Below are 133,181 nucleotides of genomic sequence, written 5' to 3'. Positions count from 1 at the left end.
GAATCCCATTTATGGATCTTGTTATGATCTTTTTTTCGGACTCTTTCGTCCTGGTTGCATTAGTGAAAATCTGAATCTGTGTGTGTGTGTGTGTGTGGAGGATGTGCCATATTCTCATGTCATATATCCAAGGGCGTAACTTTGGGTCCAACTTTGGGGTGTTAACCTCTCTGCCTATTTATTTATTTATTAAATCATTTACTTTTCTAAAATAATTCAGGAGATTTTGGGTTAACTGTATTAGAAATACATTGCAATGCTTTTACTATGTATTTATTTAACTTTATTTGTATTTACTCTGCACCTTCAACAATTAAGAAAAGGCTTACATTTTTCACATTTCTTCCAACAGTAACAGTAAATATTTTACACTTTTAGAATCTATTATATGAGACACCTAAATTTCTCAATTTTCCAAGTGTATGTATTTATCTGGTGCACTATAATTTGGCTAGGAGAAATTACGACACAATTCCACAAATATAGCCTTTACTATATATATTAGTCAGCTCCACTGGCAAAGATCTCTTGCATGTCCCAAGGTCACACCTTAACAAAAAGGTGACAGAGCCTTTTCATTTACTGCTCGTAAAAAGAGCGTCTAGTCTCAAAACCCGCCTATATCCACGGGTTTCTGGAAGAGCGTACGTAGGCTGCCATGACAGACGGCTACTTCCGCTGTTCGGTTTTATAGTTCCGGTTACCCAAAGTTACAGCCAGAGTTGATGACAAAATTCGGTTACTTTGTGCTGTAACAGGCGGCTTTATTAGTTGGAACATGAGCTCGGGTTTAACTTATGCTGTTGTGTTATTTTATTTATAGTGTGACACTACAGCATACAGCCTACACAAAGCTTAAACAATGCCTGCCTTCATGTAAACACGTAGCAGTTAGCAAGATGACAGCTGCATGTCTCCTCGATCACAGCCTTCAGCCAGTCCAGTGTTTCTGTTTCAGTGATCTGAACACTCTGATATCCACATCAGTGATTTACCTTCCACAGAATAGCTGCAGCATCACTACATGATTTCCCTAATCAGCAATACAGGAACAGCTGACTGTCTCCACCGCTGCACTCTCCCTTAGCATGACCCAAGCTAAGCGCTTAGCTTGGCCGATGCTCTGGCATGGTAAATGGTAAATGGACTAGCTCTTATATAGCGCTTTTCTACTCAGTCAGAGCACTCAAAGCGCTTATACAACATGTTTACATTCACCCATGCACTCCCATTCATACAAGCACTTCCATGTTTACTAAGCTAAGTGCTTTTAATTAGCTAACATTCACACACATTCATACTCCGACAGGACGGTCGGAGAGCAACTTGGGGTTAAGTATCTTGCCCAAGGATACATTGGCATGTAACCTGGAGTAGCCAGGAATCGAACCGCTGACCTTCCGATCAATAGGTGACCTGCTCTACCTACTGAGCTACAGCCACCCCTGGCTCGACTCTACAGCTGCTTTAAGGAAAACAACGTTGCCTTGTTTGTTCAGCATTACTTTATTGATTTTATTGCTTTGAAGGTAATCTGGTGCTCTTATAATTACGCGATTTCCCCGCCATCAACACCTTCGGAAAAAACAAGGTACCTGATAATGTGGATGTAGCTGACATTCAGGCCATAATTTCATGTCATTTGCACAAGTGACGGGTGACGCACTGTTACCTCACTGCTTTTTAAAACATCCTTGCTCTGTATCCACCTCTGATGTGGTACCATTTAGGCAGGTAAAAGAAACTGCAGTGTCAAAATGTTTCAATGAACGGCAAGTGTGTAAGCCCGCAACCGTAAACAACAGCACAAACGGAAGTAAACAACCGGTTTCCGCTATGAATTATGGGTAGTGGCGCGAAGTCAGGAATACTGTGAATATATATATATATATATATATATATATATATATATATATACACACACATATATATACACACATATATATGTATATATATATATATAGATGTGTGTGTATATATATGTATGTGTATATATATATATATATATATATATATTAGGGGTGGGACTCGATTAAAAAAATTAATCGAATTAATTACAAGCTTTGTAATTAATTAATCGAAATTAATCGCATTTTAATCGCATTTCAATATTTAACATGATAAATATTAATTTAAGTTTAGTTGATGAATGAATCAATATACATAAGCTTAAACTTCAAAATGTTGTTTATTTTCCCACCAGTCTACTACACAGACCAATGAAGGGTGGAAGTGCTCCTGTGATAAGCAAACATCTGAAATTAAAGTTAAGCATCATAACTGGATAGTTTTATTCAACATTAATGTCTCACTTGTTATAATGGAAATTAATCATTCTCTCAGCTGTATTCCTTGATGTTGAAATGTGTTATGCTTGTTTTAACAGCTTATTTTGAATTAAAGACTTAAAATTAAAGCACAAAAAGGAGAAAAAGTTCGTTTTCAGTTTAACCAGCTGCTTTTACACAGCTGTGCTTCGCACTCACACTTGCTAGGCGACATGAGCTACGCAGAGGTGATGGCAGGCAACGCTGATTTTTTTTTTTTTTTTTTTTTTTTTAATTAAACATTTGAACAAATGTACAGAATCATGTGGCATGTATACACAATAAACACATCAGGTTTTACATATTTAAGGCACACAATGATATATAAGCTAAAGATAATACTTCACACGTTAAACGGGGAAAGAAATGTAAAAGGATAAATTAATTAGAAAAAAACAAAACAAAAAAACAAAAAAAACAAAAAACAAAAAAAAAAAAGAGAAGAAAAACGGCGACGCTGATATGAAGGCTAGCCGCTCACTTCCGGCCTTTTGTGGGCTGCGAAAGACGTGGGCCGGGTCCTTCGCAGGATGCGGCCCCTAATTTGGACATTGTGCGTCGATATAATCTGTATGCCGGGAACTTGTGCACTGAGAAACGTTCCACGGTGCAAAGTGCGATTAAAATGCGTTAAAAATTTTAACGCATTAATTTCCCTGTAATTAATTAATTGAAATTAACGCGTTAAAGTCCCACCCCTAATATATATATATATATATATATATATATATATATACACACACATATATATACACACATATATATGTGTATATATATATATATGTGTATATATATGTGTATTAGTCTTTACCATTAAGCATGTTCTGTAGAGAAAAAGGTTTTAACTTGATGTGTTTAAAATGTAACGAGTCTCATCCTGGACCTTTCTGGGACTCTCATCTTCAGTCCTTTTATCAGTACTAATATTAGTTATTAATAACTAAATACATAAAATGTTATGTGTGTATTGACTTGAGTAAAACTATATGCTTGTTTAATGTCTTTAGTTTATTACATATTACAGGTATTGTACTGAGCCGCGTGTGCACAAATAACCACTTTTATCTTCTTTTGACTCATTGTCAGATTAGGGGCAGCAGGTCCAACGGAGCTAAAATACCTGAACCGTATTCATAGTGTGTCTGATACACAGCAGCATAGTTATTAAATCATCAGCAAACAATACATTTACCTCATTTTGGTTTTTCTGCTTTTTAAAAGGGGGTGTTGTCGACCAACAATGAAAAATTGTTGTTTATCCGCTTTTTGGCGCTCATTTCATTTTTTCAAACTACCCCCCCCCCCCCAGCTGCTTTCACAAGCAAACGGTGAACGCTGCGGGTTGGGTGATGCCAAGTTTTTGTGGGGAGAGGGGGGGTTGCATTACCAAATGATAAACATGCTAGTATTTTACCCAAAACTGATAATGAATAAAGAAAATTAACGTTATTCATGTAAGAAGTGTTTTGTAACTCGAAATTATGTGACTTTATTGGGGGGGGGGGGTTGTAGTGCGCTTGTATCCATCGTATGTCGAGTTCACTATGAGCTAAATTTGATCACAGGCGGATGGAGTTGAGAATTGTAATCTCAGACATATCCACCCTTACAGCCGTCGCTGGCCTTCTCTGACTGTTAGGCTGCACACACACACACACACACACACACACACATACACACACGCTCTCACTGGTCGTCATTTACACCGTCTACACTACACGTGTGTTTCCAAGGAAGGAAAAAATAATTGGGTTCCTTTCAGAGAAACGGCTTTCTGGTAGATTCAAATTGATACACCTACTGGGATGTGAATAATGGCTTCTGCCTCCTTGACAACGTTGCTTCTGCAGAACAATGCAGTTACATTCTGTGTCCTGCATGTCTGAATGCTTTCGGCACTTTTAAGTACCGAAAAACAACCAAACACATGCACTAATTTACTCACACAGATGAAGGATTACAGAGGAGATTGTGACCCCAGAGTTTAGCTCCCCTGTAGCTGAGTCCTCTTTTTAAAGCACGCCCTGAATTAGATGCCAAGTGTGGCAGTGGAGGTGCTGGGAGATGTTTCATCATTTCAGCCAGATTATGTAAGGTGAATCAAGTCTGGCTCTTACCCAGACCTGCCCCAGCAGTGTCACTTCACAGGAAGTCACACCTGCTTGGTCTTTAAGTGTGTAAACAAACAGGGAAACTCCTCTTGGTAAACTGGAAGCAAACACGCCAAGAGGGGCTTTTTTCACCCAGCTGTTGTGTCGGATTTTGTGTACCGTATTTTTCGGACTATAAGGCGCACTTAAAATCCTTAAATTTCCTCAAAAATCGGCAGTGCACCGTATGTATGAATTCTTGTTGCGCTTACTGACCTTGAACCAATTTTATGTGGTACACTGCGCTCAACAATCTGTCAAAATGTTTTAGTGCAACGTTGGTAAGGGACGCTTAACAAATATCGACATTTTCCAGAGCGTACAAAGTGTACAACAGGGGGGTAACACCCAGCGTACGCTTTTCAAATAGAAAATGTTGTCGGTCTGTGTAATTTGAGCCCTGCCGTCATCCACAGGCATCCACACCGCTGCACCACTGCGTGGTCTGCAGCGATATTTCCTCCGGTCTGGCAGATCAGTTCAAAGGCCTCATTGAATTCTCTAAAATAGTCCATCATCGATTCACAAAATGACTCTACTGACGATATTAGACAGGAACAAGCTGCGAGCGCAGGCAGCAGGTGTGGAAAGCAGCCAAAGCTGCCGGAGATAAATTCAACAAGAAGCATTGTTCCAAAAACAGAAACCGTACACAGTAAACTGCAGAAAACTATGATGGATTTTATTCTACATGTTCCGGCCTATTTCCATCTATGCTGGCCCGGATATTTATGCGTAATCTGGCGGTCGGCGGCCGGCACTGCTGCCAACTTTTGTGCAACAAAACTCGCTGTCGGCTGTCTCAAAAGTTGCTAAAGGACGAATCGAGGTCCTGTGTGTGCTGTCCCCCTTGGTGCCATGTCTCTTAAGACATTGACGAAGATGGTGAGAGATTGCCAGCAAAAGTTGCCCTTTTATTAACAATGAAATGGTTGCTGTGTGCCGCATCCAAAACAAAACCGTAACAACAACCAGACTGACTCAGATAATGACAGAGGGAACCCGACATGCTTGATGCTGAAATCGCCCAACTGTTCAACTCAGACACTGAAGATGAGGAATTTAAAATGTGAAGGTATTTTTCTGTATTTGTTACAACTGAACAATATTCTGAGTTATTGTGAATGAGTAGTTCAACTTACTTGACACTTTTGTTTCGCTCTACATATGTTTTATCATGCGCCTTATAATGCGGTGCGCCTTACGGTCCGAAAAATACGGTATATGGATGAAAACTTTTTTCTTTTTTTTTTCCACATTGAAGTGAATTCATGCACATAAACTGGTCTTGGCTCAGTCACATGGAAGTTAAACCTGTGCAGTCATGGAGAGTGAGATGAGCCTTCAGTCCTGAGTTATCGTTGGTGCACCTGCATGGTTAAAGAAAACCAGCAGCACTGTGCTTTACTGTTTAACACTGGTGCCTCACAGTGAGAGAACCCTGGGCTGTTCTGTGTGGAATCTGCATGTTCTCCCTGTACACATGCCAGTTCCCTTAAGAACCGTTCCCGGTTTCTCCCGCTGTGAAAACATGCTAGGTTAATTCTCCTGTCCTTGTGCGCTTAACCAAGACGGTAGCTCACAACAGGAGTTGTTCCCTCGGCTATGCACTGTGGGTCAGATGCAGAGAATGGCCTTCACTGTGTGGATCAGCAAAAACTCTTCTTATCTTAAAGCAAAAAAGTGGAAATGTGGAAGTATTAGCAGGCTAGCAGAACTCCAGCAGCTTAAAATGACCCCCATTTCTGAGCGCTGCTCACCAAATGGGCCTGGCTGTGCTGTGACCGGAAACACACGAGCTTCAAACACTTTATGTGGAGCAGGGCAGAGATGTAGGACACAAGGCAAAGAAAGATTTATATTTGGTGAGGCTCATATTTAATGTATTGTTTAATTAATCTAAATGGTTAATATGTACAGCTACATATCTGAGACAAAGACGAATCCTGGTAATAATCTTGGGTATTAACATTAACATATTAGCCAGCTTTATATTTTCTCCCCTGCCTGCCTCCATGAATCAATAGGAAACTGATAAAGGCTCTACCTCTGACCTTTGTGACCTGTAATCATCATACTGGATGCATCACTGAGAGAGAAACTTCCCACTCAGCACTTTATTCTAAAGCTCATCTAAATGGTACACAGCCATCAAGGCTCAAACTGGTTTAAATTGGGTTCAGATGTTCAGCATGTTTAAAATACTTGTAATAAATTGTTGTATTTAGTATTCAGTATTACTGGAAGGCAATTCTTTTTAAATATAAACATTATGTTTGTTCCTTTAATACATATCTACATGTAAATTATGTTTCTCCTGGCATTACATCTCATGGTGAGCTTGTTTGCACAGGGACAGTCAAAAGTCTTCGCTGTTACATGCTAGGACTGCCTGCAGCAGTAAGCAGTGTCTTCATTGGACCAAAGCCTTCTAGACCTGTACCTGCGTCTTGGCAGCCATCTTGGAACTAACCCAGGCACTTATTTTGAAGCTCCTGTCTAAATAAATGTCTGTAACTTATAATTTCAGTAGGCAGTTGGACATAAAAACAGTCAAATCCAAAACTTTGCCCCCAAACAGATTTTAATTACAGTTTCACAATATTTCAGCTTTATGATTGGCAACATTAACAGCATCTCTATAATCAGTGAACACCGTGCTGATTCGTGCTATGAACACAGTAAGCCAAGAAACAGTAAAAAAAAAATACACTCACCTACATTTTTACTATGACAAGGAGCACCAGTATGTAATCCAGTCATGCCAGCAGCACGACTGAGGCCATCTTTACTGTTTCAGACTTCTTACATTGTTTTTATTCTAGACTGTTTGAGTGCCATGTCTCCACGTTATCAGTGTTAATTTCGTTGATGAAATATTTTCGTCAGTTTTTGTCAACGACCCTTTTTTCATGATGAAAACGAGGCGATAACGAAATAAAAACTACCTAAAAGCATAAAAACGATATCAAAATTAATTGACACTTTCGTCAATGAATGAAAACGAGACGAAAATGCTTGGCGGGGAAAACATCCAATCAGAACTTACTTAATTTTGTGACAGGGCGGGAGAACTTAGGAAAACATCCAATCAAACGCGCAGTTGCACAAATTTGCTCTAAACCCGGGAAGACCAAACTAGCCTGTGATTGGTCGTTCCTTCCGATAGAACTAAGTTATGTAACCAATGTCAGCAGGGAGAAAGAGAAGAGCCGATGTATGGACACATTTGTCCTTTGATGCCGTTATAACCAAAACGATGTGTAAACCATGTGGGGCGACTAACACGACAAATCTTAAAGGACATCTGCAAACCAGTCACCCAGATCTCCATGCAAAGGTAAGATTTTAATGTCATGCAGGGTAAAGTGTTTTTCCCAGTTTGTGTTCAGAGAAAACCTCCACACCGCGGTGGATTAGCCTTTATAATCTTAGTCCTGAACACTGCCCTGTACCTTTCAGAGCGTCCTGCTGTAAAACGCTCGGATTATCTCAGTAAGGTGGTGTTAATGAGCAGGTGTGTGGGAAGCAGGTGAAACGCTAATGTTAATATTATTAATAATATTCCATAACTTTGAATACATGTTTAATTTTGTGTAAGTGTGTATAATGACTAATTCAAGGGAACTGAAGAAAAAGCATTTACATTTTACACCCTTTATATTTTAGTCGACTAAATCGACTGTAGATTTAGTCGACTATATTCTTACCATAATTTGGCGACTAAAACTAAAACTATTCAGATGACTAAATTATAACTAAACATAAATCAAAATTTGCTGTCAAAATTAACACTGCACGTTACACAGTTGTCTCTACGTTGATGCTCTGGTCATCTGAGGACTCTCTGGAGGCGATGACCTGTAAAGCTCCTTGTTGTTTCAGCAACCTGAAAAGACATTCACATTTTAACCAAGTCTCAACATTAATTGTTCTCATTTTAAATACTCCCCTCCATAAGTATTGGAACAGTGAGGCAATCCTTTTATTTTTACTGTAGACTGGAAACATTTGGGTTCGACATCAAAAAATCATTGAGACAAAAGATGAACATCTCAGCTTTTAATTCCAGGTATTTACATGTGGATCTGATACACAGTTCAGCAGGTAGCACCTTTGGTCTGAACCCACCCATTTCTCTTTGTAATAAATGTCAAACCCAAATGTCTTCGGTCTGCAGAAAAAATAAAGGGACTGGCCTCACTGTTCCAGTACCTTTGGAGGGGAGTGTAACTGTGAGGACAGTCACATGAGCAGCTTCAAAAGTCCTTGTTTTTGATTTTTGTGTTTTAATTATTTATAAAAAAAAATTCTGAGACCTTATTAAAAGAATAAGAAACTGAAAAACAGCTGAGGTGCTTGATGCTATGTCCATGGTGGGATTCAGCCTGTATCTTAGCAACCCTGCCTGTTCATCCTCCTGAATGCACCACTGTCTCTGCTCAGCATAGCAGCTGAGGGGTCAAGAGGTCAGAGCTTAGGCAGTGAGGCAGGTTCAACTTGTGTTGGAGTAGCACACACTGACATTTCACCACCAAGAAGATGCTGCTGGACTTAGAGATCCCTGAGAGAATAATCTGGACTGTCATCACATACACAAAACATAAATAAATACATATAAAACTTTAAAAATTGAAAACATGTAGGAGTGTGTATGTAACCATCTGATCATGCAGTGCTGTTTAGCTGTGGTTTTTCCAGCGTTTGAGACATCAGCGTCATTGTTCCACAGACCTGCTGGTTCACTTTGTCTCATACATCCACAAGGGGGCAGATGATGGCCTAATTATCCTAAAAACTGAATAGCATCCTTGTGAAGACAACACAAACTAATACTGAGTGTGTAATCTGAACTGCTATTGGCCAAAGGGAATCCTTTCCTGTAAACTGCACTGATCTGAGGGGTTTTCAGTAGAAACCTCTGAATGCACGGGAATCCACAGTGTAGGTAGGGATGAGGAGGAGCATGACTTAGGAAAGTTCTCCAAGGAACTTTGGTTCTGCTTCGAAGACATCATCAAACTGACACTTCCTGATTGTGACAGTCAGGAACAATGTTTCAAAAACCTCACCTCATTTCTGCTGTCAGTTAAAAAAGTATGCAGGCGCTCAGGTGGAAGGTTACAGGGGTTAAACGTGAGCTGATGCAGCTTCAGTTCAGCTCCATCTGCAGACAGTAATCTTACACCTGCCTGTGTCTCCACTGTATTGCATTATACCATCCAAAGGCAAGAGAATGATGCAATACAGTGCTGCATGCAATACTAATTGTGCGTTCTTGCTGTCTGGGCTCAGTACAGGTCCCGAGGTGTGTGTATGTGTGTGCGGCTGGGTGTTAGGCTGCGGTGCTGTCTGCCATGGAGGAGGAGGAGGATGAATAATAAATGCAGTCTGAAGTTTGGATCCAACGTGTTCAGACTACTGAGCAGAGCAGAGGCCTTTCTACTGCCCAGCCGAGTCGATGCCAATGATAAGATGGGGTGTGTGTGTGTGTGTGTGTGTGTGTGTTTTTTATTGGGGGGGGGTTGTAGGGGGTAATGAATTGGAGGACCAATTCTCGCCTGCTCTCCCCTCCCTCTGCAGTGATCTCTCTCTCTCCTCTCATGCTTTCTTTTTCAACCAGCGCGCCTCGCTTCAGCCAGCCTGCGGCAATGTGAGCGTTGCCATGGCAACGTGGACCTGCCAAGGACCATGGCGATGGAGAGAGCGAGCGAGCGAGAGAGAGAGAGAGAGAAAGGAGGGGTGCAGCTCGTCAATGTCTTAGAGTCCCCCACCCCTCCCCCACCCAAACATGCGCGCACACACACACACACACACACACACACACACACACACACACACACACACACACACACACACACACACACACACACACTCTTCAGGCATGCTGTTGAAAGCACAAATACCACAAAGGGCTGGAGCCTGAAATCTGTGGCAGGGAAGCTGAAATACGATCTATCTATCTATCTATCTATCTATCTATCTATCTATCTATCTATCTATCTATCTATCTATCTATCTATCTATCTATCTATCTATCTATCTATCTATCTATCTATCTATCTATCTATCTATCTATCTATCTATCTATCTATCTATCTATCTATCTATCTATCTAATCATTCCTTTACATGACTGTACTGTTTTCCTTTTCTTTTCATATTTTTTAATAAGAAAATAGTATGAGAATTCTGAGGATTTTTAAAAAAGTATCCACTATTCTTTGCTGTGTGTGTGTGTGTGTGTGTGTGTGTGTGTGTGTGTGTGTGTGTGTGTGTGTGTGTGTGTGTGTGTAGCTCTGGCTCATTTCCAGCTCCAACCCTCTAATAAGCCCCTCTGCTGAAACTGAAAGGGTGACATGGATCAATAACTGGATATATGAAGCTCTTCTGCACAGACTGACATGGAAATGGCAATTCTTTTCTTGTACCTCTATTTTCTCACAGACAATGGAGGCAGTTGTTGTGCTGGCTGCGTTGTGTAGTGAGCGTTTGTGTGACACTGCGGTGTAGTTTTGAAAGGCTGCGGCAGACGTCGACAGACGACAGTCCTCACCGCACCAACAACTTGATTGCATACTAATGTTTTGGTATGACGCATCTCTCTTTTCTCTTCCTCCCCCCTAATCAACTTCTCTCCCCGGTCCCCCCCCCAGCTCTCTCCCTCCTCATCTCAATTATTTTCATACGTCTTCCTCTTTCTTTCTTCCAGCCCTCCTGCTCTTCACATTGTGTGGCAGTGATATGGCACCGAGCTGCTGCTGCTGCTGCTGGTTCAACCCACCCGCCACCTCTGCAATGAAAGCAGGAATTCAACCAGATGGGACGTAAAGATATAACAGCTCTGAACACAGCAGCAGTATGAATCTGGGTTTAACACTTATTTTCATTACTCATCATTAGTTTATTATTCAATTTAGTCTTTAAATGCCATAAAAAAGTCCCCATCACACATTCTCACAACCCATGGTGTCACCTCTAAAGTCAGGCCTCTTCAGCACTCCAACACATTATCTGGAGCATGTTGCAGGTATTTCCAATGATGCAGCGGGAGGCTGCAAACCTTCACATCAGGTCAGCGTTTGACAGTCGGGAAAATTGACTGAACAATTAAAACCGATGCTGATGGTGAAAGCATGTCCTGCACCGAGCTGTTATCAGAGGAAGAGCGAGGACGGTGAATGGATGGATTGTTAAGAGAGAACTGAGAAGCTTGTTCCTCAATATGACCGGCGATCATATTTTGGTGCTCAGCGAATGTCAAACGTTTGATTTTCTGAGGGAGAGATTAGCTGTTATGGATTTTAGGATTTGAAGCTCCGCTGCCTTCTTTCACTTTGTTTTTTTTTTTTTTTTTGGCTGCGGTAAAAACCTTTAGAAGAACAAGCTGAGATAAAAAGACAACATGATGTTTCTGCACAAACATCTCTGCCTCTCTTAATGCGGGTACTTTTCTTCGGCTCAATCATTTCAGACCTCTGACGGGCAGCAAAGCCAAATGTTGGAGCGGTGAACGCTCTGCGAGACAGTGCGATAGGCTGCACGCAGAATCTGTTGCTAGGCTCACTGTGAACAAACCAGTCAAGTCTGACATATGTTTCCAAAGCAGCCCTCTTAGCAGCTTGCAGCAGTTGCCATGGAAACCCCAATGCCATTTCCCCCCATTGTTTGGACCGCTCGATATCCTGAAAGCTTTTTCAGAGTCCTGGTATATTAAAGCCTGCAAGCCCAACAGTAAGGGCAGGTTTTTGCACAGTTTGTATGCATGTGTGAATATTTGTGCAAGATTATGTGTGTATTTCTGTGTAAGTATTTGAGTTTGTGGCTGCATGTGTGTGTGTGTGTGTGTGTGTGAGACAGTAAGCGGGGTCATCTTCAGTCAGAGGCGCTGATAAAGAAGACGTCCTTTGCTCGACCTTCATGGAGCAGACTTGGACGACTTTCTGTTAACAGAGCTGAGGTGTACTCAGGCCTCTGATAAACACAGACATGATATATATATATATATATATATATATATATATATATATATATATATATATATATATATATATATAATATAGTTAGAGGAGTGCATTTAATCTCTACATTTAATCATATTTAGACTCTTCCTTGAAGATGTCTCCCTTGTGATTTCATTAGCAGATGCATAAAATTCAGCTGATGCTTTATGCATTATAAGCTGCTCTGCCTTTAGACTTCAGTGTGGTTAATGTCATCATAGTGCTCAGCTTGAATAATTACTGAATATTATATTAATACAATTATAATAAACTGCTCCCGTGAGATGTTTCCGTGTGAGCAGCTTTGGGCCGTTTGTATAAAGCAGTTTTTTTCCATGTCGTTTAATGACGCGGTATCGCTGTGTGATGGCTTTCTTCACAGAAAACCTCCTGAAAAGAATATTTAATATATGTGAAAAACAGCAATCGCCTTAAAGACAAAGTGCTAGGGAATACTGTATATCAACAGTGATGATTTCTATCAAAAATGTTTTCAGGAAATTTTTGCTTTTACTCAAAGATCAGAACGATAGGTGAGGTTTACATTTACATCAGCCACTGAATTAAGATGTGCCTTCAGGCTCTGGTCACTTCTCCCCACAGCAGTCCAACACAGCAGCTTCAGTGTTGCTGCAGCTGCAGTGATGTGACAGCAGAGCACGCGCTGCTTCTTACTGTGACTAATTAACGAGACGACACACAGTAACACTTTTTAAAGCAGAAATTCTCTCCAATCCCCTAAACTGAGCAAAATTACCATTTTCCTGCTGATTGTCAGAGCATTAGACTTTCAATTATCAGCAAATCAGTCAGTGAAACCAGAAAAATCAACAGACCTGCAGATTATATGTACATATATACATACACAATACATGCTCTCAGTTTATAAACCAAATTGCATAGAATTAGCATCCGAGTATCTGTAAGAATCAAATAAATCTCCTCGGTGTCGCTCTGTGGCCCGTGCTGTGGGATTGTAAGATTCCCCTTTTCACTACAAAACAACATTTTGGTCACATTCAATTTTCTAATCCTGCATCGCTGCGTAAGCGCCTCTGTAACGTGCTTCCATTGGAAGTCCCTTCATCTGCAGACAAAGATCAACTCGGGTCGCTAAAAAGTTTTCACTTCTCGTTGCTTCAAGCTGCTGGTTTTCCCTGATGTTCACTCGTCTCTTCCTGTACGGCGGCTGTGCTGGTTAATCCAGGAAATCAGAATCTGTTGCATTTAGTTTAACATGGTTATTAATCCCTGGTGTCCACTTGTAGAAACAGTTTGAACAAACCAGTGATTTTGTTGTTTAGATTTAAGCTGTTTGACTGGCTTAATATTGGTTTAACAAATTGACTTTATTTCAGCTTTTTTAAAAGATGAGCTCAATGTTTGATTATTAGTCTTTTCACATCAAAATAAAATACTGTGGCTGCACCTTAATTTATTATTTTTTATTTGCTTTACTGGCAGTTGAAAGTATTTTTTCCTTTTTCTTTCTTTCTTTATTTTTTGGCTTTTGTTGATGCTGAGGTGATGATTCCCTCATCAAGGACGATTCTTCTGCTCGGGTCGTAACAGTTTACTGCACAGTAAATATGCCATGTGCTTTTCGGTCTGGACCTTTACTCATTCATCACACGATGACTTGCACGGCCTTCCCAGACAGCCTTGTGTGTACGGGCCCTCGTTTAAACTTAGGTGAGGGTTCAGGCTGCTGGATAAGAGACGGATTGGATGTCGGAAAAGGGCTGCCGCTCGCTCTGAAGTCCTGCTGGGCAGCCATCTGCCTGCGGGATGAGGCAGACGAACCATTCTGCCGAGAGTCCTCAAGACTGGGAGTTTGGCAAAGTAAGATTGTCCATTTGAAAGTGTTACAACAGGAAATGTGGATTATCGGGTCATTCCCCTCCTGCAGACCTACTGTAGCTTTTCAGACAAGAGAAACTCAAGGCAGCCTGTTAGTTCTGTCTGTGTTTTCTGGTTGAGTTGTGTGTTTTTTAATGTATGTGCAGCAGTTTTGGATGAGTTGGTCTGCTGGTACTGTCTATTGTGTACTACTATGTAAAGGCTGAGGGTTATATAAAGCATATAATATAATGCAGTGGCATGATGCTATGTTGCGCCTTCAAAATAAAAGCACGCTAGTTAAAATTTTTTCTGGGTGGGACAAATGCGCCTGTCTCCAATAGGGTTTAATATTTTTCCCGAAAATGACATGAATCAAATCCCGGGAAAAGACGAGCCATTTCCCGGGAATCCCGGGAAAAAGTTTTTTTTTTTTTTTAAATTTTAATTAGGCCTTCTGTAGCCTGTGTCGGGCTTAACCTATTTTGATATTGTAGAGGTAGCTATCCAGCTATGTCCTGTTATGCCCAGTAGGGGGCAACGTTGGCTTGATTAATGTAATAAAACCTACATCTCGGCATTCGAGTGATCGAGCTATGCGGTGTTGTATCGTTCCTCAACACTCCCTAACAAAAATAATTTGAATATTCCTCCATTGTCCATGGAATTATACCAAGATATTTTACAACTGCTGGTGCAAAACAATACGGTTCATCTCCACACAGCATTGATTAAGGCTCAGCTACTTGCGCTGTCGTGCACACCGTTCCACCAGTGGAACGCTGTAGTCAACTGTAGTTAACTACCGTACTACACTATAATATGACATAACACAGGGCCTTGAGTAATGCACTACGACTTGGTCATTGCCATTCTGGCAACAGCAAATTTATAACACCGTGTCTGAGGGTTAAAGTAGGTTCGCTGTGAATCGTCTTTTGAAAAACTGGCCAATCCTTATAGCCTAAAAATATACATTTTACTCAACTCCATTTTAAAAGCGAAATATGTTAAAGCAATCTATTTCATGATACTTTCTTCACACATTAGGCCCGTATCCTAATTCATGATTGTTAGTAAGCGGCTGCAAATGAGGAAAAGAAACACTCGAAGTTAAACAGATATTTCTTTATTGTTCAGGGCAGGCATATTTTATAGGCTATATAATGCAATATAACAATATATAATAATATAAAATTATATAATGCAAAATACCTTAGGCTAAACACATTGCCTATGATTTCAACAAATTAAAGAGGAAAAAAGTACAACTGTGTAATACTATTAAAACTATTAAAACGCTTGAGATGAAGGCTGAAGCCTTAAACGGAGGCTGAACGTGCCTGAAATGAAGAATAATGCTTTTCACATTAAACGAACCCTTCTCTCAATATTTCCTTAAATGTAACATTCTGAAACTTTCTTTTCTTTCTTTTCTTTCTTTTCTTTCTTTTCTTTCACGCGACTTTTTTCCCGGTTTCCCATCTTAACGTTTCCCGGGAAACGGGAAATGGTTCTGATCGCATTTCCCGGGAATCCCGGGATTAAACCCCGCCCCCCCCCCCCCCCCCCCCCCCCGGTTCCTACGCCTATAGCTGCAACAATCAATATTCTAATGTTAACAGTGGCTTAAATGACCGTGTGTCATGTGTTGTTAGTTGGGTCAAACAGAAGCGATTATCTCCTGAGTGCCCTGAGACGTGTGGTAAGCTAACAGTACGTCAGTGTGTGATGGTCAGCCCTGCAGCACGCTGTGGTTCAGGTGCTTTAAAAGCTTTGTTCTCTAAATCAAAGTGTTTCTGGATTTGACAGATGTGGCGTAAACCCTCATTTTACTATAAGTGTGATAATCAAACCCCAAAACCTCACGGCTCGTAGAACACCGCTAAATATATCACAGTGTAATACTATGCTTCATTTTTTACAGTGTGCCTGTATAATACTGTGATGTACAGCATGTTAAAAGATCATTTGTTGTAGTCAGCTTTATGGTGAATTACTGTGCTTTAAGATGCAGCAATGACTGGATAAAGTGTCTGTTTTACAGTGTAACATCAAACATAATGAGGACATTCAAGATTTTAGATTAAAATATCATAACGCCGCTAAGATTGTGGACGCAGCAGCAAAGACATGTTTGAACAGATTCCCATAATGAGCCTGGACATAAATGAAAGCTTCAGTATTAAATCAAAATATTGAAGGACCAATGATGAGTTTTTCTGAAGAATAAACCCTTTCACTGTCATTTATCTCATGGCAAATTATAAATCTCTATTACTGAGATCTTGAGCGTAACTGTGAGATAAATGCAACACAGGAACATGTGCAATAAATGGCTCTGATGTGAGGAAAAGTCGGAGACACTTACAGAACATAACACTGTGTGCAGGTTACCCAGCTGACTGCATGACACGAAAGCTGGAGGTATGTCAGGGTATCAAAACATTAGATTTGGTGTTAATAAATAACAGAATTAAAGCAAATTATATGCATTCTTATTTGCATAAATTAAATGTTGCATAATATAGATAAAAGGATTGTTTGAACATGAAATTGCAAAGAGGAGTGAAACAGAGTCCCGTTACCTTTTTCTCCGTGCTCGAACCTCAATCTATCGTTACACACTTACAATACAAAAGTCCTGCTGTGCACAGGCCTCCAGAAGGGGACTGTGCTCTATATGTTATATAACTCACAGAAATAGGTCAGCATAGTAGTAAGAGAGTTGCTTCCTTAGTGTTATTCCCCGTCTCCCTTTGTGTCATTTCCTAATGTGTTTCCCTTCAAATGTACTGTGCTTGGCTTTATTTAATAGCAGAATCGTTTGCCAGACGGATGGCAGTGATTTTTTGTAATGACAGTGAACTCCAGCGATACTTGTCAGCCGAACATTTCCTGTTTTCAGACAGCCTGCTGCTCCATAAGCTGACTTATGTAAAGGAGATTTAGCTGGCGCTGAGTGTGTTGCATAAATAGTCCCTTTGTGTTCCAACTGTCCGTCCAGAAAACTGCTCCTCCGGGCCTCCATTTTCACAGAGCAAAGCACATCCACTTGACCCCTGACCTTAACAACAAGTGGCTGGGTCTGAATTTACATGATTTCATTTTCCTAGAACGCTGCCCGGCCAACTGTCCATGTTCCAGGACTCTGCAAGGGGCATTTTAACCAGGCAGGGGCCCAGAACGAGACAGGAGAGGGCTCTGGAAGCCTTGAGATTAAAGAAGTGGGTTTTAATAAGCATCAGATGAGGCGGTAAAGACAGCGCTGACAGCATGCAGCCAAAAAACATTTTGTGCTTGCTTATGTTGTTCAGTTCATGTATTTTAAAGGAACTCATTGTTCAGAGTTCAGTTCAGTTTTATCTGTAGTGCCACTTCACAGCAGCTGTTGCTTCAAGTTAGTGTGGGGATCTAGTGTGGAGGCTGTGGACAAATAATAATAATAATAATAATAATAATAATAATAATAATAATAATAATAATAATAATAATAATAATATAGGATAGTCTGGCATGAAAATGATGCAAATAACAGTTTTCCTTACTGCTACAATAATACAAGCTCTGCTTGGCATAAATATTCAGACTTATTGATTACTGAGACTCAAGTTGCACTGACATGTATATCTGATCGTTTTATGAGTGAGGTCTTATAATGAGGTCAGCTGATCATTTTGGGGCTCGATGTAAGCATTTGTTTGCCACCACGTTGATTACTTTGGAGCTATGTGTAACATACTTGGACAAGAAGATGGAGGGCGAGTATCTCACCCAGTGTTGGCCACCCACAGACTGTATGGGTGCGTCACACAGAGGTGATGCTGACTGCTAATTATTGCTAAGTGCAAATAAAAGACACTTTCACTCACAAACTGCAGCACAACCTTCCTGGATGGTCTGCCGGTACAATTAACCACACAACGCTCTATATAATTTTTTTGATATTTGTTGTATGAATGTAAGAGAAGCTGCCGACACCAAAAACACACTTTCTATGTTCAGGTACTCCAGTTAGCTGAGAGGACGCCTCACAGACTGTTTTCAGTCTTTGTGCTAAGCTAAGTGGTTGCACCATTAGCTTTATGTTTAGCACAAAGACATGAGTATCAGTCTTACTCATATTAGCCAGCTTAAACGTGCTGCTGTTCAGACGTTGTGTTCTACAATTGTTTCCTGAGCTGCAAAGTTTAACACGGCTGACTAACTTAGCTTATTCACTCTTTAAAAATATCATATAGATAGATTTTTACTTCTTGTTCTAACAAGCAATGATTTTTCCAATGAAATTTGCTTCATTGCATTTTGGATTGAAACCCTTAGATCTCATCTGTCTGGCCGGAGGAATAAAGAAAGCTTAATTTCATCCTCTTTATTTCCGAGCACTTAGCCTGATCAGATTATCATTCAGTTATTAAATGACCCGCAACAGTAATAACTTAAAAGCAGAGCAGAGGAATGCAACGACTGAAGGTCAGTTCAAGTTCACCGATCTGCTGAGTCTGTCTTGACTCTCCTGTAGTCCTGACATTTATTTTCCTCCGACTGCTGTCTTTCATCGTCTCTGCTTCCACTGAGAGCTAACAGGAGGGATGAAAAACTCGAGGCAAAGAAACAGGAAGGGAGGAAAACAAAAGGAAAGGGTTAAAGAGAGAAGCTATAAGGAAAGATGGCAGGAGGACAGTTTCTGTCAGTTTGTAACTTGGTGCTACAAAAAAAAAGCCTTTTATGGAGCTTAGCAGGCAGAACCCTGAAGTCATGTCAGCATTTGTCTCAGTCGCCTCATTTAATTCATTATCACCGCCTCATTCATCAGCTTCTTGATTATCAGCTGACTAATAAGGTCCAATCGCACTGAGAGCTGAAACAGTTAGTAAACCAGCCAGCAGGTTGATTCTGACTGATTCTGAGGTCACTGCCACAGTTTTTAATAATTTTATGGCATTTTACAAGTCAGACAGTGACTCAGAAGATAAATAATATAGAATTAAATTCATATTACAAACTGCCTTCTGCTGCAGCCTGAAGCACAGAGAAGCATTTGGCCCATCCTTACAGCTCTGACGGCTGTTTCTCTGATGCAGTCAGAGCGTGTTACCAGTCTCCTCCCTGTGCGCTGGGCTCATAACAAAGACGGACTTTTTCCCAGGATAACGTTCATGTGCTGGTGTCATATCTGTGCTCGCTCTCTAGGAAGGCAGCAGAGATTTGCTGCCAAATCCAAACCCTATGAGGACTTGTGGGGTGAAGTCAACTCACCGAGTCTCCTTAATCTTAACAATTGAGATTTTTATAAGCTATCTGGATAAAACTGTTTCTCTTTGTTAAAATTAGACTTGGGGTGTGGCCCCCTCACGCAGTGGTAACTCAGTAATGAGATGTTACCTGTAACAGAAGCAAATGATCTCATCTCGTACCTGCAGATGATAAAATACAAACAAGCTGCACTGTGTGTTTTTGTTGTTCCGCTGTGACTGTAATGTGCAGCAGCCTCAGGCAGGCGGAGCAGCCTGATGTGGTTTCACTCCTCTCTGGCTGACTTCCATACATCACAGAAAGTCTAATATCTCCCGACAGGGTTCGCGTGATGTTTTGGGGGTCTCAAAGACAGGTGGATGGTGGACCCCGCTGGGCAGAGGCGGACGTGTCGAGAGGCTGCTACGCTGTGATTAAAAATGACTCTGTGAGGTACCTGCAGGCAGTTCTTCTGGTTACCAGAGGAAGGCTTTGTTCAGAAAAGCAGGCGCAGTAGCTTTGTTTTCTCACAGATTATAAAACAGCAATTAATGAATACCACATGTGGTTATGCTAATTTTGCATTGCTTATATGTTCATACATACTTTTGTTATGGAGAATCCTGGTGGCCTGCTTCATGCTCTGTGATGCTTTTAGCATAAAGGTGCCCTATTTGATATTTCCTTTTTGAGAGGGGACACAAAAGCTGGACATTTTGAAATATTACACACAGACTTTAATAATAAAAGATATTAAAAAAATGCAAATAGTGACAGATGATTGGAGCATAAATGTGTTTGCAAAGCATGTAAACAACAAAAACGAATCACTCGTTACCTTCAAGCCTCGATTTTTCCACCAGAATGAATTTTTATCCCCTGAATGGAGCCCATTCCTACACTGGAATTTCCTCTTTGGCTTCCTTACAGCTTTCCCACCCCCATGCGTGGCATGTATTTTAATACAGAGGTGGTATATTAGTGACGTAACATTGGGAGTTAAGTGGCACCGGATAAATGTTAAACTCTTACAGTCTTGGTCGTGACCGAAGCACCATTTTGGACCTCTGAAGAACCGCGTTGTTTTCAGAGTGCAGTCTGAGTGCAGAGGGCTGCTGGCTTCTCATAAACTGCGGAAAGACTAATGTGTCCTTGTGGGTTTGTGTGATTTGCAGGGCCGGGAGGTGAGGCAATGTTATTACAGTAAAAATAGAACAACAATGACTGTAATAAGCTCTGTTTCTGTGCATGACAAGAACTCTGCTTTGTGCCAGAAATAAAGTAACATTTGGGCTATAAGGGGCTGTATTATTTATGCACTGCATATGTTACACAGCCAAATGTAACATTATGTCTGTTATGTCTGTGCTGGAGCAATGTGGAGAGATGACATCATCATAATCCTGTCAGCTCAGGTAAACTAACTTCTTTTATCGTGTTCCTCTAAAAAACAAATGCACTGTATTACATATACGTAATGTTGGTCAGATGTTAAAACAGGCTTTTCGGTCTGTGCTGTGAGAGCATGTTTCACACCGCCTGTTCGAGGAGAGCTTCCACTGTCTCACCTGATCAAGACTTTACTTCCAGGTGTTGCTGCTAAAACTGTTCTTGTTTATATTATAACTCAAAAAGCTAAATTAATTCAACAAAAACGGTCACCTTTTGAGTTGGTGGGGTTAGGTTACCTGGTGATTTGCCCATAGGTGTGAATGGTTTTCTGTCTCTGTGTTGGCCCTGCCACAGGCTGGAGACCTGCACAGGTGTACCCTCCCTCTCGCCCTGTGACAGCTGGGATAGGCTGTCCAATGGGTGGATGGTCACCTTTTGACAGTGACTCCCTCTATGGCATTATATGGATAATGCAGTAACATGAATATGACTCTTTTTCCTGTACTTTCCTGCATTTGTGGGCCCCATTCATCACACACATTTATCCTTAAATATAACTTTTGTTTTATTGTTTGGATTTTAATTTGTATCATATTTGCTACAGCTGACAGTTTTTGCTGCTGATTGCTTAAAAATGTATTGTGCAAATTATTTTGTTTTTTATGGGAAAAACTCACAAAAACTGATGTAACATATAATAATTGAAATAAGATACATTAGGTGTTCATTAACAGCATACACATATACAGTAATAGTAAGTAATACAGCTGTGTCTCTTTATTGCTGCACCATTTATTTTTTCTATTAAACGAATAAGTTAAGTTGAGTCGTTTATAATGTGTAAATCTGAATTATGGAAACTTAGCTGCATGAAGGTGCACCTTTCTGTCTCTGCTGTCTTCTAAACACAAATTCAGACTGCATCACTAATTTCTCTTTGTCTTCTTCCCCATCCAGACTCACAAACACGCGCACACTGTTCACACCTTTTTGTGCCGTTTAGAAGATTACCCGTAGATTCGGCCTATATCCTCATTATGCTAATCTGTCCTCGTCGGCCCACACAGCAGCTCTGGATGCGTCTGTGCTTCGGCCGCAGCTCAGCACAGTTTCTCAGCCTTATTCAGAGCAGAGTTGGCCCTGCACAGCTGCTCTGCAGGATTTGTGGATTCAGGTCAAAGTAAAACAAAAATCTGCATGCTGGAAAGAGTGGGCTGAAAACATGGTCTGACCCTTATCGAGCTAATGGAATAAACCATTACCTCACTGTGCTGGAACATATATACATTTATATCATACTGCACTGTCCTAAATGTTCCTCATATAGTCTCCTTAATTATACTGCAGGGTTGTATAGTAGTTATTCTGGCACTGTGATTCCTGCTGGCCGGGTTGCTGCCTGCCACAGCTGGAAATGAGCACTGAGACGTTGTGCAGAGCTGAGGGGAACTGCAGCATCAGGTGATAATTCTTTGCAAACCTTTTTGATACCACATCCAACTGTTTATTATAGCGCAGATCAGAGCAGCTTAGAGCATTAACAGCCATCCAGATGTGTCTTACCTGCAGTGCAACAAGTTCCACTTGCTTTCCTGAAAAGGCTCCAAGGAGAAATAATTCCAAGAAGAAGAAAAGAATGAGAGCAGTAAAATAGTGCTTTATGTGCTGAAAGAAGAGGCAGAGAGCATTTAGGCAAATTGCATTTTTATGTTGTTCTCAAATAAAAAAGAAACAGCAGGGAGAGAAGGGAGCAGGACTGCGTTCTGGTTCTGCTGCCACCCACAGCAACACCAGTTAGACACACGAAGCACTGCGTAGGTTTCCCCTTTGTGCCGTAGAAAATGTATTTATTAAAGCATAGGCTCCAGAACACAAACAAAAGAAAACGAACAACAGCTGCAGGATTGCAGAATATATTACGTACCATAAAATTGATAAAGCAATCACTGTACATACTACAGTGCTCTTTTTTTTTTTTTTTTTTTAAAGTCACAGCTTTTGCAATGTAGTTATGGTTGATGTATTATTTTTTTTACACATACATTCAGTAAATCTGAAATATGTTTGAGAACATTTAGGAAAATGTAAAATAAATATACATCTGAATTATAGCTGATGGCACTGTAGAAAAAATATGGATTAAAGACAGTTTAGAATGATTGCAGGATGTGGTGGGGATATAGATCATGCTCTTTTTAATACAGCACTCCACATATTTAATAATCTCGTTAGTGCAACCGGTTGAGTAACTTACGTTAGACATAAATACGTGTGTTTGATAATGGCAGGAAAACGTGCTGTTCAGCTGCTGTGAGATTAAAGACGATCAGTTCACCTCAGTGACTTGATGTGGACACGTCTACAGGCTGCATGTGGTTACATGGAGATACTTTCAAAATACTTTCTATGGAACTACAAAGTGTTTTAGTTTGCAAAAATATTCACTTGAATTTAAAATGTATTCTGGTTACAAACCATATATATATATATGTGTGTGTGTGTGTGTGTGTGTGTGTGTGTGTGTTCACTAAAGCCAATTTCTTATTGCACTCTAAATTTCATATAAAATGTATCAAAAACCTGCACTCTGTTTCTGAAAGATCACAAATCTCTTTAATATTGCTGAAAGGTTTGTTTTCAGAAAGGTAAATGCTGATTTTTCTTCTGCTTTTAATAAAGATTCAGATCTGTGATCTGTGAATCTGCTGGTGGTTCTCATATATTTTCATTTTTCATCAAAAAGAAAAAATTTCCTTTAGTCCATCTAAAGTGAAACACATCAAATACGAACAAAGGAATCGTGAGAAGATCGGCGACATGAATCATTTCGTACTTCTGCTGCATCTTTAAAATAACCTGCGAGGCTCAAATACAACATTTACACAAACACACTGCCTCAAAGTAGCAATTTAGATTTAAGGTGATATTATTAAAGATCCAATAATGCCCTCTGCGATTTTACATACTCAATTACATTTTTTCAGCTGTGTCGCTTAATTTGTTTCTGCTCTCCAAATGAAATAAAGCCCTATGGAATGAAAGCCCTCGGGCACACCTCCCTCCTCACTGTGGATTCAGTCAGATGGTGTTGCTCAGAATGGGAATCGCAAAGGATTAAGTGATTGTGTATCTTTTTTAGATCCAAAACATCTGCTGTTTTGGCTGGCAAAGGCTCCTCTGCCCTCAGACAGGAATGTAAGGCAGGCTGTTGGAGACAGACTGATACATATACAGACTGATACATACATATATATATATATATATATATATATGTATATATATATATATATATATATATATATATATATATATATATATATATATATATATATATATATATATAAAACAACAGAGGGACTAATGAATATTATTTGCTTGCTTGCTGTCGATTTGTCTTTAAGGTAGACAGTCATTGCTTCCCTGAAAATAGTTTCAAACTGGATATTACAGTGTGTGTGTGTGTGTGTGTGTGTGTTGGGGGGGTAAACTGTGGTACACATGTGAGTACACTGTGGGTTTTTTCCATAAACTCTCACCTGTGCCGTTAAAAATGCAAATGTTGTATATTTCCCACCTTTAGAAACCATAAAACTCTTTGGGATTTGTTACCTTGCTCATTTCTAACAGCTACTGAGGGTTAGCAGCGTTGGGGCGGTGCTGATATGTTAAATTTGGCTGTAAACAAGCTCTTCCTCAGTGAGGGGGGGGGTAGAGATGCACGTAGCGCAGTGGTACAGTGGGACGCTGCTTGTTGCTGACTTTGGCTTATGTCACATATCTACACCTGCAGATGGACAGCATAAACATTTGGCACTGGCCGACTTACAGAATGTGACACTATGAATCTCCATGATACAAGGTCAAAACTAAAACAATCAAAGGCTCATTAAAGTTGAGTACGGGCACAGAAATGCAGGCTACACGAGGGAAGATAAGATGCGGTAAGAACGCCTATCCGATTTATCTTCATTCCTACTTCTGCCAGAGTTCCACAGGAACAACTTGGGAATTCCTGTGAACATCTCCTTTGGGGTTCAGTGGGATCTATTCTTGGAGTTCAGATGAATGAGGGAGTGTGTAAAACAGTGCAGAGAACAGATGAAGAGGGAGGAAAATCAATATGCAGCCTCTAAGAGGAGAGGCGAGCTATTAGTGATTGTAGGTGCTCTGTTAACGCTGACAGAGATGGATGGCTAGCTAGCACTAGCTACGATTAGATAAAGAGTTACACTCAAGAATTAGAGGAATTTCCTGGGCGAGATGGTTAATTTCATGATTAATTAAATGACTTTTCAGGTCTGTGGGGATACTTCAGCCCAGGGAGGTTTATAATTGTTTCAGTGGCTGATAGAAAATAGCAGCTGCGTGAACACTGGAGCATCATCATTTCAGTGAAGTCTGTGATCTGTATGTTGGCACCAGGCTTAGTTTATGAACCTCGCTGCATCACAGGATCCTGGGCATACTTTAGTCCTCTGCAGAAATGTACTGCAGGGCAACAGTGACACTCAACATCTTGGGGGGAAAAAAGACTTAAAAACTGCATGCCACATAACAGCAACAGGAGCTCCAGTTTGTTTAAAACGGTCTTTCACAATAACGTTGTTTATGTATTACGTGGTTAATGTCAGAAAAAATATCTCAGTCTTCTAAAGACGTTTCTCAGACTTTCAAATGAAATTCTTCACTGACAGCAGTAAGCTTAAACAGAAACTAGCTCTAATGTGAGTGGTAGCAGTGATTTATTGCTGTTTGTGTGTTCATCCTTCTACAGTGCTGTGACTTTTGAGAAGACATCTCTGAAATCCAAGTTTGCGATCTCTGCAGAGGAAGAGCCAAGCTTTGATCACCCCCTGCACGATGCACAGGACCTTGGAAAACAGAAACGAGTCTGCTAGCAGTGTAGATATATTTATATATATATACCATGTGTTTCTAGATATACACAGATTTTGCATTCATGTTCTTACACAAAATTATCACTTAACCTCTCTCAAGCCACTAATCCACTTACCTTCTGTATCCTCAAAGGCCTCTGTGGTTCTGACACAACCTAAAACTCCTTTGGGAGCTGATCTAAGGCACGATATCATTCATCTTAAAACTGGAGCGCGTCCCAGTTTCAAGCCATTGTACAGATGAGGAGGAAGAATATAAACACAGTTGAAGTGACCTTCAGAAAGATGTTCTGAGATGCTAAATCCATCTGAGTGAAGATGGAGTTTTATCACAGAAATGTTTATTGGAGGAAGAAGTGCTCTGGAGCCAGAAATAACCCTACACTTTCTGTTAATGCTGAGCAGGAGAAGCCAAACAGGGACAGATATTTCATGTTAGCTGGCTATCCAAGTGCAACCTGAAGTATGAGCAAATTTTTATGGACATATTGGGAATATAAAATTGGGCATGGCAACTATTTGAATCAACATTTAGCTGCGACTGAAAAAGCAAAAACCTTACGTGATTAAAATTTGGCCTCTTCCCCTTCAGTGTTGGCTTCTAAGGTGCCTGGGAGCAGCACTGCACTGCTTCACTTTTAGAGCTTCATGTCGCTGGTTTAAAGCACTACAGCAGTCCCAACGGGGAGTCAAAGCATCCCTGTTGATAGGGAATTTACTGCTGATCGCTCTTTGGTTCAATGTGTTGGATTTTTAAGCTGTTCTAATCAGCTCAGTACAAAAACTGGGCTTAATGTGAACACTTAACGGCTCAACAAAGTTTCACTGCCAAAGGCAGACGTGTTGTTCGGTGACAGTGGTCATTCAGTCACAAAGGCCTGGAGACCAGTCGGCCTGCCAATATGTTGGTGAGTGTTTGCTGGCAGTCTCTGTGAAACTGATTGCTGAAGCCCCATTCGTGCAGGCCTGGAGAATGGTCACTGACCCCCAGCAACCACTGGTTGCCAGGGAAAAATGTGTATTCCACTGGCAAGTGGTTGCTGGAGGTTGGTGGCAGTCGCTAGTGTGAAATTGGTTGCAAAGAGGTATGCGGTACTGCACCGAAACCTCCTTGCGATTGCTTTGGTCGCCGGCAGTCTGCATGGAAAACACTGACTTGTCTGCAAACACTTGCACACTACTGGCCAAGCAGTCGCACAGCTATGAAATGCAAACCAACACTGTAGACTGCTCACCTTCAAAGTCAAAGTTGGATCATTTGAAATGTGTTGGTTCCAGCAGTAAGACACAACTTTCACTTTGAAAGCAAATAGTCTCCATTCCTGGTTTCACTGCATTGAATAATAATTGTAATTTTATACATAATCCAACTGTAAATCGTGTTAATTGAGGTCTAGTTTCCAAGTTTCTAGTTTGATTCTAGTTTGAGAATATTGGACAGGATGTCATGCCTAATTACAACACAAACTCTTCTTTGGGTTTAATTATTTTGCCAAAAGAAACATTCAAACGTCACAAAGGTGTACCCCCTACTATTACCACATACGGACCTAAGATCATCTGGATTTTCATGTTATAACTGTTTGAGCCAGCTATAGCTGTATTTAAACTAGTACATGCCCGACTCATTTCAGATGCTCCCTAACTTATTGTGTTTTGAGCGTCTGGCTCATGGGCAGCTTATTTTTCTAGCCCCCGCTGTGAGCTTCCTCCTCATCTATTCCCTTCAGTCTGGCTTTACTGACTTCGGCTCTGTCCCTGAGGTTTAAATCTACCAATAAGATAATTGTTGCTCCGAAAGCACTTCTACCTTCAAAAACAAAAAAATATGTATAAAATTTCACATGGCATCTATATAAGTGTATAGATCAACAGTGTTTAGAGCTTAATGCTGAACGCACAATGAGAGAATTGACTGTGCAAAGCCACTTTTAAAGAATACTTTTACTCATTTTTACATATTTTATTTTTAGCTGCCTGGAAAGCCCATATATGTTCTTGTTTGCAGCGAGCTAGCTCATCAGGAACAAAATGGCGTGACCTTCTCGCTGGAAGCCGGAGGAACTTCTTTAGTGGCGTATGGAGAAAGGTGTGTGGGAGGAGAGTGACAAGAGGTTGGTCAGACCATGCTGTGAATTGGGACTCCATTTCCCAGGAGGCTTTGCAACAACAGCTCAAAAAGCCACTAGCCGCTTAGCCGATGGCATGGAGAGGGCTGAGACGATTTGGCCAGAGGTCACAGGAGCTGACATGGTGGATGCGGGGGTGCAGGTGTTTGTTGATCGGATGACTCTGGTGCACAGGAGGATTGTGGGTAGATGGATATGTCAGAGAGTTGAAGCTCGCCCCTTCTCGATTGTGATGCCTGTCGTAGGGAGGATGGTGATGTGTGAGACTGGATCAAGCCCTAATTTTCTTTCATTCTCGACCCTCTCTAACACTTCGGCACAACTAGATCAAGCCCTCTGAATCTTTGAATGGGAGCGCATCACCAGGTGCCATGTTCAGCTTTAACTGTTGAAACTTACCTCAACTGCATTATCCAAAGTACCTTTCTCGGTACTGACTTTACAAACAAATGTGTGAGGGCTTACTCCTTAAGACTAAAGATGTTAATTTGCTTCAATGGTTTATTTTACCCATAACCATGTACAAATAAACAAAACCTTTACAGCTTTGTATGATCACACATTTAGCATTCATTGGTCCATAAGCACTCCTCACGGCGACATGAAAACACTTAGTAGACACCGACTGACTTCTAGCGTCGGCGTCTGAACGTTGCACTGACGTCACAAATGTACCATCCATTCTAACAGTTTCATTGCAAATAAAAATAGTCACATGCAATGATTGAAAAAAATTACATTACCTCATGTCACATAGAAAGTAAGCGAAAAGTTCCATCATTTAGAAATAAGTACTCTTCAGAGATTTGTCTCTCTCTCTCTCTCTGTTTCTTTTTTTTTTTTTAAGTCCTAGACATTCTTTCAACAGCGTTGTTGGTCTCATTTGGGTTGTAAACATTAGTTACAGTGCTGAGCTTCTTTCAGCTCAAGCTCTCAAGAGAATTGGTCAATCAATACTATCAATCAACTGATGGAGAGGAATTGGTCAGTAGTCAATCAAACAAGGACTTTATCATAGGAGGACATGATCGTCTTTGGGCTCAGTTAGGGGCAACAGGACACCAGTGAGAGACTGGAGAACAGACTAAACAGTAGATCTATATAAGACACCCTGAGAATCACAACTACATCTCTTTCATCTGTCATCCCTTCTTCCTATCCTCTCTCTTCCTCTATCTCTTCTTCTATGGAGCGATCATAGTCAGGTGGGCGTGGCCTCGTCAGTCGAGGAAGATGGCTGGTTGGTAGGTTGTTTTGTTGTGGCGGAAGCCGGTTGCCATGCAACTGGCTCCTCTGTGGTTGGCATGGAGACAGGTTAAGGTGGATTCTGACCTGGTAAGGTAGTATGCAGCACGTACAGTAGTATGAACAGTAGAAATGTAATATGCAGCTCTGGGGAAAAAAAAATAAACTAAATTTGAAATGGTTTCATCAAATGATGCTGAAGAAATTAAAGTCCTCCTCAGGCTGATTGATGGGTCAGTCCAGCCAAACTGCTAAACAGTTTCTGCTTAAAGGGACAGGTCACCCCAACATCAAATTTTACACGCCTTTCTTCTGGTCTGTAGTGTGAGTTGCCCCATTTTGGAGATATCAGCTTTTTCCATGACTATCCTGCAATGAAACTACACGGCACTCGCCTCGTGGTGCTCAAGGAACCAAAATGAAGAACAATACAGCAACGAGTACGGAAGCTTGTTTAAGCCACTGGGATTTTGCCAAGTTAAACTTTCAAGCTATTATGTCAACATTTCGAGTTGGATTATAACTCAAAAGGTTGACATAATAACTCAAAAAGTTCTAACTTAGGAACGGCTATTTTTTTCTCAGCAGGGGAAACGATAAGTCTAGAAAATGTATTCAACCCCCCCACAAACTTTGCTGTAATTTCTTGAAGTTTTCGATTCTCCTGAACTCCATTCGCCGGTCAAAGGAAACACGTAGCTAGCTATCATCACAGCCCAGCTGGGGTAGATGCACGTTTCCCTCCACTAAGTTAATACGGTTAGCAGGAGTAGTTCAGCAGCGAGAACTGAGAGTAACTGAGAACCAGACCTTTATTTTTGTGACCTAATTCTTTGGTGATTTGAACCCCTCAAAGAAAGTGCCATTTCGTTTCGTTATATTGTAGAGATGGCAGACATCTCTACAGCCGATATCTCCAGAACAGGTCAACTCACATCAAAAAACCTGTCGATGGATAAACGGCAGCACAGGGCTGAGGCTAATGTGTAAACTTTACTTTGGGGTGAACTGTCCCTTTAACTGTCGTGGCGTTATACCGTTAGTATGTTTTGACAGAAACTACAGTAAAGCTATTCTCAGTGAGGTCTGTGGTTTACCCAGAAACACATAAACAAATGGGAATAAAATTAAAATCTAAACTTTTACACCACCACAGACTCAACTGCACTCACCTCCAGGGTTTTGGAGCAGGAATTAAAAAAATCATTTCATATGGGTGAACTGATCCTTTAATGATCAAACCACCTGAGGGACACTTGCCTTGATTTAAGGAGTGCTTAATGATAATAATCTCAGAGGTGAAAACACCTCGAATGAAGAAAACCAAGCGTATTTATCCCCAGATCTGTCAGCATGTAACAGTAGATTGTGACAGTAGTATGTTATCAATGGAGAACATCACATGGGGCTGACGTGGTGTGCAGCAAAGGATGGCGCAGGGGAAGGCGGTAGTGGTGGACAGTGATTGGTTGATTTGGTTGGTCAGGTGACTGAAGGGGTTATGGACAGTCGAGTTGAGTCAGATCACATGATGAGGGTTTGCAGCTATAACGTCAGGAGGTTCCATCAGGAAGTATGGAAGCCTGACAGGTTTTAGCTTTTGGTGAACACTGGACAGAACACCCACCCCGAACCCCACCCTCACAGACCCAGCAATCGCACACACACGCACACACACACACACACACACACACACACACACACACACACACACACACACGCTTTCACATGCATGAGCAGACAGACACGAGGACACAAGCACACATTTACCATATTTTGCATAGACACACAAATAACACAGGTTTGTTAACTTGCATACATTGGTGGCACGGCACACGGCTCAGGCACACCCTCATACACACACCTGGACTCAGCCAAACACACACTCGGTCCCCACCCTCAGACTTGCGATGTGTTACTGTGATGATGCAGAGTGTGGTGGAAGGTGAAGAATAAGACAACGGAAGACAGGTGATGCTAAAATGAACATTTATAATGACTGCTGTTGCTGTCGCAAAATAAGTATCCTTAAAAAAAGACCTCATATATATTAGCACTAGATTGCCCACTTCACTGGTAATCCACAAGTCAAGAAACACAACTCACTAGTTTTTTTTCTCTTTACAAACACAATGCTACAGTTACATTAAATATTCAGTAATCTTTAAGTCAGTTAATGAATGTTGTTAAAAGCAACCACTAAATACTAAAAAAACAAACAAAAAAAACAATTATAATATTAATTCACCTTTTTCCAGTCGTTCCCTTTTTCTCGTTGTGTTGTTATTTATTAATAGTATAATAATAATAGTCTGAGAAATAAATAGCTCATGTGGTGTTTTCAGGGCAATGGGGCAGGCAGCATAAATCAAGAGTGGAGCTCAGAGCGATGCAATGAAATGGTGGAGTCTACTCTCACACAGTCACTTTAATACTTTCAACATGTCCTTGATGTGGCGGCGAAATATGGATATGATACGAGTTTGGCTCTGCAGGCAGCAGAGAGGTTGAGCGGCACCTGCAGAGGTTAATCATCTCTAAACTATCATTCTATGTTATGTAAACTAGGACTGTATTGCACAAAGGTTAGCAGCTCATCTTCCTCATTTTGTAGCCCGGGAGGAGCTTAATTTCTTCTTCTTCTTCCTCTTTTAATTTTCCTGCGTCTGCCTCCCTGTTTTTTTTTTCCTTTCTCCAACTTGGAGCAGCTGAATCGAGCCGTTTCCCACGATGATATGTCTCTAACATGACCAGTCACTATGGCTTAATGATTAAAAAGATACTAGTGCCACTACAACTCACTGTTAAGAAACATCAACAAATGTACAAAAGCAAGCCTACGCTGTGAATGGCTTGGACTACTCCTCGAGATTAGTATTATTATTTGATGAGCACACTTATCTAAAGAGTCTGCTAGCCAACATGAACGCTAAACAGCAAATACAGTAGGTAAATCAACACTAATAACAACAGCACAGGTTAACACAGTAGAACTAGCATAGCTGATTATACAGGCAGACCTAACTATCGGATACAGAGGATGAAAAGTGCCCACTAGTTTCTCTTTATGCTGCCGGCCCCTCTCTGCTCAACACTTCTCTCTTTACACCTCGGCAAAAAATCTGACAAAAAATATTTACAATGAGAGAGAAAAAAATGAAATTGTGGAGAAACAGTTGTTTAGTGTTTTTTTTTTTTTTTTTTGTCTGCATTTTTTAAAATATTTTTTCTTCCTTTTCATATGTTTTTTTTTTTTTGTTCTTTTTTTTTTACTTATATCTCAGAGAACTGTCCCCAATGATGAGCAACAAACAAACAAACAAAAAAATCCAATCATATCAGCTAGCATTGCACAGTCTCAGAGAGGTTTTTGGGGATGGAATGGAGAGTTATCGTCCAAACAGTTGGATGAACACAGAAGGGGGGTAGGAGGAGGAGGAAGAAGGTCAATAAAGTTCATGAGGGGGTGAAAGTTCAAAAAGTTCAAGAAGACAGAGGATGGCTGCGCAGCTGACGGTGCGTAAACACTCCCCACACCACTGCACTGGGGGCGGTGCATGTGTCGGCGTGCGTGGTTTGGATGTTAAACAACAAAAAAAAAAAATCATCATTAGAAAATGGAGTTTTTTAATCTTTCCCATCGAGAAAAATCAAATGGAGCAAGAGCGAGAGGGGTTATAGAGAGAGAGAGAGAGAGAAAGGTGGGGTGGGGGTATAGAAAGAAGGGGGAGGTGAGGAGAGTGAAAGGTGCCCCCAACACTATGGCACACAATCAATGAAGTCCCACAGGCTGAAGAAATGACAGAATTAGGAAAGCAGCTGGCATGAGCGGTAGGGCTTTTTTTTTTTTTAAGGTAGGTTGAGAGGCAGGACAGTAGGTAGGTAGCCAACCTGCAGAAGGGTTAATCCTTGTCGGGTTTAGCTCTGTGGGGGTGGTGAGGAGGAGGAGGAGGAGGAGGAGGAGGTGGTGGTGGTGGGGGGCAAGGTGCTGTTCAGTTGAGGCGTCATGAGCGACATCATGTTATGAGGGCGGAGCATGCTGGCTTCATGGGTGCTTCCAGGATGGATGTCCGACACACAAGAACAACTCAAAGAAACGCTTGGAATGGTAGTTGTTGTTGTTGTCTTTTTTTTTTTGTATTGTTTTGCTTTTTTTTCCTCTCTGTTCTATTTTGGCACTCGAGAGAAGAGACTCGTGGGAGGCGGAGGAGGAAAGTGTGTGTATGTTTGGGCGAGGAGGAGGAGTGGGCAGTGAAAGTGCAAAAAAAAGAGGGCATGGAGGATACTGTGTGTGTGTTTGTGTGTGTGTGTGTGTGTGCGTGTGTGGGGTGGGGTGGGGGGGTAAACAGGCTACATACAGAAAATGGCATTTTGTTAAAACTGGTTTGGGTTAGAGCATACAGTACAAATCAAACCCAGGAAAAAAATAAACAGAGAAACGAGAGAAGGAACAGAAAAACAGTGATATGACAAATGCAGTCTACAGTTGCTGGTGCTTCGATGGGGCCCGAGTTGGGGGGAGGAAGAAGGGTGGAAAAAGGGGGAAGAGCGGGGTCCCAAAAGATGTCTTAGATGTTGTTTGAAGAGGTGGGAAGGTCAGTGGTGGGTGTGGGTGAGAGTGGGTTTGTGGAGGTAGGCGTGGCGGTGGAAGGGAGCGGGCAGAAAACAAGATCTGGGGACTATGTCGGAGAGCCGCACACCCACTGAGAAGCGATGAGGTCACCTGGCGAGCAGGTTAGAATTAAGTTTGCATTCCTCTACACATCACAGTAAAAACAAAAGCAAAGAAAACATGAATAAAACATGGCTAGCTGGCTACGTCGCAACACAGACACCACGGAGCTGGCCTAAAGCAGACACACTCAGAGAGCGGGAGAGAGAGGAGCATGCACATCTAAATACAATGCCGAATAAACACCTACAGTAAGGCTACCATCTACAGTAGTCTTGCACACTGACCCCCACCTCAGCTTGGCTTGCCATGCACTGTAACAGCAGAAGGTTTAGTGCAAATGTGTCACTAAGGAGCAATAATGGAAATCCTGATCTTTTCCCCTTCTCGGTTAGTTTTGTGAGCAGCGGGCCATTTCCCATGACAACATCTGTCAGTATACGAAGCATGACCGCACTGCAAATCCAGAGAGACTGCGCCAAAGCAAAAAAGAAGTAACGCCTGACACTGAAGCCGATAGCATCTAATTAAACTGAACTGGGAAACTAAAGACAGAGAGAGACAGAAAGAGAGAGGGCTCAGGATTCAAAACATTAAAAAAAAAGCACACTGGCAACGCTCAGCGTGCTTTTTTTCCTCTCCCCGAGATCAGTGCCGCGGATTGCATATTAAGGGAGCGAAAACACAATCTGTCCCAAATTCTGCAGCGAGGCACCCGAGGGAGGCGGGCAGTGCGAGCACACAGCCCCGTGTTTGTGTGTTAGTTTGGATCTAAAAGTGAGGAAGGGGAGTTTTCTCCTCTTTCTCACACACCGTCTCTCTTTATGAATCTCTCCCGACCACGCGGGGGCGGGGCCGGACATGCTCCATGTCATATCTGAGGTCAATAAGGTGCATTTCAATGACAAGACAAGCCAGAGCTCAGAGCGTGGGGGGTGGGGGTGGGGGGCTCAAAGGACAGACAACATATTAATACTGAGAGCTTGACACAGTGCGTCAAGGGGTTAGTAAGGTTAGAGTACAAAGACACACTAAAACACATGTAAGCCTCTACTGCACGCCAGTGGTCAGAAGAGTGATATGCAAACTTATGGAGAGGTGAGTACATTCATGGACAATCTCAGTCTAATATTTGAAAATAAATCCAGACTTTTTTTGAAAAAAAAAAATTGTTTCTAAAGCAGGAACTGAGAAATGTTTAGTCCAAGCTCGCTCAACAAGTAGCAAAATAGTCTTAGGTTTGTTCTCGGGCTTTTGTTCGTGTCCCTCTGAGGAAGGTTAGACAGCTTAGCGACAAAATACTCATTCGGTCATGACATTGAAATCAAACACGGTCCTCACCTGCGGCAGGTGGACCGGGACGTAACACGACCGCATCGAAAAACAACAAACATCTGAACGCGTGTAAAACAATACCAAAATGCTCGACCCTTATCGGCATGCAAAGATTTGTCTCCGAAAAATGAACAACACACACTGCCTAAATTTATTTTTTTTTGTCACTTCTTTTTTGTTTCTTTTTTCTTTTTTTTTTTTTTTGTCCACGCTTCACTTTGATATCATGCAATAAGACGTGCAAAAAAGATAACATCTATTTCCACAAAATACATTTTCATTGTAACTATAAAAGGCTGTATTTAAGAATGCTATCTAGTCACATTTTTTTTAGCAATATTATGCTAACCTATCGCCTATATTGATACACCTAGCCCCAGAGTCATAGTGCTGTTGCATCCTGGGAAGAGTAGCTCCCGGAGGACTGGCTAACACTCGGCTAACGTGGCGGTCCCTCGTCTTGTGGCAGGAACGAAGAGGGATCGAGCAAACTGCTAGACTGAAGCGCTTTGTCTGTTAGTCTACCTAGTTCTTAGAAACTGTCACGGGGTCGACCCCTTTCCTACGCACTGAATTATAAATATGCTTCATTTGGCACTTTTCACATTTTCTTAATATAAAAGTATGTCTCCTCTTACCTAATGTGGTTTAAATCAACACATTTACAGTTGAACTCTTTTGGCACAGGTTTCACTTGTTCAGGTTAGAATTATGCTGTTATTAACTTATTGTCAGCTTATAACAGAGCATGTATTACACTGCCGCTTGAAACTAGCCTCTCCAGCTAAAGGACAGCTTTCGATATGTTTTTACCGTGTATTTTTTTTTTGTTTGTTTTGTTATTATTAAATAGCAGCATCTTCCACAAATTTAAAAAACTTTACTCGTGTAAACCTACTCAACATCTACAGGTAAATCCAAAAAGCTCCTACGGCACACAGAGGATAAGGGACAGGACAACACAACACGTATTGCTTCCGGTACTTTTGTCACATTTGATCTCGACCCCCTAACGTTACCATAACTAAAGAGATTCGCTGCTGTGTAAAACACAAGTCATCCTACGGCTGAATTAATGGGATGAAAAAGAGTTTCATAATTAAATCAAATGGCACCTATAAAGAGAGATTTCAGTGCAGCTTTGCCACTGCAAACATACTGTGCTGCACGCACGCCTTCCAAAGGACGAGGAGCAGCAAATGGCAACAAAAGGTATTAACCTGTGACTACTTTCATAACTTTAAAGTCATTATAATTCAACATCTTAATTTAAATGACCCGAATAATTACTTTATTGACTAAACACTGACAAACGAGCCTAAGCGTATTAGTTTTCTAACGATACAGATAAATTATTAAGCCCATAATTAGTCTACCTGCCCCAAAGAAGGCCTAACTTTCACTAAGTCAAATAGAAAGCAGCTACAGCACAGTATATTTGCGGAGTAGAGCAAAAGTTCACTATCTTCCTGTGACCTTTAATGAGGTTTAGCCATAAAATCCAGTCAAACCCTTCAGTCCCTCAAAATATGTGTATGTTTTGTGTTTGTGCGATGTCTTCCAAACTAGCAATCATGAAATGCAAACTGCAAATAAGAGTGTTTATGCACTGCGCCCTGCCAGCTACGACTTCCTGCTCCGGTGTGGTTGTTCCCTGATGGTGTTGCATTAGGTGGCCTGAGCCTCAGCTGCCCGAGGAGGCAAAGAGAGCAGAGACTCGATCTGTGGCGTTTGTCGGGGCAAGCAGCAGACATGCATTGATCGTAACACCAGACATAGTCACCCATGGAGCGATGTGGTAGGAGGAGAGGGGGTGTCAGGATGGGAGTGCGCTGGAAAACTGAGGACGGGTGGGAGGGTGAGGAGAGTGTGGATGGTGTTAGATGGGAGTAAAGAAGCCTCCTTACCAAGCTGTGGAGATAAACCCTCACTGGCGCTCCAACAGAGAGTGACACATTCAAAAGCACAGCGGAGGATTTTGGGTCGGATTGGTTTCAAAAGAATCAAAAAGGTCTGTTTGTTAAATCTTAGAGGTGTTCCCTCCCCTCACCAGGCTTTTAGGTCAGTAAATCAAATGCACCCCCTCCTCATTTTCGGCCTTTTACATTCCGTCATACTTCAGCTACTGTTAGAATTAAGTATCTGTCCAGGGACTTGCCTGTTGGATATGCAGCACATTATTAATTTAACCGTTTGTGGGAAAAAGACACAGCTACGGTAGGATACTCAATTTAGAATTCGTTCCAGTCTCTTTAACCTGCTATTGGACACCTAACACTCCCCCAACATCCTGCCCCCTAATTACAAAACACTTTCCCAGGATAGCAGGTAAGTGGGATCTAATTGATCTCAACTTGTGACCTCAATTGATTGATCCTCTTCATCGACCTAGTCTCTTTCTCCTCCTTCAATATTCAGATATGATGTGCATTTCCGGTGAAGTTCTTCATATGCATTCTACATATATTTCATATATGTGTATTTTTTTTTTTTTTTCCCTGCCATACAAAACCATCCAGTCAACGATGCCATCTACAGCACACATCCCTGACCTCACAGGTCGAGAGAAACGCTCCCTCGCTTCACAGTGCATTAAGACAAAAAAATTCAGTGTACTCCGATTGTTAAAAAACAGACAAAAATAACACGATACAAACAAACAAACAAAAAAAAAAATCAACAACAGAAGAAACAACAGCATCTTCAGCAGCCTCGTGGGTCTACAGTGGGCAGTAAATCCGTTTCCGAGGGAGACCTACAGCTTTGCCGGAGGCAGAAATGAGCTCAGCTCCCTGGACGTATGTTAAAAATCTCTCGTCTGCCCTTCATCTCATTGGCAGTTGGACGGTTGCATGATAGGGGCAAAGGTCAGTGAGCCTATTTATCTCCATTACTGATATGCAAGATGACTTAAAATAGCAAATCTGCCAGCGAGGCTTGCAGATTCAGCAGTGGACCCCAGACAAACGACGCTCCCTCACGTCACGTTTCAGTGTTTCCTCCGTTTCCTAAGTGTTTGCGTTTCTCAGTAGTATCTTGTTAGTCTTAAGTGCTCTTGCTCTATCTAGTCTGTGGTCTGGGTTAATCTGGAGGGTTTGGGAGCCCACAGGCCGAGCAGCAGTTTATCCGAGAATTAGTCTCAGTTCAACTGAATTATTCATTTTAGTTACAACTTTACAACGCAGGCAAAATGTAACAGGGCATATAAACAGTGGTGATCCTTTGCAGCATGAGCTAGGAGCTAAGCATGATAACCAGGTAGGTTAATACAGCTGCACTGCAGCCTGTGGTATGAGAGGTTTGGAGTTTTTCTGGCTAATCTTACTAAAGTCTTACTGCAGTCTGCATCATAGATATGGTGATTTCCCTTTTCTAGCACCAAATATGGCATCATAAGGTTCTGTTTCAGTGTGAAAACGTGTGTGCGTGTTCTCTGGTCTGGCCTTTGACTGGATATACGAAGTGATCCTTCACTGTAATGATCCTAATGCCTGGGGTGGCTTTCTTACTGGACTTAAATAAGACATATATTACACTATGTGACATTACTATTCATCTTCAATTCACTTAAATTAAAACAAAAGATTCAAATCAAAAAATAGTCTCATTTACATTCATGTCAACCTGAATTCACAGATTAAAAACAAAAAGACAACTGAGCTTTATATGGGTGAACTCATTAATAAATAATGACGATGGTGATGATTCCTATATCGACAATATCATTAATAGAATTATCACAGCAGACTGCAAAAAATGCCATAGATCCTGTGTGTTTGCTGCAGCCTGCGCAGTATCACTCTTGCCGTTTCTGGGGTTTTCACTACGTGAGGTCATCAGCGTGCGCCTTGCCTTTCTATCTGAAGCATTAGAGCCACGTGGGGGTGGGGTGGGGTGGGGAGGGCGTCACATGCTGTGACACCCCTGCAGAGCTGCACTGCTTGTGGGACACATCACAGGTACAGGAAGGTGTGCGAAAGAAAAGAAAAAGGCCCGGCTGATTCTCTCTCCCCACACCTCTCCCCAATTTCACCTCACCCTTCCTTCGTCTCCCAGACCGCGGGGGGGTGGGGAGAAGGAGGGAGGTAAGATCATATGCAGAAGAGATAATAGAAGGTGTTGAGGGGGAGGAGTCAAGGGCATTTCTTCTCTCACACACCAGGCTGAAGTTTGCAGTCTTGTTTGTTATAAAACCCTTGCAAAAGGGGGAGGGGCACGTCAGGGGGGTAAGAAGTGAGAGGGGCATTCAAGGGAGGTGGGGCGAGGGGTTTGGGGCAAATCTCCTAGAAGAAAAAACAAAAACCCTACTGGAGGGTGATGGGTGTGGGCTGCAGGGGGACGGAGGGGTGAGGGTTGTTTCTGTATTGGGTTCGGGGCCGGTGGAGGGTTGTACCCTGGAATCGCCAACCCTCCCCCTCGCCGCACCCATGCCCTCCCCTCCGTCCCCCCGCTTCCTGTAGCCTCTCAGACAGTCGGCCTGTCTACATGGCATTCAGCTCTGTCCATACAATACACAAACAGACAGCTTAATTTACTAAACGGAACAAAACAATAAAACAATAAACAAAACAATAAAAAATCCCAAAAGGTCAAGACGTTAAGTAATAAAACCTTATTTACATTTTGCACATTTTTTTCTTGGTTTTTCAGCGTAATAACTCGCTCCTCTCCCTCCTCGTCTTCTCAGCACATTTTTGCCTTGCGTCAAAAAAATTTTTTTTAATAGAGAATACTGAAAACACGCAGAAGAAAACGGTGCGAACGATTCCTTCCGACATTCTTGCTCTCCTCTCCTTTTTCCATTCTCACTCTCACTTTTTTTTTATACTCCTCCCCCAAGCCCCCACTCTTTTTTTTTTTCCTCTTTTCCTCCTCGTTTCTCATTGGCTGTCAGGTTTAGCCCACCTTCTGTGGGTTGGTGGCGCGCACCCCCTGCTCGTAGGTGATTCGCTGGCTGATCAGGTACTGTGCAGCCTGCGTGGCGGCCTGGGAACCTGTGATGGTCACCTTCCTGTTCCGAGTTCCAGGAATGAACTCGCCTTTCTTGGAGATCTGGATCCTGGCGCCGGTCAGCTCCTGGTACTCCACTAACGTCTTGCCTCCTTTCCCCAAGATGGCTCCCACTAGGTTTTCTGGCACAGCAATCTCGACCACTTCCTTCGCTCCTTCTGCTAGCTTCTCTGTGGCCAGTAGAGATGATGCCACAAGTGGCGAAGCAGCGCTTAAGTAGCCATTGGTGGCCCCCGTAGCGGCAGCTAGGGATCCCAGGGAGAAGCCTCCAAGACTGGCTGCAGGGTGAGCAGCGCTGGTGGATGCATCGCTGGCATAGGATGCTAACAAATTAGCTGCGGCAGCAGCTGCTGGGTTGGCGTTAGCCGCTACAGCGGCTAAAACCCCTGAGGCAGCAGCAGGATTGAGCCCCAGGCCCAGAGAGTTGGTGTTGTAACCATAGCTGGCCAGAGTGTTGAGGGCAGACGTGATGGCGAGCAAGTCGTTGCCTGAGAGGCTGGACATAGTGGTTGGGAAGGCGCCGACCCCAGCCAGGCCTGCCTGGCCGAGCAGAGAAGAAGCCGTAGCTGCTGCGGCGGCTGCTGCGGCTGGCATGACCTCGGTTGAGTTGGCGTACGGTGAGCCGGTGGGGTTGGAGTTGGCGACGGGCCCTGTGATGTTGGAGTAGGAGATGTTGAGGCAGGAGGAGCTCTGCGGGTCCTCCTGGATCTTCTGGACAATGATCTCCACTGCTTTCCGGTTCTGTTCGGGCTCACCGCTGATGGTGACCACACGCTCCTGCAGGTTGATACCTTCTGGCTTCTGGGATAGCTGGACCCACGCCCCAGACTGTTCCATCACTGCCTTGACTGTAGCTCCGCCTTTACCGATGATCAGCCCTGCTGTGCTGTTGGGGACAATCAGCTTGGCCTGGTGGGAAGTTGGAGAAAAGGGAGATAGGTTATTACTCTGTTACAAAAGTTTTAAAGTAAATCTGCTTTAGCTGATATTCCAGTGAACAATCGACTCTGCAGAGGAAATCAGCCAACAGAAATATAAGTGACAGCTGAAAGATTTCTTGATTGATCAGAAAATTAAATCCACTACAATCATGAAAGGAAGTGTTAAGTCAGTATTTCTACATGAATGTGCGAGTCAGTGTTACAGAGACGTGCTCCTGATGTTTTCCACTGTTCATGTTCAGCAGAGGGAGAAACAAGGCAACGTCTCACCTGTGCTGCTATGATTACACATGCACGATAACGTCCCAGCTTAAATTCAAAAAATGCACTGTAATTAGAAAATGAGGATGAATTATACAACGGCGATTGGGCGATGAAAGCGTCTTCTTGTGAGATGCAAAAGAGGGAGCCGCCTTTTAGGGGTGTCCTTGTGAAGGACAGGAGACAAAAAAGATCCAAAGAAGAGATGCAGATAGAGACTGAACCGCGTCTGAATACAGAGAGTGAGACGGAGAGTGTTTGTGCGTGAATGTGTGTCAACAGTGTAACGATGTACTGAAAGGAGAAAGGGCCGACACAGACGTTGGACAATACGGAGTGCGCAGGAGCAGATAACAAATAAAGAGGGTTTTTCATTGCTTTGGTACATAATAGCAAAAAAAACAGAAGAAAAGAGACGCGATGCGAGTTGGTGAGAACAGGAGATGAAGAGTGGGAGGGAAGGATGGATGAGAGGGAGGGAGGGAGGAATTGCAAAGAGGCTACTTGTGTGAAAAAAATAACATTGACTCCCAGGGGTCAGCGTTGCCATGGAAACACAGCTCCAGCATTCAAAGGGTAGTGAAAGGGAGTGAAGCAATAACACACACATATGTACACACTCGCCTCACACCCAAACACAGCGCACTGTATTTCACTTACATGCATACAGAAACATGACGCACTTTATTTAATGCTTTACAGTTAATGGAGAATTGATCCATGGTGCATTTCTTAACAGCTGGAGCCCATTTCAACCAGGACCACTATAGATGATTGATTATTTTCATATGCAGTAATTTATATTTGGCATTATGGCCCTGCTGTGGGACCTCCCTGTGCCTCCACATTCATACACAGAGAGCCTGAGGAGGTGAAAGCATCAGCAAGAAAGAGTCTGCTCTAGTCTGTGTGTGTGTGTGTGTGTGTGTGTGTGTGTGTGTGGTGGTGGTGGTGGGGGGGGGGGGGGGGGGCAGCAGATACGGCACTGGTCAAGTCACACACACATCATGAAAAGAAAGCTGGAGTGGAGGTGGGTTGCAAAGCAGCATGCAGAGGTGCAATAACTGCAGGCAGGCTAAAACAACTTAAATAGCACACTCGCATATCAGATTTTCCTGTTGGATGCATTGCAGGATATCAGCTGAGCCACCAGCTGATGTGGGCAGTCAGTGTTCTGCTGGGATTGTGACTTGACTTTGTGTTGTTGCTGAACAAACGCTGTGCTAGATTAAACCAAACTAATGCAGCATGTCCACCCAAAGGCTTTCCAGGAGTGAAACAATTCATTAAGAGATTAATTATTACTTCACGCCATCGCGCTTAATGTTTGAATCTCTGGGCCAAAACTGGCTGTAGGTGTTCATGTGAGCAACTGTCCCACCCCTTCCACAAAAGCCACACGGTCGAGTGATCACGCACGTAGCTTAGGCCAGTTTCAACAGATGGCAGGAACACGCTGTGTGCACAGTTATTAGATTAATTTTATTATTGAGCATCTACAGTGCTCTTGGTCAATCCAAAATGTTAATTAAAGTCAAACCTGAATTTTTAAGAAAGTAAAAGTGAGGTTTTGGCTTTCGTAGGAGAATATCTGCGCGCACAATTATTATGCAACTAAATGAAAAACAAAGATTTTCCCATCTGACTTGTTTATTTTCATCCATTAATGTGAGAATAATAAACAAACAACTCTAAATTTACAAAGAAACATTTCTGACCTTGGAGTTGGACAATATGCATAAAAATGATGATACGGCCAAAATCCTCACTTGCCTAATAATTGTGCACACAGTGTATCTATTCATTATCTCAGTAAAAATGTAGGTGAGTGGATGTGAATTAGCATGGAGGTGGGAGGAGCCAGAGACACTGAACCACTGATGATTAGTGGTGTGCGATACTGCAAGATTTGGTATCGATCTGATGCCATGTAAATACGGGGCCAGTGTCGCCGATACTGATACCGATACCAATACCAATACTTATATTTGGATCAATCTGCTCACCACTACTGATGAAGCTGTTAAAGCCCCATAGCGTTGAACAGCTGCAGCATAACTTTCTAAAACACATTTTATGGTCAACAAATCTTTTCAGTGTAGCTGGTGATTCTCTGCAGAGGTTTGTTTTTGTTTTTATGTCACTGGGACCGTGATATTAAAGGCACGGTCAGACACGGAGCTTTAGTCTTGATAACCTAAAATAACTCTCTGATGGTTTTACCAAGTAGTGAGACTAACTCCTAGAAAGACTTTTCTCAAAATATAGCCACATAGAATACTTTGCATGTGCAAAATACAATTTCATAGTTTTATTACTATAGATGAACACATTTCTGTGGATTACATTGCAACATTTTGCTTTTCTTCACCTCCTGTGATTCATGTAAAAACATTCATTTGGAAAACTGTAAGAGGCTTGAGCTGCCTTCCCTAATACACACTGTTGTTTGGTCATATCTGTGCAAAATGACATCAACTCTCAAAAAGTGAAAATTCTCCATCATCTGTTTGTTTTTTGGCCTCAGTTATAAGCAGTCAGTTAAAGGCTTATTGTCCAATTAGTTTAACACTTTGTTGTGAAAAAATGCACACAGGGCCTGTCTGCAGCGATCTACAGTCTGAATGAACCGTGTATATGAAGGGTTCAGCGCTGCTGACGTAGGCAGGGAGTGACGCAGCCCACTCTGCTGCAGCGCTGACCTCCGCGCGCAATGAAAGCATCGCTCTGCTGACTGGAAACAGAGCAGAGGAAGGTGTGAGACTCTGTCAGCATTCAACAACAATAATGAAAAAAACCCTCTGCTACAACTTGTTGCTACAATATCTGTTACTTTTCTCTTCTGCGCACACAAGACAATAGAAATAGAAACAAACAGGCTGCAGCAGATGTTGTGGACTTCTGCTGCACATTAGCCACCCAGCAAATAAATGAGTGCCCTGCCTTTTCCTCTCAGCACTGCTCTCAGTCTTGGCTGAGCAGCTCCTAACTGTTCTCCGCTGCCTGTCTGAGAGAGAAAAACCTGTATTAAGTGCAGAAAGAGAGATGTTAGGATGGAGAAATGGGAGGATAGAAAGGAGAATAGATCACAGAGTTGGCATTGATGAAGACAGGAGTGTAAAAGAAAAGCGAGAGATGGAGGGAGGGGTTATTGATTCAACAATCTGAGCTAAAACATGAACAGAACCACAATTTTTTTTTTTGGGGGGGGGGCTTACTCCCTGTCCCACCCTTCTCCTTCACCCCCCTCCCTCCCCTCTCTCTGTTTGCTGCAGTTTTAAGCCGCACATCACTGTGTGGCGGCAGCCTCGGTCACACAGGCTTGCCGCCGCCTGCGCTCTGCACTGCAGCTTTCTGTCAGGCGGCAGATGAATTTACATAGAAATAGAAAATTAGTGAGAAGCATGCAGGAGGGACAACAAGAGCAAATTCAAACCGGCGTCACATTCTCACTTCTCACTGCTCCAACATGAATATTAGCGAATGAGCTTTTCCCTGACAGCGTCTCTTTGGGATTAACAGGCGTGATTTTATTTATTATTTTGCCAGTTCATCGTTTCTCTCAGACTGAATGGAAATCTGTAGTTAGTTCCTATTGATTAGTGAGCTGTTACGGCGAGGCACAACACCGCGATGCTCCTTCAACACATCTCTTAATGTCCTGCTGCTATCAGAGGCTTCGCCACAATCTGCCGTCCTGCGTAGATTAATGAGGAGAGCAAAGTGCTAACAAAGTGTGAACACCGCTGAGGCAGAGCGATTTTAGGAATTACTGCTTTGCACAATATGGTTTCAATACTATAAAGCACAGGGTTGAAAACATTAACACAAGGTTTTCCTTTATTGAGTCATATATTGATAATATACAATAAATGTTCTGTGCCTACATAGCACTCTTTTATATGCTTTTTATTGTTGTTGTCTTCCCTGCGGACACTTCTCCATGTGGCGTGTCTGAGGACCGAGCTGCCACATTTAGGAGACGCCCTGCTCGACCCACCTGAGCCACACAAATAATCAAACTGATCTATAGTACAAGGGACCGAACTGATTCACAGTCAGCGCGCAAGCTGTGCCACAACAGGATAAACTACAAACTCTCAGAGGTCATACAATGTGCACAATTCTCAGCATTTATTATTTTTTCATGACTGAAAGTGTTTTGAAATGACAGTGTGTTGTATTTTGGCTCAGATATGCATAAGATGGAAAATGGTGAGAAAAATGAGGGAAGTGTGCACGTCTCATGAAGCTCTCACACGTCTGTAATACAACTGCAAATCACTGATGTTTTTTTGCAGAGTTTGCCAATGACTGAGTTTTTTTTTGTAGTTCGGTTTGGTCAAAGTGTTTGTGGTAACTATGATTTCAGGGATGCCAAACTCATTTTAGTTCATGAACCACATCCAGCCCAGTTTGATATGAAGATAACCGATGAAGAAACACCTTTTAGTGTAAAGAGATGCAAATCTGAAAACATTCAGATTCAGAAATCCCTCACAAAGCAGATGACTCACAGCCTGAGAGGTCTTCAGAAAAAAAAAGCATGAGTCTAAATTTTTCCATGTTGACTCAGTGTGACTGTGATTGCAAAGAAATGCTGCTGCTATAAATTAAAGAAACACCCTGGCACTCCTGCAAACCCACAGTCTAATATGAAGGGATGATTGTGCGAACATCCACAGTAACAGTCATAGTTTTGATCTAAACATTCGTAGATATCCTCTAAGCTCCAAAAGATTCGCAAAAATAAATAAACCTACTTCTTAGAATTGCCTTAGATTTCACACAGAAGTCTAACCACATGTCAAAAATGTTCCAGCATGGGTCTGTTCGAGCGGCAACGTTTCCTGGAAGCTTGTTTTGCAGAGAGGGGATGAACTGGGGGGGTGGGGGGTGAAAATAAAGATGAGGGATGATATAATTCAGCGACAAGCAGCAGGAGAGCCGAGGACGGAGCCCAAAAGGTTTTACACATGAGCCCTCTGCACTGTAGCGCTCACGCACACACATCCACAGTGTCGGTGTGGAAGTGGGAGGATAAACAGTGGTGTACGCTGATGTCTGAATCCCTCCTGGTGCTACGATCACATCCACCATCTTTATATCCAACCGATTCTCTGCTAATGAGGTTCTCCGCTCGCCTCCACTCCTCCTCCGCCTGCTTCGCTTCTTTTCTCACATTCATTTCTTTCCATATTGTTGACTTTTTGTTTCCTTTCAAGGTTTCATAAATATTAAACATGTCATTGCACGTACAGTCCGTTAAAGCTGTGGACTCTTTGTGTTTTTCCTTATGGTGCGCTGTGCTGCTGTAATCTTCCACTTCATTTCTTTCAATTCTCTGTGTTCAGTAAAGCAAACCTCTTCTTACAAGGTCAAACACAACTCACTCCCACACACACACACACACACACACACACACACACACACACACACACACACACACACGGTTTTAATATGAAATCATCAACTTTATCCTGCTTCTATTTAGCTGATGCTGTTGCTTTGACTCGCTCCGATGGCCAACTCAGCCAGGCAGCCTCCTACCTACCCACAATCCCTTGCTCCCCGCACCTTTCTGCAGAGCTGCCACAAAGAAGATTATGTGACAGTTGGCAGCATGCAGGCAGTCTCTCCTCCAGTGACAGCTCTTTCATTATTTTCCACCTTAGCTGCTCCGGTTTAAAGCTTTTTGTTGCCGCTTCTTTCTGTCCGATCTCAGGTGTGTCCCTTCATCGTTGGATTTTTTCTCCTTCCCTTTGAAGAGTTTTATATCTGCTGGGACAAACTTTTTCCACAGGGCAGAGGAGGGTTTGGCTCCCATCCAGCTGCTGACAACAATGTCCCGCGGCCGCAGCTGCAGGGCTGAGGTCATAGGTCAAAGCCAATCTCCTGCTCATGAATAGACTCATGCAAATAGTTTGAAGGAGCAGTGATGGGAAGTGTCAGCTTCAGCAGGGATGCCGGCTTAACAGATAAGTCCAAATCAATGTCAACAGCAGAGTGGGATGATTGGATTGTGTTGGGACTTCACTTATTACAGTTTCATAACAAAAAAAGCACAAAGGATATGAGGGTATTTTTCTGGAACTGATGAGTTTGGCACACTGGAGCCTAGATTATTACTATTTTTATTTTTAATTTCCAATCCGTGGTGCTTTCACAGCCTCATCAAAATGTGGTCCTGCTCATTTTAACCTGACCACAATCAGCCACAGAGAGCCATTACTCTCCTCAATCAGCTCTCTACCAGGAAGATCTGTTCAGTTTAAAATGTAGTCATGATACTCTTCAGACTTTTACAGCAACATCCCGACAAAGACCTCAAATCCTTTATTCTTCCATCCAGTAAATCTCACACTGGATACTCGATGGATCTCTCCTACAGGAAACAAGCCTCCAACATGTGACATTTAACACACGGGCAAATAACTGCAAAGATCTGACGTAAAGCACATTATAGGAACCTTTGTAACTACCAGCTACTGTGTGCTTTAACCAATCTGTTGAAGATGAATGAAATGGTGGCACACTATAATTAAACGCCCTACAAAGATGTTCTAAAAAGTCCCGGCTGCCCTGAAACGGTGCACTCGTCTCCACGTCCTTGTGTTTAAGCAGACAGGCTGAGGGAGACGGACGCTTTGCTTTGCTTCATCAATCAAAGCTTGTCACATCATTTTGTGTATCATCGAATGTGCGTACGTGTTCGTTTTTGTCTTGCATAGATGAGTAAAAGTGATAAGCTAACGGGGTGCTGGGATCACCGAAGCACAACGATTGGAGAAAACAATGTTTCATTTTAAAGCGAGCAAACGTAACAACAGACACACACACACGCTGCACTACTTTGTTAGGGGCTGACCTTGATGTGCAGACATATTAACACGCAGATTTTACAGCCAGCTGCCTCTCTGGTGTCGTTCCCTCCTGTGTGTATTCAAATTTCATAAAACACAAAATCTGCAAAATGTTTTTTCTAAAATCTCCTGATTCTCCAGCACGAGTCCTGCAGGCATTCAGGTGTGTTCATCCTTCTATATAATCCAACATGTGTCTGAAAATATCCAAATGCCATATCTGACAACCTGTCCCTGATTTTAGCCCCAGCTCTGGAGCCGTGATAGTGACGAACCAACGTCTCTACCAAACATCGTGCTGCGTTCCATCCAGGTCACAAGGACCTTTTCAGTGTTGTCACTGGATGCTAACGTGAAGACACACACACACACACACACACACACACACACACACACACACACACACACACACACACACACACACACACACACACACGGACATGGCTGCTCACACAGATCACATGCACTGATTCACAATTTCATTCATACCTGTGTGAAAAACCTGCATACAATGACAGGCAAGCACACAAAACAAAACAACACATGCATGTGCTCCTATGAGCGCACACACACACACACACACACACACAGAAAGTGAGCAGAGGACAACGAACAACTGTTGTGGCTGCAGGAGTTTGAACTTTGAAGTCTTAAGCAGGGACTTTAGTTTAATCTGCCTCCTGCTGATCCGCAGGCTTAGTCACCTCTCTCTCGCTGCCCGTGTCATCCCTCTTTTTCCACCGCTCTCACCGTCTTTCTTCTTTCATTCTCTGGCTCGTCCAGGAGCACAAAAACCCCCTCGGAGGTTAAAAATAACAGAACGACAGAAGAGCTCGACTGCAGTGACCGACGGCGAGGCAACGTGATGTTAACCCGGGCGCACATACAACACCGGCTCCTATACAAACACACGCACACGCATGTGTGGCTCTTATACCGCAGCTTCTAACTTTCAAAGATTTCAGGACTTTTTCTCACTCCACGGTGAGGCGTCTCTCTCCTGAGAACTTCACAAGCACCCAGGGAACATAAACTTTATCATTATTTTACTCGGTGTGACGTTCAGAGGCGTAAAGCTGCTCTGAGGCCTCTCGAGGCCATTGGCCATTTTTGGGTTACTTTTAAACTCTTTTCTTTAATCGGCTAAATCGTCCTCAGGTTCTCTCATCGCTGCACGTTAGCTCATTTACATTTTGTTCAGTGTAAAGTAAATGTGTTCAAATGAGTAGATATAAAACGTACTTGGGTCTGAGGCAGTCTCTTTCATTTATTTTTGCAGCTTTTCAGGAGGTTTTTTTTTTTTTTGCTTATTTCAGGGATTCAAAGAGGATTATTCCTGGCTGTCATCCTGTCCTTCAAAACAGGTGTAAAGTAATGTGCCATTTTGTTGATAAAATGGATGCTTCAAAATCCCAAACATCTACACTGTGTGCTGTTATTCTTCTGTATTAGTAAAATTATCAGATGTGTTGTAATACGTAAAACAGTCTGCTTGAGTTTGTCTTATATTTGAAAATGTTTTGTTTAATTCGAACACATCAACCTTCTCCACCTTTGTTCTTTTCCTGATAAAGCCTAAAAGAAGAGCTCAGGTTATGTTAGAAAATCAAAGCTTCTTGGTTACATTTTGAGGACATCTCAATAACAAACCACCCTGATCTAAACAGAAAGATTTGGCACCGATCAGCTGGCGCTGACCTGAATCTGAAGAAGACTGATGTGTATTCATTAGACATGATAATATTCAGTAACCCCCCCCTCAGAAGCATTACAGAACCATACCCAATGATCCTCCTCCAGACAGCAGAGCAGCCTCAGTCTGCTGTTACATGAACTGTTTGATGGAGGAACATTAACTCACGTACAGTTAGACTCAGGAAGGCCATCAGCTTCCTACACTGGAGACGCAGAAGAAAGATGAACTGGACCTACCAACAGATAATGTATGAAATGAAAAAGATTGTTCTAAATATGAAGAAAACACAGATCTGATTGTGTTATGAAGCCTGCTTCTCTCCTTTCTCCATGTGTGAGAAATTTCTTTTGCAAGCACATCACACCTATTAAAAATGTCTTTCGTGAATCTATTCACACACATATGACTGAGGGAAGAGTAACAGGCAGCAAAAAGGAATGAATGACATCACACCATAGCTTGATTATTCTGTGTGTGTGTGTGTGTGTGTGTACGCTGCGAAGTACACTATGAATTTGGGGCTGAGATAATAAAACACAGACAATCATCTCTGGAGCAGATAAGTGAGGCAGAAGAACAGAGTGTGTGTGTGTGTGTGTGTGTGTGTCTGTGATTCTGCTGACTCAGCAGCGATGCAGTTTATGGGACTGACAGCAGAAAAAATGGATAAAATGTTACATAAGAAGGTAAGAAAGCAAATCACAGAGTGCAGCATCCTGTGTAAGAACAGAACAGCTGTAGTGTCAGTGCACACATCTGTACCTGTGACTGAAGTTACCCCTAAAAGAAGCAGTAACATATTTTTAATAGTATTCATCAGTACATCTACTGTCCTCTGCAGCTTGTCGGGGTCTTGGACACAGCAGGAGCCCCCACGTCGATCCCTGGCTGACTATGGTGGAGGGCCTTGATCCCAGGAGCTTTAATTTAAACTCTGAAATGAAACCAAAGAACCAAGTCACCTGGGCCAGGGGACTTGGTTCTTTGGTTTCATTTCAGAAAGAACCCACAAAAAGGTTCTTATAACGTCTCACAATGATTTTGAGCAAAGCTGTGAGGAAATGATCAGCTGATCACATAATGCCGGAACCCCCCCAGTACACTTTCACGCATTCATTCACTGATCAACAACAACAACACAGAACTTTTCCCGACTGTCGGCGTGTTTGACTCATCGTTTGGCTGGAGCTGAATTATTTCTTTCCTGCCAACTCAGCTGCGAGTCTTACACTCCACCTCTATCATCTGACTCAAAGTGAGCCGGGGAGCCTCCGTGTTTTCCTTGCATTTATGGCAAACTTCCTGTGCAGACCAGCAATAACAGGAAGCAGGAAACAGGTGTTCATGAAGGAGGTGAGCGATCACAGGAAATGGTCACATGAAGGCTGCTGGGACTGGCCGGGGGAAACACAGAGGCTGATGTGAGCAGAGGCATGGCGCATGTGTCTGTTCACTCTTTAGCACTGTTGTTATTACATCTAAACAATGTTAAAGGGCTGCTGCTGTTTTCAGGCTGAATAAAGGCCAGCGTGGTCCAAAAATAGCCCCAGAAAAATACCACAACTAAACCACAGTTGATCTCACAGGGGACATGGCTCTAAGTCGGCCACTTATTTCTGAACAGCATAATGCACCAGTAAGAGAGCAGAGGGCACGCTTTACTGGCCATATGAAGTAGGTGGTACTTTACTACATCACCCACAAGCACAGTCTGGGTGGTCTCCAGGGTGCTTAGGCTTCAATCAATGATGTTTACATTCTACTGCATAGGAAGGCTCCTTTAGAGAGTGAATCAATAATACACACAAGTAACTGGCTGAGAGAACCACACTGTGGGTGGAGCAAACAGCGCCCTCCAGCAGCCCAGAGCTGTGTGCATGTTGGGGAAAGGTCCCAAAACATGCCACCTGCACAAAACGGTGAGATTGTGCAGCCTCCACCATGTTTAAGTGGGGACAACATGATAAAGATGATGCTCATGAGATGGTGCTTCACTTTTGTAATAAAACAATGTATTTATCACAGCGTGCTTCAACACATCAGGCTCCAGCCACCCTGCAACACTCGACTGGATAAGCGATTAAGAAGATGGACGGACGGATGGATGGATACTAATCCCTTGCAGACACTACAGACCTGTAGTTGTTATTATACCACTTTCTACTCTGCTTGGAGGGCATATTATATAAAAGCTCAGTGGATCTGAGTGTTTATATAATGCTTAGATCATATTTTCCTTCTAGGCAATATCTCTCCACAGATTATCACACATTGTCCTTATGATCTTTTACAGATGAATTCCTCTTTTAGCAGAGAGAGGACACACGCGTGTAGCCTTGTATCTGCTTAACAAAGATCAAGAGAAAACTGTTCAACAGTCAAAACGACCCCCTATGAGCAGCACTTGGTGACAGTGGGAAGGAAAAACTCCCTTTAACAGGAAGAAACCTCCATCAGAACCAGGCTCAGGGAGGGGGGGTCATCTGCTGAGGGGGGAGAGACAGAGATTAATAATAACTAATTATTAAATACAGAGTGGAGTATAAACAGAGTGAAAAGAGGTGAAGGAAAAGAAACACTCATCATGGGAACCCCCCAGCAGCCCAGGCCTATAGCAGCATAACTAAGGGAGCGTTCAGGGTCACCTGAGAGCAAAGTGCTCTGTTGGGGTGATATGGGACTATGAGGTCTTTGAGATAAGATGGGGCCTGATTATTCAAGACCTTGTAGGTGAGGAGAAGGATTTTAAATTGTATTCTAGATTTAACAGGGAGCCAATGAAGAGAAGAAATCTGCTCTCTCTTTCTAGTCCCTGTCAGTACTCTAGCTGTTTTCAATCTAATTAATTAAGTGTATTTTTAATACAATAAAATTATTAACTTAATCAACTGAAGCAAAACTGTCAGTTACACCCTTCCATGTGACAGACTATGTACAGTATACCTGTTTACTGTGTAATGGACTCATTCTGACAGGGTGGTGATGCGGCACCGTTTGACTGTGATGCTGAAGCTGCCTACTTTGTTTTATAAAATAACAACTTGTCAAATGTCATAAGGTCACATAGGACCTAAGGTTAGTACACATAACACCAAACAATTCTTGAACACTTGCAGATCAATACCTGATAAAAGATCTGTCACATTGTCACCGATGAGTAGCTAGCATTGGTGACAGGATGCCAGCCGAAAGCAGATCCTCCTCCTATTGGCTCAAGAGTAGTTGGTGCTGCCTCCCCTTCTGCTACATAGGCAGTAAGGCACCCACTCAGGGTGAGACATGTACAGCATTTCACACTCAGATTTTTGACCATCTAGACACTCCAGTGCACTTCATACAGCCATAGTTTTCATTGTGAATGCACTTTATGCACTCAAAATAGCAAGTGTAAGCATGGAAGTGAGACACTCTGAGTTCTGGCGCAGCAGCTAGTCCCCTGGAGCTGCTGAACTGAGAGGAAACTGTTGCCTATGTGTTAAACGTTTGTTTTCAAAGAGGAGACCTGCATTTATTTAGCTTAATGGAGCAACAGATTCATAATGCTGACATTACAAAAATGGACAATTTTATCTCATTTTAACTAATGAGATACAATTTCTAATGTGGTTTTAAAGTAAAACTAAAATCACTTGTTTACAATTTGTGCATTAATATGTATGAGTGATTGTTGAGAGCACTCACAGTCTATGAATATTTAAATCTGGGTTAACGCCGTCCATCGGTAACATTAGAGCGTGCCACAGTGCGAGCGGGGGCATAGTGATGTTTTACAAGACTGTAGTTGGGGGGGTGGAAACAAAAGCAAACAATGAATAATAAAAGTAATGGAATCCGTCATAAATCCTCTCACCCATACATCACTTCTGACCTCATTAAAAGAATTCACCGAGCCCATAAATCACCTCTCCGCTGCTCTGCCGTCCTGTTATGCGGCCTTGAAGCGCGGCGCGTTGTCTGAAGGTATTTTTGCTGCAGCTGCTTCTTCCACCGAAGCTCTCCGTCACTCCGCAGCTGTCGGCCTAACAAGAGTTCAGATCTGCTTCCAGCTTTCAGTCACCCACTCGGCCGGCCAGGCTAGTGTTTTTGGCTCTGTCTGTCTTCTCGCTTTCTCTATCTATCTTCATGTCATCTCCTTTCACACTTTTTGTTTGACCCAGTCTTTTGTTCCAGCGTTTTTTCCTCTTTTTCTCACAGATGCCCTTCAAATATCTCACATTCCCACGCTCCCCCCGCCCCCCTTTTCTGTGCCAACCAGTCCTGTGGGGTCGAACAGTGAATGCCAAATGCTACAACAGCCGCACTCTTGACGAGAAGGAGAAGAAGACATTTTATCCACAACCAGAATAGCAGACACAATCGACGGCTGCGGCACACGGGCCACCGATCCATCTTTCAGAGGCGCACACGTGCGCGAGTGTGTGTTTGTAAATTCAGCGGGTCAAAGGGAATTCATCCACAACGGGCTGAACGAGCGTTCGCACAATCACAGCCAGGCTTTTAAAATGCTGTGAGGTCTCACCTCACTAATAAGACAACATTACATCTGTGTTTATCTCTGTAGCTCCACTTTGTTTGGTCAGTCATCCCAGCAGTGAGAGATACGTTAGATACATTTTACATTTAAACCTATTTTTAGGTGCATTTCCCTTTGATTTATTTTTGATGAGATGTTCTTTGATTTTGTCTGTTTTTCTATAATAATAAACAAAGAAACAGCTGATCGTGAAAGCGAGGCTGTCGATTTAGATTCTGTGAGAAGGGACCGAAAGAATGAAGATCACATATAGAAGCAGCAGAAATGAGCTTCCTCTCAAGGTTGGCTGGGCTCTCCTTCAGAAACAGAGCGAGGAGCTTGGTCACTCAGGAAAAAACTGCTACTCCCCCATACTGAGCCAGCGGAGGGGTTTGGGGGCATCTGCACTCGCGTCCTACTGGGAGGAGACCCCGGTGCAGACCCAGGACATGCTGGTAAGATTACATCTTGGGAAAGCCTTGTTGTCCTTTGGGAAAAGGAGGGGCGTGGGCATCTCTGCTTATATTTGCTGCCACCGCAACCCAGACACAGATATGAAAATGTATGGATGGGCTTCAATAACAGGCTAGTGAGAAGTCTGCAAAAGTCCAATGCACATAAAAAAAAAACAATTGTTTTACTGTGAGTAATCAACTTTTCATGGTGACATCTATTACTTAAAAATTGGTGCCATGTTCAGATTTTCTTTTTAATAACCTTTTGGTGGGAAGCAGGAGCTGGAAAACCCCGAGCTTTCCTTCTCGTCCCTTTTTGAGCTCCACGACATGTGATTTAGTGTTTTTACATGTATTCATGTCTGTACTATGGAGTGAAGCAACAACACTAAAACAGGCTTTTCATTCAAACGCAGCGAGTGAGTGATCAGTAAAAAGTGATCACTTTTTGTAATTTTTGACGTCTTCCTCACCGTGAGGAAGAGCAGAGAGAACTCTGAAGGTCGAGGCGATTTGATTCAACAGCTTCCTGAGTTTCCTCAACTTCTGACTGAGATTTGTAGTGGACCAGCAGGGGTGGTATACTAGCTTGTAATCCCCAAGGCTTGCTTTGTGTTTCCTCCCAGTTGTGCACCAGAGAGTTTTTGCTTATTGCACTGATGTGCTGACCCTACATTATAGAAACATAATCTTTTAGCTGTGCCTCTTCATTTCATGCATTCAGCACGCCTTAGATACAGTTATAGCAACATGAATATCCTACATATCCCTGAAAGGTTCGTGTATTTTGAGAGTGTAGGGGTTAGCACATACATACACACAACATACACAAAAGGTTCCCAGCTTGCAGCCAGCAGGAAACACAAGCAGTGGGAGTACACTAGCTCGTGACTCCCACAGGCTGTCATTAATATAACCTCACAGGAATGTTATAATTAGGTGAACGAGCAAATTCATGTTGCCAGAACTGAATCTTAGTAAAGTCAAAAGTAGAGAAAATTAAAAATGGATGGAGTTGCCTCGATATTTGGAGTTTTCCCAACTTTTTCTTTTTTTTTCACAGTGAGTGGCCAGCATGGCTGAGGAGGCTATTTTGGGGGGGTGTTTTCTTTCTCTGTGTGTGAACATGTATTTTATCTCTGTGTTGTCAGATGCTGCCCAAGTCCATTTAGTTGCCTCTCTAACATGGTATAAATAGCCTAAAGAGCAACAGGGGGATTCGCCCTCTATTATAAGTGTCTAAATATCAACAGCTATTAGCCCGCCTGTCTCCCTTCGGCTGCTCATATCATCCAAAATAGCATTACTCAGCTGTCAGTCAGCCTCTGGCTCAGGCTCACGATGCCAAAGAAGCAAACTGCGTATATACGCTAACTCTATACGAGAGAGGGAAATAAGATACTTGAGTTAAATGAATAATTCTGATTGGAAACTGGAAGCAGCTAACCTGGGTCAGTCCAACAGCAACAAAACCGCCTACAATCTGTGCAAAACCTAAAGTGGAGAAATTAAAATTTGCCATTTCACACCCAGTAACTTCCCTGGAGCCTCCAACGGCTGCCTGGCTGCAGAAACCTGAGTTTGGTGTGGAAAAACTTAACAGGCCGTAACACCGTCTGTCAGTTTCCTGAACTGCTGCACCGACCCAAGTCTTATCGCCCAGCCTCAGTGGCTGACTCACTTATGCTCTTGTGGCTGAAAGGGATGCTCAGGAAGGAGGCAGGCATAATGACCCATGGGTGGCACATACGTTTGGCCATATAATACGCCTTCCCAGCAGTGCGTGTGCTAAAATGATGAAATTAACTTTTCAGACACAAGGAAAGAAAACGGCAGATGTGCTAATGCACTTCAGTATCGTTATCTGCGTGGAGCAGCTTTTAAAATGCAGCAGCTTTCTCGAACCGTTTGCCTGTCTGAGTTCAGCTCTGAGGGTATGTGTGGGCTTCAGAATTCTGTGTGTGCGTGTGTGTGTGTGTGTGCCCAGAATTGATTAATTATGCATAAAACCCTCTTTATAACGGCACCTCAGAATTGTGCACTCTGCGAAAACACCATCTCTGAGGGCTTTGTTGTGTGCCTGTGTGTCTGTGTATACAAAAGTCTGATAACTGTAATTATTCAAAACTATAAAGGCGTAGCGCTCCTTCCCCTCCGCCGCCCCCAAATTCTGCTCATGACAGAGGATGAGAAATCGCAAACAGCAGGGGAAAATGTACGCAACTCTAATGCAACACCTGCACTGAGAGAAGGAAAATAGAAAGTTCTGGCACAAAACTCAGCAGCACATATAATCAATGATGATTATTATTTTTAAATCTTTAAGAGGCTTTCAAGTATAGTTTACACATTTTAGAGTGTGTGCATGTGTGAGCGCCAACAGGCACGGTTGAATGCACTGTCTGGCAGGCCTGAACAGTCAATAGATGGAAACAATGCCAGACTTGGCTAATCAATGAGACCAATCATGAAGCGCGAACGATGATAATCACTTAAACAGATTGGGATCATAATCAATGTGGCCACCCTAATTGTCCTCCATTACACAGCTGGTATTGGCACTCAGGTTCAGCAGTGGACTGAGTCCGTGTGGAGCCCTGAAATCAGACTTTCTGACATTTCTGCTGCTGCTGCAGACGATGTGATGGGAGGTGATAACAGAACGCACTGACCCAGTGGTCAGCCAGGAGGTGTCTGATGGAGACGGGCACATTTTGATCAAAAGTTTATTATTATTATTGTTGTTTATTACTTTGGTGGTGCAAGAGCATGTCTTGTTTTTTCTAAAATTGTCCGTGGGTGTGAATGTGAGTGCGAATATTGTCTCTGTGTTAGCCCTGCGACAGGCTAGCAACCTGTCCAGGTGTACCCTGCCTCTCGCCCTATGACACCCAGGATAGGCTCCACCGCCGTGGGGACAATCATGCTTACAGATATAATCCTGATTAGTGTTTCATGGCAGATACGCTATGTGGACAGAAGTACTGGGCTACCTGCACATGACACCTCCAGGACCTGTTGGCCATGCAAACCCATGCTGTGAAGCTCCCGGTGCCGTTTTGTGCTGATGTTAATGCCAAAGGAGGTCTGGAGCCCTGCAGTTCCTGCGTCAGCAGAGCGTTTCTGCACTGTGCACCTCAGCAACTGTAACTCTACATGGTCTGTCACTTTGTGCATCCTGAATGCTTCCTCTTTGCAGTGCCATCCCATCACAGCACCACACTCAAATCCAGTGTGCTCTGCAGAAAAACCCCTTATTTGTAAAGGCTGCTGCTTTGCTGGGAGCAATGGGACTGAAAGCACCTGAGTTCAAGGATTAAGAGGTGTGACCCAATACTTCTGTCCATATAGTTTACTTTTGCCAGTAAATGTGAAAATATGACATCATTAACAGCAGTTCTAATTTACTCAGTAGGATTAGTTACAACTCAAGCCCATAACGACTGGTTCATTAGGATTGGTCCTTATAAAGTGAGGAAGGAGGTGTGTGTGCGTGCGCGTGTGTATGGATGTCTGTGTGTGCGTGTGAGAGAGACAGAGAGAGAGAGGGATCTGGACACTCACACTTCCTCCCTCAGCGGGAAGTTGTTTGCTGCTGGCATGATTTTTTAGGTTTTTGGCACAGTGTGTGTGTGTGTGTGTGTGTGTGTGTGTGTGTGTGTGTGTGGTGGGGCAGCCTGCAGTTCATGTCACGTGTTCATGTTCATGTCACATAAACTGCAGGCTATTATATACTCACACCCCAAACAATGAATCTTATTGCGGACGGAGCTCATCTCATTCCCTCTCGTCTCCTTCCACCCTTTTTTATCCTTTCCTCACTTCCTACCTTCTCTGCTCCCTCACTTCCTTCTTCCTCCCTCGTGTGCTTACGTATCTGTTTTGCCATCATTGTTTTTCTCTCTTTTTGTGCCTCGTTCAGCGTTACTCACACACAAAATCACAGCCCATCCACAGAAACACACACACACACACACAGTTTGCCATTCCAAAGGAAACCAAGGAAACCACTTCCTCCCCTCCCTACCTCACACACCCAGCTGCCTCACACACAAACACAACTAATATCCACTTATTTAAAACAAAACAGCAACCCATAAAAATGTGTATTTTATTGGCTTTGTGTTTATCCCGGAATAAAACTGACCTGTTTGACGCGGTCCGGGTTGACGGTGGTCTGCGGCTGCAGGATGCTCACCGGCTCTGTCTTCTGGGTGCTCTGAGGCATCTCCCTCACCTTCTCAGCGATGAAGTCGTGGACGCCATTCAGCGCCTCCACAGTCCCCTGGATCAGACACACACGCTCTGTTGTGCCTGCACAAACACAGACACACACACGGGTCAGTGTGCGAGCTCAAACAGCATCGTGAAGATCATTTCAATCACATAAAATAAGGAAAAGTATAATTTAAGTATTTTTAGTGTCTCGCTGGTGTTTATTTCAGCTACTTTTACCGATCAGCGTGCTGTGCAAGCCTGCAAAGCAGGGTGGCAGCAGACCACCACAGCTGAGAAACTGTGAGAAATATAACACAGAAGAAGACACCAATCCTTTTAATTTATTCAGCAGTTATTTCTATCATTGTGCCACCATTTTTCCTAAAATATAATTCCTAAATTTAGAATTTTTTTTTTTTTTTTTTTTGACATTATGATTGACTGCGTCGCAGCTTTCTCATGAGCATTTCAACGAGGTTTCCACAGCTCGGTGGAGAAGCACAGAGAGCAGGTAAAGGTTTGTTCAACCCGAACATTCAGAATTTTCTCTTTTCATCATGTTTACGTGCTGCTGAATGGAAATGAAACCAGCCAGGGCTCATACTGCTTTAAAAAAAATAACAACTGTGAGATAAGAAAAGATAGCAGGAAACTGTAATGATCCCCACTGGGAAATAACACTGCAGCAGCAGGAAACAGTAACAAAGAGAGAGAGCGAGTGAAAACTGAAAAATCAAGAAACAGGACCAAAGATCGAAGCAGAGAAAAATGAACTTTGTGCCCTGAAGGTGAAATTTAGAAAAAAATTATAATTACAAACTTGTAATTACACAAACTACACAAACCACAGCGTCCACGAAGGCCAGTAAAACATGATAAACATCAGGCTTCACGTTCCCACTCTGCTTCTACATATCAGCACCACTCGGTTTATGTCTGTTTCCAGGATTTCGTCCAATCGGGAAATTAATCCCCGGGGCACGTGAAAAAAAGTAAAGCATGCTGTAATCATTTCCAAGCTTCTGCTGCAGCGTGTGTGTGTGTGTGTGTGTGTGTGTGTGTGTGTGTGTGTGTGTGTGTGTGTGTGTGTGTGTGTGTTAAAATTCTGCATCAGCTGGGGATGCACGCCTTCAGCCGTGGAGAGAATCAAAATGTTTGATAGCTCATGTGGAAGTTTCAGCTCCGCTTTAATGATGTTTGCATCTGCCATCGATTAGCTGCATAATTTGTAATAATATACAAAAAAGAAAACAGTTAGAGGGCTGCTGACAGACTCACAAAGCACATCAGTTGTGGATGAATGTGATGGATGTTATTACTGTATGCTAATGCAATTTCTAAGTGTAAATGAAATGTCTGTAGTGAGTAACCTCTTCACTGTATTGTTTCTCAGCTGTAATAAAAGCAGAGAGTCGGTGTGTGAGGCCGGACAAAAACCACTTTTCCTGATGTCTGCTCTTTTGTTTTAAAATGTTGAGTAACGAAACCCAAACACTTTGATTAAACGGGTCTCGAGCTGTAGACGTAGAGACGGGTGGTAAAGCTGGAAGCTGCTCAGCATGCTGGAGAAGCAGCACCACGATAAAGAGATCGGTTTCTGCTTAATGAAAGTGCATATATTAGATATAATAGAGAGAGAAGGGCAGACAGACACAGAGGAGAATCTGGGCCAGAGCAAAGCCTCTCAGACCGGCTGTATCTGAACAACACACTGACACCAAAGCTCGCTCTTTCTCTCACAACCTTTTGGCATTTATTATCTCCCTCTCTCTCCTTACTTCTTTTTCTTCCTCACACACACTTCCTTCATCACTCTCTTCCTCCCCCCTCATCAACTCAGTGTGTCTACCTTTCTTGACCCTGATTCCTTCCTCTTTTTCACCCTCTCAAATCTCTTTCTCTCCCTCCCTCCCCCCTTGAGTCCAGTATTTAGTAGGATCTGCTCTTATCTCGGCCCAGCAGCGTGGCATTTCGCTCTTCCTGTCCCTCCCCTCTCCCTCCATTGTTGGATCTTCTCTGTTTGGCCCAGCTTGGCCCCTGTGTGGCTGCACTGGAGGAATTGTGGGTTTAAAACTGCTATATATGCACGTGGGGGTTGGGAACTGATGATTATAGAAGATTATAGATCATGGAAGAAACCGAACAAGAGCTTTTTAGCCAAGCGAGATCGTTTTAGTGTCGCTTTTTAGCATCCTGTTTGTAAAACTCTGCACAAGGAAACATTCCTAAAGGGCGAATCTGTGGATTCGTGGACGGATGAGGAGCTGGACGTGTAGGATGGAGAGGTTCTGACAACTGACACTAAAAATAAAACGCACAGCACATTAAACATGTGCAGAATTTGGCTACCTGGCCGTGCTGGACCTTCGCTATGCCTGTTAGCGTTACAGTGGTATTACTTCCCATTCCTATTTTTACAGTTTGGTGACAGCAGTGACAAACAGCCTCTGCTGACAGCAGCTGAATGCTTCAGTTTGAGCGCGACGACAGGCCAACAAATCACGCAAGCTAAACATTGGCAGTTCTCGCTTGTAGCCACGTGCTAACGTTATGTCGGTGAACATTTCTTTCTGTTTTATATTCAGCATTAGCGAGTGGAGTGACATGACCGGCAGGGTGTGTGTTTGTGTGTGCGCGCGTGTGCCAATACTGAGGCAACTGGGCCTCGCCTCTCCCTGACAGCTGGTGCCCTCTGGGTAATCTGGACTCACCCAATCAGAAGCAAGGATTAGCAGGCCATTGTCTTGGCATGAGTGTGCGAGTGTGGGTTTGCCTTTATGTGTAGATTGTGAATATGTGTACATGCATTTGTATGTGTGTGCGTGACTGTGTGTGTAATTGTAGCAGAAAAGGCCACTCTGTCACTGGAGATCACATTGAAGCTGCTGCACAGCTGTGCTGCACCAACAAAGACCCGACAATGCAGCGAATATGCATTTAATACAAAACACATTGTCCTTTTCTTTGCAGGCCAAGTAGCCAAGCCAGTTCGAACCCCAGAGCATCTCTATTGTCTTCTTTTTTCCAGCCCAGAATCAAGAAACGGTGTCTGACTAATGCCCCGATTTCTTTGAGTCACTGTTGTCTTATCAAAACACGCTTTTTAGTTTTTGTGGGTAATTTCACACCATCGAGTATGGCCCAACAGCGCCCATCCTAACCATCTTCCTGTAAATAACATTGAGATTTATTTCCTCTCCTTACTTTATGGCATGCTAGATATTAAGCAAAGGTTAAAAAAAAGTTGTCACATGGATTTTTGACTTTTGGAGGCAGTGACATCACCTGTGAAGCAAACAGGAAGTAGGCTCGTATCTCAGCAACGATTTCGTGCAGTGACATTAAACTTGTGTTTGGACTCGGTACCCCGTCCTGAGACTGTCCAGAAAAAACAGCATTATTTGAAGCAATGGGGTTCACATTCCCACCCATGTAAAGTTATTAAAATGATAAATCCAGCAGATATGGAAAAAGATTAGAGCACCATTTGGGGTTATGTTGGTTGGACAGTTTTATCATTTTATGTCTATGTCTTTATTTATAGTCTTCTCCCAGCCAGCCTATAAATTACTGTGTCTACAGGTAGTTTGAGTGAGATTGGTTGCTGACATGGGGTTGATGAAGGCCGTTCCTACACACATACTGCAGCCCTGAACCGTTCTCGGCATCACGAGAAGACCACGTCTGTCGGACTCACCCAGATCAAACCTGCCAGCTCACCGCCACAAAGTCTGTGTGCCTTCCAATGAAGTGTGTGTGAGAGCAAGCAGGTAACTGTCCGGTGATTTCACAGCGAGTGAACAGGCGTCCTAAACCAAACTATCTCCAGAGGTGACTCTCACCTGATGTGTGCTACATATGGAAAAGAACAGAAAGAGAATAGAGACCTGATTTCTCCCAACATTACCCAAAGTTCACCTGCAGAAACAACGATAAAAAAATAAAGCTATACGAGGCTGTGTGTTTGCTGTTACTGGCAAACATATTTTATGCACATTATATCTGATGAGTCTTAATCTAAACTTTGTGCACACAGAGGTCATCAGCTTATCTGGAAGTTGTTACCTCAGGAAGCTGCAGGAAGAGCACAAGTTAAATAAAAAAAAAACAACTTTCAACTGTATGTGCTAAACGAGGACACACGCGAAAAGGCTGCTGATTGCGTTCGTGTTTGAAGAGGCAGTTTGTGTTTTAATTAACGTGCTCATTCTCATGTCTCGATGTCTTATTTCCCTGCAGGAAATACACAGAAAGTCGGCGACATACAAATGCCGAAACAGTGCCAACCTAATAGAATTATACATCCTCGAGAGTGAGCTCTGTTGGCAGTCAGCTTCTACGCTGGTGCATGAGCATCACTGTGCGCACGTGTTGTGTGTGCGCGCGTGCGTGTGTGTGTGTGTGGCTGAGCATTTCACCTTGTAAAATGAACCTCATCATTTGACATTTTAACGGCTGAAGCTTTTTCCAGTCTTGACATGCTGCAGCTGCTGAAGTAATATCTGTTCAATGTTGTTAAACCTTCTGTGTTTACATAATGTTTTAAGGACACTTCTCAGACACAGAACATCGGGCCGGAAGAAAGACAATAAACTTTATATTTATAGCATTGCTATCCATGAACATGGACACAGTAAGAAAAGCACGACTTCACTGCGGTTTAAAAACTGCAGGTGTTTTCCGGGCGGTGTTGTCAGGCCTGACTGGTGAAGGAACTGTATTTCATAGGGCCGAGATAACAGAGAAGACATAAATCGAGTGGAGCAGACTGAGCTGAGCTCCAAAGTTTAGCTCAGGAGGTTAACTTAATGAAACACATGCGACAGTGAAAGCAGGGGCCGAATGATGCCACCGAGTCAGAAACAGCAATGAAATGGTTCAATCACGGTGCTGTGGGCATGTCTGCTAACTAACGGTTTTTGGGTGCAATTTTGTGCACAGGCTGCAGCTGCCAGTCTGCTGTCACACAGGAAAAACCAGTGAAACCCAAAACCCGACGAGGTTTCATCCACTTCTGAGGGAGGAGGACGGCGACTGGAAATGAAAAGTAAGAGGCTGTGAAATTCATCACAGACGTGAACTTCAGCTCGGCAATTTCCACAGTGACCAAGTGACCCAACAGCATTTCGTTCAACACCAGAACACTCATCATCATCATCATCATCATCATCATCATCAGCCAGGCTGTGGACTCTGGCAGTTGTTTTTATTAAAGTCTAACTAACATGACTCACTCCTTCCTCCGCTGCTGGTCCTCCTCCTCCACCTCCTCCTCTCCCCGATGGCCAGAGAGGCACGTAGGAAGCAGACTGCAAAGCACAGAGAGCTGCTTCTCCTCTGATTTCTGACTCACAGCAACATATGTATGCTCAGTATGGTGATGCATGCTAAACTGAAAGATGACGGACAGGAGAATGTCCCTCTGTGCTAAAAAATGAACAATAACAGCCACGTTAACGTGACAGAGATCAAAGAAACTCTGTCCCGCGCTGGGAGGGGACACGTGCAGAGGAGGAAAGAAGATGGAAGATACGTAATGTTTGATCCAATGATTTAACATGAGAATAACTGTGCAGTAGGTAATGTGCGCTTAGGCTGGCTACAGTGATGTCACCACAGTGGCTCCTCGTTGCAAAGATGACTCGTGTCTCTGCCGTTAATTGAAACAGAGCGGTTAACCTACAACCAGCAGCCGTGATTCATTCTGTCCGGTCTTGACCAGCTGGAGGTGGAGACTTGGTCACTCGGGGCGACTGTAGCTGACGATGAAGGCGCTGAAAGTCACGCTTGTTTCTGTAGCTTTAAAAGTCAGAGACGCTCAGAATGATGGACCTCAGTAATGTCGGCTGTGGCTCCAGACGAGTGCTTTGAGCCTGCAGAGGAAGCTCACTTCATGTTTGCAGTCTTCACGCTTGTATCAAGAAAGATGGCACTATCCTCTTTCCAGTGCTGTTTACTTGCATCATCAGAGACCTAATAATTGGATCTTAACGATGCGGTAAAGGCTCCGAGAGTTTTGCTACTTTTATGATCTTTTTAAAAAGCCTCTCGCAAACCTCCAAATGTACCAAACCTGTAAAAAGACACTTCATTTCCCCATTCTGGTGAATTTTTATCAATGTGTGCCTTTTTCCTGCATCATTTTAATATAGAGATGGCTTTATGTAAACTGCTATACCTGAACTACTATAAACTACTACGAAAAGTACTAAAATCAAGTACCGAGTAGCATTTTAAACTATAATGGAATATAATGCAGCGAGACTTTCAAGCATCTGTATTACTCTGGAATATTTATTCTGCTGGCAGATCGACTTTAATATTATCGCTGACAGGATTTCATCCTTTCTCCTCTGTTGTTTGGTGTAGGAAGCTCTTTAAATGTGCACATCAACAATAAATACGTTTCATCTATGAACTCTGAACTTTAAGAGTTCATTTGTTTTTCGGCAGAGGTTTGAAGTGATTAAGTACGTCTCCACTACATTACTGAAAACTAACGAAGGCTGGCATCATCCTAAGTTAGCCAGTTAGTGAGATCACAACATTGTGTGTGTGTGTGTGTGTGTGTGTGTGTGTGTGTCTGGCAGGGATGAAAAAAAACATTGTTGTTTTATGGTTTTATGGTTTTGATTTTTCAAAATAAAAGCCCCAGTTTCTTGTAGTTTCTTATGCGAACAGGTGCAAGTGTTCTAAATACCGAGCTGGACCCACGCTCTGCATTTCCCTCAAAATCGACTTCTATTCAATTTTATTAACTGTGATTTTGTTCTGAGTCTGCAATGAATAAAACAACAGATAAATAAATGATAAGCAAAGCTTTAGTAAATGAGCATGAACTCAGTTCTCAGCGGGTAAATGTCCGGATCCAGCGAATCAAAAGATAGATTAAGGCAGAGACTGGATTTAGATTTGACAAGCCGAAGCTGCAAACGCGCCTCTCTGGAGTATTTTCAGATCATAATGTGAAAATTCTCCTTAAAAAGTCAGACAGCTTCCCTGACCTGAAAAAAACTTATTTCTTCTTGGTTTATTAATGTTGTTTTCCAGCTCAAGCAACCACTAAAGGCATAAACAGTTTTCACCGCAGCCGGGCTGAAAACCGGCAGCCACTGCGACGAACGTGCGGAAAAAACCTTGTCAATATATTCTGGTAAGTCCTGCAAGTGACCCATTTGTAAAAAAGAAATCGCAGATTTCCCCCTGAGAGTTCTTCACATCCCTGAAGTTCCCTGTTTGGAGTAAGTTTTCAAACTTTTTTTTAACACATTTATATTTGAGGAATATCAGCTGAGACGAGATGTGACAGAAACACAGAGGTCCTGTGTTCACAGGTACATGAGGTTCATCGCCCACGTGCAGAGATGTACAGCTTCTTTACTTCCCGCAACCGTCTGATGGGGGAAAAAAAAAGCATCAGTGGGGGGGGGGGGGACAACGAATGATAGAAAGAGATCCAGAGTTCACACGACTTCTGTCACATCTGAAAACATCAAGCGAAGAGGAGAGGCAGAGAATGGACAGAAAACTCAGAGAGGGGAGGCAGATCGTCGCAGAGTCACGATAGCGATGTCAAAATGGACTGACAACAGAGAAAGAGGGAGACAAACAGAGACGAGGAGAGAGACAGACAGCCCGGGATGCAGAGAGGGAAACCTTTGTGAGACCTGTCACAACAAAGTAACGTCAGAAAAACAGAGAGGAGGAGAGACGAACGGAGCAGGAGGGCTTCTGACGAGAAACGAGCCTGACCTACATACAATCTGTGATTTACCTGAAAACCTCTTCACGTGGCTTCATTAAACTATTATCATCAGATAATTAAACTCAATCCTGACAAGCATAAAAGCCACGGACGGCAACAATAAACTAAACGTCTCTCTGGGTTGTTTATGATTTTTCTTTTCTGTTCTTTAGTCTTTTGTTAAGTTCTTGCAGATTTATTTTGTGCCTCTGCAAACACAGATCTGTGTCACAAGCTGAAACTGAGAGGGAAACAAACAGAGACTGAACGCACGTATAAAGAGACAAAAAGGGAAATGCAGGAAACCTGTGATTATAACGCTAAATCCAGGACAGAGAGAGCGATTCTCCATCTCTTAATATAAATAACCTCTAAGGCTTCATTGGAGCCGATTGGAGGCACAGTGAGACGTGGCACTGGTTTAATGTAAGCTCATTAAATAGATCTCCTTAGGCTGAGGATAAGCTCAGGTTAACTGGCTACCTTTGATCAGATCTGCTGGATTAGCCGCTGTTTGAGCTGCACTTGTTGTTTTTAAAGAGTATATAAAATAGCTTAGCTGCAGCTACAGTAACGATACAGAAAGATGGAGAACAGCCTGATGGGAAAGTGACTGACGTGAAAGAGATGAAGGTCAGAGAGGCAAATTTATAACTGAGGTTTGATGCAGGAGGTGGAATCTGACCTCCAGCTGACCTCCTGACCTCACAGCAGCTACTCTGAGATTACAGCTGAATATGTGAACAGGTCTCATTCAAATGAGATCATTTCAAACACCACCATTATTAAACTTCCTTAGCACACATTATTATGTTCCTCCAGAGCTACAAACCCATATCGGCCCATTATTAAAACCCGAAGCAGCAAAAGTTCGATGAGAAACTATGAAACTCAGCGAGCTCGTCCATGTTTCTGCTCTCGCGCAGAGTTACAAACAGAAAACAAAACTATTTCCTGTTTTATTTTGTAAAGCAGTCTGAGCTTTTAAATGTTTTAATGCACCGCTTTAAACATTAGATATAGTTACATTTAGCACCGTCATTTTCCCATCTGTACTAACTCCATTTATTTTAGCGTCGAGTTGCTGCTGCAAAGCAACAGAGAAACAGAGCAATTCCTGCAGATGACTAAAATAGTTTGCCTTAAAATGAATGTACTAATAATTGATGTATGCATCACTAATTTCCTTCTGTCCTGCAATAAAGACGTTTTTCAACTTTCTGTACATTGAAATTCCCGCTGCGCTCCACGTAAAGGCTGACGCTGACCAGTGGACCTCTGTCACCAAGAGATGGATGGATTTATTGACTGACACCTTAATAAGCCAATAGAAAAGACTGCACTGACCCCCCCATATTGAGTTACAAAAGGTTTATGGGCCAAACAGCTGTCTCAGCTGCAGGGACAAAAGCAGAGGCGTGGGAGCACGCAGCGGAGCAGAGGGATGCAGACTCAGAGAAAACAAACACTCCAAACTGCTGCAGACTGTTGCACAACTTCTCAAAGTTTTTATTCGAGTTGGTCTCCACTGCGTACCTTGGCAACTAACAGTATCACCCCCTCTGACCGTGCACACACAAAAACACACACACACACAGTTGTGCATATATACGCCAAACCACACTCTTTTATGCAGCTGGGCAGCTGCTGGTGATGTCATGAGTTGTTATTCCAAAAAGAGTCTCTGTGTGTGTGTGTGTGTGTGTGTGTGTGTGTGTGTGTGTGTGTGTGTGAGAGAGCATGACTGCATGTGCTGATGTAATCAGTGGCAGTAAGGAAACTTGGACCTGTTCTCTGCTGCAGCCAACCAAGTCTTCATTAGAATGAAGAGGCAGAAAGACAAGAAGGAGAGAGAGAGGAAAAAATGGAAGGACGGAAGGAGAGAAGTTATGTAAGGAAGGAAAACGGAAACGAAGAAGAGCTGAATATGGGCTAAACAGAAAAAAAAGGAGAAACGAAACGTACACCAGAGCGAAAGGAAAGAGGTTCCAGGGGGCTGCGAAAGCAAAGATGAAAGGAACGAGGCAAAAACAAAGTTTTAGAGAAACATTAAGGCGTTGAAAATGAAAGCACGGCCCGACACTGCAGCTTAGACGCGGATGAAAATGTGATGGTTGCTTTGTAACGAGCTGGCGCAGAATCATCTGGTCTCTCTCTAGTGCCCACGGGCTGCAGCACACACTCTCCCACCGGCCCCATGTTATTTACACCAGACAGAATCGCGCTCAATTAGAAAAACATATTAAATCCTGGAGTTACCGTGGACAGCAGGCCCGGGGCAAAGCTTCACTGCTCTTTATTGAGTTTTACTGGCTTTAAAAGAGCAAAACAGGAAGGAAAAGTCATGTTTTCATCAGGCTGAGGTGTGAACAGTCTCGACATAAAATGTTCTCTTTCCAGATTATGGCGTCCACTTTAACCGCTGTGATAATAAAATACTTTTGCTCTCAGCCATGCTCACGGTTAATATACCAATCAGCACTAACGAGCAGCCGGCAGAACAAAGCACGACTCGAGGTGCCACCTAAAGTACAATATCAGCAAAAATGTTCGGAACCATAAATCACCCAAAAACAGAACAAAAAATAAAAGCAGCACAGGCTGCTGAAAGGAAAGACAGCACGAGCAAATTCACCACAAAATTTACACGTTTTAGATGTAGCTACTCAAATTACTGCACCTAATATTTATTTAGCATTATTTTATTTGTATATAATAAACTCCGGCTTGAGTAGCTCTTTTTCTTTGGGAGATGCATCAGAGGGTTCTTTCTTCCATGTTCTTTGTTTTCAAAGCAGCACCATAAAACACAGTTTCCTGTCATCCCCCCTGCTCATTCGACCCCCCCCCCCCCCCCCCCCCCCCCCCCCCCCCCCCCCCCCCCCCCCCCCCCCCCCCCCCCCCCCCCCCGCCCCCCCAGAGGTCCGGCAGTGACAGAGCACTCAGTGAGAAGACTAAAGCAACGCTCTCTAAAGAGTAACAAAAGAAGCTGGAAGAAAAAGCAGGAATTCCTCTGCTCTGACGTAAGGCTGAAAAGACCTGCTGCTCTCCGTCCAATCTCCACCTCCGTGTCCTTCACGCCTCCAGTCCACAGAGTCCCTTTTTTGCTGCTTATCTGCTGACTTCACGAACACTTCCTTCATCCACATTTTTAAGCAATGGGGAGATGATTCAACATTTAGAGAGCAAACGCAGGGACCGAGGGAAGCACGTGCTTTAGAGCACGGCTTTTAAAGTATTTCTAAAGTGAGTGATAAATGAAGCTGCTGATGCTAAAAAAATCCTTTCACGATGGAAAGCTTCAAAAAGCTGTGATAACAGGAGCAGCAGGATGTTCACTGCAGCAGGAATTTGAACTTTTGGGAACACAAAACTCCAACCTTTGAGTTCATACGCAGGCATCATTTATAACATAGGTTCAGCTTTATTGAAGGTATACTATGTTTTGCAGAAGTTCCAAATGGCTGATAATAACTTTTTAATACATTGCATTTGTCCGTGTATTTGTCAGAGCTCTTCCTTTCACTATATTCTTATTAATCTTGTCTGGCGTTCTATCAAAACCACAAAGTTCACACTGTTTTTGTCCAAACCTTCATTACCTCGAGTGAATGCTTTTATTTTGAAGGCACACTCCTGTGCCCCGTGCTGCTTCTTCTTTAGTTTTTCTCAAGCTGATCAGATCCTGTTTCCTAAATCCTGAGATTTATGAATCATTGATACCGTGCAGTGCAGGATTCTTTTCTTTCTTCAGCTCATTAAATCAAGGAGGGGGATGTTCATTTTGTTCTGACAAAAACAGAAACAGATTTTCCTCACAATTTCTCTTCAGCTCTCTCCCATTTCCAGTCATGCTGCCCCTCCCTTCCTCTCCTCCTCTCTTCTCTTGTCTTCCTTTCTTTGGCAGCGGGATCGGCGTTGCCCAAGTGACCCGGCCCAGGCCAAGCAAACAGCCGAAAACACGCCATAACGGCCGCCCTTCCCCAAATTTTTCTCTCTTTTCTTTTTCCTCTTTCGACCTGCTTTGCGTTTCCTCAGCCTTCAGCTAGTCTCCCCTTCCTTTTCACTCCCACCTCCTTTTCCTCCTCTCTCTGTCTCTCCATCACCCTTGTTGTACCTGCTGTCACATCATCTGAGAGCAGCCAGCGTGCTCTGAGCAACAAGTAGAAAACAAGAGAGGAAAACACTGTTCAAATTACAGTGTGGCTTTCAGGGGGGGAGAGGGGTCCCTTCATGCACCAGTATTTGGGCAGTATTTGGGGTGGGCATAGCAAACATACAAAAAAGGGCAAAGTACAAATAGCAAATACATGATTTTATTAAATTTCCAAGGCAAACTTATTCCATCCTCTCTCACTTGTCTGACCGAGAAGAAGAAGAAGAGGAGGAGGAGGAGAGGCACCACCAAATATTACAGGGAAAAATAAATACGGTCACCAGGAGATTTGGGCTGATTTCTTGTTTTTTTGTTGCTAAAATGCTTTGAAGCTACTGCATGGAAAAAAAAAAAATCTGTGTGGCAGAGTGTTCCCGTCACTCACCCTTCATCCTACTTAAAAAAAAAAAAACCACTGTAGCTGAAATAATGGAGAAACCGGCTTCACTATATGATAACACACAAAGCAGGGAGGCACTCGGCTTTTTAAATGAGGAGGCAGAGGCTGTGAACTCGGTGGGATCAGCAGGAGGTGCACTTCTGTAGTTAACACTGCATGGACCAGTTGATGAAAATCACAGATGTCTAACAGCTACAATCAGCACTCAGTGATTACACCCAGGTGAACGGGTCTGAACAGTGAAGCCAATGTGGAAGTTCCTTTAAAGTGCATTCATTCTAATGGCCAGCAGAGGGCAACTCCTCCGGCTGCAAAAAGAAGCCTATGAGGAAACGCCTCTGTTACCTCAGGGCCTTATTTTGTACTTTAAGGTCCCCATTAGAGCCAAGAAGGAGTAAAAAGCCGGCCGTGTTTCAGCCACGGCTACGTTAGTTTGTCTGATCAAGTCCTCGTTCTTCACATCTGGATTCATAAAACCAAGAAAAGCTTCAGGGCAGGGCTTCACGAAGCACTGGGTGATTCTGTGAAACAGACACCTAACCCACCACCGTTATTACGGCTTTGCCACTTGGTAATTTAAAGTGACCTTTTCGCAGTAGGGACGTGTCATCGTGAAACTCCAGCAGCTGTTCACTCTCATAAAGAAGACAGTGAAGAAAGCCAAACATTCAGGAAATGCATTAAATGATAAACTTTGCTTAAGAAAAGGGATACTTGATCCCAGCATGCAGATAAATAACGTGGGCCGAGGCAGTAAAGAGGGGGGTACAGTTCACACAGGAAGTGATGCGAGCAGGGGGACAGCTGTAGAAATGTGTTCCACTGGGTCTTCCCCAAAGACCAAACACACTCACATATGCTCGTCTCCTGCCATTAAATAGTGACATTGCAGGAACCCTTCTACACATTTACACACTTGTGGAAAGAACGCAGATACACTCACACACACACACACACACACACACACACACACACACACACACACACACACACACACACACACACACACTACATACAGTTAGCTCAGCTATCTGGCTCTCTAGAAAGTCACACCTCTCACTATGTAACCACAGACAACTATATATACACACCTAATCACTCGCGTACTCATCTGTCTTTCACACACACACAGCTCGTTTGTGTCCTCGGAGGGCCTGTGCAGTAACTGGACCTCGTGTGAATTCTTGGTCCCCCCAAACAAGTTCAACGCCGCTCTGATTTTACTCACACCCTCACACACACACACACACACACACACACACAGATGTAGACACATAAGCACAAATGCAGACATCTTTCTCAAACACACACACACACACACACACACACACACACACACTAAGTGACCGTCAGTGCCATAAGGAGAGAGCGAGGGGAGAGAGGATTTTGTCCTTTCTCTCGTTTTGAGCCCCGGCCACGTTTCGTTTCTCTCTTCCTCGTGTCCGTCTCCCTTTTCTTTCCCTCTTCTTCTTCTTCTTTCTGCAGAAGCTAAACTGAAAGGTTTACCAAACCACGCTGCCGAGAACAGCAGAAATAAAAAGTGAAGATCCTGATTTATGTTCTTGATTTTTGATGACGATCACCAGTGATGAGTAAAAAGACACACACACGCACAGGCGCGCACACACACACACGCACACACACACACTCTTCATGTTCACTGTCTTCAACTTGTTGAGAGTTGTCTCCACTGTTGGTATCTGGTGTCGCACAACTGCCTTGATAGAGCCACACCTGTCTTCCTTCCCAAAGCGCACACACTCCCACCCCTCCTTCCTGCCTTGTGTCCCAAGACCTCAGTGTTAACTAAACAGTCCTCTGCAGCCTCTGCTCCAGTGTGCATGTGTGTGTAAGGTGTTGTGTCTGTTGTGCACGTGTTTTTCCTCAGTGTTTGAACCCAGGCAGTGTGCTCATTTTTTACTGTCGTTATTTGGCTGACAGAGTGTGTGTGTGTGTCTATCCGTGATGTGGACAGTGTCAGCTGGCCTAAGCCTCCCCGTCTCCACCCTCTTATAGCCTCAAATCCCCCCCAAATCCAGCTCTGCTCCCCGTGTGACTACAACTGCCCCGTTACCCCATCAGCTGCCCCAACTCTGCTTTCAGCCTCGCTCTCTCTCTCTCTCTCTCTCTCTCTCACACTCACACACACACACACACACACACAGTAAAACACTATCTCTCACTGAGACCTCTCTCACATTAGGAGGATGATCTGCAGATGCAACTATAGATCCTAAAAGCATTCCTCAGAGGCAAAGTGAAACATGATTGCTATGTTCTTGCGTGCTGCACTAACTTCAACAGTATTTTAAGCATTACCTTAAAAAAACTAAATAAAAAACTGGAAGACCTTAAAGTCACTGATTAACAACAGAAGCAGACTTTACAAATCAACCCTTACCTACCATACACTGCCCCACATTTACTGTACATTTTATTTCCAGATCTCTGGAGGGTAAACTTATCCAACATAGAGCGGTCAAAAAAAGCTCTTACTGGATGGAAAAAACTAAAGTCTATAACCTGTAATAATTGCACAATATTATGAAATATTACAAAAGATTTTTCCTGTCATGCCTTCATTGAGTGATTTGTGATCTTTAAAAAAATCAACAGTAAATCAAAGTGAAACATGAGCACCTTATTTTCTATAATTCTTGTTATATAAATACATGTACTGCACCTCTCGCTCTCTTTTCCCCACATTCCTGATACTTCCTCTCATTTCCTTCCACTCTCACTCAGTTAAACACACCCTTTGTCTTCTGACTCATGCTACACGCACGCACACACACACACACACACACACACACACACACACACACACACACACACACACACACACACACACACACACACACACACACACACACACACAGATGCAGTAGATGTCTGTCAGAGTATCGTTGGAGCTGCATTATGAGAATACTCGTCTCCGTTTATCAGCATTTTCACAACTTTGCAGAGAATCAGGTGTTTGAACTCGAGCCTTCATCCAATCCTCTCTCTCTTTAGCACCAAAGACTTCACATCACATGTGCCACGCAGTCAGCTGAAGGAGCCCTGTAATGTCAGAGCCCTGCTCTGCTTATTAGGTTTTACTACACTTTATAATAATGGAAGAAAACTTTAGAGTCTGGTGGCTACTCCAAAGAAAGCAAATGATAAGTGCCACTAATTTCCAAACTTCATAAACACTGTAATGCAGCTTTAGTCTGTAAGACATACAAATTTTTACAATATCTAAAAGGATTAATAAGTTGGAGATCATGCATTTAACAGGAGCACATTTCTGGGTATTAGCAGGTTTCAAATCTGGGCAAATTGGTAGCAGTTGGACGTGTTTAATCTCACATAAACTGATCAGTTCCCAGCTTCATTGAAAAGATGGACTCGCATTTTGAAACCTCAATTTACCATTTTGACTGTCACCATCTTGGTTTTCTGGAGCCATAAATGACATGCATTCATAGACTGTATTGAAGCATTACACAGATACCTGCTCATAAGTGCCAAATAATATTCAAATACACTGCTAGAATTTCACTCACCAAAACTGGAGGTGTTTGGGCCGCTGTTTAGTACAATTAACCCCACAGGAAGCTGTTATCTGTCACATAACTGCATTAAAAATGCCCCAAAATGCACAAACATGGTTGAGAGGGTAATTTAAGTGACTCTGATTGGCTGAGATGTCCCCTGGCAGAGTTGTAGCACAGTGCTAGTTCCATCTTGGGTCTGAAAAACATCAATCTTTGTACAGTTATTATGAAGGAGTATAAAAATTAATAAGACCAAAACTGTTTTTTTAATAAAGTTGTAAACATGTTCATTTTTACTATAAAGTTAGAAATTGTAACATGGGGGTCTGTGGAGGTCGAACTGCCTCAAGTGGCCGTTTGATGAACTGCAGTTTTTGGCCTTCATTTCTCAGCCCTGGAGGTCGCTGCTTCATGAAAAGAGCAGAGGAAAGTTTTTTCCCCCAATCAGAAGTGAAAAACAGAAATCAAATGATTCTCATTACGTAATCATCTTCTTGAAGCATAAACAAATGTAACCAAATGAGAAATGAACAAAAAAAGGTGCAGCGAAGAAAACGTCTGTCATCCCACACACGCATGTTTGTGACTGACTGCAGAACACATGATGAATCCTGCGGGGAATCAACGAGAGCTGTTTAAAAGCTCACGGCACGTGGATCAGGGTCTGACCCCACACACACACACACACACACACACGCAAACTGAACATTTACTCAACAAAGCTCGTCAACCATGGAGACCAGCATGCCTGGTCTTTTACATCATCATCGTCATACACAATCTGGTCCCCATTTGTTACAGCTGGGACTCCAGTGTATGTGTATGTGTGTGTGTCTGAGCATGTGTGCATTTTTCTGAGTATGTCTTTGTGCGCCTGACATCATGTATGCGCATGCACGCGTGTTTGTGTATGTGTGAGCTGGGACTTGGCTCTTACATCGAGGACACGTAGCCTGAGAAAGTGAAAACTGGGCAAAGACTCACACACTAAAACATCCTCAACTATACTTGAACTCTCTTGTTCCTGCATGCACTGTTAGTCAAACCGCCTGAGATTTCACACTCAAACACACACTCCCCTTCCAGCATGACATAAATCCACACTGGAAAAACAAATAAAACTCTCTGGCTGACGAGGAGGACCCGTACTGTAACGCTAACCCAGCTTTTACGCTTTGAGAAATTTGATCAACGTCTGAGCAGAAGTCAGGTTGCTTCCTTTGAGTGCGCGGAAGAGACTGAGCGGACCCTCGATGAGCACGATGGCCAAGAAAAATTGTTGCTCGACTTCTATCCGATGTCATCTCATATCACTGAGAGCTGAGAGCGCCTGCTCATTTAAGCTGCTTTCAATTTCACTTTCTTCTGGTGAGATGAGGAGGAACAGAGAATAATAAGCACTGCTACCTTTTCATGATGTCATTCTGTCCGAAATAATTATTAAGAACAGCTGGGAATGAGGTTTGGTTATGTTGTTAAGAGCAATTTTGTCCCATGTAAGGCAAAGTGCTTTACGTGTGTCCAAAATATTATTAGCATCTTAGTTGTTTATGGGAAGGAAAAAGATGGAATAAGACTGGAACTCGTATCAGCAGACACACAGTTGTGGTATCAGTATCGGACATGGAGAAAGCAGTATTGAGCCATCCCTGCTGTACAGAGTTACAGTTAAGCAGCAACTTTTATGGGAAGTAATGAGGTGAATAATTCTGCTGCCGGCAGGACACCAGATCCTCGCTTCAGCTGAAAGTTTCACCTTAAAAGATGCTCAAAGGGAGAGGAGGGCAGGATGAAGATAAGATGGACGCGAGCAATTAGAAGTAAATGAACAAGTTTCTGAACCAGAGGATAAAAAAATGCCTCTGCTTCTTTATCTTCCTCTCTCTTCTTCTCCTTCTCTGTGTTGTTTGTAAGGAGGCGGAAGAAAGTGGCAATTAGCAATCAGCTAAAACACTAATTAGCCCCCTCTCGCTCTATAGGCCGCCCTCTTTACAAAGTATCAATGCGGCTGTGAGTGGCTGCGCACTCCTGAATGTGTGTGTGAGCCCAATGCGCTGTTGCCTGCGCCTCAGTGTGCATGTTAGCGTGGAGGGTGAGGTCTGACTGGAAGTGTGACCTCATCTTTATTAATGACAACCATATGGAACACGGTTGTATGATTTACAACACCACGTAGACAACAACAGACGGCTACGGGCTGGAGGCAGATGAAAGCAGACGTTTTATTGAATGCGGCTCAAGTTTATTGATGACGGGACGCACACAAAAACTGCCGGAAAACACGGTGGCTGCGAGCTGATAAGAAAAAACTGCTGAAAAATGCGGAAAAGAGATCAAATTATTATTTTTGTCACTGCTTGTGGTTATTTTGGTAAAATAATGAACTACTGTTTGTGCTGTAATCATGTGATCTTTTTCCAGTAATTGCCAAAAAATAAAAAGGTTACATTCACGGCAGTTTATTAGATGACGTTCACGCCAAAAAGCTGCAAAAAAACACAAGAACGCAAAAAGAAAGTGAGTAAGAGGCCATCAGATGGACACACAACCTGTCATCACTGCTGGGCCAAAGTTCATCAACCCCATCAACCAGTCTCTGTGGGAATCCACCTGTCACGTGATCACCACTGACCTGGTTGGTACTCGCTCTGGTTACTGGACGGGCCCCGTGTCCGCACACCGTAATCAGGCTCAGGAGTTCATAATTAAAGTGAGTCCAGCCGGCGTGCCAGAGACAATATGACAGCTGACGGCTTTGTGAGACCTCAGACTTGTGGGGGTGGTTATCATGGGGGTGACGGTGGTGTTGGGGGATGTATGTGTGTTGTGTGAGAGCGGGGGGGTGGGGTGGGGCTTGGGTGTTGGGAAAGGGGAAGAAATTGGGGGAGCTTTCACTGGGGGATTAAAAATAATGGAAGTGGGGAGGGTTGGGGGAGTCGAGGCAGCTGTGGAACCAGCTCTTTTGTGAGGAAGGGACTTGTGTGTGTGTCGTGTGTGTGTGTGTGTGTGTGTGTGAGGGGTTAGGGGTCCCAGAGGGCTACCTTTGTCCCTCTGCCAGAGATTGTAGGTCTGTAAAGAAAAAAAAGGCGATTTCACAACTGGTTCTCTCTGACTCTCTGTCATCAATGAGGCTCTTTGTTTGCCACGCTCACCTTCCTCCTCCTTAAAGAAGATGCCCCTCCCACACAAAACAGGACTTTATAGTGAAGGAACCTGCTCCTTTAAGAGCACACACACACACACACACACACACACACGCACACACACATCTGTGCTGGCGTGAGTGTGTGTGTGTGAGATACTCAAAGACATTAGCAGATTCAGACCTTTTGGACCCTTTGTGCAGCTAGAGGGATGTTGCCATGGCTACCACCAACGCTAAGTGTCATTGTCGTGGAGAGCCAATCAGAAAAGAGAAAGTGTGCCGCTGCGTGTTTGTGAACGTGTGTTTGATCTGCACGGCTTTTGAAACACGTCTCCAGTCAGACCCTGATTGTCTCACAGTTAGCTTAAATAACAACGTCTCCCGAGGCCCTGAGAGCAGCTCTCTTCCAGAAAAGCTTTTCTCAGTGTTCTGCCGCATACACAATTTATGATGTTATTAAAAGCTGACACACAAATTACAGCCTCCACTTCCTAACGCCGAGCGCTGCTTATTTCAGCGACTCTCAAGGACAGAAGGCGAGAGGACCTGGAAGCCGACCAAGACGGGAAGAAAGACATCTCTCTGTCCCTCTCACTCTTACACCTGCTGGAGGAGCAGAGAGGGAGCGGGCGAAGGAGGGGTGCAGGAGGAGGAGGAGGAGGCGGTGAGGGTGCTCCTCCTCTAGGAGAGCTGTCACTTTGATTCTCATCACCAAGGTAACGGGTGTGCAGACCCACAATCCTCCGCTTTGTCCAGTGGGAGTGGGGGTGGGAGTGTGTGTGTGTGTGTGTGTGGTAGCTTGTGTGCTGCACCTCTGCAAACCTGCATCAAACAGACACACACCAAGGCCTGGTGCTGCAGTCGTAGCGGGCTGAAAACACCATGGTTACACAGAGACAAATCTAGCTATGTCTGCTATTTATGGGAACACAAAGAGTGAAAGAGAGCGAAAGGAGGCAATAATCTGCAGCCAAACTACAGCCAAACTGCGCCGTGCGTGTGTGTGTGCGTGTGTGTGCACGCGTGCTGTCTCCCTACATGATAAAGATGTTTTATGAAGAGGCCCAACCCACGTCGCTTAGCCCAGCATCCTCACACGGAGGGGCTTTTTCATAAGAACTGACAGATATGAGAGGCCGGCTGACAGGAAAGAGAAACACAGAGACATCCATCAGTTAAAGTCTGCTGACTTAGACCGAGCCCGAGGCTTTGTTGTTCAAAGTCTGGGTCACACACCCACCAGAGGGTCGTGGAAAATTTTGTAGGGTTGTTATTGGGTCATGCTGAAATCACTTAAACAAAAGCTGCATGTCTTCCTTTCTGGCAAAAGACAAAAAATCCAAGATAGAATACAGTAAAATAATAATGACACATCAGCAGTCACAGGTTAAATTACAGTGTTGTAGCTTTAATTACAGTTAAGTATTAATTTTAATGAATTATGCTGTGAATATAGATTTGCCTTATTGAATATTCACTGTAATCTACAGCAGGTTCTTACTGTAGAAATATACCGTGCCAGCTGCCTGCTTTCCACTGTACTGTTATTCTAGAGTTCCTACAGTGATTTCCATAAACTGTTTACTCCTGTAAATTATAACAGCATGGACTCACCCTGTTTCCTCTGCGTTTTTTAACTATATTTTTTGCCATATTTTCCCTGCTGCTGTATCCAGCATTTTATCCTGAAGATGAACGCTCAGCACTGCTCTTGGTTACACAAACACCAGAAACCACATCACAGACCCACAACAATCAAAGTTTTTTTTTTTACTTCAATTAAATAAATTACTTAAAATAAAATATTTACATTCCTATGTGTTTTTGTGCAGGCCTAAAGAAAATAAATACTGTATTAATCTGTAAAAATGAAGCTTGCTGTGCTCCTCACAGTATTCTGTACAGTAACTTACTCTGTATGTTGCAGCCACTGCAGTGGAAATATATTCAACAATCTGCTCTATTTAGAAATAAATGCATCCTCAGACAGAAAGTAAAGTAAATCTTAGAAGTGATAGATTTATAAAATCAAAGCACAGAGAAACAAAATATAAATGATGTTAAATATTAAATATTTTGAGCTCAGCGTACTCAAACACTGATGGCTGCAGGCTGATAGATGCTGCTGACGCTTCATCCTCAAACACATCAAGAGAAACATGCAAATGCAGTACTGCAGAGTACAGATGTACACACTCTCTCCTCTGAGACAGATGGGGACACCCTCCCTCCTCCTCACCCCCCCCCCCGTGAGCCTGACCGGGGTCAAAGAGCCTATTGTCATACAGAGCGCCTCGCCTCCAACTATTGTCTGCGACAGTTGGAAACCCTCAGCGCTCATACAAACCTCTGCACACTGAACTGTTCCTCCTCCTTTAGCTACTGCCCTCTCCTTTCTCTTTTCTAAATTTCACTCTCTCTTTTGCTTCCACCCCCCCGTTTCCCCTCCTCCTCCAGCCCCCTTTCTCTTTGTGCACTGGCTGGTCTTTACAGTGTGCTGCACACACTGACACAGCTGGACCAGTGCAGACACACACGGGAAGGAAAGGAATAATAAAAAAAAACTAAACAAGCAGCATTGCTTCACATTCTTTCTTGAACAGACTCACAGCTCTGCATCCATTTAGTCTGATCATCAGATCAGATCACATCAATTATTAATGCCTGTTGGAGGAAAATGAGGTAGAAAATGCTAGTGCTGTTAAACTAAGGATGAAGGTGTGTGTGTGTGTGTGTGTGTGTGTGTGTGTGTGTGTGTGTGTGTGTGTGTGTGTGTGTGTAAAAACATGAGCTTAAATCAAACTTTTCTAACATATTTATTGTGTTTTATTGTATTTTAATTGTGTGCCGTCTGCATGTACAGTCTAATAAAACAGCAGTGATGATTGAGCACAGCAAAGAAATCCCTGTAAGGAACTTTTAATGACCAGAGGTAAACCTAAACATTCAGCTGCAATCAGATTATCATTATTCTGATTATTAACCAGCTGTAATGAAGCAGTCTGCATCATTTTAAGGGTAAAAGTCACGGCTGAATCAGGTTAAGATTGAACTGCTGAAACTATATGTGGAAAAATCTCTTTCAGCTAGCTGTCAGGAGCTGCTTTCTCCCTGGAAATGACTTTTCCACGTCTTAAACAGACCTGGATGCGAATCAAGTGCATCGCTGCAGAATGTATTTAACAGCTTCAACCAGAAATCCTGCTTTCCTGTCAGGTCGAAGGCCTCGGCGGAGCCTCAGAGCGCTGGTGGCTCCCTCACCCGGAGAGACACACCTCAGCTGGGCATGATGGAGGCAGGAAGAGCCTAAACAATGACGCTGCAGTCTGAGCGGCTGCAGGGCGCCATGATGCTGTGGCAGGTGGAATCTCTTTAACGTGTGCGCATGCGCACAATACTGAATTTTCACTTTGGCCCTGCACAGGATATCTACATTTCCTCCTCCTCCTCCTCTCCCTTACACAAGCAAAGAAAAAGTCATTCCTCGCACTGCAAACTGCTCCACATCAGATACGTCAGCTTCAGAATGCAATCCTTCATTTCAAGGCATTTGTTTCAGACCCGGCTGCGATGCCCACAAGCCAACAATTTTGGACAATAAAAATCAAACAAACATGATAAAAAGCATGTTTGTTTGCCAAAGCTACAAGCAGCTGCCACATGAAAAACAAACAAACAAACAAACAAACCCTTTAGTCCAGTGAAGTGGGGGCTTTGTTGTCACATGAGGACAAACATAAAATCAGGTTCATCATGAAGAAAATAAATGTTCCTGTTACTGTTTGGATGTGACTGCACGTGCCCTGCAGGTAGCCCAGAGTCCATCTGTGTGTATCTAATCTTAAAGGATGAGGCTTATAAATGTGAATCCAAGTGAATCCCATTCATCACAACAGCCCTCAAACAGAGGGGGGGGCGGACTATGATTTATGGAGCGAGATGAAGAAATAGAGCCAATAAATTTGCTGGGTTTAATAGAGTTAGAAATAAAATAAAAAACATTTCAGACCAAAATCATACAGAAAAATTAACTATTTAGTAGCTGGACAAGGTGACAAGTCATCATCACTGAGCAGGTAACCTTACACACACACACACACACACACACACACACACACACACACACACACACACACACACACACACACACACACACACACACACATCTGCAGAGGTGATCAATGGTGATTTATCCCAAAGGCGGGTGTGTGCTTGTGAGTGTGTGTCTGCTGTGCGGTGATGCGAGGTAGTGAAAGTGTTTGAGGGGTTTGCGACAGTCATATTTCACTGACAGAACGCATTATCCCACCACGGCTCAAGGACGCACACCCTCACTCCTCGGCACGCACACACAGCAGTCACACACTTGCAGATAGGGTTGAGAATCTTGCACACACACACACACACACCCACACACACGCGCGCTCTTGCTGCAGCATTGATCTGCGGGTAAGCCGGCCATATTCCTGCTGTTCTATTTACAGTTGGCCTCGCTGGGACCCTCAACACTCCCTTATTAAAAGTCTAAACACAAAGAAGCAAACGGAGAGACAGAGAAAGCAGCGAGGTGAGGAAAGGCCGATATCGATCAGCAGCTTCTTCATTTCTACTGATCAGTCACGCTGTTCGAATCCTGCAGGCTGCCACAGACAGCGACAGCATTACAGAAAATAAAGAAAGGGAAAAGAAAACAGATGCTGCAGAAGGAAGGAAGGAAGGAAGGAAGGAAGGAAGGAAAGAAGGAAAGAACCAGGTCCATTAGAGGTGAGTTTACCTCGAAGCCCCGCCTCAGCCCTGTATGTGGCAGATGTGGGGCGCGGATCGATTAGCCATGTCTGTGTGCAGGCAGCAGTGGACTGACTGATGTGACTGCAGAGCTGCAGAGTCATTGGGAGAAGGAGGAGGGCTGTCAGTATGATTCAGAGCAGCCACGCTCCACGTGACAGTCACTCTACCTGCTACAGTCCACCTGTCCTGTCTGAACTGCATGTTACTGGGTCACATGTAAACATTTCAGGTATCCAATCCATGAAATCAGATTTGCTCCCTGAAGTCAAAGTCAGACAGAGACTCTCTGACTGGACACTGTGAAGCTTCATTTATTCCATTCCTTCTTCCTGATTCAATTAGACACAAAAATTATTAACACTGCATAAATTTAATGACCTGAATTTAGCTCAAGCTTTTCACACCTCTGAGCACTTGAAAATGAAATGCCATGACGTGCACAGGCGTGCTCATTAATAAATACGGCACAGTGACGACACACCGTTCCTCTCTGGTTAACAGCCAATCCGCGTTGGGAGCAACATACAACACAAGCCGCACACTCGCGGCCTGAGCGTGAGTGTGAGGCGGCTGACAGAGCTGTGTGTCAGTGAGGTATTAACACCGCTCAGGTCTGAAGGGTCTCCTTCTGCATGACTTCCTGTTCATTCTGCCAGAGTTCAGGGTTCAGCTCCCAGCGGAGCCTCTGAACACAGGAACACACTCAGAAAGGCACTTTAGAGCGGAGCAACAAGCTCCCACCACTTTTAATCCGACCTTTTCAACCGCAACTCCAACGTGAGGCAGAAAAAAGGAATTCATCATCCTAAGGTTGTCATTCATGTCTCTAAAATGTAGCAGAAAATCCGATACCTGATTCTACAAATCATCTCTCATTCAAAAGGAGAAACCATAGATTATGTTGTGTGATAGGCTGATACAGCCGGTTGCCTGTAATCAGAACACACGTGTCTCTGCCACCTCCACAAAGATCTGCTGCACGAAATCAGAGCAAACTTAGCATCTGCACTAAACTTGAACATTTCTGCCAGTGTGACGAGCAGCACGACTGCAGTCGAACTTTCAGTGCGTGCCGCCGTATGATCCTATGTCCGTCGGCCTGCATGGCACCGAGCGGTACAGAAGCATTACTCAGCCTGTCTGCCAGCTGTCTGACATCACACGCAGACAAACGTCGGCGCTGTCAGTGTTTCTTCAACCTCAGCTCATTCCTTCCACACACAGGCGCTCAGCCATCGCTTAATGGGGATTTTTATTGGAAAGGTTATTAGGAAATCCACTTTGGCACATTATGCACCAACAAATTGACTGCAAATATGTATTTATTCATAAATATTTACTGACATTCATTTATTGTGTTATATGAACGCTTGCTGCTTTTCTATGATTTGCAAATATTTTGGTTATTGGACGAAAAGTGAAATATTTCAGCATGTGAACTTGTGATGGACGCGCTCTTAACAATTTCTCTTTAAACTAAACTATAATTCAATTAAACAAAATACTGGAACAATGCATGCAGCCTGTAGCAATAATGCATTTGGATAATGGTGAGATTATCTCTAATTGATGTGATTATGATGTAAATGTGCCAGTTTTCTCCCCAAATGGGTCATTCTGGTGTGCAGTCAGTGGGTTCAGGATGTAAGTTCTTCTGAATGAAGCCAGAACCCTGACAGGTTTAAATCAGGCTGAGCTCAGATCAGCTGTGACGCCTGCAGACTGCCGTCCATGTTCCAGTAATCTGACAAACTCAGATGGAACCAAAGTAAGAATCTAATTTGGTGGAAATCATCTCGTTATGACCGATAAGCAGAAGACATTTCTAATGAATAAGTCGCTTAATTAAGACGGGAAGTAGCCAACAAACAGGAAAATTGGCCGTGTGTGTGTGTGTGTGTGTGTGTGTGTGTAATAATGCAGTTTTCTATCTCTCAGTCTGAGAGCTTAGAGCTGCATAAGAGGCTTTGAGTGTTGAAATCAGTAATGTTGATAAAGACTGATGCAGCATGTGTATCACTGTGTAAATGTGTGTGTCTGCAACTGTGTGGCAGGTGTTGTGTTAGTTCATGTGGCCTTCTGTGACAGATGTGTACTAGTTTTGTGTGTGTGTGTGTGTGTGTGTGTGTGTGTGTGTGTGTGTGTGTGTGTGTGTGTGTGTGTGTGTGTGCATGGGGGTTATTAAATACTGAAAACCACAATCTTACTGTGGGATTAAAGACTGGCTCTAAAATGGTGGCACGCTGAGGCAGAGGACAGACAGAGGAGACAGACTGTGGGGGGGGCACAGAAAATGAGGACATCAGAGTTTGATGGACTGAAAGTGAATGAAGAAGAGTTTGAGATCAGTCCAGTTTCTTGTTATGCTCTTCAGTCTCAGTGAGGATAACTGTGACAGAACAGGCTGCAGTGTGACCACAATCAGCTGAGAATCAGGCTCCATTCATTTTCACATGTGACATCATGTCGCTGCAGCGTTTTCTCAGCACCTAATGAGAAACTAATGGTCTCGTCAGCTCCTCTGCAGCTGTGTGAACGTGAGTCAGATCCAAACATGCGGCCCGCGTCCTTCAGGGCGTCTCATTAACACTCAGGTTCGGTTTAGATCAGGCTCAGTGAAGCGGCTCGTAGGTGGGAATGAAGTCACCGCAGCAGGAACGTGTTCTGCTTCGGGAGGGGTACCGTGCAAATAGATACGCAGTCAACAAACACACAGAGACAGAGAAAGGTACGTTTGTGTGAAGTCATATTTCTTTGGTATAAATCAAATTTCTGTATCGGCTGTGATGAAACGAGTCTGTGTTACAGAGTTCGATGATCTCAGAGCGGACACGTTTGCTGGATGCTTTGGTAGTTTGTCATCCGCTGAGGTCAGCCGCTTTGGCAGTCGAGTCCTAAAACAAATGTGGTTCCAGTTCCTTTGAGCTCAGAAAGAACTGTGTTAATAAGACTCGTCTCTCTGCACAATAATAAAATTACTTTGGTTTAAAGTCAGTTCCACATGCATGTAAAAAATACATTTTCAGCTTTATTGAATTCTTCAGAAATAAGCCTTGATGAAAGCTTTGGCTCGCTTTAAACATGATATTTGTTGCTTTGCTGCTCCAGAGGACACTCTCATTTTTAACCTTTGTGTTCAGGCCACCCACTGAAACTAACGCTGCTCCTCTCAAAGCTGCTGCACATTATGATGCTCCGAGATCACTTTAATAAAGCTCTGATCGGTGTTCACATCTGTAAGACGCTGAAGGCTGTGAGACTGAACTACAGCACTGACGCTGCAAAAAGACAGAAGGGCGCTTCGAAGGCATCGATACTAACTCGCTTCAACCTTTAAGTTTGTCTTCATGGCTTTGTCTCTGTGCCTGACCAGAGGTCAATATCTCAGCGCCGAGGACAGGAGAAGGAACGAAGTGGGTCGATTCTAATTATGAAACAGGTGTTGTGAATGAATATTTTATGTAAAGCGGCAGCGGCTGTGTTTGTTCTCTGGGCAAACCCATCCACCTACAGGTGTAGCTGTTTCATCTGAGGCATGACTGCCATTAGGAGAGAGTTTACTCTTTTCTTTGCAGCATTTTATTTGATTTATCACTAGTTACATTAATAAAGTCACATTTGATGCTTTTCATAACATATTTCTTGCTATATCAAAGAAGCCTTTTGGCTTTTTAGTGTTGTGAGCAATGATGCAGTAGCAGTGTATTTTCAAGCCACCTAACTAGGTTAGCACTGTTGCCTCCCAGCAGGAAGGTCCTGGGTTCACCATCGGGCCTTCCTGTCTGGAGTTTGCATGTTCTCCCTGTGTCTGCGTGGGTTCTCCGGGTACTCTGGGTACTCCGGCATCCTCCGGCATCCTCCCACAGTCCAAAGACATGCAGTTAGTGTGCCTAGGTTCATATGTGAGTCTAAGTTGCCCTCCTCCAGAAGGCTTCCTCAGTTCTCAAACTAAAAGGTGGTTGAGAACCGAAGAAGCCTTCCAGGTGAGAGGTGAAAAAAGGTCCAGTCGCCCTTTTTTTCCAGCTCCACAGATGTCACTTGTAATGGGCGTGGAAATCCACTGGCTAGTCTGGACCGAGATTCCTATTCCTATCTGCTGGTTTGTACAGCATGTAAATGGAAAGAGTTGCTTTTAAATGCTCTCTTGCTGATTTGACTTTTGCAGAAACAGTAAAACATAAAGCAGCCGTGCATCCTTCATTTTTCAGTTAACTCAGGAAATAGAAAGAGAGAGAATCACAAATAAAAAGAGCGAGCAAGACTGAGAGGGGCTATATTTGGAAGCGGCACTGCCTTGTACTGTACGGGTATGTAATAAATCTGTTGTGCCATAATAGTGAATGGTGTGTCGCATAGAGCACTTTGTGCGTGTGGGGGTGTGTGTGTGTGTGTGTGTGTGTGTGTGAGAGGATGAATGGTGGCCTGTCTCGTCCTCCCGTACTGCTACTCCTCACTAATTGGTCGTCGGCTTAAGTGCTGCTGCTGCATTATTCTCCAGATGGGATGAAGGGAGGGAAGGAGGGGAAGAGGAAGGAGGGAGAGGAAGCAAAGGAAGAGGGACAGAGGGGAGCGGAGCGATGACTGATGGGTGAGATGAAGCTGGATCGAAGGACACGTGAATCAAAAGAAGGGGGGTGGAGGCCCGAGAGATGGAGTGAGAGAAGGAGATGGAGGACAGAGGGTATAATGTGTGAGTGGAGGAACGCAGGCTGAGGAAAGGAGAGCAGAACGAGTTCAGGTCACGTGTTTCAAACGTCTTCCATCCAGTTTTTTAATCATTCATAGCCTTAGTTTAGCCTCTAAATAAGAAGTAAACACTTGAAGGACTCTTTGTATATGTGAGCATTTATGTTCTTGTTGAGCTCACACGTCTGCACCCTGTTGGGCTGATTTTGTGTTGTCTCTGCCGCTCGTGTTGTTTTCTATTTTTAGGCCGTGTTGTGTTTTTGAGTCTCGGTGCTGCTTCGTCTCTTGTCACATTAACTTTGCTGCTGCAAATTCAGAATTTATCCCATAGGTCAAGTACAGCGCTTATTTTAAAAATGTACCCATTTACTGTGAAAATGGAATTTGGTTTTAAAGTTTTTATCTTTTTTTTTTTTTTTTTTTTTTTTTTTATTAAAAAAAAATTATTATTATTATTAAAAAAAAAAAAAAAAAAAAAAGTTTTTATCTTAACGGCATCTTTCAGCAGTTCTAATCTGCACGCTCCTGCTTGAGATGTCTCCCAGTGTTTTTTTGCAGCGCATTGGCTGCCAAACATTGTTAGAGCTTTACGATAAAAAAGTCTCTGTAAGAGCCAGAGGTGATTTATTTTAGTTTAAACTGATGATTGCATTTGGGAAAGAAACTCACATTTGTTTGTGTCTGCAGTTTTCTTGTTCCTGGATCAAATCTGGGTTTGGCTTGATGCAGCTTTACTCTGTGGGACCCTGGCACAATTCTTCACATGACTTTAACTGGGTTGTTATTATTTCTTTACAGTCTCCAGACAAGAGCACACCTATGAGCAGCTTTTATTCTGAAACTATAACACATTTTAAAATTTGGGTGAAACAAGAAAGCTGCAATGGCAACTTTAAAGTTTTCTATATGGCTCTTTCATGGCTTTCCAGCACAATGAAACGAGTTCCCCAGTGACCTCTAACATGTGCTGTGCCCTACACGAGTGCACGTATGTGGGGGGAGGAGAGGGGGGAGAGCTACCCATGTCTTCTGAAGGGGGAGAGGAGAGGAATGAGATGCTTTGGCCAAGACACAGCAGTAACTCTCAACTCTGTTCATTAGACAGGCTCTGTTATTCCCAGCACACACACACACACACACACACACACACACACACACACACACACACACACACACACACACACACACACACACGGGCTCTTGCAGCAGGTGGGCCTTTTGATTTGTCACCCAGGAAGAACCGTGTCTCATTTGCATACAGATGCCCCCTTCAGAGCAGAGGAAGGGTGCGTGCGCGTGCACACATCCACACATGTCCTCCTCTCCTCCCCTTCAGACCGAGGCTCATACAACCCTCTCTTTCTTTCTTTTTCTCTCTCTCACTTGTCTCCCTTCCTCCCCTCTTTCTGTCCAGTTCTTACTGGCTTTGTCCCAGGAGATTAGAAACCATGCCTGTGTGTATGTGTGTGTCTGTGTGTCTATAAATATTTTCTTGATTTTTTTATGCACATTCTGTGCACAAGGCTGTAAATGTTGTTTTTTTTACAGTATGCCGAGTGCATATATTGTGTACGAGTGCATGTGAATTCATGCATGTGCATCCGCCTGCACGCGTAAATCTTGAGGCTCCTGCACCTTGCATCTGTTCAAGCTGGCAGAGCTTTCAGGAGTCTCGTGTGCCGATGTCAAACAACGGCGGCTTGTTTGCCGACCCCTGAAAACACTGAACTGATACACACATTCAAACACACCAAGACAACAAGAATGAGAGCTGAATTTCAAACCAAATAAATACTTGGAAACCGCAGTGGAGTTTAAAGTAGTGGGGGAAAAAAAGAGCGTTAATGCAGCTGGGCTGGACAGAGCACAGGATGATGTGAAATTAAGCTTTACAAGGACAACTATTCACAGTGTAGATGGCTGTTATTTCCATAATGCATCATACTGACACCCACAGCCAAAAACCTTCTTCATCTATTTCAAAGTAAAAAGCAAATCTGCAGATCTCCATCCAGCCTTTATTTTATTCTTCTGTTGTTAAATGAAGTTTAAAAGATTACAACAAAGCTCACTGTTTTGATTTTGGGTTTTTGGAGTTATTATTTTCATTTTTATGCTTTATTGATTCCAAGCTTTATTTTCTCAAAATGAAAGAGAGTCCTGGCCAGAACTACAACTGCAAACAGGCTGCCATAAACACGCTGTGCATTTGGTGGCTTCTTTGTACAAACATGTTCATTCTTAAAAATGTTTCTGTTCTTTGCAGGAGTCCATCTGAACCCTACAAACCAACGGGAACACCACAGTGATGAGAAACTTCATGCTATGATTGGCTCTGGGTTAGCGATGACATCAGAGAGTCCACGGCTGCAGCAACAGCTCTGGGAAGCTGCTGGGAGTGTTTAGTGTCACTGCTGATGCCTCGCTTTAGTGAAAGCATGTGACTACAGCAATTTTATCTCTGGCTCTAATTTTGCTTCTTACAAAAACCCTGACTGTGAATATTATTTTAGAGATGGTTGTAGTAAATTTGGGTCATATAAATACGTTTCACCCCTTTTTGATACCTGCCAAACCCTCGCTGGATGCTCAAAGCTAAACTGGACACATATGAAGGCACTTAAATCCTGACCCAGCACTGTTTTTCCACGTGCTTTGAGGTTATACAAAGTACAGGCAGCAACGGAGTGAAACCACAGAAAGACACATGCATGTTATATTTCAGTGGATATTCATCATCAGCAACTCAGAATGATCTTTCAAACAAAGCACAAGCAATGTTTTATGATTGTGTCTCAGTTTCTCAGTGCTTGGTTGGGGTTAGAGAAGGTTTGTGGCCTTGGTCAAGTAATTTAGAGCATTAGATGGGACTCTTTGGATTTTTCTGTTTAACAACACTGTGTTAGCCAACCCCCCCCCCCAAAACTTAGCCAAAGTTCTAGCAGCATAGCCCTTATTCTCCTCATGCGTTCTCCCTACTACAGCTGTGGTACACAAGGAAGTCCCAATGCTGGAAACACAGCAAAGTGCAAGTAACCAAACCTCAGATCGGGACAGTACAAGCAGGCGGACACACACACACACACACACACACACACACACACACTGCTCAGGCCACATGTCACATCAGTGCAGCATTAAGACTTTAGACAAATACAATTTCACCACTGATCCTGTAATCCTGATTTCTGGTGGGCTGGGTCTGTGTGTGTGTGTGTGTGTGTGTGTGTGTGTGTGTGTGTGTGTGTGTGTGTGTGTGTTGGGGGGGGTTAACCCAGTAAAAGCCCCACACTCCCCGAGGATTTAAAAACACAGACAAGACGAACTCAGAGCCATTAACACACGAGCAAAGGGAGAACGCTCCTTTATATGAACAATCTGTTTCACAACACTGACACAAATTAACTCAGTTTCAGTGCACAGAAACCAGCAGAAGGCAGCTATACTCAGTCACCTTATAGCAACAGTCCATGTGTTTAAATATAATAAAAATGATGATGACTGAAAATGGCTGAGATAATAAAATTCCTTAATGGCTCACAACACTTTGTACTGATGCATCTATTCACTTAGACACACTCCCTGCATACTTCATTTCTTTTGTGAGGATAGCTGGCTAAATGGATAAGTAGATCCATCCATCCATGTTTCATTTTCCAGTTCTGTGACTGGTCTGACTGACTCTTATTTCTGTATCTATCCATCCATCATCTGTGGCTTTTCAAGCATATCAGCACCTTCTTATAAGACTTAAACAGCGTTCTATATCTTAAATTTCTAGTTCAGTTATTCTGGCATGTATGATGAAAGCAGTCAGGATTTAATAAATACATTTAAATACATTTGAATTGTGACCTTTTCCTGTTGCTGTTGGCTTTAATTGATCTTTGACCAACATGTGAAGAAAGGTTTTTGCTTCAAGTTTGTATTCAACATAATATCTTCATATCTCAGTGAAACAGATACCATACTGCAAAGGTGAATTTCAGACACTGTAAACAATGGTATATTTAGCAGTTTGTGTCATTAATTTGAATTCTTGACTTTTAAGTAAGTATTGCTTTCCATACTCCAGCATCCATCCATAGGTAGCAGAGGTTGTGGTGTCTTACCGGGGTAGAAGTCTTTGGATTTGGACAATTTGATGGTGGCGCCAGTTTCTTTCTGCAGCTGGACGATGGTCTGACCTCCTTTCCCGATGATTGAACCCGCCGCATAGCTGGGAATCAAAACCTTCAGGAAGTACTCGCCTTCCTCTGCAGCAGGAAAAAGGAAACAGGAAGTCAGAGACAGCTACTGCGGCTCATGTTGTTTTTAATACAAATACAAAGCTGAAAAAGAAGAATATTAGAAAAAGCTACAGTATGCATTTAAACCTTTGCCCTCATGCGTGCCTTTAGAGTGGATATTTTTTCTTGCAGGCCAAATTGTTACTTCAAACATCGCCGTCGGCCCAGAATTTCACAATCAGTGCATCAGTAGTGTGTAAACTGTGAAGTGGAAGGAAAGTGTTTGTCAGTAATCACAGTCTGACAGAACAGATGCGAGTCGGCGCTGCATCGCGACGCCAAAGCAGAATTCTTTGTCTTTCATCCCCCCTCCCCGGCTCCCTCCTAAGCGGCCGTCCAAGGCTTCCCGAAGCTGCATAAATCCACCCGATCACATCAAATGATGACTGTTATCCATGACAACTAATTATTTCTATAATCTGATGATTCCCTGCCAGAGTTATCTCTCCCCATTCTCTGTTTGTCCAATCGCACGAGCCTCTAAACACTCTCCCCAGATTGGTCTGATCTAATTTCAGCCTTGGGCCCGAGGAATCTGGTCCTCGTCATCGTCTTGGCATGGGGGGGGGGCTGCACATCAGTTTTACTATTTAAGCTAATCAGATTCAAACGATGCTCTTGTGGACACATAGCACCACACAGTCACACACATGCACTGATTAACATGTGCATAAATAAACACAAAGCGGGCCGGCGCACATCCAGATATTTTATTATTTCGATATTTTTCCCCGCTTACGTGGAGCTGTACCTGCTTTGAGGAATACAGTATAAACTGTGGATATGAAAAGAAGATGTCTTCTCTTTCATCCAGCCGTGGGTTGACTGTTTTCAGCTTTTCTGGAAAAATGCATCTGTCTCAGCAGCCTGAAGGTGGAGAAGGAGGAGGCCTCCAACAGAACAGAACAGCAAGCCTTCCTTTTTAAAGGGCTTCAACCAAATCAGCTTTTAGAGCCAGATTTAGCCACGATTTTCTCCTCAGGTTGTTGTCCCGTCTCCAGGCTGATGCTTTGGTTTCGTCCAATCTTTAATTTTTATTTTTTAAATGATTTGTGTAAATAATCAATCATAAGCTTCAACCGTTAAGTCCTACCCACAGTCATACTGCTAGTTTTAACATCTTAACCCTGATTCCTCCTCCTGTGCTTTTAATTTGAAATGTAATTGATTTAAAGTATCAGCATATTTATCTAACTTTCCGTACTGCTAACAGCTGCCTCTGATTGTTAACATCTGGCCTAATGTGCCAATAACGATGATAAATGATTATGTCTTGAGAGGCAGTGTTTTCTTTTAGCAGCTAAAATCTGCAGAGCAACTCTCTAAGCTCTAATTTCTGGCTCTTTAATAAATATTTGATAAGCACCATCATTATTCAAAGCTGCAACTGGATTTCTGCAGCTAGGTGAGTCTGCACGAGCGTGTTCTGCAGTTTGTTGAAGGAAAGTGTGAAATGAAGCTTAAATGTACTTCACCAAAAGCCTCCACGGTGACCGTCTGCTGTCACACAAATGTTAGATTTGCATGTGAATGGAAAACAACCTACAGCTCCAGGTGTGCTGAACTGACGTAATAAGGTCTGACATTTTCAAGTTAATGTTTTTGGTTTGTGAGAAATCACAAAGTAAAGGAGAAAGGGGATAAACCAAAAGGTCAAAGCACACCTTAATCGATTTGTGCTGGTTCAGAGTGAGGATACGTTCGCCGACGTGCTGACCTGAACTTTCAACCTTTTCACTGCAGCCTGCAGAAAACGAGAGCGCGCAAACACGCCGTTCCTCCTCTCAAAGAGGCGGGGCCTTGTTTTTCTACAGGATCAACATGCTGTAGGTCAGCCAGAGAGACAAAACTAGCCCCCCAAAGAATTAAGGTTACAAAAATCCAGGGGGGTCATTTTGTAAATTTCATTAGGCTTAATAAACGGCTTAAATCCATCCCAAATTTTTATTTTTATTTTTGAAGCTATAGGACATTAATTTTTTTTACACTGAAATTGTCAAATTCAGATTCCATGTTTCCAAAAACAGTTCTAAACAAATAGTTAATCATATCTCACTATAATGATGTTTTTGAAAAACATTTATTATAAATGCCAATTTGTTTGATTTTTGTATATATTATGTTCATGTCATCATCCCCTGTGAATGCAATGTTGTTTGCGTTACAATGTTAAACGTACGTTGCTCATGTCGAACCTGACAGTCGGCAAAATTTGTATCCGTGACAGAATTTTGTTCGCCTCTGCACTAAATTCTTAAATATCACAGATGCACAGACAGACAGACAGACAGACAGACAGACAGACAGACAGACAGATAGATAGACAGACAGATAGATAGACAGACAGATAGATAGATAGATAGATAGATAGATAGATAGATAGATAGATAGATAGATAGATAGATAGATAGATAGATAGATAGATAGATAGATAGATAGATAGATAGATAGAGTCGGTACCAGACGTACTAGTTGGTTAGCCTAATTATTAAGCTTTCGTTATTTTCTCATATTCAATGATGTGTGAACATCGTTCTTCATTGTTTGGAGTATAATGCACAGTGTTCATAATGCGCGATGTTCGGTGCCGCACAGTTAAGCAGCATTTAAAGTGCGATTTATTATAGAAGAACGCGATTAATGGTTTCAAATGCCTTTGTTTAGACAGCTTTTGACATTGTCCATTAAACAGGCAAAAAAATTTATTTTATATCTGAGTGTTTCTTGGTTTTAGACTACTTGGTTAGTCTAATTTTTTTCCCCTTGTTTAGTCGACTGTTAAATTATTTGCCTGAAACATCCCTAATAGATAGATAGACACCGCGTCAGCAGGGAGGCCCTGGCTTATCTCTTGCCTGGACACTTCCCTAAAGTCATTCCCTGTTTTTGGTCTTTCCTTCCTATCTGCACTGCACCTATGTAATAAAGGCTTAATGCAACACACTTATTCTTTTACAGGAACCTGTTTATTACCTTTTGCACATTTTATACAGTAATGTCTCCTTTTCATTGGCTAATAAAACAGTGAAATATAAAAAGTGCTAATCTAAACAAACTGCAGAGAGACTGTGACACAAAAACTATTTTTTAATTTATTTATTATTGTGTTATTGGAGTAACATCAGTCATCTCAGAGCCCACAGATATTTACCAGCTGCCTCCAGTATGAATAAAGGCAGTTTTTATGTGTTTTTGAAACCCATAAGGTCTAAACTATGACTCAAATCAGTTACTTCTGTCAGTAATTACAATCATGAAAGGAAATAAAACGGACAATGAATTACAGATTTAAGAGCGATACTTTCAATCAACAGATTATATACTCATATTTTTCAATCTTCAATATCAACTTTATGAGGCTGCAAATCCACAGCCACTGTTCTTCTCTCCAAACCGCCTCATTCAGATGTGTCCACGCTGCCTCCCTCACAGCATTTTTCATATTTGATGATCCAGGACAGATATCCTCCAGAGGCAGATTAAAATAGGATTACTGTTAGGGGCGCAGGGTGCAGCACCTCGTAACTCAACTCTTTGTCTTTCACTCAGGTGAACAACTGGAGACACTGAAGTACAAACATGCACATCCACCTAAAATACTGCGAGCCCAGCGTTGATGATGGGATCCATCCAGATAGATACTTTATCCCATGCAGTTAGTCTGACTCTTATTAAAAGCCTTTTAATAGCTCTAACTCCCTTTAAATCCCTACAACACAAAACAACAGCAGAAAGGAGGCGTCTGCGACATCTGACTATAAAAGCATTTAATTAGTAAAATGCCCCACAGACCCCCACAGGCGTTGGCAGTTTATACAGCTGATCGAGCCCCTGCTCAGTTTGATTATGTACAGTCGTTCAGCAGAAACATGCTGGAAGCTTGCTGAGGTCTGCACACCACAAACAATTATAAAGAAGTTTTCTAAACAGGTGCAATAAAGCGAGAGAAACACTAATCACAGCAGATGGATTCCAGTGTCGAACGCCAAACAGAGCCTCAAACTTTCCTCCAAGATCACAGGTGATGTTACATAATCTCAAACTAATGATTTTAACACCCATGTGGCACCCACACATGTGTTTTCACTTATTTTGCACAATTAGATCAGACCTCTTCTCTCACAAGCCGGACTCGGATAATTCCACATTTAGGTCGAGCAGCAGAGACGGAAATATTCACGGCTCAGAGCGGCCGGACTGAGCGAGGCTTATAAAGACGTAAATTGGTCTAATTATAAAGGATGACTGACTTTTTCAGGCACTCTGTGTTAGTGAGTGTCAAGTCAGAAATCATTTAGAACGTTTCTCGCTCATAATGATGATTTATGTGTTGGCTTTGGCATAATTTGCAACTCTGAAGCTGATCATAGCCATCGCTCGATATCACATGAACGTGGAATAACTGCAGCTCGGAGCCATTTGCAGACTGCACTGTAATCTCATTATAAACTGTAAAGTTTAAATCTGTGTTAACACTGATGAAGTCAAAAAACACTCCATCGTGGACGCGGCGAGATCAGGTTCCCCGCCGAGTTCATAATGGCGGTTTACAGTGCGCGTACTCCAACAACAAATGTGCTACCGTTCTGTATAGAACACAAGCTGACAGTATAACACTGTACTTGTAACTACAATGTTATTTTAGTGTTCTAAAATAACATTATAGTTTCATGTGACACGTTACTCTGCCTGTCCTCTCCATCAATGCACTTTCTCAGTTTTCTTGAACTATGATGCTTTATTGCCACACACACACACACACACACACACACACACACACACACACACACACACACACACACACACACACACACACACACACACACACACACACACACACACACACACACACTTATGGAAACACTGCACTGAACATTTTAACAGCCTCCTGTGTTACACTGTATCCACCTGTGCAGCAACTTCGAAGAGTCTGATTTATAGTCTGATTTATAGTCTGATTTATAGTTACTCATTCGCTGTAAAACTGATTACTTGACTCCAGCTCACACTCCATACTTGTCTGTTGGGAGTCGGTGTACTTTCTTTGAAAGACTAAATTTGTTGTCTCTTTATGTTTTTCAGCCTTTTGTCCTGCTTCAAACTGTCTGGGTTGTAAAACGATTGCAGTGTTACTGGGTGGGCTCTGTTCTCATCTCTGAGTGTTCAGCCAAGTCAAAGCATGAGCACACAGACAGGAAACCTGAAACTCCCCTGCCCTTCCTCAGCTCTGCTAGTGATGAAATACAAACTGCAGACAGCTCGCACATGGATGCAACGGAGAGCAAAGCCAAGCTCACCTCAGTTTACTCACTTTTGGTTAATAATAACCAAATTATTAAAGTCAATAAGGTTTAACCTCTTCCTGTGTAATCTGTTTACTAGCAATCAAACATTTTTCGGGAATTTATTTGCTACATTTTGTACCAAATATATTGTAGAACTCCAACATGAAGATACCTGCACAGTAATGGTCTTCTCATTAATCTCCTCAGGTTTTACTGTCCTACTGTACATTTATTTATCTATCATCACTTCTCTCTACCTAATGCACCAATCTTTAAAAAAGTGGCTCTGCAGGCAGGCTGTGGTTTGAAAGGTCAGAACCTAACAGCTCATGTGCACAACTAGTGAGTGCAAAATGATTAATCTCCATAATATTAGTGCTTCTTCTGCAGCCTGCTAAAGCTGAACATGAACTGAACACAGTTGTGTTTTGGTTGTGAGTTTAAGGAGGTTTTTAAGCACGAGCACGTTACTTTCTGTTGTCTGTCTTAATATTTTCATTTCAATAACAAAACTCTGTTGTTGGGAATCTCAGTAATTAGCTGCAAACAGCAACAACAATGACGTAAGGTTTTTCGTGCCATCTTGAGCTTGAGAAAAGGTCACATGGTTGTGTCCTAAAACTGTCTTTTGTTTCCTCCTCTTCACTTTTTCTGTTCTCCCTCCTCCCCTCCAGTGATCCTTCCTTTTCCCTCTTCCCCTCATCCTTTCCTTCCTCTTGCATCTTCTTGGCTCGTCTCTTTCACAATCCTAGCCCTCTCCTCTCCTCTCCTCTCCTCTCCTCTCCTCTCCTCTCCTCTCCTCTCCTCTCCTCTCCTCTCCTCTCCTCCTCTCCTCTCCTCTCCTCTCCTCTCCTCTCCTCTCCTCTCCGTGCTGCAGTGACCCACTTTGACTACGAAGCCTTGGACTGACCTGCTTTAGATAGAGCCTGGCTAATTATAACCAGCCTGTATTAATAAGGCAAGGGAATTGGTAAATATGAACCACACACACACACACATATGCGCGCGCGCACACACACACACACACACACACACACACACACACACACAAAGCAGATCCAAGCACACACTCAGAAACACCTCCTCAACAAAAAGATAGTTTCCGACATCCCATAAACAAGCCTACACACCTTGGCAACATGACTCATCATGTATAAGAGGACGTAACGAGTGCCTCGTTTTCATCATTTGAATCTGTTGCACGGTAACGCTCGTACCTGTTACCATGGCAAGCATTAGAAAAAAAATTATATATGCACAGAACAGGACACCCACCAAAAAAATGAAAAAATAAATATTTTAGACTGATCACCAGTTATTTCGCTCACAGATATTCTCATGTCTTATATTTATTAAATAGCAGCTTTCCACACTAGCAATGTGTCATAATAATATAAACTCAGTGTCCATGTTTATCAAGCCTGCCCACTAAGCTGATGACATACAGTTGAACTGTATCATTAAAAGCACCGCAGAGCTCCGGTGTTCACTGGTAAACAGGCTTATGTAACACAGATGGAGAAAAAAATGTTTTATCAGGTTTGACAACTGCTGTGACTCAATTTTCAAAAATGTGAATTTCTTCATATGAAAAAATAAAAACTGTGCAGAACTACCTGCCTCCTCCTCCCACGCTGCTCCATAGTTTACAGGAAGAGTTGTACCAACATTCCTCAAGTTTTATGTGCTTTTTTAAAGCCTCCACCACATAAACATCCACAAAAACTTTAGAAGCTATCTATGCATCCTTCGGCATCTTTTTAAAGCTTTTTCTCATTTCAAAGTCATAGCTCTTAATGTGCAGCATGAAGACACCCAAGACACATCAGTGGTGTCTGAACTCTGCTCTGAGAAAAAGTTCTGTCATACAAGACGTCACAAAATCATATTAGCAGTTTAAATATGACCCCCCTGCTAAAAACTAAAAGCAAACCACAAATGCGGGATAACCACGACGCTCCTGGTGTTTCCCAGTCCAGTGTGACCCTGCACACAAACAGCAGTTTGCTTATAGTCTCATTGCAGTTTTGGAAAAGCTCATTTCTCCACCTGTCACAGCTGCAAACTCCAATGATGCAGCCTTCAGAGTCACTCCACATCCCAGGGATACAGGTGATATTCCTCATCTGCTCAACCATAACGAGCAGCTGGAGGCTCTCCTGGCTGTACCTGACCCGCCGACGTCAACCTCGAACCCCAGCAGAGGTCACACAAAGCTCACCCACACGTTGCGCCCTCTCAAAGCTCAGCGAATTAAACAGCGGTGCTCGTGGGTGTTTGTTTATTTGAAAAGGTTCAGATAATGCTTTGGGAAAAATGTTCAGTTTCTAGAAAGTTACCAATATAATAATTTTGATGATGGTAAAAGAGGGCAGAGTCTCCACAGAGGTCGTCCCAAAAACACGGCAGTCAAACGTGCTGCGGCTTGCGGCAGCGTCGGGGCGCTTTAAAAACCTAATGTCGCTGCATGATGTCAGATCACTGTTCTCTGCTACTATTTTGTGCAATTTTTGAAATGAAGAATCCCCCCCCGTGCAGCGACTCTTTCATGCTGACAGCATAATGAGCATGTAAACTTTCAGTCCAAATAAGAACAGGATAAACACCATAATTACAGCAGTGGTGACTGTTACTGATTAGTTCCTACTGTTTTATCTATCAGAAAGTATGGAGGGGGGGCTCTGCGGGGTTCCTAAAAGGATACGCTTCAGGATACCATGATGACCTTGTTGTCACAGACGGAGCTGTGAGCTATTAAACGGAACATTTATAAGCTGAAACTTTATTTGAATGCGGTGTGAGTTTGGCACTCAAACAGCAGCTGTCCAGGTGTGCACAGGTCTGAGGGAGGGCGAAGGTTTGACTCCGTGCTTCTGTTTGTCGTTTGTCAACAACAATCAGGAGCAACACGATGTTCTGCTCGAGAACCAGGTTACAAAAATCCATCCAAAGCTCGTGCCTCAGCGTTTGTCTGTTCAGTGCATCAATTTAACCTGTCGCACGCTGAAAACAATGACATCAAACTCGTCTGCCTGTTGTTGTGATCTGAACACCTGTCTAGATATTCTTGTTTTAAAGTGTGCAGGAGTCACTGAGGGACTCAGTAACTATTTATTATTATTAAAGGGGTCTATTATGCTTTTCTTATTTCCTGTCATAAATATACTTTTACAATGTTTCCTGTTCATATAAAACACAAGCGAAGATTCAAATAATAGGCTCAGTGTGTACAGAGTATCAGACTGATGGTCATCTCAGGTACGCAGCTCCGCCCACCTGTTGTTCCAGTCTCATGTTGGGGCTGAAGTATCGTTTTGAACTGTGAACTATAGTAAAACAAGAGTCCAGGAGCTGGATATGAACATGTCCATTTCAGTGATATTCCAGGAAAACCATCGAGTAACTCCAGGTTTTGGTTAACTTAGCCGCGGTGTGACTGAGCAGAGCCGTCTGAAACAATGAGCAGATGATCATCTCATCTACACTCCAGCACTGCTATAATGGGCTAATATGGATAATATTGGCGTGTGCACTGGTCAGGCTTCCTTTACAGATTTATAATTTCATTCCTTCAATAAACCGTTCACAGCTGCCTCTAACTCAGAGCTGCAGACGTCCACTTAGTTTACGCCTTAAAGTTATTTTTAAAAACATGCACACTTTCCTCCAGTGCCCTGATTCACATTGATAACTCATTCCTGTTCAGCTGTTGTGTTATGTAAACTGTACACAACACAACAGCTGAGCAGCAACGAGCTCAATACATGCCTTAAATAGGAGCTAATAATCCCTTTAATTTTTGCAGTACAAAAGCATTTATGTCGGACTTCAGCTTCCAGCGCTCACACGAAGCCACAAGATTCCCTCAACACAAACCGCAAACACACACATACAGTTTTAAACAGCCAATTAAAACACTGGGACTAGAAAACGGAGGGATCAGAACTTTAAACCACCGACTACTAAAGAAGAGAGTAGGTAATGGTGTGTGTAGATGTGGGTGTGTTTGTGTAGATGTGGAGCAGCTGGGTAACTACGGGGTTCCCTGCTGGTTGCTGTGATGAGGGTCTTTGTTTTCACGCTGCAGTTTAGTTACAATACACACAGGAAGTGCACACATCTCCTGTTTTTGATGAAAGACTCGCATCTTTTTCTGTGTGATGTAATCAAGCTGTGGATAACCCAAGACTCCCATAAAGTCTGTCATATATATATATATATATAATTTTTTTAGATGTTTCTCTGCAATGTTCATCTTTAAGTCTCTGTGGGTCAAGAAAGGCCAGTCTCAGCATGTATAAATAATAAATCCTTCATCACGATGGCATATCTGGATGAGTAAACAGTCCATTCTGTTGCTAAGGCCCCTGCAGACCCGCCAGGCCCAGAATAGGCTCTCCATACTGGGGGATCGGGGGCTCAAATCCCAGGATCTGGTGTCCACAGGCCTACAGAGGCAGCGTAGCAGGATCACAAACCCTTTCTCAGGTTCTGTTACTTTTAATCACATGCTTCACTCAAACAAGCACACCTACAGTCACCTCTTCACTGATGCTTTAGTGTGTCAATTATGTCCAGGCATTTCTGGCAGTTATGCTCTATTCCCCTGACACTCTGTCATATTCAGTCTTGGGTTTTATGCAAAAACACTCCTGACCAGAGAAAATCCAGAAAACCTGCCGCCTGGTTCTGATTCAGAATTAAGAGATTTGTAGTTACAGGAACGACATGCTCGCAGCGATGTTCTGAAATGCTGAAATTTTACAGTTAAAACTGGGTAAAGTAGGTTATGTTACTCTTTACCAGGAACACTGCATGATATTTGCTGGTAAATCCCTGCATTGGTGTCTTTCTGACATAACCGACAAAAATAATAGAAAGATCTAAAATATGTGGGTCTGTTACAGTCTTCAGTTGCTGACTGAAGGAAAAAAATCTTCTCTCTTTTTTGTTGTTGTTTTTGTGTTGCTGTAAAACCCACTGCAGGAGATTCATAATAAAAACTATGAGTTAGTGAGGACGTGTCGGGCTGGCATTAAAAGCAGAATAAAGGTGGAAAACAACGAGGACTCATTAAAACCAGATCGAGTCCTATCTCTAAATCAGCTTTATTAGTGCACTTAAAAAAACTTAGAAAAAGTAAATTAAACCAACTGAATTAAAAAGGTCAAGTGTTAATTTTAATAATTAAAATATGTTTAAAATTTAGGAGCCACAACGTTTTGATAGCGTTTGATCAGAATGAAAAAAGCATCAAAATCAGGGTTAATCTGGATTTCAGTTGTACACTCCAACAATGGCCTCAATCCCCCTTTAGATACTTTTTCCACTCTGAGCAGATTAAATATCTGCGGGAAGCTCTGGAAACCCGACGATAATGACACATATCAGTACCAAATACCCCTGTCTGTCTTTATGAAATAATATGGGTCAAATGTAAATATGGATCCCACATGAGGGAGAGACGTCTTAAGACTAGCAGTGTGAGCACGGCCTTAGATGATGGGGGGGGGCTCTGGTATGGAGGTCCACAGCTCTGGGGACTTGGAAAATATTCATCTCCCCTAAGCAGGGAGAGGTAAGGGGGGGCAGGCTTTGTCTAACACACCCCCCTCCAGTCCTCTTTTGTTGGAAGCAAGTACTCACACACACACACACACACACACACACACACACACACGTAAAGCACTCCAGCAGCGAGGCTCTGACCAGCTGTCTTCGTTCTGAGAGACGGCCATCGTCGCTCACAAACACCAAGAACTCGCAGAGCAAAGCGAGCAGGAGGAAGCGTCTCTCTTTCTTTCTCTTTCATTTCTCTCCAGCGGCCAAATCTTTCATTTCAGTCGCTGCTTCGGCCGAATGAAAGGAGCTTTAATTTTGTTTTAATTGCTTGATTAAAAACCTATCAACAACTCAAAAGTTTGTACATCTAAAGCTTAAAGTCGACATCAACAAATCACACGAGGCTGCCTAAAAAAACATCCCTAAAGGCATCTGGATGAGTCCAGAGGCAGCAGCATACACACACTGTCAGCAATCATTTAAATCTCAATTTAAAAATTTAAATATCAATTTCAAAATGATGCTGAAGGGGCTCGGGTTACATGAAAACAATTTCACCACAGAAATTAGAACAAATTACAAAATGATAAAAGTCTGTTACAGGAACACCTGAAGAGAGAAAATAATTACAGAAACAGAGCGAATGACTTCCTCCACCTGTTTGTCACATGCGTGAAAGAGCACTCTGAGATAAGAGCAACACCGTGCTGCAGAGTTTCAGTCTGAATGGCGGTTTAGGGAGAACCAATCAGATGCCTCTGTACTGCCTCCATACTTGCTGTCATCAGGGCGTCTGCGTAGAAATGGAAGCAGACGCAGCGACTACGCTGACAAAGATAGCCGAGGCGGCCGCCTTCTTTCTCTCTGCTGTGAGCGTGTGTGAAAAGCGGTGTGTATTGTTCATAGACCAAGGCTATTTCAGAGGAGGGGGCCCTTCCAGTTGTCCTCCCTGCATCGGCCCTTTCATCGCTCCCTCATCCATATTTATCGCCGCTCTGCTCTCTTCACCTATCGGTGCCCAGCTAGCTGTGACCGATCTCTCGCTACACCAATCACATGCCTCCCTTTGTGGGAACATCACCATCTCTCAGCGCCTTCACCCCACCCTGTACAATGGCTTCTTTGCTTTTTTTTTTTTTTTTTTTTTTTTGACGCAGTGGCTTAAAAAAAAGAAGAAGAGGAGCGAGTAGAGGAGAAGGAGAAGGAGAACTGCAGCTACTGGTGGCAGATTCAAGTCGATGGCGGCTGCAAATCGATTGACAGCCTCGGAAACAGTTGCCGAGTGAGCGTCGTCGATAGCAGGCAGCGATTGATGAACGGGGGGGTGGATGGGGGCTGAAATGATGGGAGGACGAGGGTGAAGGAGGACAGGAGGAGGAGGAGGAGGAGAGTCAGTGGTGATGGTCTGAATAGAGCATGATTAGTATGGATGAAGAGCAGGGGAAGATGGAAAGAATGAAAGCGGGAGAGAGGAGAGGGTGCGGGCGAGGAACGCTTACGAGTGAACAAAACAGGCGTGTCGCAGACGGGAGCGCCGCATTCTGCTCCTCGCACTAAAGAACGAGTGGGAGCTCATTATAGTTTCCAAAAATATCGTGTTTTGTGTTTAACAGCAGGATATTTGTGTCTATTTTGTAAGAAAGCATCAACAGTTGTAACATCTTAACACTTATTTCTATGCAATCTGGCTGAGAGTGCAGCAGCTCCAGCAGCACTTAGGACCCAAACTCAGTCCGGTTGGTGTCGGGGATTCTTCCTCCTCGACCAGACAGCCGATCAATGCGAGGAGGACTGCCCTCCTTTGTATGGACGGCCCAAAAAAAGATGCACAGCAACAGAAACCACTCAGATCAATAGCATCAAAGGCCTCGTCTCATACAGCCAAGGCTCAGGTCACAGCATGGCCCTGTGTATGTTACTGTAAGTGCAATCTATCAGTGACACACCACAGCTCTCTCATTAAACTTCATCTTTACACACACACACACACACACACACACACACACACACACACACACACACACACACACACACACACACACACACAGAAATCTTTGAGTGTATTGCTAGTCTAGTCCCCTAATGTTACTTGGCAAGGGCACTCCAGGCCCCTCCTTCTCCTTCCATTTACTAAATGAATGTATTATATCTCACAGGCAGCAGAGAAGACAAAGGAAAAAGAAAACACATGAAGAACTTCTAATTAAAGGCCTGAGAGCGTCTGCACACGAGGTCATCAAACTTATCCAGCCCGATAAACCCGCAGAGCTCCGTCACACTCATGTTTGTTTCCTGACCATGAATATCAATAATAAAAAAAAAAAAAAACACATTGAATTTATTTTGTCCTTACATAAGTCTTCTTTATGGCTTATCCAAGCACAGGTTTTCCCCCTGAAAGCTGCATTTATTTTGAATGGACTGAATCAGAACCATTTCTATTAGCTTGAAAGGCTGTTCTTGGGTATTTGTAAGTACTGGTTATATTTATTACCCTATGGTCTTACAGGATATGTTTGCCATCTTAAGAGGATTAAAATGTATGATAAAAATGCAGCTTCCAGGACACTTTAATAAGAGAATATGAATCAGTGACACTGGATTTTTACCAACTTATTTTGAAGTGGCTCCGGTGCATTACACATAAAGAAAATAGTTCAAATTAATAAAATGATTTTTTTGGAAAGACCAACAGCTAAAAATTAAATGTAAAACCATGCACTGCACATAAATAATGCCAGCCTGTTCTTACTGTGAGTCTTTGCACTCATCATTGATAATTGGAGTGATTTAGGAAGATATTTAAGGTGATTGAATAATTTTGGCTGCTTGATAAGCACTGGACTGCAGACCAAACTGTACCCATGTGATTGTCTAACATGGAAGGATTTTTCACTCCAAAAATATAAAGTTAAATTATAATAAAAAAAATGAAAATGCTGAACCTTGGGGGGCAGCAAATGTATGAATTATGAAATTACTGGAAGATTTTTATCCTTTGAATTCATCATGATCAAGTCTGGCTTTGTAAATAATCTATTTAGCCTATGAAACTTGATTAAATATGAATGAGCTCATTAAATGTCTCTGATCATATATGTGCATGATGAAAGGCAACTCTGAGTTTCTTTAATATCCAGGAGAGCCCTGCTGGACGCGGCGCGGGGAGAGGGAGGCGCAGAGATAAGAATGGGCTCGGGCTGCTGGATTAAAGCCGTGGTGGGGGTGGGAGCATGTGAACAGCAGTGACTGCAGCTCCTCATTGATCTTTCCGTCTTTAAGACCTTCAGCTTTTCATAAGGCATAGCTGTGATTTATGACCTGCAGGGTTATAGCTGTCCCGTATCTACAGTCTGACAGCACACCAGCTCCTTCTCTCTGTCGCCTGCCATTTCCTTCACTCACACACACACACACACACACACACACACACACACTGGAAAACTCCAGGTCCATCTCATCATTTTTGAGTCAAATGCATACTCTCACTTCTAATCCACGCAGCAGATCTGAGTGATATGACAGGAAATGCCCTGGCATTAAAACTTACATCTGGATATATTTATAAGCCGCAGCTGTTGGATGAAAAAAATTAAGGTAGATAAAGGTAAATTTCCCTGATTTAAAAGTTTTCTTCTCTCTTTCACAGATCTACTCAGTGAGCTCCAGAATCCCTGTTCAGTCCCTGCAGCAGCTGCACGGTGCACGCCGCAGCCCTCATTCGGCACACTTGAAACACTGCGAACAGCGAATGAACGTTTCAGCAATACATCGGCAGTCATAAACCCAAATGCTTTGATGGCATGGCTAGCATGAGGTCAAAGGTCATCATCTGAGCAGTAATGTTGAGCATCATGACAAAAGAAACACTGGATTTGCATAAAAAGCATGACAATGAATGTTATGGAACTGGTAACATACAATATAAAAAACATCAGCATGCATTATCCTGAATCATGAGCAGGATATGAGGGTGTTAAATGTTGCTTTAAATCCTATTTAAATATCAGGCTCTGCAGCAGTCAGACCACCTCATTAAAGGCCCTGCATATATTTTTTATTTTGTTTTACTTCAGATTTTTGCACATAAAGTTTGTGTTGTCACCACTGAATCAGTCCTGCATTGAAGAATATTACAGTAAATATTATAAAACAGGTAGAAGATCAAAATCAAAGTCTGTCTTACCATGAGTCTCAGTTTCTTGGTGAGGGAATACAATGCCTTCAGTTTCAAATAGGGGCTGCAGGAAGGCCACTACAGAGAGAGGAAGCACAGGGGTGGGGGGTGTGTGGTGTAAGCTAATCATACATAGAAACAACCATTATTATGATCTCTTAGCACTACTTTGACTTCCAAATTTACAACTGCAGCATGGGTGCAGCTTAAAATATCAAATACAAAAATTAAAAATACGGCTTCAGCCTGGCTGAAATCAGCCATTTCACGGTGAATGTTTCCTTCTCCATCAAGAGCCAGACACACAAACACTTTAAGTATCTTATTCTAAGGAAAAAATTAGACACTATGATCCAAATAATTCCAGCTGGAAATATCAGTCATTTCAGACCAAATTCTCAGATTAAAATTGGAACAAAAATGCACAAAATTTCACAACAAAGTAGAATTTACTGTCAGACCCACAACCAAGCTCTGATTCCTCTTTGTTGCTGTAGTGAAGTGTGTGTGTGTGTGTGTGTGTGTGTGTGTGTGTGTGTATGTGTGTGTGTGTGTGTGTGTGTGTGTGTGTGTGTGTGCATTTTCAACCTAACGTTATCGGCTCATCAGCCTGATGTTGCTGGCTGACCGGGCAGCAGTGCGGCCAGCCTCTGTGCTTGAGTCTGTTCAGCTGTGCTCATCATCATCATCATCATCATCACTGCTCCAACCTTTTAATTTGTCTAAATGGACAAGCGGCCTGACCGTTACGCAGGCAGGAAGAAGGCCCCCAGAGGGGCAGCCTGGGCTCTTTACATACAGTGAGGAGGAGCCTTTAGTGCTCTGAGTGCTGCATCGATCTGGAGTTAAACACTGCTGGCTAACCTGCAGCTCACACCTCCTCGGCCGGACTCCCCCTCTGTCTCTCTCTCTCTGTCTAATCATTACTCCTGAGGAGGCTGTCATGGAGGATCTGTTAGAAATAGCTGTTCTCTTCTCTTCTATCCTCACCAGGACCAGGTCATACAAAAATCTACCAAAAAGATGGCACTCAGTAATCCGGCGGAGTCTGCTTAGCTCGCACTGAACTCGAGTCTGTTTTTAAATTTCAGATTATGCCACCTGTCATTGCCATCTAAAAGGGACAGGCCACTTAAGCTCTGTGGACCTACGAGAGTTTCTGTTCAGATCATATTACAGCAGCCACAACACCAAACGAGTGAAGCCAAACCTTCTGATCATTTCCAATCGAGACTGAGAAAGTAGGACAATAATGAGCTCAGTCATGCTCACGATGGAGGTTCCTCTTTAACATACCTGCAGAATTACATGCAGTAAAAATTAATTTCTTTTTCTTTTTTTAGGAGACTTAATTTAACAGGCACTGGTCGTTTTACTTTAAACACATTTCACAGTTTAAAATAATACATTTAAATAGTGTTTTTAAGGCCCTGGTGAGAATGATGTTTGGGGCTAAATACGGAATATTTTAACATAAGTCAAAATATAACAAACTCCACATTAGATAACAGCCATGTAACTCGGGCTAAAATCATTCTAACTGTAGGATTGCAAATATGAAATCCTCCGTTTGATTTAACTGTCTGCGCTGAGAGATCAGGTCCCCCTAAAATCTAAAGAATCTAATCAGGGTATTTCACGGGGTGTGTTGTGCCCACCCCCAGAATCTTCAGCAGCATATTAAAAACTCTCCTAAATCTTTATCATCTTTTTTTGCTGAGTATAAATAGCACATTTAAAGGTGTATTGTATGTCCAAATGTCCATGATGGGGTGCATGGTCAGGATAGGCTACTGATGGTTGTAATGATGGGAATGCTTGGCGCATGACAGCATGTAAACAAAAACCAAATATGGTGATTACCATGGTGACATATCCATATTTCATCAAACCAGAGAATAGAAGAAGAAACATCGTCGGACAATTTAGTGGAAAAAAATAATAAAGTGCTCCTTCTAGCCGCAGGATATTAAAATGAGGACAACAAAGCATGATAAAAATATCCTCTCTCTGACATACTGCAATAACACAGGCTGTCGCATTCTAAGCTGCTCTGGATTCCCCTTGTTCTCCGCAGCTCACCGCAGGCCTGCTGTTAATATGAGTCCGCTTGTTTATCCGCTTGTGTAACTGTACACAAAGCGGCGATGGTGGCTGATGTGTGAGATTATCACAAGGTCATCCGTCGTCGGGATGAGACGCTGCGATCACGCACCAGCCCGATCCGGCTTTCGCTTGTTTACATCCTTATTTTGGCTCCAGCATGGCCGCTGAAGCTGCGCGTAAATCTTAAGACGCAATAAAAACACCCAATTCGGCTGATGCAAAGAGGCTAAATCATCCAGGATGTGCATGAGGGGAAGCGTCGGCTTCCCTCCAAATACCCCCCCCCCCCCCCCCCCCAAGTCCCTCTCATTGTTTCATTTCCATCAAATGCGGCGACCCGTGATTATTTTAATACTGATGGAAAATGACTGTCGCTTACGACGAAGCGAATAAAAAAAAGCGGCCTCTCTAAATTTAGCCTACATCGTTTTATTTTGAACTCAGAAATCTATGAATTTGTCCTTCCACCGTGCCACGGCGCACATCAAGAATCAGATCAACCTGCTCCCCGTTCCCTCTGCCTGCCTCAGGACGAAGCAACATTCACCGAAACCCGAACAGCTCCCCGCATCCCCAGCGCTACTCTTACCTCCCGTGTTTGTGCGTTTGGTGCTGCTGGCCTCCGTTGGGGTCTCCAGGGGTCTTTTACGTGAGTCCGGGGGATCGGACTCCATGTGTGGCTGCTGATTATGATGGTGAGGATTTGAGAAAATGCCGTTTTGCTGTACTGCTCCGCCGGCCATCATTTTCGAGCTTGCTCTTGGATGCTTAGGCTGCGTTTGCGTTTAAATCCCCCCTTTCCGTTTTTTTACGCAGCGTAGCCGTGTAGATGAGTCCTTGGAGAGGGCAAAAGCGATTTAGGAATTGGAAAATACGCCTGTTTCTTACGAACGGGGTAGGTTAGCTGCGCGTTTCTCCGTGGTGCGCCGTGCGTACAGAGAGATGCTGCGCAGGAACAGAAAGAAAGAAACGCTGGAGCGGCTCAGAGAGGGAAAAATAGGAAACCACTGCAGATGGAGTGTCTTCTAGGCTACTCAAAACGTGCAAATGGAGCGTCACAGTTCCATCAACCTTCAAATAAGTGGGCTAGGATATGTGTATCATTCCGCTGCAACCAGTACTCATGTCGGGCTGTACAGGATGGTGGCGCTCCTCTGCAATAGCCAGCGAAACGGAACAATAAATAAAACAAAACAAAAACACAACCGAAGCGCGAAGAGGCGAAATCAACCGAGGAAAGAAGAAAGGAACGGGAGATCGGTGAAGCAATAATAATGATAATAATAGAAAGAAAAAAAAATCCGATTCTGAGGCTATTATAATTTCTCTCTTCTTATCCTTTCCTGGCTCCAGTCGTGAAGACACCCGGGGGTGACGGGTGGGTGAGAAAAGTCCGGACACTCGGAGCTGGAGGAAGACACGGAGAAAGAGACGTTTTGTCCTGCTCGTTCTCTCGGTGAAGATGCTGCAGTCTTGCGTTCAGAGCATCCCTTCGCTGACTGGCTGCTGAAGGAAGCGCAGGGGAGCGGTTGACGTCACAAGTCCTCGTGATGCCTTCGCTATTTTTTGCAAACTCGGATTTCTCGCATTTCAACGTAAAAGCGTCTCTTGTTATCTTTGTTCAGTCCCCTGTTTCACGGGACGAGTTGTCGCTTTGCAAAATGTGCAGTTTGTTTATATTTGTATTCATCAGTTTCCCACACTGTGCTGCATCATTCAGTTTTCACCAGCTCATGAGCCGAGACTCCAGGCTGTAGATTTCACTGAAACGTATGAGGTCGAATAAAGCACAGTAAGCAAAAACATCTGATGCTGACCTTAAACAAGCCAAAGATAAACGGTGCATATTGTGCGCAAACAGTCAAACTGTACCCCAGCTACATGCGCTCCAAGCTGACGATAACTTATTTTCGACAGCAAGTGAAGGCATCACGAGAGAAAGCGAAAAATTGAGAGGGAGAGAGAGACGCCTCCACCAAGACGCGATTGGCCGAAGCTGGAGGCTGCATTGCTCCCGAAAAACGAAAAGGACTCGGATATGTTCTGCCGGCGGAGTCACATGACGGAGAGCGAAGGATGCGGCGGGTTTTTACTCCGTTACACCAGCGGCAAATGCAATTACGGCTGAACGGGAGCTTGAAGGTCCCGCTGCGGCTGTTTGACGGTCTGTAGCGCTGTCTGTCAGAAGGCCCAGGTAGCCTCAAACACACGTGGAAACCTGCAGGAGAGCTCGCCAACAGTTTTCTGCCTTCAATTAAATTAGCAGGTGGAATTAAACTGGCAAGAGGGTGAAGGGTGTTTTAATGACTTAAGAAGGAATGACATGAATAAACAGGGTATTTTTTTTTAAATCTGTTTTGTTCATATTTGTCATTTGCCAGATTTTTGTGTCGATAGCGCGTGGATCAATGCAGATGACCCACAGGCCAGACTGTGGGCCTGTTTGCCCCCCTCCCCTTTTTTCTTTTCACATATTTGGCACTTTTGCATCAATATTATGCAACAATAATAAAAACAGCCTTACAGCATAGGAATTACGTAACCTGAGCCTGGCCCACCTGTCCCCTCCGCTGCTCTGTATGACCCACCTGTGTGTGCTGCGCCTGACATCTCTGCGTCGCTCTGCCTGGGTCTGAAGAGGGATCCTCCAGCACTGTGAGCTGTGTGAGAGAGCTATACCCGCCTCACTATTTCTCCCTCTCTCACGCACACACACACTCACACATTTGGCAAATTCTCACACACGCACACTCAGAGAGACACGCAAATATCTTCAACCCCCTCTCTCCTTCTCTGTCCAGTGCTCTATAGATGCCGGTCGTCCTCAGTGCCTCCTGTAGATTGTAGTCAAGGTGACATTGTCCTGCCTGTTCACACACATGTGCACACACGCACATTCGCACAGAGCAGCCACTCACACTATTTCACATCACCATGAGAGACACACCGGTGAGCCAGACTCCTGCCCTGGAAATACGTGGCAAATCCAAGGCAGATGGATCCCAAACTGCAGTCTGAAACAGACTCTGCACCACAAATAGCAAGAACTGCTCAGAAGGCCTGGGTGATGCGGACACCTAACTGTATGAGCTGCAGTGAGCAGCTGAACTGGAGCACAGTTTCAGCCGGACCCACACATTTATACATTTGGAGCAGAGGCAAAATCTGCTGGAAGCTCAATTTTGAGGATCCCGTGCAGCCAGATCGCCCATGCTGCTGCTGCTGCTGCTGCTGCTGCATATGGAAAAAGTGAAGTAAGCCCATAAGCAGTAAAGCACACAGACTAGCAGCATTCTTGAGTTTTTATTAGTTCAGGGCTAAGAGCAGATGTTAGTGAAATGGTTGTCAGAGATTTGGTTCTGCAAAGCCCTCTTCAGCGTTGGATAGTGACCTCAAACACTCAAAGCAGCTTTCAAAGTCGCCACAAACTATCCCGAGCAACGTGGAAGCACGAGGTTACTGTCACAACCCAGCTTCCCCTCTGTGTCATAATCCAAATGCAAATCTTATTCGGAGTCTCACACACAAATTTTTCTCACGGAAAAAGTTACAAACAGGATTTTTTTTCTTTTTCTGAGCCAAAGCCTGGAATTCCCAGTAGTCAAAAAATGTTATGTAGTGACTCAAGGATAAGAGAAAAGAGCAGCTGAGACACAAGTCGGCCGAATGGCCCACCGAGAACGTATAAAAGGTCTTAAATTTGATATAAATATTTAATCCTATAATGGCACAATGAGTCTCTTAATTAAAACAGCCTCAGTTTCTGCTCTGTTAATTCAAAGAGACACTGTATCCAGTCTTTTTTAAGGAGTAAACCATCCTGAGCAGGTGTGACGTGCTCACACTTATTTTCCCTGCAGGGTTTGGTAGTGTGCACACAGCAGTCTATTCTGGCTCTTACTCTAACACTGGATGAGAGGCAGACTGCAGCTAAATGGACAGCCAGGCTGTGAAATCAGCTGTGGTGCCCCAAAGTGGCGTAACATTGGTGCCACCTGCTGGTAGCCTGATGGAAAAGCAGAAGGGGGAAGTTTAACGTCACTGGGAGCCTGAATGAAGAGGAATGTCAGAAGATTAACTCTTGAAAAACACTATGTTTATACATACTACCTCATATTTAGTTTTACAGCCAACCAAAAATATCATGTGAATCACCTCAAAAATAAAGCAAATGATTTAACCATCATCATCTGATTGAAGCATTGGCTTCTGAAATGTTCTTCATCTTTGAAAGAAGCCGTCCACAGCCGATGCTCTGCAAACCCAGCAGCGCTGAGTGTGTGAAGGACTGCTCCCTAAAGCTTACTCAGTCTCCTCCCACTCCCGCTTCTGCATAATTGTCCTCCCACCCAGTCAGTATTCATTCAATTTCATTGCAAAAATCAATGTGAAAGTCGATGCAGAGCAGGAGGCTCAACCACTCTGTGAGATTGAAAGGAGACAGATGTGATGCGTTCCTCTTTATTCCTGCAGTGGCTGACCTGATGCCATCATACTGAAGACTTACGAGTGAAACTAACATGATCCGAGTGCATCGGAGAAAAGGGAAGTGTAGGTTTAAAGACTTAATTACTATTCATATTTTTAGAAACCGCAGAGTGTCAGCTGTCTGTGGGAGGCTTTCCTCCTGACCGGCCAGTTTACCCAAAATACAATGAGACAGAATTAGTTCGTTAATGTTTTACTAGATTAATTTTTTTTCTACTGATCCCTAGTTTAAACTCTACAAATACAACAAAGGTAAAAGTGAAATGAACTGCATAAAACTTACATTAAAACAATAAATAAAGAGAAACATTTCTTTCCACAAACACTGAATCCTGGAGGGAGAGATGGCAGCTTACACGTGTAGGTGCTGCGTTATGGGAATTTTGGACAGATGGTGGGGGTCGGCTGGGTGAACACCCATCATTCCACCACGTCTGGAGGAGGTTTATGAGCTTCCACATAAATCTGCATTATTACACGCTGTGTTTAAACCGCTGCTGTGTGTGTTTGCACATATTTGAGAGGGGCGTTCTCCACTCTGCGTCTCTCTGTCATGATCATTCTTGAAATTCCAGATTTATACTTTGACCTCTGACCTTCAATTGATGTTTTTATCATCACTGAACTGATGCTCTCTGTTGCGGTCATTTCCACTCGCACCAAGTGTGCTGCCGCTTTGAATACTTGTCTGCTGGTTAACTGAGAACTTTTTGTGCTGCTTAAGTTTGTGTGAGGAAAATCAGAGAGAGGTGAGCTGGTAAAAGTGGGAAAAGCAGGAATAAATTCATTGCCTCCTTCTTTGAGATTTCAGCCCAGGAATATGAATGACCTTCTCCTTATGGGCAGCTATTACGAGTGAAAATACACAGAGCAGTGAACCGTGACAGCCGAGCACTTGGGCTGTTTCACATGATTAGTTATTGTAAGAAGCCAAAAAACAGCCATCATTTCACAATGAGAGTGGAAAAACTGAACACATTTCCATATTAGAAAAATATGTCTTTTCAGTCAGTGTGTCTGATGGAAAAGCAGAATTCATCAGCCAGCTGCCATTACTGTTATTGTTCTGCTGCAGACTGATGAGCACGCACACATCTGCTCGACAGGGGATTTTTTTCTCTCTTTTAAATATGACATAAATACGATTCCTTTGCTCAGTGAAACTAAGATCAGGACTGTTGCATTAGATATCAATATCAGGGCTGCTTTCACAATCAAATTTTGATAGAAGATTTATTGTGACATCACAAATCTCTCTGTACATACAGCTGTCTGTTATCTGGGAAATCCATGTGGGGGTTAGCTGTGGGCAAAGCATAACCAGTCTGTTATTATGTGGTCGAAATAGCAAAAAGAAGAAGAAAAAAAACATTTACAGCATGGACGTATTTTTTTTTTTTTTTTTATTAGCATTAGTAAATTACTGCCAAGAATATACAGCACCTCCTGCATGTAATTCATACTGATAAATGCTGTAATATCCACAAATTACTTAGCAGTACAAAAAAAATCAAATCAAATCAAAGTGGACTACAAGCAAAGATGGCCGCCCAGAGTAACAGGTGTAGATTCTGTGCAGACTGGGAGAGCCTGTGAAAGTAGAATAATGTCAAAGCTTTAATCTTTCAGTGTTGTAACATTAGCTCCTCCCATCTACTGTATCACATTAGCTCCTCCCATCTACTGCATCACATTAGCTCCTCCCATCTACTGCATCATATTAGCTCCTCCCATCTACTGTATCACATTAGCTCCTCCCATCTACTGCATCATATTAGATCCTCGCATCTACTGCATCATATTAGCTCCTCCCATCTACTGTATCACATTAGCTCCTCCCATCTACTGTATCACATTAGCTCCTCCCATCTACTGTATCATATTAGATCCTCGCATCTACTGTATCACATTAGCTCCTCCCATCTACTGTATCACATTAGCTCCTCCCATCTACTGCATCATATTAGATCCTCGCATCTACTGTATCACATTAGCTCCTCCCATCTACTGTATCACATTAGCCCCTCCCATCTACTGCATCATATTAGCTCCTCCCTTCTACTGTATGATATTAGCCCCTACCATCTACTGCATCATATTAGCTCCTCCCTTCTACTGTATGATATTAGCCCCTCCCATCTACTGCGTCATATTAGCACCTCCCTTCTACTGTATCACATTAGCTCCTCCCATCTACTGTATCACATTAGCTCCTCCCATCTACTGTATGATATTAGCACCTCCCATCTACTGTATCACATTAGCTCCTCCCATCTACTGTATCACATTAGCTCCTCCCATCTACTGCATCATATTAGCTCCTCCCTTCTACTGTATGATAATAGCCCCTCCCATCTACTGCATCATATTAGCTCCTCCCTTCTACTGTATGATATTAGCCCCTCCCATCTACTGCATCATATTAGCTCCTCCCTTCTACTGTATGATATTAGCCTCTCCCATCTACTGCATCATATTAGCTCCTCCCTTCTACTGTATGATATTCGCCCCTCCCATCTACTGCATCATATTAGCTCCTCCCTTCTACTGTATGATATTAGCCCCTCCCATCTACTGCATCATATTAGCACCTCCCTTCTACTGTATCACATTAGCCCCTCCCATCTACTGCATCATATTAGCACCTCCCATCTACTGTATCACATTAGCCCCTCCCTTCTACTGTATCATATTAGCCCCTCCCATCTACTGCATCATATTAGCCCCTCCCATCTACTGTATGATATTAGCCCCTCCCATCTACTGCATCATATTAGCTCCTCCCTTCTACTGTATGATATTAGCCCCTCCCATCTACTGCATCATATTAGCTCCTCCCTTCTACTGTATGATATTAGCACCTCCCATCTACTGTATCATATTAGCTCCTCCCTTCTACTGTATGATATTAGCCCCTCCCTTCTACCGTATCACATTAGATCCTTGCATCTACTGCATCATATTAGCACCTCCCATCTACTGTATCACATTAGCCCCTCCCATCTACTGCATCACATTAGACAACATTTTTCTTTAACCTCCTGAGATCCTGCATCCACATATGGGGACATTACGTTTTACACTGTAAACCCAGCTTTTGATTTGACTTAAAAATACTGAGTTCATATTACTTAAAATTGGCTAGTATGTGAACATTACTTGTTAATGGTGAGTAAGCTGAACTGTTTCATGCCCTTTTTTATTGTAACTGATGATGATGATGATGATACTTTATTGATCCCACAATGGGGAAATGAAATAATTGTGTTTTTAAGTCCAATCAACAGCTCCTACTCAAATAAACAGAGTTTATATTAATTAAACAGCTGTCATTTGCAACATTACTTGTTAATGCTGAGTAGACTGTACTTTTTGATGGTCTATTTTATTGTAATTATGTGTTTGCGTTCAAACAACTTAATATCATCAGGTTTTACACCCACTAAAAGTCTAGTTTATACGGGTTTTAAAAGACTGGCTTAATGCGCAGCAGCATGGTGGTTAGCATAGCTGCCTCACAGTTAAAATGACACCTAAATGGTCTGTGTTTGACTCCAGCTTGGCTCAAGCCTCTCACTGTGTAGACTTTGAAATATTTGGTGTTTTTTCACCCTCTGGTTCTCTACTCGTACAGTTTTTCATTGTTCCATGGACAAATGTTACTTGTAAAAGTTAATGTACCAGCGTTCTGCAGGGCTGAGTTTTATCATGTTTATTTACCAAATTTAAACAGACACAGTTCAACATTGTAAAAAATACATTTGTTACCAGGCAAAACGGCAGCGTGGTGGTTAGCACTGCTGCCTCACAGCTAGATCAACTATCTAACAATCTGGGTTCGATTCCACCTTGTGCCCGGGACTCTTGCTGTGTGGAGTTTGCATGTTCTCTCTGTGTCTGCGTGGGTTTCCTCCCACAATCTGAAGACATGCAGTTACTGGGGTTAGGTTAATTAGTTATTCTAAATTGCCCACAGGTGTGAATGGTTGTCTGCATCTCTCAGGGTACAGGTGGGCAACCTGTATGGGGTGTACGCTGCCCCTCACTGAATGATTGCTTAAACTAAATATCTTCAGTTACTGAAACTCTGTTATTAGTACATTCAACTTAAATTTTCCATTCCATTCCAAAAGGGCCTCAATTACATTGAACATAGTCCACTGCACTTATTCAACTGTTTCATTACTTAAAACATTTAAGGCAACGAGTAACCTTGTTTTTTTTTTAAGTAGATTCAACTTATCTGGGTTTACATTTTGGCTTTGCTGCACCTGATACTTCATTGTGCTCAGTAGTATTTTATACTTTGTTAAGTCATGTTGTTTTTGCTGTGTTATGCTATAAAATAATGCCAGTGTCCACATCTCAGGACATCTTTTTTTCTCACAAAAGTATGTAACAACCATGTAACAAAATACAACTTCCTGTTCAAAGAGGAAGCTCAGTATATATACATTTCAAGTCCATCTAATCACAAATATCTAGGAGAAACTGAAAATGCATCGCAAACAGGGGCTCAAGATTAACTTGAACCCTTTAAGCAGGAGGCAACACTTGAAACCAGCAATTTGAAAAATAATAATAATACATACTTAATGTACAGTCTATATCTGTATATTATTATTATTATTATTATTATTATTATTATTATTATTATTATTATTATTATTATTATCTATTCATCTATCCATCCATTCTCTTCTGCTTATCCTGCGCAGGGGCGGGGGGAGTGGGGGGAGTGGGGGTAGATTTAGTTTGTCGCCATCTAGTGGAAGTGTAATAAACACTTTAAAGACTTCTCGAGATTCTTCTATTTGAATTATTGTCACAAACTACTATAAACATCAACATTTACCACTGATACTGCTAATTAAGATTCAAAAAACTTTATTGTCATTCTTCTGATGTAAACATGACAGGAACGAAAATCAGATTCTGGGGTCCCTCCAGTGCAAGTTGCCAAATAAACTATGTACAGTGTACATGTACAAATAAATAGAATAATTAAAGAAAATAGAATATAATAAATAACTAGTTATAATTAATGCCACTACAGTACCCCTGCAAAACATCTGCTGATACTTCTGCTACAACCTCTGTCTCGAGGATGTCTACAGCTTCCTAAATTGTTTGTTCTTAGGACGTTTGAAATCAGTTTAAATCCACGCTGAGCAAAAATAACAATGTGACGTCAAGCAATCATTTCACTCTGCACACACTAGATGGCGCACTTGCCTAGGTTTCAGTAGAACTTTAACTGGAACAGCCGAGTGCAACCTTTCAGTCCTCAGTATGCATGAATGAAGTTTTCTTTTTTATTTATTATTATTGCAATCATTAGATTCCAGATAAATAAACATCCTGCTGGTTTATTCCACGACTGTGTTCTTTTTTTAAAATGTAAGATTATTATTATATTTAATGTAAAATTCACAAATTTCAGAGTATTATTATTATTGTTGTTGTTGTTTAATCAAAAGTGTTCCTTCTCCTTCCATTTTCTGCATTAGTGGGGTTTATAGTTCATTCAGACACTCTGACTGGGATAACTCTCTTATTTAGTGAAGAGGACAAAAACAAAATAAAAAAAAGTAATAAAATAAACATGCCGTCACATTTAAATAATGCATGTAATTATTATTATTATTTTTTTTTTATGAAAAAAACTGGAGCGTTTGTCCAACCAGTCTCCACGTGGTTTGTGGACTTGGAGACGGCTTCCATCGAGGTGTCCTGTGGGGGCGCTGAGGGGGCACTGCTGCGAGGTTAGTCTGCATTATGGACCATCATTTTAAATAACAAATCAAATCGTTGACTGAGGTCTCATTCCTGCATTGCCTTTACCTAAATATTTTTTATGAATTGCAAACAAAGCAAAGTAAACATAACACATCAGTTTGTTTGTTCATCATCGGTACCATGAGAAACAACTGTTATTTTTGTTCTATAAGGAGTTTAATATCTTAAAAAATCTGATCATATTTTAGACATCGTGCATGTTTATACCGTTAAATTGTTAGAAATTATAATAGTTTCTAAATATGAATCACCTTATAAAACTATAGCAAGATGCCATTTTCACCTTATAAATAAATAACAGTAATTTAGAAAAGAGAAGAAGCTGAATCACTGACGTCCGTTCTTCCTGACACTGACAGGAAGTGTGGGACTGAGCTCCTCAGAATCAGAGGAGGAGGAAGATAAATGTTCTCTCCAAATATTCCAGTTCCTGGAAGAGCCTTCCCATTCAGAAACATCAGGCTGTAAAGCATCAGAAGCCAAATAAATAGAATTATCTCACTTTCTGAAAATATGGCTGGTTATTGATTTAGTGATTAGATCATTCCAAATTGAAAACAAACCAAAGCTAAATCAACGGTCTGGAAATAGCTGGAGCCGGGCTGAACAGAAACAGGAGAAAAGGGGAACTGTGTTTGTAAATAGTGAGCTGGATGAGCTTTTTGCCCATCTCACTTACACATGATATAAGTCGTTTGTTTTCTCAAGCTGAGGCTGTTTGCTTTGGCCGTCCTCCTCTGTGCCTACTGGCTTCCACTGTTTCAGTCTGAGGATATCCCTGATGAACCCTGTGCTCCTAAACTCAGATTACAGCAGACGTCATAAAACAGAGACTCCTGCCCTCAAAGTAAAAAAAGATTCCTTGTAGCTGAGACACAGATCAGTGTATAATTATCCAAAGATTTATTTCATCCAGGTCTTATTGGCAGGGGGAAGACAGCGTTTATTTATTGGTTTAATTTTTAAAAATGTATGTATGTAATTATTTTTACACACTCACTCTTTGTGGCTGTTTCCACTGTCTGAAACAAGCCTCCTTCTGATTGGTTGCCCCTCGCCTGACTCCAGAAGCAGGCATACATTCAGTTACCAAACAGCCTGCAGTGTTTGCTGCACTGAACAGAACAGAGGGCAACAGCGGGTGTGTCAGAAGTATACAAACCCCACTGCATTAAAAAGGTAGTGCACACAGCGAATGGGTGACCTCAGGGGCAACACTTAATGTACCACTTAGTGTTCAGCACACCACAGGTTCAGTATAAAAGAAAAATGTCCTGTTGCTTCCAGAGACACACCGTAAACCTGGAAAAACAACGCCTCAACTGGAAATTTTTCAAATCAATGTGTGTATCTTGGAGACTCAGTCCAATCTGGAACATGAGAGTGGACAACACGAACATGCTGGAATCTTTGGCTGGGTAAATATTGCACACATTACTTACTTTTTGTGGGGCATCAGGGCTGAACTAGTCTTTTAGTAACATGGTGTGTACATGTATCATCTAATAAATGGTCTAAAATGCTGCGGTTAGGAAAAACTGAAAGTTCCATATTGAGTCAAATGTTGTTCTGTTGCTAACGAAGTGGCTTTGCAGCTTTCAGGAGTTAGAAGAATTTCAAAGAGGAGCTCAGCTGATGATCTTCACTGGATCACAGACAATATCAATACGAGGAGCACGTCAGTGATGTCCTGTTACTCAGAGCTAAACACTGTCCTTTGCGTAAGCCCCATCTTGTTGTGTAGGTCTAACTGGAAATCTTGTCATAGTCTATGGGTGCGGCTGGGACTCAGACAGGTTCATTCACAATGAAGCAAAGGCAAGATTTAGACAGCCAAAGGATTTCCAGTTAGTGAATCCAAGGCTCGAATACAGATACAGCTCTCCGCAGGGAAAACCCTCTCTGTAATTCACAGACGGTGCAGGATTCCTGCACAGAGGAGAACAAACCGGTGAGGAGACGCAGGAAGCACACGCTCTGATGGAAGGAGCCAACTTCACTGTTTCCAGATTAACAATCAGGCGCTGAATGAAGGGCTTCCTTCTTCCTGAATACCACACAGCAAATCAGCCGATTACCAACAAATGACTTCATTAATCCCAGGTGTGCAGGACTGCAGAATGGGAGCAGAGGTCGGACCCGCCCCTGAAACACAAGGTGTGGTTAATTCAAACACACACACACACACACACACACTGACAGGGGGAGAGGGCGGGGGAGAGAGAGAAAGAATGGGTGAGCCGGCTCAGGAGGGCGGGAGGGCCGTGATAAGTCTACCTCCAGCTGGGCTCTGTTAACAGTTCCTCTGGGAGGGGGCACGAACAAACACCTGGCTTTTAAAGGCTGTTGTTCCAAAAGAAGAAAAGCTAACTAATGCTGTCTTGTGTTCCCTTTCCTAGGAAAGCTAAAACGCTGTTATAGACAGCATTCTCTGATTAACCTGTCAAGGCTTCTGAGTACTGCTAAGCAGAGCTTTGGAAATCCTTTCTGAGAGGGCCGGAGTGGGTGAGTGGGTGAGTGGGGGGCCTGCTGTGCTCATATGGAAGCATATAAGAAATCCCAGCCTGCTGATGTCATCCAGGCCAAAGGTTTTTGTTTGCTTTTAAAAACATGGACACAGAGAGGTAGGGCAGGATGAAGCTTAAGCTTTTAAGCTCAAATGTGTTGTTGTGATAAACACTCGCTGCACTTCTTGAAACTTTGGACATCTTTGATATGAGAATCCACCACTGTGACAGGTTATATGTGACAACATAAAATGAGGAAACACATTATACTTTGACTTTTTTTGTGCATACATTAATCATCTCACAGAAAGATGAAAGAAGGCAGTCTGAGTAGTCCGACAGAGTTCCAGCCAAACCGGAGCTGCATGGGATACTTTGGCAAAGTAACTGGATTTCATTCCCCCCTCTGATTTAAATCTTCTGTTCTGAGCTAATCGCATCCAGAGTCCGTCTCCATAATTAATGCAAAGGAGTGATTTACAGGAGGAGTGAACTTTTCCAACACTGAAGAATGAACAAGATGTGAAGGAATATACTGATGGTATATGTCTCCATGTACGATATGTGCCTGAGGAACTCTGTCTTAGACTAGAAAATAAACACAACTGAACAATGACACAGAAGCACATAATGTTTTAGGACAAAATGTTTCTGCTATGTCGCCATTTTATCAATAACAGAAGCAAGGACTCTTGCGTGGAGTGGTCAACGAGATTAAACAGATGATAAACGAACAGCTGTGGAATCCTTTCTCTCTGTCTTGCACATTTCTTGTTTTGTATATGATGTAACCAAGATTGATAAGCTTTCACTATATGAAACTGTGAGCTGAACTAAAAGACGTCATCCTGACCCGTGTAAAACTGTTTGAAATGGCTTAATTAAATTTAATAATTGGACTCCTTATTCTGCTGTTTTTGTGTCTCATTCCTGTTTGATGAACGAACACACAGGAACCTAAAAGGCTCAAACAGCAGACCATATTTTTTAAATTTCTTCAGACGGGAGGTTTTTGGATGGCTAAGATTAATTAGTCATCATAGTTTTAAGAAAGCTCTACCTGATTTTTTTTTTTTTTCCAGTACGAGCTTCAGCTTTGGGAAGATGACCCCACTGCTCGGACAAGGTTCTGAGGGAATTCCAAAGTTCATGCAATAAAACTGATCCTCCATTTACAGCACTTTAAAACTGCATCTTATAGCAGAAAATAGAAATAGGAATACTGTGATAAACAGCTGCCAGAACTGTAATAACATCAATCTTTTTTTTTTTTATGTCCCTGCTGCTCCCCCCCTCAGCCCCAGCCGGTCTCAGCAGATGACCCCCCCTCCCTGAGCCTGGTTCTGCTGGAGGTTTCTTCCTGTTAAAAGGGAGTTTTTCCTTCCCACTGTCACCAAGTGCTGCTCATAGGGGGTCGTTTTGAGTTTACTCTGTAATTATTGTAGAGTCTTTACCTTACAATATAAAGCAGCTTGAGGTGACTGTTGCTGTGATTTGGTGCTATATAAATAAAATTTAACTGAATTGAGGGTTTTTTTATGTCACAGGTTCAGTCCCTGCTGTAGCTGCTGCACCCACATTAATGGCCTTTCACCAGAGATTGAGCACTCAAAGTTTGAGGAATGCTCTAAGTTCACAGAGCAAAATAATAATAATAATAATAATACCTGAAATAATACACTGCTCAAAAAAATAAAGGGAACACTTAAACAACACAATATAACTCCAAGTAAATCAAACTTCTGTGAAATCAAACTGTCCACTTAGGAAGCAACACTGATTGACAATCAATTTCACATGCTGTTGTGCAAATGTTATAGACAACAGGTGGAAATTATTGGCAATTAGCAAGACACACTCAATAAAGGAGTGGTTCTGCAGGTGGGGACCACAGACCACTTCTCAGTACCTAGGCTTTCTGGCTGATGTTTTGGTCACTTTTGAATATTGGTGGTGCTTTCACACTCGTGGTAGCATGAGATGGACTCTACAACCCACACAAGTGGCTCAGGTAGTGCAGCTCATCCAGGATGGCACATCAGTGCGAGCTGTGGAAAGAAGGTTTGCTGTCTGTCAGCGTAAAGTCCAGAGGCTGGAGGTGCTACCAGGAGACAGGCCAGTACACCAGGAGACATGTAGGCCGTAGGAGGGCAACAACCCAGCAGTAGGACCGCTACCTCCACCTTTGTGCAAGGAGGAACAGGAGGAGCACTGCCAGAGCCCTGCGAAATGACCTCCAGCAGGCCACAAATGTGCACGTGTCTGCACAAATGATTAGAAACCGACTCCATGAGGATGGTATGAGGGACCAACGTCCACAGATGGGGGTTGTGCTCACAGCCCAACACCGTGCAGGACGCTTGGCATTTGCCAGAGAACACCAGGATCAGCAAATTCGCCACTGGCGCCCTGTGCTCTTCACAGATGAAAGCAGGTTCACACTGAGCACATGTGACAGACGTGACAGAGTCTGGAGACGCCGTGGAGAGCGATCTGCTGCCTGCAACGTCCTTCAGCATGACCGGTTTGGCAGTGGGTCAGTAATGGTGTGGGGTGGCATTTCTTTGGAGGGCCGCACAGCCCTCCATGTGCTCGCCAGAGGTAGCATGACTGCCATTATGTACCAAGATGAGATCCTCAGACCCCTTGTGAGACCATATGCTGGTGCGGTTGGCCCTGGGTTCCTCCTAATGCAGGACAATGCTAGACCTCATGTGGCTGGAGTGTGTCAGCAGTTCCCGCAAGATGAAGGCATTGAAGCTATGGACTGGCCCGCCCGTTCCCCAGTCCTGAATCCAATTGAGCACATCTGGGACATCATGTCTCACTCCATCCACCAACGTCACGTTGCACCACAGACTGTCCAGGAGTTGGAGGATGCTTTAGTCCAGGTCTGGGAGGAGATCCCTCAGGAGACCATCCGCCACCTCATCAGGAGCATGCCCAGGTGTTGTAGGGAGGTCATACAGGCACGTGGAGGCCACACACAATACTGAGCCTCATTTTGACTTGTTTTAAGGACGTTACATCAAAGTTGGATCAGCCTGTAGTGTGTTTTTTCACTTTAATTTTGTGTGTGACTCCAAATCCAGGCCTCCATTGGTTAATAAATTTGATTTCCACTGATGATTTTTGTGTGACTTTTTTTTTTTGTTGTTGTCAGCACATTCAACTTTGTGAAGAACAAAGTGTTCAATGAGAATATTTTATTCATTCAGATCTAGGATGTGTTATTTGAGTGTTCCCTTTATTTTTTTGAGCAGTGTTTGAACACTTTGATTTAACAGCCTTTAAGTGAATCTCTTTCCATGCATAAACAGACCACCAGCTCTGCAGACCTTCAGGAAACATCTACAGAGGATAGCAAGATACCTGAAGCTGCGAGGTTGAGACCATGACCGATCCAAGTGATGTGACCTAAAAATTTCACACTACTACTCATTAAACTGTATAAAATCATTAAAGCTCTTATTGAAATGCCAGTATCAACCAAAACACATATCACTGCTTTATGATATGATTATTTATTGTAATTATGACAAATCACACATCTGAGTGTAAAAAATGGACGTGGAGCTTTGTAGGTGTGGACAATAAACATAGTTTAATGTTAAAATAAGTCACACATGATCATTGGTCAGCAGAATAACAACTTTATTTTTGCAAGAATTCACTCAGTAAAAAAAGTATGGAGGCTCAGGCAGTTCAAAAGAAAAGGATATGGATGCACAACCTGATTTTGGCTAATCCACACCTCTACCTACTTCAGCCTGGCAGTATGAGAGGCAGGGTGCACCCCGAACAGGAATCACCAACTAATCTAACAAGCACACTTAGGAGGAAACCGCATCACCTGGAGGAAACTCTCAGGCCCCACACCCGGCCAATCAGCGAGGGGCCTCGTCCTCGAGACAGCGTGAGCTAGTTAGCGCTTTTCAAAGCAGCGATAATAACGTGTTGAATCTACCTCAGCAGATCTGCTGATCGCCTTCTGATTGCTCAGTTTAGTTTCATGTGAGTTAGAAGGAAGCTGAGTGGGAGAGCTGATGAAGGGAAGCAAGAGTGAAAATGATTCTCCTATTCTCCTTCTCGTACAGTGCCAGTCAAAAGTTGGGACAAAACAATCTCACAAGAAAAAGATTCACACATTTTAAGAGACAATGAAGGCGTTCTTCGTTATGTGAGAGCAGCTTTGATTTCCATGAGACTCGGTGAGAACCTTTGAAGTGGTCCTGAGTTTGGTCGTTTGTTCAAAAGAAGTTCAGGGGCCTGAAAACAGGTACAAACATTCATTTATACCCCTATCAATCAAGGCAATCAACGAGCTAACATGATGAAGAAGTTTTTTTTTGTTTGTTTTTTAATGTATTTATCAGATTGAGTGGTGATCTTGTTCTGTTTTATTGTGCAGGGGTACCCTCTTCTTCTTCTTTTTAAACCAAGATAAATTTCTCCCAAGGGAGACAAATAAAGAATCTTGACTTGAAAAGTTCACAGTAACTGAACCTGAGTTCATGCAGACAAACAAATGGCTGAAAGGCTTCTGGTAATACTGGTCTGTGTGAGGGGAGTGGATGTTGTTGCTGTCTGTTCACAAAGACGTGGATTTAGTTTCTTAACTGCAATAATCTGATGGATTTTTCTTGTTATCATGAACAGGCACCATTACATCGTCTGCCAGCTCACCTCAGATAGTTTTCTGTCTGAATCTGAAAACCTTTTTTAATCAGTGAGCAGTGTTGGCTTTAAGTATAGAAGTAAAATAATCATCTTACTTTCATCCTGAAAAAAAACCCGTTATAACACAGAAGCATGGCTCTATCACATCCTCCTGCCTTTCTTTGTGTCAGTTTCATCAAAAATAATTCAAATTTTCTGAATTAAGTGACAAATTTATAAAACATTCTCCAGCTTATGACTAAAACATAGTGTATACGTGTTGTGCGTGATATTTCTGGGCCAGATTGGCAGTGAGGCGGTGGACTAGATGATGACTGAGCTTCAGTGCCTGAAGTGAGTCAGAGTTCATTACAATGTTGTGGAACTTGAGCACAAACAGCCATTGTTTCATTCACAGGGGTAATCTGAGTAACGGCAGGATCTCCGACACAGGACATTTTAAGTCCTGACAGCTCATTTCAGAAAACAGTGTTTTCTAGCTTTAACTTTAATATTGCAATTAGCCGTTTGCCCTTCCTTTGTATACCTAACCTTACCACAAGGTTAATTAAAGTCCGACTCGGGTCAATGCAAAAACAAAAGTACACCGAGGACCGATGCCACCTCCTCTGAATCTTTGGGATTGGGACTCTCTGCTCAATACTTGGAGGGCAATCCATAAATCACTGAAGCAGTTTCACCTTTATGTGGACATGGGTCTGTATAAAGCTGCAATCAGCAGGAACTTATCGAGGCTGTAGACTTTTGGCTGCTGCAGCGCCTCTTTAAATATAGCTCTGCCTTTTCTGCTGATAAGAGACTGCTCCAGTGTTTCCATCATCTGATGCTGCAGATATTTGCTTTTTGGTCTTTGCCTGTTTTTAATGTTGCGCTAATGGACGGCATTAAATGCAAAACTAATGCATCCTAAAATATAACAGGAATGCTGGCTTAATAAATGATTTTGTCCTGTCTTATGAATACAATGGTAAGTTTGGCTGCCAAACAATTGTATTTGTTTTTTGAACCATCTCAAATCTTGCCCACGTTGATTAGAAAGGCTGCCGGTGGCTAATCTACATCTGCTGAGGGGCCCTTCTCTTTTTTGGTACATGGTCGGTGAACCGTGGAGGGCGCCAGCTGTTTCCTGCGTTTTGTTTTGGTTCATTTGCTTTAGTCTTTCCTCAGCAACAACTGTGTTTGACAGCTGAGACTTAAGAACTCATTAACATAGAAGCAGAATAGACCAAGCGAGGAAAAGTTTGCTCAGAATAAAGACTTGACAGGGTAACTGGAACAGGGTGGAGTGTCTAGCCTACCTTTTGTAATGAACCTCTGAGCGGAGGCAGGGTTTCACCAGAAAGTTTTAGTGTAGCTTCTGATCCCTGCGCTAAGAAAAAGCAACAAGGCAGTTTCAACATAAGCTAAGAGAGCTAAACTATTAGCACTTACAGCAGCACCTTCTTTGCTACTGATTTCACCCAGCAACACCAGCAATCAGTTGCTCACTGGTCAGGAATGCTGCCAAGGAGTCACCAACTGGTCTCTAGGACCGTGACTGAGGCTTTACTTGATTCATGGTACCATCTTGTGATATAAAGTTTTATTACACATAAGTACAGCCTGGCCCTAGTTTAACTTTAGTTGATATTTCTTCAACACAACAGACACGCATTTTGGACATAGTCATAGTGGCTGTCGCTTCAAAATTTTGTAAGCTTTTAAACAATTTTTAAACAGCAGAATTTACAGTAAGAACCTTTGAATTCTAGCTTAGTGTGTTAGCTCAGCTAGCTAAATGGTAACTAAACACATAAACTCAAATGCTAATGTAGTTTATTTATGGCACTTGCCTGTAGATTCCCACATTCATGAAAATGTCTTGACCTTAAAAGTTGAGGAGTACAACCTGGTCTCGGAGCACATGAATTATGGATGGTCATTTGCAATTCTCTCTTTGACCTCTTTCATCTTACTATGAATCCAAATCCATAACCTAAAGGCTGTGCGTGATTCACTCTCCATGAATTTGTGTTTCAAATGAGAAATGGTTCTGGATATGAATAATGAGGCTTTGGATTATTTGAATAAATATGTTCCGGGTTATCGAGAGGCTGTGAAATGACTTTGGAGAGTTTGGATGGGGCCTGCCTCGCCTCATTCAAATGAGATGAAATCAGCTTTCTGTGTTAAAGAAAGTGATGAGCTAGGGACACAACAGAGAGTGCAACAGTAACCTCAACCACACCAAAGCTTTACCTTCCCACAGCTCTCTCTGTTCTTATTGAGTGCATTCAGCACATCTGGGAAGTCATTTCAATCACACTGTGCAAAATTAGGATCACGTTTGCGTTTTTATGCATTTTCCTAACATATTCATTTTACATACCTATTAAAATGAAGCATTTATAATAATGTAACATGTTAAATACAGTATGTAGTTATGTCTTTTGGATTCACAGCGGTTCAATTTGTGTGTTTGCTTCAAAACATGCAAACATTAGTGGCTACTCTGTAACAAGAACACAAACAAAAGCAAATCAATAAATAAATTCCTGCAACAATAAGAAGAGGAATGATCACAGGATCATGAGCAAAGATGACCAACTCAACAGCATGCTGATGTCTGTGATCCTCTTTACTTACTCGTGATACCCCCTGCTGTGGTTTTACACACGCTGAAGGTTTACATGGTTTCTTACGACTAAAAGGATATTCATACGCTCACGAGGACCCTGAATGCATCACCAAACATGAGATAACGTTCAAAGACATACATGCCTGTCAATCAGAAACTGGGGCCATTATATTAGACCCACGATACATGGTCAGCATGTACGTGTGTGTGTGCGTGTGTGTGTCTAATATAATGGCCCCAGTTTCTCTCTCTATATATATATATATATATACAGCCCAATGTATATTGATTGTGGTGTATTTGTCCAGGCTGTTGGGTGGTTGGTGACCTGCTTCCTCTGCCAGAATGGAAATGCAGCTGAATGGGTGAATTAGATTAGAACATGCATCCTAAAATGGATTCTGGGTCCCATTAGACACAGCTGTAGGAGGAGCACAGTTCACTCAGTCATACCTGAAGTGAAATTGTATTATCGATTATGGTCAGACACTTAAATGTAAACTTTTTTGTGTGCTTTTCACTTTTTATTGTAAATCCAGACAGGTTTGAATCTGAATAGGTTTGAATAGGTTTTGTTGTGCGTGCGTTTTTTGTGCAGTCGAACAACACTAACTAAATATTGTTTGGTTACGCTCAGATTAAAAAACATCAGACTAGTTCTCAGTTTGGTTAAAATGCACAGCACTGTGAATCACTGAAGCTGGAATGAATGATTTCAATAATATAAAATAATAAATCGAAACAGTGGGGGAATAATTTTAGAACTGCCTTAATTCTTTCTAACAGAGATTAATCAAAGTGCTGGAATCAGAGATTGTGGTCTGTATTGATATGATAGCATCATGCAGTTGCTGCACATTTATTGGCAACAAATTTTCAATTCCACCGCATCCCAAAGGTGCTCTGCTTGGGTACAGTGAGCTCATTGTTGTGTTGAAGAAACCAACTTTAGATAGATGATCTGAGCTCTGGGACAGGTGCATGGTGCTGAAGGTGGGTACACATAAAGACATGGTCAGCAACAATGCTCAGGTAGGCTGATGCTAAGGAGACCAGAGCGTCACAGTCCCTGAGTCCTTCTAGCTGGTCTTCCTTTTCTTTCTTTGTATTCTGTCTGTGTATGCATGTGTCCGGGTCTCCCAGCCCTCCAGTCAAACCCTCACCTGTGGTCAGTCTGCAACTCACCTGTTTCTCATGTGCTCATCACGTCTGGTTATTTAAGGCTGAAGTAATCCCTCAGTTGTGGCCAGATTGTTGCATCAGCAACAGCTGTGAACTCTGTCTCCTGTCCTGTTTCAGTCAACCCATCAGTGTTTTTGGTTGGAAGTGACTGTGCACACCTTACCAGCCCCGGTCTCTTTTCTGACTCTGTGTGTGCGCGCGTGCCTGCGTGCGTGCACCTATGGAATAACCTGCTCCTCCCATTACATTTCAAAATACATTCACATGTCAGTGTTTTTTCTCTGCATCTGTAAATAAAGCCGTGTTGACCTTCCTCAGTGACTCGAAAGTGTGTCCTCCACTCAGTTGGTGCTTCATGACACAAATATTACACCACCCCCACCAGGCTGAACTGATGATACAAGGCAGGATGGACACATGCTTTCATTCTGTTCATGCCAAATTCTGGCCCTACCATCTCAGTATCAATCCATCCATCCATCCATCCATCCATCCATCCATCCATCCATCCATCCATCCATCCATCCATCCATCCATCAGCGGCCTAAGCAGAGAAGCCCAGACCTCCCTCTCCCTAGCCACCTCCTCCAGCTCATCTGGGGGACACAGAAGCATTCCCAGGTAAGCTGAGAGATATAATCTCTCCAGCGTGTCCTGGGTCTGCCCCGGGGCCTCCTCCCAGTAGGACATGCCTGGAACACCTCATCCAGGAGGCCCCCAGGAGGCATCCTAGTCAGATGCCCGAACCACCTCAACGTGCTCCTTTCGATGTGGAGGAGCAGCGGCTCTACTCTGAGTCCCTCTGAATGGCTGCAGTCCTCACTCTAAGGGAGAGACCAGCCACCCTTCAGAGGAAGCTCATTTCTGCTGCTTGTATCCACGATCTCGTGCTTTTGGTCACTACCTAAAGCTCGTGACCACAGGTGAGGGTAAGGACGTAGATCGACCGGTAAATCAACAGCTTCGCTGCCACATCTGAATGTCACAGGAGAAATAGAATAAATTCTACTTAACTTTGTACTTATTTTTCAACTTTAAAGATAACATGTTAATGTTGTGTTTGTACAGTTTCTCCTGTCCCTGTGTACCTAAAACATCTGGAGTAAAAAGCTGCATCTTTGCAGCTGCTGTGGAGCTATTTCAGCTACGTGCTATCAGTTCCTTCTATACTCTGTATGCAGAAATAAATCTGAATACTGAATGCAAAAAAACTGCACAACTGTTCTTTATATGTCAGCAGTGTTTCTTATTGGATAATAAATCACTCTCATCATCAGGTGAGCTGCTGGTAATGACAGCATGGCCTCCGGTGAGCTTCTATATATAAATCTTTAGCAGAGAAACCCAGTGACGCATGGAGGACGAGAGCCGATGTTCCCTCGGAGAGAGTTACATCTTTTCTCTCCTCTTCAGAACATGAAGGCATGTGTGACCGCTCTGTTTCTTCTCTCTTAATGCTGTAAAACACAAATCACAGTACACAACGAAATCAGTGGCATTTACATGTACACATTCTGTACGTCGCACAAATACGTCCTCGTCTTTTCCCTGTTCAGTCTGTCATGTCACGCATAGGACAATATGAAGGTTGTGTCTGATGTACAGGGTCACAGAAATAAATGTGCAAGCACACACAGGACACTGTGAAACACATGCAGGTAAACACACACACACACACACACACACACACACACACACACACACACACACACACACACACACACACACACACACACACACACACACACACAGATTGCACAGTATGTCCTTGATGTTGTTCATTAGTTTTACAGCCAGTCTGGGACAATGTGAAGAGTGAAGAAGGTGACTTTGTGCTGGCAGGATCCCAGACGTGCTCTCTCTGCTGCTCAGAGATCTGTTACCAGCACCGGCAGTGTTGTGCAAATATGCAGGATGCACACACTGTGGACCAAAATATGTGAACTGCAGAAGTTTTACCTCCATATCCGTGCACATGACTTGACCTGGATTTTGTAAGACCTGCTGGGTAGAGCTGCAGGCCTACCTCAGGATGAAACAGACAAAGGTGTCTCCTGATATGCTGTAACTCTTAAAGAAGTCATGGTTTCAATAGCGGCAGCACGGTGGCGCAGTGGTTAGCACTGCTGCCTCACAGTTAGAATACCATCTGGAAGGCCTGGGTTCGATTCCACCTTGGCCCAGGCCTCTCCCTTTCTGTGTGGAGTTTGCATGTTCTCCCCGTGCTTGCGTGGGTTTCCTCCGGGTACTCCGGTTTCCTCCCACATTCCAAAGACATGCACTTACTGGGGTTAGGTTAATTGGCTAATCTAAATTGCCCATAGGTGTGAATGAGAGCATGAATGTGAGTGTGAAAGGTCGTCTGTCCCTCTGTGTTGGCCCTGCAACAGGCTGGCGACCTGTTCAGGGTGTACCCTGCCTCTCGCCCTATGCCAGCTGGGATAGGCTCCAGCCCCCCCGCGACCCTTAACAGGATGTGCGGAAGCGAATGGATGGATGGATGGATGGTTTCAATAGCAAAACAAATCTTTGGTGGAGGAGTGATTTACTGAGTAATAACTTCACACTTCTTTCAGGGGTTCCTATCAAATGAAAGAGGGTGAAGTGGCTCCCACCTCTACTATTTGACTCTTCTGAATAGCTCCACATTGAAGCAGTTTAAAAACCTGCCGTTGGCGTGTAGTTAAGACAAAGTTAACAGAAATGAACGCTGTCAGATCTGAACTCTAACAAATGTAATAGCAGCTCCTCACTGACCCGTCGTCGGCACTCCACCCTTTTCCTCTTGAGACCCACGGTCTCTGAGATGAACTAGCGCAGGCTGGAAGACATCCCTCAAAGAAGCCA

The 133,181-nt window shown here is 42.9% G+C and overlaps 1 protein-coding gene across 2 annotated transcripts; it reads right to left on the bottom strand.

Moving 5' to 3' along the window:
* Nucleotides 1-32,403: 32,403 nt before the first annotated feature.
* nova2 (NOVA alternative splicing regulator 2) lies at nucleotides 32,404-110,546 on the bottom strand. 2 transcript variants are annotated; one of them, XM_030743527.1, is made up of 5 exons: nucleotides 109,651-110,545; nucleotides 106,965-107,033; nucleotides 91,755-91,898; nucleotides 59,111-59,277; nucleotides 32,404-41,143 (listed from the first exon to the last, which is right to left on the bottom strand). In XM_030743527.1, exons 1-5 carry the CDS (start codon nucleotides 109,805-109,807, stop codon nucleotides 40,121-40,123), a joined length of 1,560 nt encoding a protein of 519 aa, XP_030599387.1. In that variant the 5' UTR covers nucleotides 109,808-110,545; the 3' UTR covers nucleotides 32,404-40,120. The 2 variants fall into 2 exon arrangements, with proteins under 2 accessions (XP_030599387.1, XP_030599388.1); XM_030743528.1 differs by lacking the exon at nucleotides 106,965-107,033 and having other exon boundaries at nucleotides 109,651-110,546.
* Nucleotides 110,547-133,181: the final 22,635 nt, after the last annotated feature.

Source organism: Archocentrus centrarchus, chromosome 13 (genome assembly GCF_007364275.1).
Source record: "Archocentrus centrarchus isolate MPI-CPG fArcCen1 chromosome 13, fArcCen1, whole genome shotgun sequence".
Taxonomy (NCBI): Eukaryota; Metazoa; Chordata; class Actinopteri; order Cichliformes; family Cichlidae; genus Archocentrus; species Archocentrus centrarchus.
Note: the sequence above shows the minus strand (reverse complement) of the source record. Positions and strands in the feature narration are given on the sequence as shown.

Bases quoted from the DNA above. Each gene is read 5' to 3' on its own strand.
- nova2 (XM_030743527.1), bottom strand. From the start codon at position 109,807: ATGATGGCCGGCGGAGCAGTACAGCAAAACGGCATTTTCTCAAATCCT. The intron at 107,034-109,650 runs GTAAGAGTAGCG...CTCTCTCTGTAG, and splicing joins CAAACGCACAAACACGGGAG to TGGCCTTCCTGCAGCCCCTA. The intron at 59,278-91,754 runs GTAAGACACCAC...GTGTTTGTGCAG, and splicing joins ATCCAAAGACTTCTACCCCG to GCACAACAGAGCGTGTGTGT.